Here is a 144179-nt window from a genome sequence, read left to right on the forward strand (position 1 = left end):
TTGGTTTTTAAATTGTCTGTGTGAAAATGCCTACTGAAAAAGGTACCGTTTGCGGGTCTTCCCAACACAGTAGCTGGCCCACGATGCCACAGCCGGCCTCAACTGTTGGTTTTGTTGCTCACAACACAGTGATAGCCCCAAGTGGAGCTATTGACTTTTAGAAACTATTTTTGAGTAAATCTTGCAGAATTCATTTTTTTTTTTTTTTACTTTATGTTGGATTTTTATTGTATTTGGTCTTGTTTTAAATATAAATATTGGCTATTTCTCTAAAACTGGTGTGGTGTCCTTTTGTAGTGTTTTCACTGTGTTATGTGCAAATGCTTTACACATTGCTTCTGAGAAAAGCCTGACTCCTCGTGCCAAGCTACCAAGGGGGTGAGCAGGGGTTATTTGAGTGGGTATCTCCTAATCCTGACTAGAGTTAGGGTCCCTACTTGGACAGGGTGCAAACCAACTGCCAAATAGAGATCCCATTTCTAACATTCTCAAAAAGCACACCCTTGTGATAGTATTTCCTTGCACTCAACAAAACTACTTTGTGCCAATATGCTTCTTGTGAAGGAGCAGAATGCGGTCACTTACAGTGAAGCCAGCCAAGAGAACAAGAAAGAATTTTAATAAAACCCCAACGGTCTTGAATAACCAATATGGGACACCATTTTTAAGGAAAGCCACAAAAAAAGGATCTATGTTACATGTCCTTGCACTAGTTCAGGTTTACAGATTTCATGAATTCACAAAAGTTAGCCAGTATCAGAGTTCTTGTATAATAAGATTGCTGCCATCACATGTTGCGGCACAAAGGATTTTTTTTTTTTTTTTTTTTAAATAGGACATGTAGATTTTTGATGCAGCCTAAGATTCCAGAGTATGGCAACAGTCTTTAATGAAGGGAGTACATTTGAAGCTTTATCAATAAAAAAAAGACATTAAGCCAAAATGAAAATGTCACTTACCCAGTGTACATCTGTTCGTGGCATCAGTCGCAGTAGATTCGCATGTTCTGCAATAGCTCGCCATCTGGTGTTGGGCCGGAGTGTTACAAGTTGTTTTTCTTCGAAGAAGTCTTTCGAGTCACGGGACCGAGTGACTCCTCCTTTTGTCTCCATTGCGCATGGGCGTCGACTCCATCTTCGATTGTTTTTCCCCGCAGAGGGTGAGGTAGGAGTTGAATTGTAGTAATAGTGCCCATGCAATGGAGTGACTAAGTATGCACCTATTTAAGGTTGAGATGATACATATATAAATAATTGAAGGTAACTTCCAAACTGCTACAGGCTCCCGGGGAGGCGGGTGGGCACATGCGAATCTACTGCGACTGATGCCACGAACATATGTACACTGGGTAAGTGACATTTTCAGTTCGATGGCATCTGTCGCTGTAGATACGCATGTTCTGCATAGACTAGTAAGCAGTTATTTCCCCAAAAGCGGTGGATCAGCCTGTAGGAGTGGAAGTAGTCTGAAATAATGTTCTTAATAAGGCTTGACCTACTGTGGCTTGTTGTGCGGATAACACGTCTACACAGTAGTGCTTGGTGAATGTGTGAGGCGTAGACCATGTGGCTGCCTTACATATTTCTTGCATTGGGATGTTTCCTAGAAAGGCCATGGTAGCACCTTTCTTTCTGGTTGAGTGTGCCCTTGGTGTAATGGGCAGCTGTCGTTTAGCTTTAAGGTAGCAGATTTGGATGCATTTAACTATCCATCTGGCTATACCTTGTTTTGATATTGGGTTTCCTGCATGAGGTTTTTGAAATGCAATAAATAGTTGTTTAGTCTTTCTGATGTTTTTTGTTCTGTCAATGTAATACATCAATGCTCTTTTGACATCTAATGTATGTAGTGCCCTTTCAGCTACGGTATCTGGCTGTGGAAAAAACACTGGAAGTTCCACTGTTTGATTTAGATGGAACGGTGAAATAACCTTTGGCAAAAATTTAGGATTGGTCCTTAGGACGACTTTATTTTTGTGTAGTTGTATAAAAGGTTCCTGTATTGTAAACGCCTGAATCTCGCTTACTCTTCTTAGGGAAGTAATGGCGATGAGAAATGCCACCTTCCAGGTTAGGAACTGTATGTCGCAGGAGTGCATGGGTTCAAAAGGTGGACCCATAAGTCTAGTTAGGACAACATTTAGGTTCCATGAAGGAACAGGTGGTGTTCTTGGTGGTATAATTCTCCTAAGGCCCTCCATGAATGCTTTAATGACTGGTATCTTATATAGGGAAGTTGAATAGGTAGTCTGCAGGTATGCAGATATTGCTGCAAGGTGTATTTTAATGGAAGAGAAAGCCAGGTTAGATTTTTGTAAGTGAAGCAAGTAACCCACTACATGTTCTGGAGTTGTGTGTAATGGTTGTATTTGATTAATATGGCAGTAGCAAACAAACCTCTTCCATTTACTTGCATAGCAGTGCCTGGTGGATGGCCTTCTGGCTTGTTTTATGACTTCCATACATTCTTGGGTAAGTTGTAAGTGCCCGAATTCTAGGATTTCAGGAGCCAGATTGCTAGATTCAGCGATGCTGGATCTGGGTGTCTGATCTCTTGGTTGTGCTGTGTCAACAGATCTGGCCTGTTGGGCAATTTGATGCAGGGTACCACTGATAGGTCTAGCAGCGTTGTGTACCAGGGTTGCCTTGCCCAAGTTGGTGCTATCAATATGAGTTTGAGTTTGCTTTGACTGAGTTTGTTTACCAGGTAAGGAAGGAGAGGGAGAGGAGGAAAAGCGTAAGCAAATATCCCTGACCAGTTCATCCATAGGGCATTGCCTTGGGATTGTTCGTGTGGGTATCTGGATGCGAAGTTTTGGCATTTTGCGTTCTCCCTTGTCGCAAACAAGTCTATCTGAGGTGTTCCCCAGAGTTTGAAATAAGTGTTCAGAATTTGGGGGTGAATCTCCCATTCGTGGACCTGTTGGTGATCGAGAGAGATTGTCTGCGAGTTGATTTTGGATCCCTGGTATAAATTGTGCTATTAGGCGAATTTGGTTGTGAATTGCCCAACGCCAAATCTTTTGTGCTAGCAGGCTTAACTGCGTGGAGTGCGTCCCCCCCTGCTTGTTTAGATAATACATTGTTGTCATGTTGTCTGTTTTGACGAGAATGTATTTGTGAACTATTATTGGTTGGAAAGCTTTTAGTGCTTGAAAAACTGCTAGAAGTTCTAGGTGATTGATATGCAGTTTTGTTTGATGTACGTTCCATTGTCCTTGTATGCTGTGTTGATCGAGGTGTGCTCCCCACCCTGTCATGGAAGCATCTGTTATTACGTATTGTGGCACTGGGTCTTTGAAAGGCCGCCCCTTGTTTAAATTTATGTTGTTCCACCACAGAAGCGAGAGGTAAGTTTGGCGGTCTATTAACACCAGATCTAGAAGGTGACCCTGTGCTTGAGACCACTGTGATGCTAGGCATTGTTGTAAGGGCCTCATGTGCAGTCTTGCGTTTGGGACAATGGCTATGCATGAAGACATCATGCCTAGGAGTTGTAATACCATCTTTGCTTGTATCTTTTGTGTTGGATACATGCGTTGTATGATGGTGTTGAAATTTAGAATTCTTTGTGGACTTGGAGTGGCTACTCCCTTTGATGTGTCTATTATGGCTCCTAGGTATTGTTGTACCTTGCGCGGCAGAATGTTGGATTTTGTAAAGTTGACGGTGAACCCGAGTTTGAAGAGGGTTTGTATGATCTGATTTGTGTGATTTGAGCACTCTATGAACGAATGGGCCTTGATTAGCCAGTCGTCCAAATATGGGAACACATGTATTTGCTGCCTTCTTATGTGTGCAGCGACTACCGCTAGACATTTGGTAAAGACTCTTGGTGCGGTTGTTAATCCGAAAGGCAGTACCTTGAATTGGTAATGTATTCCTTTGAATACAAACCTTAGGTATTTCCTGTGCGATGGGTGTATTGGTATATGGAAATAAGCATCCTTGAGGTCTAAAGTTGCCATGTAGTCGTGTAGTTTTAGCAATGGCAATACTTCTTGTAGTGTGACCATGTGGAAGTGGTCTGATTTGATGAAAGTGTTCACTACTCTGAGGTCTAGGATTGGTCTCAGCGTTTTGTCCTTCTTTGGTATCAGAAAGTACAGTGAGTAAACTCCTGTGTTTATTTGTGTGTTTGGCACTAATTCGATTGCATTCTTTTGCAATAGTGCCTGCACTTCTATCTCCAGGAGATTGGAATGGTGTGTTGTTAAATTTTGTGCTTTTGGTGGTATGTTTGGAGGGAATTGTAGAAATTCTATGCAATAACCATGTTGGATAATTGCTAGAACCCAAGTGTCTGTAGTGATTTCCTCCCATGCTTTGTAATAATGACCTATTCTTCCCCCCACTGGTGTTGTGTGGAGGGGGTGAGTGACACGTGAGTCACTGTTTAGTAGTAGGGGTTTTGGGGCTCTGAAATCTTCCTCTATTTCTAGGGAATTGCCCTCCTCTATATTGTCCCCGAAAACCTCCTCTATACTGTCCCTGGTAACTGGACGGTGTTGCTTGTGAGGTGCTGGCTTGTGTGCTTTGACCCCGAAACCCCCCTCGAAAGGGCGTTTTACGGAATGTGCTGTAATTCCCTCTGCTCTGCGGGGAGTAGAGTGCGCCCATGGCTTTGGCAGTGTCCGTATCTTTTTTGAGTTTCTCAATCGCTGTGTCCACTTCTGGACCGAACAGTTCTTTTTCATTAAAAGGCATATTGAGAACTGCTTGTTGAATCTCTGGTTTAAATCCAGACGTTCGGAGCCATGCATGCCTTCGGATAGTTACAGATGTATTAATTGTCCGTGCAGCTGTATCTGCAGCGTCCATGGAGGAGCGGATCTGGTTGTTGGAAATGGTCTGTCCCTCCTCAACCACTTGTTTTGCCCTATTTTGTAAGTCCTTGGGCAGATGTTCAATGAGATGTTGCATCTCGTCCCAGTGGGCTCCGTCATAGCGCGCAAGTAGTGCTTGGGAGTTCGCGATGCGCCACTGGTTTGCAGCTTGTGCTGCGACTCTTACCAGCTGCATCGAACTTGCGGCTTTCTTTATCTGGGGGTGGTGCATCTCCAGATGTGTGAGAGTTGGCCCTTTTCCTAGCTGCTCCTACAACGACAGAGTCTGGTGGCAGCTGTGTAGTGATGAAAGCCGGGTCTGTAGGAGGCGCCTTATACTTTTTTTCCACCCTTGGTGTGATTGCCCTACTTTTGACCGGCTCCTTAAAGATGTCTTTTGCGTGCCGGAGCATACCAGGGAGCATAGGCAGGCTTTGGTATGAGCTGTGGGTGGAGGAGAGTGTGTTGAATAAAAAATCATCCTCGACCTGTTCTGAGTGGAGGCTTACGTTGTGAAATTGTGCTGCTCTAGCCACCACTTGAGAATACGCGGTGCTGTCTTCTGGTGGAGATGGCTTCGTAGGGTATGCCTCCGGACTGTTATCTGACACTGGGGCGTCGTATAGGTCCCATGCGTCCTGATCTTGGTCACCCTGGCTCATGGTGGTGTGAGCTGGGGAGTGTGATGGAGTTTGTGCTGGTGAGACGTTAATCACGGGCGGAGGAGAGGGTGGTGGGGTAACTCTTTTCACCACTTTTGGTTGTGGTGTCTGTTCAGTCTGGAACTCCAACCTTCTCTTTCTCCTAATGGGGGGAAGGGTGCTTATGTTTCCTGTCCCCTGCTGTATGAAGATACGCTTTTGCGTATGGTCCACATCAGTTGCTTGTAGCTCTTCCTCAAACCTATGCTTTTGCATTTGGGAGGTTAGCGAGTGCTCTTCTGTATAAGAGCCTGAAGCTGGGTCGCTTGCAGTTTGTTTCGGCATCGAAACCCTGTCTGCGGTTTTTTTCGGCTCCGAGGTGACTTTTTTCTTTTTCGGGGCCGAAACCTCTCGGCGTCGATCTGCTTCGGTGCCGCTGTCTCGGCGTCGAGCCGTGTCCACACCGGCATCTCGGTGTCGAGGCTTGTCTCCAGCACTTTCTCGGTCCCGAGAAGGCTACGTGCCGGTGTCTCGACCGGAGTCGGACGACCTCGGCACTGTTTGGGCCTTTTTCGGTGCCGACGGTCGGTCACCGAATTTATGGGTGGAGCCATGGCCGGATGGCAGTGGCGTCCCCTGGGCCTTGTAAATGTTTCTCTGTGTGGTTTTCGACGTCTTACTCACGGTTTGTGTATCGTCGAATCCTTCGGAGTCTGAGTCTTGGATCGAGAAGGTACCTTCCTCTTCCTGTTCCTCGAACTCCCGTTGGGCTGTCGGTGCAGACGCCATCTGAAGTCTTCTGGCTCGACGGTCTCGGAGTGTTTTTCGGGACCGGAACGCACGACAGGCCTCGCAGGTGTCTTCGCTGTGCTCAGGTGACAGGCACAGGTTGCAGACCAAGTGTTGGTCTGTGTAGGGGTATTTATTGTGGCATTTGGGGCAGAAACGGAACGGGGTCCGTTCCATCGGCGTTCTTCAGCACGCGGTCGGGCCGACCAGGCCCCGACGGGGGATCGAAAAACTACCCCGAAGGGCACCGGAGCTCTTCGATGCGGTGTGGAATCTAAGTACGCCGATCCCGAACGCAACAATACAGACGAAAATCTTCCGAAATTAGCTAATTTTCCGTTCCGAAACTCGGAGCGACAGGAACATGTCCGAAACCGATGGCGGAAAAAAAACAATCGAAGATGGAGTCGACGCCCATGCGCAATGGAGACAAAAGGAGGAGTCACTCGGTCCCGTGACTCGAAAGACTTCTTCGAAGAAAAACAACTTGTAACACTCCGGCCCAACACCAGATGGCGAGCTATTGCAGAACATGCGTATCTACAGCGACAGATGCCATCGAACTGTATGTTTCTGACATAGGTCATATGCCACAAGGTTTTATTACTGCTAGTTGTCTGTAGTCAATGCTTGGAAATACCAGGGAGCGCAAGCTTCAACCACAGTGAAAGCACAGGCCAAGCAGAACACTAATCGAGAAAAATCAATCAGTAGTTGGTCTATGCTCCAGGGAAGAGAAGTAATGCATGAGTAAAAGTGAAACAGATATGCTCAACAATGAATAGTAAGAAAACAAGATGGACAACGAAGCCAGCCAGCCAAGGCCATTATATATATATAAAAAAAAATTAACTTGAATGAAATAACACTAACTTGGAAAGCAGCATTTGGGACATGCTCCAGGGCAGGTTTAAACACAGCAAGTGACAGCCCACTAAATAAACAAGCTGTCTTATGACAGTCCATGCATGCACTGTCTCAGTAGAGGCCTAAAAAGAGGGTATGAAGGTTAAAACAAGCACTTGCAATACAGTGGGTCTCACGTTTGTTTGAGTTAGAGCTAATAGCGTTGTAAATTCCTAACTGGACTTTTTTGCCACAAACTGACAATGAAAAGTAAGACAGCTGACATAAGCAAGCCAATGCAAAGCATCATGGCGCCATTAGCATGAGCGCTAAGGAGACACAAAAGGAAAAAGAGGTTTGCTTGCAGTCAAACGTACTGGCAAACATGCAATTATCCATTTAACTGGATCGATGGCCAAGGCTGTAACAACACTGCCTCAAGGAGCGACAAACGTAAAGTTATTTACCAATGATAAAGGATTTTTGAAAGGCAAACCCATGAACAAGTGATGGGCGTGCGGTGGGTGTGGTTAAAAGCCCACAGATAGATTACAACAGGCAAGAGAGCTTGACTTAAAAAAGGGCACAGGGCTAATGACAAGTTTGTAACATAGAAAGGGGTGAGCATAAGAGCATGAAAATGCAATGAAATCAAGAAAAGAGCTTACGAACCAGTCAGTGGCGGCAAGAAACATTACAAATCAACCGAGATGGCAACATCTTTACCAAGCCACGAGGTACCCCTCATTGCTAAGTACCAACGTTCAGATGCTCAGGAGTGAATGGATGCGGGGGACCTGTGATAAGTCGACGGGAGAAAGTCCAGCGCTAGTCACTATTCCCACAAGCCCCTCCTCACCAACACTCTTTTAGGCAAAGGAAGAGCATGGACTACAGGAATAGAATATATAAGTGTGGCACTTGTTGAAACAGCAGACATCACTGGATACTGAAGAAGAGAGCCAAGTTTGTCATGGTTGGATCCGGGCAGCAGCTAGACCGGGCTATGGCATCCACTACAAGTGTTGCAACGCCCACAGCAGTCTTGCAGGGGCTACCGCCAATATAAGTCACACCTCAGAGCCTTCAGGTGCATAAAAGGCACAACCCCCACACAGTATTGGGAAAATTGATCAACATCTCGTGTCTGCAGAGAATCAGGTTTAAAACCAACATTTAGCAGGAGAAAGCCGCCTAAAAGTACAAGTTAAAAAGAATATTTCCCCTCCTAATCTGCTTGGGTTCAGAAAATAACTGAAAGAACAAAACAAGCAACCTGTAGTGCTCATAAATCTAGGTCTTCAACTGAAGCCTTTCACAGAACCCATGCAGCAACACCTCATACTGAGGGGGGGTTGTGGCTAGGGGAAATACAACATCCATTGGGTGCATAGGAAAAAAAATAAAAAAAAATAAACTTAAGAAAACAGCCAATACAAAGTTTACATAGCAGTCTAACAGAGTTGAAAGCATTGAATCCTACTAGAGACAACTGTCCATATTCCAGGGTATTCGCTACTGCCATAGTCTGTCAGCCTATGAGAACCAAGGCCTTCAGACTACCAACTTTTAGACTCCTTTACAACACAGCCTGGAAAATTACATAATTATTACAAAATGAGAATCTAAAAAGGCAGCTTACAGGCCATACACATTGGCCTATCACTGGGATACCTACCCCTTTGAGATCCAAAAAAAAATGACCAACGAGAAAATAATTACCTGGGGGGGAGGAGGGCAATCAAAAAGATAGTGCCTTAAATAAATGCAAGGCAAATAAGCAGAAGAGTGGTAAGCTAGGCAAAAGAAAGCCTTTATAAGAGAGCAGAGCTCGAAAAATCCACTCGACCACTCGCATTGGCAAGTCCTATTTGATCAGGTCGAGCTATTTTTAATACTTACTCGTCCCTTCTGGCAAGTGGACACTGAACAGGTGTTCTGTTCAGCTGAAAAGTGGAGGGGCAATAAAAAATGACTTACAATCATATGTCACATTTGCTCTGTTTTCCCAGACAGAGGTTAAAAGTCTGTTTTTCTTACAATTAATTTTCCTTCTGACTTCCAGAAGTTCCAGGACTTAGTTAAGGTGAACTGTGTGACCTGCTGCTTATAGTGTAAAATGAAAGGATATAGGGTGCCATGTTTTTCCTAACACATTTAAATGACTATGTCAACTGTGCAAACATTTCAAAATATATTTCAGTTGTTGTGAAAGCACTTTGTTTGTGCAATGAAAAAATAGTTTAGTGGGATGAAAACAAATTCGAATACTTTACATGTTGATGTGCAAAGGATATGTTTTCTGAAACTCAATTTTCACAGATTGTTAATACACTATATAGTTTTATCAGTGAAGCTGCAAGTTAGTGGAGAGGTTTTTGGACATTTTTTGGAAAGTTAGTGTGTGTAGATGACCATATGTTACCACATCATAGTTTAGTAATATATTTATTAAAATTGAGTGTTTATTTAAACTGAGAAACAAGCCTGCCCGGATGGCAATGTTAGTAAACTAAAAGAAGTCCTATGTTATGTGGACTAGACCTCATGGATATGTGGGCTCAATTCTTGTGATGCATGTAGCAAACTTTAGTCTACTTAAACAAGAAGTTTTTTGTACTGCAGAAATGCTTAGCTCACATATTTGAAGGTGGAATCATATGTGAGAATTAAGAAAAAGGCAACTCAACTATTTGCCTAGGATAACACAATTTGAGACTTGTTTATGGGTTAACTACATTACAGTTAGGGCAAGTAGATTAAGTTACTCTACCAGCAGGCCTAGTAACATTTTTGATTTTTTGAGCCTTGAAGAGTGTGTGCTACAATCCTTGCTCTGGGTATAAAAATGACTGCCTGACTTCTGTCTGAGTGTAGCTTCTAGAATCTTTACAGTAGCTGTCAGCTCTCACTATGCAGCATACAGAGCAGGTACTACAGTTGGGAGAATTTTCAATAAAATGCAAGAGTGGCCTCGTCTAAACATTTTCTCCGACAAAGACATGTCTCAAACCTGAATATGTAAGCATGTGTTCTGGGAAAATGTACATGCAGACATTCTAGATTTTGACCATCAGAGAAAACCGGGACGGAGGGAAGATCAGAAGTTTAGGACATGAACAAATAGCCGAAACTGAAGCAAGTTTCTGAAGATGCATAGAAGAGCTACACATTTCAAGTTTTGAAATGCTTGCTCCCTCTCTGAGCTACTATACTAGTAGTCATACGTACACAGAAGCGTCACACTGTTGGTGTTAGTTTAACACAATGAAAGAAACGGCCATGTTAGATGTACTTTGTATAACTTTATTCAGTCATGTTCTTTGCTCAACATCAAAAATACACAAGTTACAATTTTAATTAAAACATTTGTCAAAACAAGCTTATTTCAAGAAACCATGCCCTTTTGCAAGTAGAACTTCGAATGCTCTGATAAAATATGGAACTGAGAAACCCCTAATATTCTTCTCCTTCTTCAGCCTCACCTTCCACAGAATCGACACCTACTTCTTCATAATCCTTTTCCAAGGCAGCCAAGTCTTCGCGAGCCTCTGAAAACTCTCCTTCCTCCATTCCCTCACCTACATACCAATGCACAAAAGCACGCTTTGCGTACATTAGGTCAAACTTATGGTCCAGTCGAGCCCAAGCTTCAGCAATGGCAGTGGTGTTACTCAGCATGCAGACTGCACGTTGCACCTTTGCCAAGTCACCTCCTGGGACCACGGTAGGAGGCTGATAGTTAATCCCAACCTGAAGACAGAAAAAACAAGTAAGGAAGAGTTTGCAAGTCACTCGCCTCAGCTAAAAGCATCCAAGAGATTCACTATAAACGAGACACAAACACCCCCAGCACACAAATTAGCCATCAAGTTACTGTATAAAGCAACTAGGTAAAGCCCAAACAATTGCATGGATCTGTGGTCCTGGTCCACAGGAAGCAGTTTATGAATTCAGAGGAATACATTACAACACCCTCAAACATATCAATATTCACAATTGAGTAGGAACCGTATCCTTCTGCTACAGTTCAAGTTACTAATACAAGACATGGGTACGAACTGACCTACAGATCGTAGATCCATCGTGTCTGATACTCACTTAGGTTAAAGCAGAACGAGGCATGTGCTTACTTGCTCAGGAGGGGCCTACTAGCCTGTTGATTCTAGGCAGTACTATAGGAGAGTGTTCACCTGACTGTTCAAGGAGGACTACTGCAAACAACCCCATTATTACAGCTAACTGGCGTTGTGACTATTTTGTTCAAGTACCGTCACGTCCTTTTTAACATTTATTTACATGTTAAAATGAGTGATTTGGTTGGCGGGTCGGGCTAGTAATCAAAGGAACTTGGGAATAAGCCAACCCCTTGATGTAACGAAAAACACAAACTTGTATAATTACTATAAAGTATTCCCTTTTATTAATCCATCTGATCGTTGACGGTCTGCCCTTCACTTTACTACTGCTACCACTAGCAGCAGCGATAGAACGGAGTAATTTAGGTGCCTGAATCTTTTTCTAGTCTCCTCTTCAGACGTCCTGAAGCTTAGGAGACAACAAGCTTTGATGGTTTGGTTCAAGTGTTTTAAAATTAACCATAGTCGCTAGGACTGGTGTTAAAGTAGATAATCAATTTTCACCACCTACAGGGGACAGCATGAGAAATAAAAGCAGTCATCTAGGAAAAAAGCTCTCCGATCCATGTCTGAATTCGTCCTTTGGTACCCGAAGTGACAGCATGTAGCTAGTTGGATATTCCTGCTGGGGTGGCGGCGCACTTCTTTAGGACAAACCTCCCCCTGTAAAGCTTTCCTGGGAGTTGTTTAGGATAGTAACCCAGAGCCATTTCAGAATGTCATACGTATTCTGCACGCCCGATACTTTGTAGACGGGTTGGGGGGGTAATCATAAAAAGGTCTCTTCTATAGAAGAGACTGGAGAAGGAAGAGGCTAATAAGCTGGCGTTTTGACCAATGTGATGGGCTTCTCAAATGATGTGCCGCTTCCGGAGTGGCCTGTGTTTTTATAATTGTAGAAGGATCAGACGGCAGAAAGTGTACATGGCTCTTCAGTTGAACTGAGGGCTCTGGGAGGTTAAAGAAAAATCAATATTGCACCAGAGGCGTATGGGAAGGAGAGACAGACTGACAGCTAAGATCTGAAAGCAAGACTGCCAATGCTGGCACCTTTTCAGGGGAGAGAGGGGAAGTTAACTTGTCCTGCCCTATTCCCACCCTTTAGGTTGATAGTAAAGGGCATCTTAAAATAAAAAAGAAGAAATATCTTTTCTAATTTAAGACGCAGTCCTTAGGTGCTGCACTGCCTTAGGCCTACAACACTTGGTTGGAGACGATTTCTCGGCAATCCAAGGTGGATTCCAACAGTAATGGGAAAGAGACACAGAATAAATGCTCTCAAAAACTAGGAGGCAAAGCATTGGTCAGTTAGAGAACTGCTTTAAGCCAATCACGATATGTGCAAATTTTGCCTAGCCAATTGAAATGAACGCTAACACTGCGCTTCATGGAAAGAGGACAAAATTACACCAACCACAGTTTGGAAGGAGTGGTCGCTCTCTGCAGCGTTTTCAACCGCTAATACAACTCATGCACTCTTTCAAAACAGAAGTGTAAGGTGGTACCCACCAGTCTCCTGGCCTTGCTCCTTCGCAATCCAGCCACTAATCATCTGTTCAATTCGCTGATGCGACCATTGTAATAGCACAGCCATCACAAAATTACAACCGAATTCAAAGACGTTTAATGTTTGGGCGCCGAGACAGTCGAAACAAATACTGTTCAGCAAAGTCGAGCTGGTTCACTACTACACCACAGCTTCCCAAATCCGGTATCTTCTACATATCCCATTTCCATACAAACCATGCAACGTGAGGCACAATTTTCCCTTCCTTACATCGGTAGAAAATGATTAACTCACCTTAAATCCAGTTGGACACCAATCCACAAACTGAATGGTGCGTTTGGTCTTTATTGTAGCAATGGCTGCATTTACATCTTTCGGGACTACATCGCCCCTGTACAGCATGCAGCAGGCCATGTACTTGCCATGGCGAGGATCACACTTCACCATCTGGTTGGCAGGCTCAAAGCAGGCGTTGGTTATTTCAGCCACAGACAGCTGCTCATGGTAGGCCTTCTCGGCTGAGATGACTGGGGCATAGGTCACTAGAGGGAAATGGATACGTGGGTATGGGACGAGGTTGGTCTGGAATTCAGTCAGATCAACGTTGAGGGCGCCGTCAAACCTCAGAGATGCAGTGATGGAAGACACGATCTGACCAATAAGACGGTTCAAGTTGGTGTAGGTGGGACGCTCGATGTCCAGGTTACGGCGGCAGATGTCATAGATTGCTTCGTTGTCCACCATGAAGGCACAGTCTGAGTGTTCCAGCGTGGTGTGCGTTGTCAGGATGGAGTTGTATGGTTCCACAACAGCAGTGGACACCTGGGGGGCAGGGTAAATTGCGAACTCTAGTTTGGATTTCTTGCCATAATCGACAGACAGCCTCTCCATGAGCAAGGATGCAAAGCCAGAGCCAGTACCTCCTCCAAAGCTGTGGAAAATCAGGAAGCCTTGCAGCCCCGTGCATTGGTCTGCCTACAAGAGAACAACACTAATCATTAATGGCGACATGCACAATCTACCGGAATGTGTATAATCAGTTGACTCAAAGTGTAGTCGAAAATGTTAAAGTTAAAGTGCTTTCAGTTTTGAAGACAGCAGACCTGAGCCCCCAAATGAGCATTCGAACCTCTAACATGTTTGAACGATATGAACAGTGACCCTGTGCGATGTTTTCTTGCACGCATCATTTAAACAGCTTACCTGCAACATTCCTGCTAGATTCGCATTAGGGGCTAGGACCTTCAAAAACCATGGCCCTAAAGATATAGACGGAGCCCTATCATAGTAAATGCTAAGAATGCTGACCATGCTAATTGTGAGACAGTTGAGTCTCGCAGCTCGGATGTTTCTGCAGAAAATACACGTATTTCGTCTCCTCATTGCCCATGCCCCCCTACTCTTTTTGTGGGCATTTAAATAATAAATAACTCAACGATTCGGCCATCGAGAAAGTGTACCGAAACAAAGACAATTACTCGAGATGTAGTGACAGTTTTAAATGAGACTAGCAGTACAGTATGCACTGAGATAGACTGATTTCTCCAGCAGTGGTCTAGGCTGCGAGCCTGTGTAGTGTTCCACTCAGCCAAAATATCAGTTACCCTCGTCTAATGGAGGCTGTTATTCCTCTACCTGAAGGCAAAAATTACAGCTGCATTTTTAGGATGATTCCGTGCGTGTTTGGGGGCAGCTGAAAGGCTTCAGTTCAGTGACATTTCTGTAAAAACGACACTGGCTGCATTCCATGCTCACAGGAATTGCACATCTCTTACCAGTTTACGAATACGATCCAATACCAGGTCAACAATCTCCTTGCCAATGGTGTAGTGGCCTCTTGCATAGTTATTTGCAGCATCTTCTTTCCCTGTGATCAGTTGCTCCGGGTGGAAAAGCTGCCGATAAGTCCCCGTACGTACTTCATCTAAAATGGAAGTAAACTATGTTTTACATGTTATCTGAGTATCAGTGCTCATAAAATGTTCCATATTTTAACACTTAAGTATCAGTCGCATGCGTTTGACATCAAAGGAAGGGTTACAGGACTTTGTAAGACTAGACCGAGATTTATAAAACATGACTTAAAACTAAGAATGGAGGGGGGTGTTTAACTGTTATTACCCTCCACCCCCTACTTTAAATAGTACACCAACCCTGATAAAAACTAGAGGGTCTTCGCTAATTTAACTCTGTTCGGTCCTGTGAATTCATGGAAAAGGGAGGCCTTGAAAAAAACACCGTGATCGTGTTTGGGCAAGGCCCACTGTTACTTCATCCAGTTCCCTTTTACTCGATATAAGCTCTTGGCTAAACTCGTGACGAGATGGACAAAACCTGAGGGGGAATGAAGAGTCATGGTCAATACCCACCGACCACAGTTGGCTCGAGGTCCACGAAGACGGCCCTGGGGACGTGCTTGCCGGCTCCAGTCTCACTGAAGAAGGTGTTGAAGGAGTCGTCGCCACCGCCGATGGTTTTATCGCTGGGCATCTGGCCATCGGGCTGGATACCGTGCTCAAGGCAGTACAACTCCCAGCAGGCATTCCCAATCTGGACCCCGGCCTGGCCGACGTGGATGGAGATGCACTCGCGCTGCAAAGAGAAACCAGTGGCTTTTGTTAAGTGCTCTGGGATAGCAACGTGGTAATTTTTTTAATGCGTGCTTTGTTGCGACAGTCTCCAACTTCTGGCTTTTGTAAAGCCAGTTGTCAGCAGTAAGTCAGGACTGTACTGGTGGGAACAATGTATTAAGCAACGTCACCAGGTATATTTACGGCCTACAAGACTCTCCTTTGGGTCAAAAACGCAGGATATTTAAGCCTAACAATTGTGCGGTTCATAAACGATTTCCCCATCAACTACAATTTAAAATGTTATCACTGGACACATATCTCCCATGTCAATGGTGAACGTAGAATACACGTGCACCTGTCAAACACTTTGTTTGAAACTGGCGAAACCTGAATGACCGATAATAACCACACAATCGGCAAAAAGTAATTCGAAATGTATGTTCGCCCTGAGTGAAGAAACTGTGAAAAAAAGTCTTAGAGGGAATATCCCCAAAGGCCCCATTTCAAACTATGCCGCCGACAATAAAGATATTTACCAATCCGAAAAAAAAAAAAAAAAAACCACACACACACCCACGAAACAAAATACTTAAGTTTGGGGAGAAAGCACAGAAATCGCAGACACAGATAACTCGCCAGTTTTCAATATACTTTTTTTTTTTTTTTTTTGACGGGCGGCCGGGCGTTGACAGTTGCTACGCGCGAGAAGCGACATACTTACGCTCACTCAGAGTGCTCATCCTCTAACTAGGTGTTAATTTATCGGGCGAATTCATGTGCTGCCGGCATCGAATAAAGCAGCGCCCGCCCTAAGTAACACCTTTACAGTAAAGCGACTTACCATTGTGTGCTGTGGTCGAAGTGCGGGTGCGACGACGCTGCTCCTGGCTTCCCTCGGTCAAGACGCGCAACGGGTCTTCGCCAAACTGCCGTGGAACGGAAGTCCGACCGTCTGAATATATCTCCCTCACGGTCCCGCGTGCTCGCACAGCGTTTCTCGTCGCCTATTGGACCTGCGGAGAAAAAGGACACCGCTCATTAGTTGTCACAGCTGTCAGTCACCTCCCCCCCACAGCTTCATTTGTCATTAACTGACGCGGGAGCGCTGGCAGAACGGTTCTTCGTAGCTTGACTGTAATTGGCTGTGGTTAGCAGCAACTGGTCGTGATTGGATAAGCTTGCGCTGGCATGCGGAGCGCGCGAGAACCCGGGTAGACTGTTTCAGTTTAACGGTCTGTTGGGTTAGTTAACGGTTTTATTTAAAATCGGGTCAGGGGTGCTTAGGCTTTTTCTCTAAATTCGCCCGAATAATAATATAACACGAATTAAACAGAAGATGCGATGTATACCAAGTGCTGGTTTATCTCGTCAAACAACCGTGTATCTTGATTAGCTGTTATGTTGTGTAAGCTGACCTTAGCCACAGAATAGTTTACCATGTTTAAGTATTACCCGAGTCAACAACGGACCGTCAACACTGGAGTCGGTTATTTTAAACTTTGTTGAACGAATCAGTAATCTGGAATTAGCAGAGTGAGTATTAGCTGAAATAAAATCGTGCATCGACGTTGTTAATGTAATGTAATCTTTTCAATGAGGGCCAAGTGACGTTAAAATGCAGATCCAGTTTTCAATTGCAAAAATAATTGGCCACGGCAATGAAATGTCTATTTTCTTCCGAAATGCCGATGTGACCCTCGAAATGAAGGCAATCTGGTTTATGATAAATACGTTTGATAGATATGCGATATTTTTATGGTCAGTTTAGCCTAAAAACTCCCATAAAAGTCGACATTCTAAAGGAAATATCTTTTAATGTAATCTTAGAATGTACCAGAGGCCGTATAGCAGCGGAAATAGGGTAGTGGCTTGTAATAGTTAAAAAAAAAACTTTTTCACCCATTAAAATATGGCACATTTCATTCACAGACAGATTTTATTTATTTGAAAAAAAGACTGCAGTAAAGTTAAAGTTTCCCTCATTGAATTACTTTCTTTCAGTTGATATCCTGGACAGACTGAGTACACAGACATGTGGTTCCACATCTTGGGAAGTTAAGTCTGAGGCCTGGACCTGTCAGTATTTTCTCACTGGCACACATGGCAACCCTCCTGGTTTAGCAGCAGGACAGTCCGGAATCGTTGCCATGTCTCCACCTTCTTTGCATTTGCCTTCCAAAAATCTCTTTCCAATGCAAGTCACTATGATGGTAACAACATTTTGATAGCGCTTTATTGCCATTAGTATGGCCCAATGGAAACACTGAGCTATGCAACTCACTGCTAATATAATATCGATTTGAATCGGTAAGATCGATTTTTGGAAAGCAGTATCAAGACAAAAAAGCCCAACTCTCTGTTGAAAAATATGCAGACTCTATGTGGTTCTTGAGTGTTACCAAATGTATGTATATTCAGTTGCCCACTTCTTCAAATACATTTCTCAGTGGGTTTCTTTGGAGGTGGAGGAATGAGATAGAAACGAGAAAAATGTTGACAAAAAATAAGTTCGCATTTCTATATTTTATTAACTGTGATTAGGGGTCAAGTGCATGCATGACCTAAAAAAATCATTAGAACTTTAGCACTGTGATAACATCAAGAGAATAAGTCAAACAATGTCATTGTTTTATCATTTCCTACGTTTGACAATGTTTTAATTGTATCCTTCACTTTATGTGTATTTTAATTATACCCTTCAAAACATTAATATTTAACTCACAATGTTCTGCAAAATTAGTTGAAACTTGTGGCATAATTTTTCCACATAGGAAACATTTTCTAATTTAGGTGCAGAAACTTCACACTATGATGTACCGAGTTACACGCTGAAATCTCAACATCACACCAACCTAAGAAATAAGCCAGCACGTGCACAGCTCATACAGACTGGACTATTTGTTTGCATAAGATTCAGAAGCAATTGTTTTGAAAGCATTTGTTTAAATGCAACTACAACACGTTACACAGAACCTGCAATTCAAGGATAAACAATGTGACGAAATACATATGTGATCGCTCATGTTTTTATCACAAAGCCTAGGTTTTTTCAGAGATATGTGAGCAGTACGACCACCATGTAGTGCTTATTTATTTTTCCACTTTTGGAAACGTATTTAAAAAAAAAAAATCTTAACCTAAGTGGAATTGAGACTGGGGATAAGGATCTAATACTAAACTGCAGAAGTATGGATGAGTTAGGAGAGACAGTGTAATTGTTTCATAAATGAGAGAATCATGAAGTATAAACAGCACCTTGTGGGTATTAACGTGTAGTTAGGTGTAGAGAAGGGTTGCAGGCCAGCAGTCTGTGCAACAACTGACAATTGCTTCTGCTGCATGGAGTGCTTTTTTAAAACAGCGACTTAGAAAGACTTCTTATTTTTATAACAATTAGGATGACTGTCAAAGCTGCAAATACATATTTTCTGTAAACAATAGCTTAAATAGGTGAGAGTTCTACTGCAAGGGAACTTCAACCTCAAAAATAGGTTTGTAAACTGCACAATCTGTCACTGTTTCAAAAAAATAAAGAATACATTATTTTATAATGCCCAAATGATCATAAAGTATGACATACAGACTACGTATCACAGAAGTGTACATGAGCAACGTCTGTTTTCTTTAGTAATAATTAGGCGATTCTTTGCACCCTGAAATTATGTCAAGTAGATGATGAAAGGGCAGTTATTAGTGCCTCCTTATCTGTTTTCATTCTGTGATGTCTGAAGCCTTTCTACACAGTTTGCTGGGTCTGAAGGTGGTTCTGCAGTTGTTACGGTGCTGTTCCTGTTAGACATTTAAAGTGGTGCAATACGCTCAAAACCAATTTTAGTTTGCATAATCCATCAGGTTAAAGCTGCCTCTTTCTTAGATATAGTATGATTCAAACTGTTATTTGTCATTGTAATGTTTACACACTCAGAATGCTTGTTGTAAAATGCAGGATGTCATTCGAAATGGAGGAGAGACAGATGTGTCACTTAACAGCGCTGTTTCCAGACTGACAACTTGGTGGTTGATTTTAGGTAAGTCAAGCTCTCTTGGTGAGAAGGTCTCTCTCTCTCTCTCTCTCTCTCTCTCTCTCTCTCTCTCTCTCTCTCTCTCTCTCTCTCTCTCTCTCTCTCTCTCTCTCTCTCTCTCTCTCTCTCTCTATATATATATATATAATCTCCTACTGGTGGTTATAGTTAGGACCATGTTTCCATAGAAAAGCGTTTTTTGACTTGCCTATATCTTTGGCACCATTTGATGAATCTTCACAAAATGTAAAAAAAAAAAAAAAAAAGTCACCTGTGATTCTTGTTGCGCACAAAACTCGCACCCTAAGGTAACTATTACTCGTGCCATAGCCATGCACAGCTAATTACTACACATATTATGTCACTAATGAGATGGCTGTATGGCATCTTTGATATCACTGCAACGTTGCGATAACATTATTGATAAGCAAACTGTGCATGGCAAGGGCGCAAGTTTTAGTTATCTTAGGGCGAGTTATAGTTACTTGAAAGAACTCCAATTGTAACTGCTGAATTTCTTTGGTTTTGTAGGAGTAAATTCAGAACCTAACTATAACTTGTAACCTTTGTTTTTTTCAGTGTGTGCATATATATATAAACTAATGCCGTAATGACTGGCTATTGACAAAGACCGTAATGGTCGAAACGCGTTACCAGGCTTAACAAGCCGGATTGAGGCCTGTCTTTAAGATTTAAATAAACTTTGTCATTATTCAGCAATTGCTGGGAGTGCCTTTTTTGCTACTATTCAATTTGTGCCTTTTATATATGGGTCCTGCACCCATAATGGTGCACCAGCTCCGGTAGGCCAGCGCTGGAAGAACAGCAGGAGCAGTTTGAATATATATATATTTATGTGTGTATGTGTGTTTTACAGGGCTAAACGTAACATCCAGGCTCCAACTAGATTGAGCGAGTCAATTAGCAGGAGGGCTTACCTGGCTTTTCAGCGATGCTGACATCAGCAAACAGTCAACAGCGGCAAGTCCTATAACGTCCTGTTATCCAGCCAGAACATCTCAGCTTCAGAAGCGCTGCTCTACATAGTTACTTAAGTCTGTATGTAAAGTAGCATTACAGTGCTTGTCCCCTGTAGGAGTGTCCTGGCACTATTTACAGGTAACAGATATATAATGTACCTCATTTAATCAAACTTGAATACTTATAGGTTCATTAGACGTGACAGACATTTAACCCGTAACCATGGGGTCAAAGACAGACCCTGCAGTGGATGCCTTAGTCCACTGAGTTACTAGACCCAGTCTCGTATGGAATCATGATGTAAGATGGGTAGATGAGAGATGTCAAAGATTGTGATGTAGGACCATCATGATAATCCAGAGTACAGGGAATACCCCAGAGTTATCGAAGCATGCTTGTGATATTATAGGACCTCCAAACCAGACCAGTCTGCTCATTTCCCTACGATGCTTAATGCACTTGGTGCCTATAAACATTGGTTTATGAAAAATGTCATTTTCTGGAGTGTAGGATTTGTTCATTGTTCTACAGAAGAATCAAACAACTTGCACCAAGACCTGTTGCGCTTCACTGTGCTATTTCTCTGCACATTTTTCTTCATACCAGGTAGCAATGACCAGGGCCTCCCATAGTTTTATCTCTGTATTTTAAAATTTAGAGGCCCCGTTATGGAGGCCCTCTTTCCAGCAGAGAGGATGTAGCACTTGCTCTACTGGCCCCATGCGATCTGTGGCCACTCATCTAAGTGTCGTCAATTCATTTTATATATCGAGTTAATGGTTGTGGCTTTTGTGAGTGGGCATGTACTAATGCCAAAGCAGACACAACACACCACATCAAAAACCAAACACTAACAGCCACTGCAGTAAAAACATTAATGGATCTGAGGGTATCCAGACATCCCTAAACAGAGGTTCCTTCCTAAACACAACACCTGCCAGATATTACCAGGCGGGGGGCTTGGCTAGGCGACAGACGAGATGGCCGCCATTTAGCAGAGCTCCACTCTCTAATCCCCCATAAAATCTGTGCATTTATCATATCCCCTGCCGGCGGCTGTGGTCCGGTTGCGTCCAGATCAGCGGGACAGCTATCTGGGGGCTGTTGGGCCCCGTGCGCTCCTGTGGAAGCGCGTTAGCGCCCTGTTGCCTGGGTGCGGCCACATGGACCCGGACACTGGAATGTGGAACGCTGGGCCGGCGGTCCTAAATTTGCAAGCGGAGTGGAGAAGGTGTCGATCAGAGACGGACACCTGATCTGGGGGCCTGTGAGGGTTGGGCCCTGTCGGGGCTTGCTGCGGCCGGCGGGACTGCGACCAGAGAAGTTTGGTGCCTCTGCTTCTTGAATTCCCCCGGCCCCCCCAAGAGATCGAGGTGATGTCAGGGACCCTAGCGGCAGGCGGTGGAGAAGACAGCGGAATGAGGCAGAGAGGCCAAAAGGGGCACACCCAGATGAGTGGCAGGCCTGTTCCCGCCTGCGGCCAGATCGAGTGGGCCGCAGTGCTGAGTTACGGCGTGGGGGTGCAGTGCACACGAGCCGAGGCCCTGGCTCGGCAGCCCGTTGAGGGGGTCGGCTGGACCTGCGTTGCGTCCCTCCCACCCCCAGCTCCCCCGTTGGCAGCAGCGCAGCTGTTGTGTCAGGGCATCGTGGACCCCCTTGAGAGGAGGAGTCTGCAGGTTTGGAACTTCGGCGTGGCGAGGGCGCCACGTACTGGAGAAGGGGGCCACCCAGCTTGCTGGACTTTGGCCTGGGAAACTTTTGAGGCCTGTGGCGGAGCAAAGCTTTGGCTGGAGGGGGGGGGGCTGCTGCAAGCCTCCTCGGCGGGTTCGCCCCTCTAGCATGATCAGGAACAAAGGGTGCCCTCTGCAAAAGGCGAATAAAATGTATAAATATGCGGTGCCGAGACCGATGGGGGAGGGGGTTTGGGCGGTGCCGGACAACGCTGAGGGGGGACAGTAGAAGGACCGAGGCCCTGTGGGCAAGCCCTCCCTGGGCGCAATGATGGTGGCCATTCAAGACCTGAGAGGTTCGCTGGAACCCAAACTACACGCAGTAACGGTGGATGTTACCCTTGTCCGAGAAGATCTCAAGAAAATCGCAGAAAAGGTTTCTAACGCAGAAATGGATATTGCCCGGTTAGAGTCTACATCTAAGATGCTTGAGAATCAGGTTCAGTTCCTCACCGTGGAACACAAGAAAATAATGGCACGCCAGGAGGATCAGGAGGGGAGGGCCTAGAGAAACAATATTAGAGTGGCTGGGGTGCCAGAGATTGTCGAGGGCCTGGGTCCCGGAGGAGGATGCGGTGAAAGGGGGAGGATGGCACCCTCCTTGAGGCGACAGGGAGTGGAGGCAGCGAGATCATAGGCATCAGAATTGGTGGCTTTGGCCTAGACACACTGCGGAGATTACAGAGCCCGTACAGTACTGGTCCCTGGCTTCGATTGGGGATGCAGAAGGCCAAGTGCTTCAGTAGAACTGGCGGGAGGCGCACAGCCTGTAGTGTTTATTGGGGAATTGGCTTGAATTAAATCTTGGCATTGCTATTGATGGCGACACAGAACGGTGGCACTAGCCCACCCAAGTATGAGTTTAAGAGGGTATGGGCGACAGGCCCTCTGCTGTTTGGGGGGGGTGTGGGGGGGGGGCAGTTTTAGGCCTGCTAAGCAGGGTAGCAGGGTGGGGGAGTTTTCGGTTGGGGACTGTTGATCTACTGTTTATGGTTTTACACTGTTTCTATGCCATTGTACAGCTATGGGCTGATAAGCGATGCTGCCTGGGACAAAGCGGCATGGGAGGGGATACTTGAACTGGTGAGTGATGCTGCTCCCCGAGTGAGGGGAGGAGAGTTCACACATGGCAGGACTGATGGCTCGCACCCTTAGGGTTATGACATGGAATGTGAATGGTCTGGGCAGTCATATTAAACGTACCATAGCCCTTCAGTACCTACGCAGGCATGGCCCGACCTCATCCTCCTACAAGAAACGCACCTGAAGGGGAATTATTACAAGGCGTTAGACAGTCATAGGCGGTTCCTGTTGGTAGCACACGGAGGTTATACAACGGATTTTAGGGTGGTGGGTATCCTAAAAAAATCAGTACCATTTATCCTGTCACGCACGTGGTGGGACAAAATGGTGCGGTATATGGCTGTTTCGGGTGTGTGGGAAGGGCACGTCCTTAATATGTGTTCGTATGTTCCTCCAAGACTGCAGGGAGCCACTCTAACGGACCTTGGCGCCCTGCTGCTAGATCTCCTGCCAGGACTCCTGATTCTGGGTGGCGACATGAACGTAGTGTCTGATCCGGAGTTGGACAGAATCTCACATGCAAGGGATCCCATTACCTCAACGGCGTTGCAGTCATTTATGGACTCCTTTCGTATGACAGACCTGTGGAGGGCACAGAATCCGGGGAAGAGGCAGTACACTTACACCTCTGTTTCCCATAACAGTTTGTCTAGGCTGGACTATCTATTAACGACAGTGGCTCATGTGGGTAGGTTCCGGGAGGCAGCGCACTACTCAAGAGGGATCTCGGACCATTCCCCTGTGAGGGTCACCCTGCTAGGCCCTTCCCGGTCCTACTCTGCCACTGCAAATTGATCCTTGGCACCTGGGAGACAAAGCCTTTGTTGACCAAATGAGGAAGAGGGCCACCCAATATTTCGAGGATAATCTAGGATCTGTGGACTCGGCATGTACCCAGTGGGAGGCCTTCAAAACTGTACTTAGGGGGCACACGCAAGATATGATCAGCCGCAAGAAAAAAAGAACGTAATATGCAAGCTACAAATCTCGAGTGGGAAATCGTAGCTCTTGAGGCCCGCTGTGAGGTGGACAGAGAGGCAAAGGGTAGTCTTCAGCACCAGTTATGACTTAAGCGTTATGAGCTGCTCGCCTTGGCCGAACAGCATGCTTGGGCGTTTACGCTGGCAACCAAGCATCAACTATATGATGTGGCTGACAAAGCCAATAAACGGCTGGCTTGGTTGGACAAGAGGGACAGGGAACGAGCATGGGTCAGGGCAGTAAAGTCTAAGGATGGTGGCCTCTGTGAGACTACCGAGTCCGTGACGTAGGCATTCTCCACATACTATGAGGAGGTTTATACCTCAGTGTCTCGGATGGCTGAGGAGGATTGTGTGGACCTCCTGCGGGACATCCCGCTTCGGGGACTCTCGAGTGAGGAAAGAGACGAGTTGGATGCTGAGCTGTCGGAGGAGGAGGTTACCGCGGCATTGCGGGGGCTTAAGTCTGGTAAAGCAGTGGGACCGAATGAACTCTCCATGGAGTTGTTCAAGTGTCAGGGGACAAGCTAGCACAACATATGTTGGCCATGTTTCTGGAAGCGAGGGAGGTGGGAGCTTTGCCGCTGGAACGGCGGGTCGCGACTATCATATTAATCCCAAAGAAGGATAAACCTCCTGAGAAATGTGCCTCCTATATGCCCAGCTCCCTTCTCAACACGGAGGTCAAGGTCCTGTCAAAGGTCCTAGTTACCAGATGACGCGCGATTATTTCTAAGCTCATCCATCCAGATCAATCGGGCTTTATGCCGTCCAGATCCACCCACTTGAATTTGAGGAGGCTTTACGGGGTCTTACACATGACGGACCACCAGAATGGAGAGCAGGCAGTACTCCTATCTCTCGATGCTAAAATGGCCTTCGATAGCGTAGAATGGCCTTATATTTTTGTGGTCCTTAAGAGGTTTGGAGTGGGCCCACGTTTCTTGGCCTGGATCAGACTGCTCTATCGAGAGCTGGAGGCCCGAGTGCGGGTCAGTGCAGCCCTGTCACGGCCCTTCGCCTTACACAGGGGCACACAACAGGGATGTCTGCTCTCTCCAGTCCTATTTGCGCTTGCACCTGAGCCCTTGGCAGAGTGGATTAAGCAAGATCCCCTGATTCAGGGCATCGACTCGGGAGCAGCATGGGAGGAACGCATCTCCCTGTACACAGACAATATTCTGCTGTACGTCACCCGTCCCCGATGGTCCATCGATAGGATCATGCAGGTCTTTCGTATATATTCGGGGACCACTCTGGCTACCAGATTAATTGGGCCAAGTCGTTGGTGTTCCCTTTGGCTGGGGACCGAACCGCCCTGCCCCCGGGTTGCGATGTGCTGGTCTCCATGGGCCGTTTCAAATAATTGGGGATTTATGTTACTAGGAATGAGGAGCGCTTTCTCCGGGAGAAGCTGCAGCCCCTGCTTGACCGATTTCGTGGGGACATGGCTCGTTGGAGGGCGTCGCCTCTCTCTTATGGTTGGAGTGGCCCTCTACAAGATGATGCTGCTGTCCTGTCTTACTTTTTTACAGAACCCCCACTACAAGATTCCGGCAGAGGTGTTTGACTGCTTAGATCGGGACATCAGACTACTGCTCTGGGATGCCGGCTGTTCCCAGGTGGCTCTGCAGAAATTGAAGCTCGGGTGTATGAGGGTGGTCTGGTGATTCCAGACCCTCTTTGTTACTATTGGGCAACACAACTGGTGACTGTTAATGACTGGGCCTTCAATAACTAGGAGGACCCAGCGTTCCGGGTGGACAGACAGACGATGGGCGGGGAGGGGATATGAGCGGGCCCTATACGCCCCTGCGAGTGCGCGGGTGCCGCTGGTATACACTGCAACGGGGTGAGGGTGTGGTGTGACGCCACCCGCTCCCTTGGGTGGGGAACTACAGTGTCGGCTCGGACCCCCCTGTGGTCTAGTGATTTCTTGGAGGACCTGAAGACCCTGGGAGGGTTTCACAGGTGGTCTCTTCTGGGGATTGAACATCTGGGGAACGTCTGGAGGGGTCAGGCAATGGTAACGTTTGAAGTTCTTCAGCAAGAATATGCCATGGCAGGAACAGAGCAGTTTAGATACCTACAGCTGCAGCATGTGCTAGGTTGCTATGTCCCGGAGGGGGAGCAGTTGCCAGAAGCAGCCCCCCCTGAGGACCGCCTCTTGACACAGCCCCCTTGTGGCAAGGGCCATATCGCTACTATATAAGAAAGCACTGAATAATTCTCCAGATCCGATGACCACCCTGCGCACCAAATGGGAGGTGGACCTGGGAGCACTGAACGATGAGGACCGGGGGAGGCGAGACAGGGTCCTAGGGTTGTGGCGATTAAGGCATGACTCAGACTGATCCAGTTGAGGATCCTGCTTAGGGAATACTATTACAGTGTGGTATTGCACAAGATGGGCAGGGCACAGACCTCACAGTGCTTGTGACGATGCAGGTTGGAGGGCATCTTCTATCAAATTCTATGACCTGCCATGTGATAAAGACCTTTTGGGAGGGGGTTACCATGGTGGCGGCCCGGGTGTTGGGGAGGGAGGTCCCATTAGACCCCAAGTTGCTTTTAATTAATGTGGCGGGGGAGGAACACTGGCCTAAACAGCAAGCACTGCGGTTGGCCGCAGCAGCGATAGTAGCCAAACGCAATATAGCGCAAACGTGGGTTACTGAGTTTCCGCCAAGTATACTTGAGTGAGAGGCAGACCTGAACTGGTGCCGCACCGCAGAAAAAGTAATATACGAGAGCATGGGATGCCCCAGAAGTGGGAGAAATTCTGGGGAGTGTGGGAGCCTACAGATTATGGGATGACTTTTGGTGGGCTGTAGGTGGGGGGGAGGGCCTGGAACTAGACCTGACTATTCGACATGAGGGTTGCTCGATCGCCATGTTTTACCCTTGAAATTTGATATTTGTTGTGATTGATCTCTGAGTAGCGGATACCTGATGGGACTTTTATTGCTGTCTGCTATATTGTTTCGTTGTTTAATGAAAAGATATTCAAAAAAATATATATTACCAGGCATAGCAGCGATAGACTGTTGGAAGGTTGGTAGAAATCAGCTATGGGACCAGTGCTTGAAATGGGTTGAGATTGAGTACCAGCACTTCTGCAGTTTGAAAGAGAGAGTACCAGCAGTTCTGGGAAGCAAACAAGTACTCTGGAATAATGAGTACTCCCACTTATATATTTCCATTTCAAGCACTATACGGTTCTGAGTGCCATTACGCATTTGCTCCAAAACCATATTGTGCTACAAGTTGTTGGCTTAGAGGTGATGGTCTGAGAAAGATTCCATTAGTATTGGATATCTGTAGAAGCCTTTCCGAAGAAGCCTTTGTGATACTTATCCAGCCGAGTTCAAGTCAGTCCCAGGAAAAATGCAAGCATCTTTAAGCTTAAAGTATTGATGCCCTTCTAAAGGTAAATCATGGAAATTGTGAACAGACGAGCCCAGACAGGCCGTGGTGCAGATAACGAAACTCTGATTTGAACTTTTCTAGGAACCTCATCCCCAGAAAGATATAAGCAAAGCCGGGCATGAAAATAGAGGAATTGGAAGGAAGAGGCCATTTGTGCAGGGGAAGGAAGACCAGTTTTGTGCATTGTGGTGCTTCAGAATGTATTGGGCATAGAATGTCACTGCACGATCTGTGACTCAAGACTACAAAAAAAAAAAATCACCCAATTATTAATAGATATAATCTGCCGAAAAGAGGCCCTCAAAGACCATGGATAGCATTAACGGAGAGTGGTATTACAGGATAATCGGGGACAGGAAGGAGATTTTGGAATATAAAAATTGCAAAAAGACAAATCTAAATCATTTTAGGGGTTCTGCTGGGACAACAACAAAACACAAGCTTACAAATCAGGATTGCTTTTTGTTAACAAAAAAAACAACAACAAAAAAACTAGAAATCAAACATGAGCCTCTTCAGAAGGGAATGCGGTGGAATCTATAAAGTGATTGTAAGCATTAAAATTGAAAGTTAGAAAGGTTGGCTATGGGATTCAATTACTGACAAAATGGACAACGACTAATAGACGCAAATCCAGAAATGCAGGCACTGGCTGTGTTAACGCTATTAATGAACACTTTCTAACTGTGAGTATTTAGAGTATTGAGAACTGGTATAACTAGAATGCATTTGGGAAAGCTGGGGCTATATGCCAGCGCTGCGCTCCCTTCCCCTGTTAAAAAAAATTAATACACTGCCCCCTCAGCCCCTTTGGTGCATAAAAATAAAGCTTGAGGTTTGAGATGTCCGACCAGAACTGGTTTTTGCCTCGCACTATTCTTCTTCCTGATAGTTGCAGTTGTAAGTTTCTTTTGTAATCATTTTAGAATTACAAGTACCTGAATGTAAAGAGTCATGAAGTTGAAAAGCCAGATCCTCTGCACATTTCACACATGTTGAACGTTCGAAGGTCCAAGTGCCTTTCATAACTGCACTTTTTGCGTGCACAGGAGTTGGTAGCAGCATTCGGCTGATTAGCTGTTCAGTGAAATCAATTTAAACTGGGGAAGCAGCTAACCCTTTTAAAGTTGACCAAAGTCCACTTAAATTTGGGCTATACTGGACATCCCAAGTTGCAAAACCTCTTCTGAAGTCCTGTCACTTTATGGACTTAAAGGCAAACCTCTCAACACTCTCCTGTTTTAGCCATAAATGTTTATCTGGCTTCTAACTCCAGGCTTTAGTGTATAATTTCCGTGGGAGAATTTAAAACAAAATCATTATGTCAGCTCATACCGGCCATCTCTAGCTTTGATACGTAGTGTAATATGTTTTATTAGATGAAAACACTGCAGTAGACAGCCAGAGACAGGAGACTGTGTTACAGTAACCGGTCCACTGAAGGGCATGATCGGACAAGTCTGTTCCCAGGAACATCTCCTCCTCGAATCATTGAACCCAGAACTACAGATCACGGATCAGGAATCGAGGGCTTGTAGGGGCAGGTCTTGACACACAGCCTTCAGAGGGCAGCGTCCCATCACGGGGAAGATCAACAAGGCAGCTAGCCACCACATCCCATTCTTTCCATAAAAGAAAGCATGTAGCGTAGGCACGGTGATCTGACTTCAGAAGAGGGGATCAGCGATAAATACACTTGTCATTCAAAGGATTGGGTTGGAATTTAGACGGTGCTAACCAGAGGAGTGGAGGCAGCGAGAGTGACTGGCACTTTTAAAGGCCAGAAAACGATTGAAAAATCAAGAGTTAGACAGACTGCTGTAAAGCTGAATGTAGTGAAAGGCTTTAGTGGCAAGGACTTGCTCGAGGCCCCTCCACCATCGGAATTGTTACTGCTACTTTGCACCCGTGTGGCACACTGTCATTTGTATTGGATTGCTGCACCTTTTGGTTGTCCGGGCTATGTATGACTTTTTACAAATATTCAAAAGTTTTTGTGTGTGTGAGCAGAGGTCTGAACCAGATTGTTTACCTAGTTCATCCTTTGGTAGGGGTGTGAAATAAATGGAAAATGTATTTGGATGGTATCTGCCTGACTACAGCAAGTGACACTAGAAGCCCGCATAGCTGGTTAATGGGATATCAGAGGTCCTGTGGTTGCCAGATGGGTCCATGTTGGCAGGGCAGCTTCTTCCATTCCAGGTCTTTCATTTAACTAATCATTTCATGCTGAGAATCTGACTTTATTTGTCTGAATTGAGCCAAATGAACTTTAACCCCTTGTTATAAAGATTTGTGCAAGGAAAGCACAGGATTGGAAACATGATGTTCTGCTGACACTGAATGATCTATCTGGTAAATCTAGTGCCTTTGTGTCATGTCCCCAAACTGGAATCACTCATTGTCCCTTACGTCACCTGCTTCAACTTGAGACACTCTAGAAGGTATGCTCCACCCTCCTCATTATTGAGGCAACAAATTCTGTACTCTAAACTTAATCAGACACTGGATCACCACAGTGTCTAGAAATGTCCAAACCCCGGTGATAAGAAGAAGGGAATGAGTGGAAACCTAAATATATCACTGTTTGGGAGCTCAGAGGGAGCTGAAAAAAGACTCCTTGATTCCAGAAGAAATGAAAAAAGATGTACAGCTGAAATCTGTATGAGTGGTTCTCTGGTTGCCACATCCCAGTGGATCGTGGTGTCTGCATCTATCTTTCCTGAAGGCAACAGATTTGTTGCTGTGTGGCGAGTCTGTGCACAGACCGCAACTGATTAGGCATGCAGCTGATGGAGCCAAGAGAAGTCAACTGTAGGAGGTGGTGTACAAGGATGGTAAATCAAAAATACAGAAAATCTTGGAGTGAATAATAGCACATACACATAGGGCACGCGGGCAGAACAGTTTGTCCAGGCCGTGGGGGAGAGAGGCACAACAAACTAAGTTCAGTCCAAGGACACCATGCTGCAGATTGCCTGATGAACCCTGCCTTTGGTGACACAAGGAGATGTCGTCAGGCCACAGAAGCAGGAACTGCAGATATGGGAGTGCATTGTAGGTGGCGGGGAACTGGATGAGGGCAAGCAGGAGTAATGCGTGGTGCATGACGCAATCCCCTAAAACACATAAGGAAACCTACTAGCAGAAGGTTATGGTGCAGAGGAAGGTATGAGCGGTAAATTGGGAAGGTGATGAAATGAATTCTTGAATGCATGCACCCACAGACAGAACGACTTGTTGGTGAAGCTTGTCTGGAATCACAGGAGTCAGTCTTCACACTGGTACTCAGTCCACCTCTCTAGGGCCTGTGGGTTCTGTTTTGTGAAGGAATCATTAGTCTGCTGTAGTTACGAATACATTTGTATGCAATGGCTGCAGCTGGTTTCTTGGAGACCTACTACGTAGACAGACAGTGCAAAAACTGGCCTGGGTAAAGTTTGCAATACCGGTAACAAAGGGCCCTATGTGTGGGACAGTCACAACAAACTCAGTTCAGTGCAAGGGCACCATGCTGCAGATTGAAGCAAAAAACGAATTTAAAATGAAACACCTTGTTGGAAAAATCGAAGCTAATCACTATGCTATGCCAGCCAGTGGGGGGAAAGGGACCCTGGACGGCACGGCTAGTGGCACATGCATGGATGCATGTCTGAGTCCTCTTCGGAAAACTCACGCAGTGGCCCCCTAACAGTTCTTCAGTGTGATGTTTTTGAGAAACGTTTTTCAGCCCCGTCTACAGTGACAGGCCTTCTCAACAATTTTGGAAAGCTGAAAAGACTAAAGTGGGATCTAATACATTTTTTCTTCAAGAGGCAGCTCCAGTTTCGCCTAAAATATATATAAAATATATATGCCTCTAATAACAACAGGGCTGTCTCGGCTCAAAATCGATTCAATCTCTTTCTGAAGGGTTACCCTAGAGGTTGGGGGCTCGAGATTAGAGCCCTGTGTTTGGCATCTCCTGTTCAGGGCACAAATAGCACTAGGAGATATAGAGATATGAAAGTCTGTCCACCACGCCCCTGTAATATATCATTGACCACGTTATCTGAATACCCCATTGGCCAGTGCCACTGCAGCGTACCCACATGCCCCAGGAGCGCCATGCTGCATCCCACAGCACTGGGTTTGAGATTGCCTTACTGTTACCATCTGAAACAAACAAGGGCCCTTGGAGGCTTGTTATCTGCACTGTTACGTCTCCTACCTGCGCCCTTCCTCAGGGATTGCTGCCGTTCCCTGGCAGCCGCCTCACTTTATTTATGATATTTATAGGATGTATATGTGCCTTTGCCTTAGGGGCAGTAATGGCAACTTGTGTCAAAGTGTAAGATAGGTCTCGCAAAGCAGTTCAGTCTTCCACTAGCTGAGGCCTAACCTGCTGAACAGGGCTTCATGGATTTTGGCAATCCATCTGCAAGGATTTCACTATTTCTAAGCAGTGTTTTGAGATAAATATTTTTTTTATCAAACATCGCTACAAGAGTTAAGACTCATAGGTTCCATCTTTCTAATTTCGTTTGCACAAAATTAAAAAAAAAAAACAACAAAAAAACTGTTTGGCCCAATCAATTTTTTTTTCAAACTTTGTGAAGAGTTAACAAGGGGACCAAAGTAAAAAATGTGTTAATGCTGATTGGCCACCTGAGTGCTAATCATTAAAAAAATGGATGCTATATGTATACAAATTTTGCAACTAAATGTTGTAAAGTTTAGAAGAGGATACCAGGATTTGCCGTTTTAGCTGAGGTGTCCACCACTACAGGTCCTTCCTGTGCAGCTTTCGACTAAGCTCCCTGACCATGTGATGTAGCCATACATTGACTTCCAGCCCCATAAACTATAGTAACTTCCCTTGCCTTTTGGATCCATGTAGGACTTTGTGATAGCCAGAATACTATTGCTCCTAAAGACTAAGGGGGTTATTACAACTTTGGAGGAGGTGTTAATCCGTCCCAAAAGTGACGGTAAAGTGACGGATATACCACCAGCCGTATTACGACTCCATTATATCCTATGGAACTCGTAATACGGCTGGTGGTATGTCCGTCACTTTACCGTCACTTTTGGGACGGATTAACACCTCCTCCAAAGTTGTAATAACCCCCTAAATTTCCTGCAAGGCTTGACCTTGTGGCATATCCCAAAACAGATTTCCAGCAGTGTGTAAACGCTTCAGGACGCAGCTTGCCTTCAAGATCTATGCTAGGTTTTGTGGCAGCAGTATGCTTTTCCTAGACTTTTCTCCTGACTGCTTAAGATGCCACTTGTGATCTGGCAGGCGACAACTGCTGAGGAGCTGTGCCCTGGCTTCAGGGTCTCCGCCAGCTAGTTTGCAATTAGGAAATTGCATCTAAAACAAATTCTCATATTTTGGTCCTTTTGAAATCACTGAGGTGAAATCCAATGTAGTAAAGGTACATGGGTGACATATGTCTCGTTTGATGAGATGTGGCAAAGGACGTACTTTGGCTGAGTGTGTCGGGTGAATCATCTGAGGTGACCTTGAAAAGACTTTTCAGTTGCCTGTGTGGATGAAAGGTTATGTTTGTGAATAGTTTGACTTATTAATCATATTATTGTTTTTGTAATCCTTATAGATACTGCCGGCATATAGTTGTCAGTAGTTATTTTATTTATTAGTGATATTGATGTTTTATAATCATTATATGCATATTATTGCGATTGGAATATGTTGATATACATTATTGTTAGAACTATACCTCTATTTTCTTTATATTGGGAGGGGGATATGTTGTGGTTGAGTATTCAGATGCTTTGTTTTTCCTGAATTCCAGGACAGTTTTTGCTCTGTCACCTGGAATTTCCCTGCAGGAATTTTGGTAGATGTCAGTTGGAAGGGCCTGCATTGTTTGAAGGCCTGTTTGGTGTTGCTCTTCTGTGGACTTAGTAAAGAGTTCAGGAGAGTCTTTCTACCCGAGGGGACACAACAGTTAGTGCAGGATCATGCAGATAAACCAAACCCGGAAGCTTTAACTGAAAATCATCTCTTTTATCCCGCAAACTACACCTGAGCCACCATGCCCCACACCTTTCATCAAAGAGATATGTCATGCTCACCTGCAGTCTTCAGCATTCATGCATCAGGTCTAAAACCTGGATTTCACTGAGCAGTAGGTGAAAAGGCTGTCACCTACTTTTTGTAAACTTGCTGTGAGTAGTCGAACTCTGTAAAACAGCGCTTAGATGAGGAGTAGTAGATTATCAGGGTGCCCTAAAAGTCTCCTTAGGGGTGATAGGTTTTCATATAATGCTTGCCACTGCATTAATACTGCTTTGTGTCACTGATATTTATATCCGCAATAAACATTCATTAAGAGGAGCGCATTTTATGTAGTAAGTGCTTCTTTGTTAGGTGAACTATTAATGTATTTGATTTTTACACCTCGGCCTTGTGGTGTTTCACTTGCTAATTATAAAGCAGAGTGCTTCTCGGTGGCTATTATTTTCACCCAAAACTTATCTGATGAAAATGCTACAGAAGACAACTTCTCGGCTGCCAAAGAAATGGCCACGAGTCATCAAATTAAATTCTAGAGTGAAAACCTGACGAAGGACTCCACTGATTTATAGATTGAATCATTCCAAGTCAATGATGAGCGATAGAGAGTTAATTAAAAGTTAAATCAGTGGCCTCGTCAAGTGCTAAGGACTCAACAAATGTTTATTTGGCAGAACAGGGCGGGTAATCCCTGAGCAGCAATGAAAGTTATTTCCCGAGCCCTTATTGGTCTTCGGCAGGTCGGGCGGGGTTCGTAAAGTGAAAGGGCGCTGTCACTTTCCAATCCCCCACCTCTCGAGCCTCCAGACGTGATGCTTGGGCTGGACCGACGGTGCGGCATTCATCCGCAGACCCTGAACTCACTACGGGGCAGGGGTGTAGGAGACAATAAATTTCTGGGGGGGACAGGGACAGCCTTGGGGGACTTTTAATCAACCCTATACAAATCGCTCGTTGTTTACGAACTGCAGGCTCCGATAAATATACACAATCATATATATATATATATATATATATATATATATATATATATATATATATATATATATATATATTGGAAGTGAAATAGGGAGAAAGAAAGGCATGTTTTCACAGTCTGTGAATGTAAATAACAATAAAAGATACTTTCAAAATAATTAGCTCAAATGTGAAAATAACATGCTGATTAACCTTGCCTCTTCATGCACCAAGCAAATAAAGGTAGGAGGGTAAAAAGGAAGAACATACTCTTTGCGCCCCACACCCATCATGCCCTTCGCCTCATGCCAATTGGAACCGCACTGGAGAGATCAAAAGCGATTAGGTACAACAGTTGTAAACTGTGCTCGGAAACCATAGTTCTAATAACACTTCTGCTCCTTTGTGTGATCTTGGGAAGCTCCGCTCCACATCAATCATAACTAGGAGCATTTCAACTGAAGAAGCTCTTGGAGTTACAGGCTATATAAACATGGATTCTCTAATCTCTGTATAAACTACAGTCACTAATTTCTTTAAAAACGGCTGTTTGTGATGCACCAAGTCACTGCGTGTAAAGAAAAGACATTCACTGATTATATAGAAAAGACATCAGAAAATGACTATGATAGGGTTATTATAGTCGAATTCTGACATTACATTGTCTTCTGCCAGAGCTAGCAGCCAAGGTAAAAGGCAGATCAGGTCACAGAGCATAATTAATGCAGCTGTTTAAAGCAAAAAAAAATTATGTTGCTCTTCTTTCTTCTGCTGTACTTTAATAGCTTGGAATGACAGAAGCTATGCACTAGGGTTTTAAGTGGTTTGTGGGAAAGTTGGTGGTGTGACCATGTATTATATGGGGTAAAATACCCCCTGTGTACATAAGGATATTGCAAGTCACCTTAAAGTTCATACCTTATAAACAAGCATTGGCACAGCCAATAGGTCTCGCCTATGCAAGTTATATTGCCTTTGCCAATGTGTTTTAGCCATGCTGTAGTGAGACTACTATTCAGCATGGGTGAAAGTTAATGGCATAAAGGAGAATGATGTGTCACCGACTGGTGTGACGTAGTATCATGGAGTAAGTAGAGTGTCCTAGAATGGAGCAGTAAACTAACTTTAAAGGAACAGGGGTCCATTGAATAAAATGCAACACCACTCCCATAAACAATGATATTAAAGTAGTATGCAAATGGAATGTTTTATGCACTTATTCAATCAAAATATAAAAGATCAAGGGCCAGATGTATCATCTGATTTTGCACTCGCAAACAGCGAAATCGGCCGTTTGCAAGTGCAAAATCAGGGTCTGCAATGCATCAAATGCATTCGCAGACCAAAAACAGAAAATCGCAAAAATTTCGATTTTCTGCGTTGCAACCTGGATTTTGCGAATCGCAATTTGCTATTCGCAAAATCCAGGTCGCAATGCAATTCTGCTAAAAATCGAAAATTGCGATTTTTTGCAGAATGGTATTTTGCAAGTGCAAAATACCATGACCTGCAACCAGGTGGTAACCTGGTGCAAAATTTAAAAATGCAGTAAAACTGCATTTTAAAATTTTATATGTAAAGCACACATGCCCTTTTGGCATGTGTGTACTTTACATGTGAAAAAAAAAAAATGGGGTGCAGGAGAGGGGGCCTTAGGCCCCCAGCACCCTGGCCCTTTGCTTTTCCCAAATTGCGATTTCTGTTTCAGAAATCGCAATTTGCGGAATGTAAGAAATTCTCAGCTATGGGCCAGCAGGCCCATAGCTGCGAATGGGGCCAGTATCGCAATTTGCGATTCGGTAATTGCATTTGCGATGTTTAAGAAATCACAATTACCGAATCGCAAATGTGATACATGGCCCTTTGCAAGTCGGTAATTGCGATTTCTTAAAAATCGCAATTACTGAATCGCACTGGGCCATATTCATACATCTGGCCCCAAATGTAGTGGGAAAACATCAACAGGGGAAATCGAGAAAGACTGGTATTCGGGCATTACACAAGTTATCTGGATGACCCAATGTCACCAATTACAAGAAAAATTTAAAAAGTAACCTATATAGTACAGTGGTTTGGAGGAGGCTGGCCTGGTTTGTAGTGGGTACCTATGGTACTTACACCTTATACCATGTCCATTTATCTCTTATTAGTGACATGTAGGCAGTGTCTAGACTCCAGGCTCTCTAGGGGTAGCTGTAGCCAAGGCTTATCTAGGAGACATGCAAAGCTCATGCAATACCACTGTAGTCACACAGTACTCACACACATGAAAGAAAATACTAAGTGTTACAAAAATAAAGGTACTTTATGTTAGTGACACAAATGCCAAAAATACCATAGAGACTATACTCCTTTAGAAGGTAAGTAATACCCCAATTATATACACTAGTATGCAGCAATAGCAATAAAAACAGTTAGAAATCAGTGCAATTAGTGAAAATCACAATGGCTAGAAATGGGCCTAGGGGAAACACAAACCCATATACTAAGAAAGTGGAATGCGAATGTCGGTTTCCCACCTAGGCAAGTGTGGTGTGTACAGGGGCGCTGGGAGTATTAGAAAACACCAAAGGTAAGTAATAGAACCCACCTCAGAGCCCAGGAAAGCAGAAATAAATCACAGTAACATTCCTAGAACACACAAGAACACGAGAAAGAAGATAATGCAAAAACCAGAAGACACTTCAAGACACAAAGGGTGGATTCCTGGACCTAAAGACCTGTGGAAGAATGGGACTAAGTCCAAGAAGCACAGAAGAGTCCAGGGAGGACAGGAGCCCCTGCTAACCCGAATTAAGGTGCAAAAGAAGAACCACTGGTGAAGAACAACAGTCAGTACTGCACCCAAGAAGATGGATGCGGGTTCGTGGTTGGTGCAGATGATATCCCACATCGGATAGATGATTGCAGTCTGGTTTGCATCGCTGGATTCCACCAACAAGCCTTGGCACAGGCAAAGCTCATGGTTAGCGGAAAATGGCCACTCAGGAGGAGGAGTCAGAGGGGGCTCTCAGCAACTCAGAGAGCCCACGGAATACCAGGCAGCGCACATAGGAGTCCTCAGCATGAGGACAAAGGAGTTGCAAAAGGAGGCCCACACAGCACAAAAACAAAGGATCCCACGCCGCCAGAGAACCACTCAGGAAGCGGTGCATCTCAGGAAAGAGTGCTGGGGGCCGAAGCTACATGGTACACAAAGAATTTCATAGAAGGATGCCAACAAGCCTTGGCAACTGAAAAACACGTGGTGCACAGGAGTACTGTCTTGCGTGGGAAGGCAAGCTCTTACCTCCACCAAAGTTGGACAGTAGGACGTCAGGACCATCAGGACCACTTCAGTCCACCACCCGTGATGCAGGATCCATGCAACTCGTCAGGAGAGGGGACCCATGCAGATGGTCATCGTTGCAGAGAGGTGCCTGTTGAAGCAGGGGAGTGATTCCTTCACTCCAAGGGAGATTCGTTCATTCTTCTGGTGCAGACTGAAGACAGGCTGTCCTCTGAGGATGCACAACCGGGAAACAGTTGCATTTGCTGGCAAGAGCTGGAGATACAATGTTGCAGAAGTCGTCTTTGCTTTGTTGTTGCAGTTTGTGGAGCTCCTGGAGGGTCCAGATGAAGTTTCTTAGGTGAGAAAGTGAAGTAAAGGATGCAGAGTCTTGCAATCTGAATCTGAAGAACCTCCCAAAGGAGAGACCCTAAATAGCCCTGAAAGGGGGATTGGTCAGATAAACAGGTAAGCACCTATCAGGGGACGGCTCTGACACCACCTGCTGGCACTGGCCACTCAGATGCTCCCAGAGTTTGCTGCCAACTTGGAATCCAAGATGGCAAAACCCAGGGACCCTCTGGAGGAGCTCTGAGCATCACACCTGGGGTGGTGGTCCAGTTTCGTGCCAGAGCAGGGACTGGGGGTACCTGAACCGGTGTAGACTGGATTATGTAAGGAGGACACCAAATGTGCCCTTCAAAGCATTTCCAGTGGCCTGGGGAAGGAAGTTACCCCTTCCAAACCTATTTCCAAAGGGAGAGGGTGTAACACCCCTCTATCAAAGGAAATCCTTTATTCTGCCTTCCTGGGCTTGAGCTTCTCAACCAACAGCAGGGCAGAAACCTGTCTGAGAGGTGGCAGCAGCTGGGGCTGCCTGGAAAACCTCAGAAGGCTGGAATGGCAATACTGGGGGTCCTCTAAGGAGCCCCCAGAGTGCATGGAATCATACAACCAATGCTTGCAAAAGCCTTGGGGTATGATTCCAACATGTTTGATACCAAACATACCTATGTTTGGAGTTACCATTATGTAGCTGGGAATAGGTAGTGACCTATTTCCAGTACACGTGTAAAATGGCATCCCCACACTCCTAAAGTCTGGGAAAATGGTCCTGGAGGTCGTGGGGGCACCTCTGCTAGTGCAGGGGTGCCCTCACACACAGGTACTCTGCACCCTGCCCTCAGGGCTGGAGGGCCTGCTATAGGGGTGACTTATAAGTGACCTGGTGCGGTGTAACTGGCAGTGAAAAGGTGCATGCACCTTTTCACGCAGGCTGCAATGGCAGTTCTGTAGAAGCCATTGCATGGGCTCCCTATGGGTGGCAAAAAAATGCTGCAGCCCCTAAGGAACTCCTGGAACCCCAATGCCCTGGGTACCTAAGTACCATATACTAGGGACTTATAAGGGGGCACCAGTATGCCAATCTTGGGTGAAATACTGGGTTACCAGTATGCAACAACCATAATTTAAGGGAGAGAGCATAACTACTGGGGTCCAGATTAGCAGGATCCCAGTAGACACACTCAAACACACTGGCAAACAGGCCAAATGTGGGGGTAACCAAGCTAGAAAGAGGCTACTTTCCTACAAGGTTAGCATCCACAATAGTGATTTACACGCTGTTATACACCCACTTTTACATGAATGACTCAAATAGTGAATCAAGAAGTCATTAGCTCATAGTATCTATGCTTATGCCAACTTATGTACAATATCACAAATTCAAGTCAAGGTACTTTGGCCGACGATATTTCGATCCCCTAAACAGGTATCAGGATCATCCTAAGCCTTCGTTAAGCTTGAGTTAAAAGGGTTACATAGTGCTTGTAACCAAAACGGCAAAGATAAATCTGACTCACGTCTCATATGAGTGACAAGGCAATCAGTGGAGATCTGAATCTCTAATCAAGCGCCAATGCCATAAAGTAGTAGTAGAGTGGAGTAGTGTCACAGTGTAATAGAGTGGAGTGGCAGAGTGTTGTAGAGTGGAAAGGCATAAATAAGAGTGAACTGGAGTAGAGTGAAGTAAAGTAACATGAACTAGCATAGAGAAAGTTGGGTAGAGTGTTGTTGAGCATAGTACATTGTTGAATAGTGGAGTGGCATAGAGGGCTGTGCAGTGGCGTTGAGTAGAGTATCGTAGATTGAAGTGGCATAGAGAGGTGTGGAGTGGTATAGAGTGGAGTAAAGTGGAATGGAGTGGCGTACAGGGAGTTGTGTAGGGAGTTACAGAGTGGAGAAAGTGTTAGAGTTTAATGGAATAGAGTGTCAGAGTCTAGTATCATGGAGTGTAATGTCAGAGTGAAGTGTCATAGAGTGGAGTTGGGTGGTCTAGAGTGAAATGGCATAGAGTACGGTGGTGCAAAGTAGATTGGCGTAGAGTGTGGTGGTATAGAGTGCGTTGGTTTTGAGTAAAGTTGTGTAGAGTGCATTGACGAAGACAGCACTGGTTTAGCGTACAGAGCAGTAGCGTAGAGTGGTGAAGAGTAGAGGGGAGTAGAGTGGAGTGGCACTGCATAGATTGCAGTTGTTCAGAGTGCTCTGTCATAGAATGATGCGGTGCATGGTAGAGTGGAGTGGTGCAAGGTAGAGTAGACTGGTGTAGAGTGCAATGGTGGGGTGCAGTGATGCAGAGTAGAGTGGCATAGTGTAGTGGCATATAGTACATTTGTGTAGAGTGCAGTAGAGTGGCATATAGTTGAGTGGTGCAGAGTAGAGAGGAGTATAGTTCAGTGGCAGAGTGCAGTGTTGCAGAGTAGAGTGTCATAAACGGCAGTGGTGTAGAGTAGAGTGGCATAGAATGCATTGGCGTAGAGTGCAGTAATGTAGAGTGATGCAGAGGAGAGAAGAGTGGCTTAGAGTACAGTGGTGCAGAGTAGAATAGAGTGGCATAGAGTGCAGTGGCATGGAGTAGATTGCTGCAGAGTACAGTATAGTGGTGAAGAGTAGATTGTTGCAGAGTGGAGCATAGTGATGTAGAGTGCAGTAGCATAGAGCGGTGCAGAGCAGATTGGAGTGGCGCAGGGTACATTGGAGTGGTGCAGGGTAGATTAGACTGGCATAGCATAGAGTGGAGTTGCGTAGATTGCAGTCGCATAGAGGAGATGATTTCAAAGTAGAGTGAAGGGCCTACAGTGGAGTGGTGTAGAGTAGAGTAGATTAGAGTGCAGTGGTGCAGAAAAGAGTGCAGTCGGACAGAGTACAGTGGCATTGAATGCAGTGGTGCAGAGTAGAGTGGCGTGAAGTTCAGTGGCAGAGTGCAATGTTGCAGATTAGAGGGTCGTAGAGTACAGTGGTGTATTGTGGAGTGGCATACAGTGCAGTCGCCTAGAGTGTTGTGGCGCAGAGTACAGTGGCATTGAAAGCAGTGGAATAGAGTGCTGTGGTGCAGAGTAGATTGGCATAGAGTGCAGTGGCATAGAGTGCATTGGTTTTGAGTAAAGTGGTGAAGAGTGCACTGGCAGAGTGCAGGGGTGTAGTGTGCAATGGTTAGAGTAGAATAGCATAGATTGCAGTGGCGTAGTGTAGAGTGCTGCAGAGTAGAGTGGTGTAGAGTGGAGTGGTACAGCATAGATTGCAGTGGCGTAGAGTAGCATAGAGTGGAGGAAAGTGGTGTATGGTGCAGTGGCATAGGGTAGATTGTTTGAGTACAGTGAAGAATATATAATATACTTCAATATGCTGAAGTATGTAACAATAACAACAACATAAATAATAACGCTAGACATAACGGCCCAAAATGAAATATGGCTACTCCCTGTTTGCCACTCTATAATCAAGCCCTTCATTACCAAGATAACAAAACATTAAACATAAATGTTAGAAAAATATACCCTTCTAATAGCTAAATTGTTGTGTGAAAAGGTAAAATCTGGGCCCAATCTCGACTTCACTGTTTCACCAACTGGTGTGATCTTAGGCAAAAACAAACATTGTGTTTCACAGAGTCTCCTTTCTAGCCTGCAGGTGTCAGGCTGAGTGGGACTCTGTTCTCTCTTTAGATCTTGCTCAATGTCTTGCAGCTCCTCTTGAAGGCATCCTGCAGTGCTCCTCTTCAAGGCGGCAGGTGATGCAGACAGTAATCATCCAAAACTCTTTTCTCCTCCTCGTGCCCTTTGTTCTCATGAACACCCTTAATGCCCACAGGTGTGAACAGGACAAACAAAAGAGCAGAGGGCGTAGGGGGCCTCCTGACTCACCTTCATTCTGTTACCATCAGATTGGAGGATGGTCGGTACAGGGCTGTTATAAGTAGCGCTTTTGTGCGCTAATGGCCCTCTGAATAATAGATGTGAGAGGGGAAATTATTGTGTCAGCTTGTCCCCCCCACCTTCGTCCCCTGTGTCCCCCACCCTCCAAAATCTGGGGGGGATACATCCCCCGCGTCCCCCACACTTCCTACGCCCATGCTACGGGGGCCTGTGCTCTGAAAAGCTGTGCCTCATCCATGCTCCTATGTTTGTTTCTTTATTTATTAGGCGTACAATGACTAAAAAGGCGCCCTGGTGCTATAATAATACATTATGGATGAGGGAGTTGTAAGTAGGGCTCCCGGTTTCATGGTATATATTTTTGTAATATTTCCGTCAGTATTTATCCATACTTATCTTTTGGCCTTCTTGATGGTACTCATCCATATCTATTTTGAGAACAAATGGAGTCATTAAATGGTATATTTCCACATTTATTTAACTCTTAGGTGTGCACTCACTGCTACGTGGATGCTTATCACGTTTAAGCAATTAAGCAGCCCATACAACAAAACACTACACCCATAGGTGCATATCAGCGTTATACTACAAATATGTTAACACATACCTGTATTTAAGGAAATCTCATCATGTTTTTTACCTCCCTGTGCTGTCTATCTGCTCAGCCTGTGTCTGGAATTCATGCAAGACAGCATTGAGAGTCTCTCGCAGAAAGCACAATTTTCAGTATGTTTCCACTTTTAAAATTAAATACAGACAGGAAACACATTGTTTTCTGTCTTTTTGTATATGTGAAAATCAGTAAAATGGAATCCTGGTAGCCTTAATTATAGGTAAGGTAGGTTTGCTGCAGTTTTCCTGAACAGTAAGTGCCCTATTCACAAACAGCATTTTGTCCTATGTTTAGTAGTGCCACTACGGTACTATACAGAAATCTGTGAGTGTAAACCTCCACCCCTCCTGTCTTTTCTATGGGGATCCTCACACGCGAGTTTACTACTTTGGGCCTGATTTAGATCTTGGCAGATGTGGTTACTCTGTCACAAATGTGACTGATATCCCGTCCACTGTATTACGATTCCATTATATTCTATGGCAATTGTAATACGCCCGACGGAATAAAAGTCACGTCTGTGACAGAGTAACCTGTATACCAAAATCCAAATCAGGCCCTTAGTGATAAATGTGAGCGAGACCAGGGGGAGAGGCAGGAAAGAGGGGCATATTTACTTCTAAATGGGATGGTTTAGGGAGGAGACTAAGAGGTTTAAGGAGGGTATGGGAAGGGTTTAGGGAGGGACAGACACCCACAAAAGAGTACACACATTGCTATTCACAAACCACACCTCTAAAGTTATAATAGCCAATAAATGCCCACAACAGTAGTAAACTGCTTCTGCTTATAATTGCAGTATGTCCAGCACCACCCGATATTGGTATGGGTGATGGCACTTCAATACCCTCCCATGGAAAGTAATTAAGATAGGAGCTTAAAATAAAACTCAATAGGAAACTGTTCAAAGAAATTTTAAAAAGTTAGATATAAATTAATAAATTTTATTGTCTAAATTGTTTTTTATTTCATTGTAACATTTTCATCTTTTTTTTCTTTAAAATTACTGTAACATGAGGTATATTAAAATATAATTAAATCAGTTGTAAATAATTCTATACACCCCTTTTAATAAGTAAAAGCATATGTTTTTACTTTAGGTGTGAGTTTTTTTTTTATTTTTTTTTTTAATTTAAACTTGGAAAACATTGTTTAGATGTAATATTCTAGATAATCGAATTGTAAATGTATATTGTTGCTAATGCTGAACTTTTTTTGTTCTCCATTTAAAATGAATATAAAAATAAGTTACATTAATATTTAACGTAAAATATTTTTATTCATTTTTTTCAAGTTTAGTAAACTTTTTGCTTTTCCCTGTACTTTACCATGGGGAGACCTACACCAGCTGGTGGAGGTCTCCCTGTGATAAAGTATAAAGAAAATTGGCCTGTGACCAAATCTGAAGTACTCCTTTCAGAACCAAATCTATCATGAACTCGCTCTTGCTCAGGTCTACAGGCCTTTTAGAGATGATCCTGGCACGTGTTGCTAAATTGCTAATGGCAAGGGTGACATGTGACTGACTCCACTCCAAGTCTACCTGCCTTTCAGGGATGACTGCAGTCCCCCAAAGCATTTGTGATGCATTCTGGGTTCTGTAGTTTTTTTTTTTTTTTTTTTTTTTTTTTTTTGAGGGTCGAGTGCAAAGTGCTCTGTCCCTGGTGTAATCTCTCTGTGGACTTTTAACCACGCCCATCAGTTTGGTTGGTTCGTGGGCTTGTGTTTTATAATTTGCTTAATTCAATTAGTGGAAGGCATGCATATGTCATGCATTTTCCGGTGTGTTTAGCCTACCTCGAGTGCACCGGACAACTACTGAAAACACACGAGGCTCCATGTTTTTAGTAAGATTTCTGGACTACTTTTTCTCTTTAATTTGTAGGCAGCATGATCTCGCTGGGCAGTAGTTGAGCGCTTTGCATGACATCGACCCCGTCACATGGATATTTGCACTTTTGCCGGTTTTGTTGGATAGTTGCACTTTTGCCTGTTACATGGATAATTGCACTTTTGCCGATATGTTTCACTGCGAGTGAACTTCTGTTTCCTTTTATGTGTCTGCTTTGCGCTCATGGTGGCCGTCGGCTTGCTTATGTGAAACTGTTTTACTTTTCATTTTCAGTTTGTGGCATGTAAAGTCCAGTTAGGAGTTTTCAACGCTAATAGCTTTAACTCAAGCAAACACGCGATCCATTGCATTGCATTGCAAATGTTTGTTTCTTTTGTGATTGTGGACTTTACTTTCTTAGCATGTGCAATGTTGGTCAAGTCCGAAATTAGTCTGAGTTCACTACTCGACATGGTGCTACTAAGTGTATCTGAGACTGACTGCTGCCCAGCCCTACCAGAGTTTCAGTGGCAGACTAGGGAGAGATAGCCAAGCATGCAATGTAACACATTATTTTATTAGCAGGAAAAGTCAGAAAGTGTTGCTGAATTAAACACCAGGATTACTAAAATTAGACACGCTTGGCAATTTGATTGCTCAGATCAATGGGAGGATTTAACACATGCTGGAGAGGTCAGAAGCAGGTGGGTGGCGGACAGCTGGCTCTGAAGGGGTGTACACCTTCAGGGTTTCTACAGGTTCAGAGGCATAGTGGCTGGCATATTAACTTGCTGCAGTTCACCTGGGTCCGGTAAATAATCCAGAGACCAAGAGCTCAATAACTTGTCCCCATTTAGTGAAGATGAGAAGTTATAAGGCCTGCTGACATCGGGTGTGATCTGCTGCTCACAAGTTTGTATTACATAGTCTATTCATTTGTTTTCACTACTGTAACGGGTCTGAATCTCGCAGGGTCAAAAGAGCCTTCCATTCCTTAAAGGTTGGCAGTTTCAGTACTACTGAATTATGTAATAGTAAAGCCCGTTATCTGCACAGCGTATAACTGTCAAAACGGTGGTATTAAATAAACAAATATTTGTCATTATTACCCCAGGGCATCATCAAAGTGCCATAGTGAACATAGTGTGTGGCTGTGATGGCAGAAAGGAGATTCTACAGCTTCCAGTCTAACTTAAAGCATAGGAAAACGTTGCTGTGGTGCAGCACCCACATTTATCCCAAGTAAATCCTAACTCTAATCCTAAACCCTAAAAACTGCCATAATCTAAATGTAGTCCTAGCCCTACACCTTAGCCCAGAACCCTAACCCTGTCCATACAGCTGAACTCTAATCGTTTTTCAGTGGTTTCCTGAGTGTCATTTCAGTGGAACTCATAGCTGTGGCTTCAATTCTGTAGTTTGCAAGAGACCCACGTGTCCGTGCCATAGCCTTGCCTTCTTTAAAGGGAGTGTTGGGGTCAGGTGGAAGTAAAGTACAGTCAATGTTATTGATCTACAGAGCATTAACACAGCATCAAAGTGCTTGACTTACTGTGCACCTCCAGCAGGAATTCTACAGAGGTTAGAGCAAAAGTACTTAGAAACAGTAACAAAAATCAATATTTGTGACTGTGGGTAGCAGGATGATCTCACAGGTCACATGAATGCTTAGCTGTAGGGCCCCTGGGGGTCTTTATGTTATACCCTGTTGTAAGGAAATGCCTCCTTTGCATGGTTACCCCCTGACTTTTTGCCTTTGCTGATGCTAAGTTTTGATTGAAAGTGTGCTGGGACCCTGATAACCAGGCCCCCAGCACCAGTGTTCTTTCCCTAAACTGTACCCTTGTTTACACAATTGGCACAACCCTGGCACTCAGATAAGTCCCTTGTAACTGGTACCCCTGGCATCAAGAGCCCCGATGCCAGGGAAGGTCTCTAAGGGCTGCAGCATGTCTTATGCCACCCTGGGGACCCCTCGCTCAGCACATCATGCACACTGCCTCACAGCTTGTGTGTGCTGGTGGGGAGAAAATGACTAAGTCGACATGGCACTCCCCTCAGAGTGCCATGCCAACCTCACAACGCCTGTGGCATAGGTAAGTCACCCCTCTAGCAGGCCTCACAGCCCTAAGGCCGGGTGTACTATACCACAGGTGAGGACATATGTGCATGAGCAATATGCCCCTACAGTGTCTAAGCAAAACCTTAGACATTGTAAGTGCAGGGTAGCCATAAGAGTATATGGTCTGGGAGTTTGTCAAACACAAACTCCACAGTTCCATAATGGCTACACTGAAATCTGGGAAGTTTAGTATCTCAGCACAATAAATACACACTGATGCCAGTGTGGAATTTATTGTAAAATTCACCCAGAGGGCATCTTAGAGATGCCCCCGAATACCAATCCGACTACTAGTGTTAGGCTGACCAGTTCCTGCCAGCCTGCCACAAACCAGACGAGTTGCTGGCCACATGGGGAGAGTGCCTTTGTCACTCTGTGGCCAGGAACAAAGCCTGTACTGGATGGAGGTCCTTCTCACCTCCCCCTGCAGGAACTGTAACACCTGGTGGTGAGCCTCAAAGGCTCACCCCTTTTGTTACAGCGCCCCAGGGCATCCCAGCTAGTGGAGATGCCCGCCCCTCCGGCCACTGCCCCCACTTTTGGCGGCAAGGCTGGAGGAGATAATGAGAAAAACAAGGAGGAGTCACCCACCAGTTAGTAAAGCCCCTAAGGTGTCCTGAGCTTAGGTGACCCCTGCCTTTAGAAATCCTCCATCTTAAGTTTAGAGGATTCCCCCAATAGGATTAGGGATGTGCCCCCCTCCCCACAGGGAGGAGGCACAAAAAGGGTGTAGCCACCCTCCAGGACAGTAGCCATTGGCTACTGCCCTCCCAGACCTAAACACACCCCTAAATTTAGTATTTAGGGGCACCCAAGAACCCAGGAAATCAGATTCCTGCAGCCTGAACTAAAGGACTGCTGAACTACAAGCCTGCAGAGACGATAGACGACGACAACTGCTTTGGCCCCAGCCCTACTGGCCTGTCTCCTGACTCCTAAACCTGCAACCAGTGACGCATTAACAACAGGGACCAGCGACCTCTGAAGCCTCAGAGGACTGCGCTTACCCCCAGGACCAAGAAACTCCCATGAGCAGCGGTTCTGCTCATCAACCTGCAACAAACTTGCAAACTTTTCTTCAACTTCAAAGACCTCACTCTTCCCGCCTTAAGCGTAAGACTTCACACTCTGCACCGACGCCCCCGGCTCGAGATCCAGAGAACCAACACCACAGGGACGACTCTACGGCGGCTGTGACCCCGTGAGTAGCCCGAGACGACCCCCCTGGACCCCTACAGCGACGCCTGCAGAGAGAATCCAGAGGCTCCCCAGACCGCGACTGCCTGTAACAAGGGACCCGGCGCCTGGACCAAGCACTGCACACGCAGCCCCCGGGACCTGATGGAAACGAACCTCAGTACAAGAGTGAGCCCCAGGCGACCCTCTGCCTAGCCCAGGTGGTGGCTGTCCCGAGAAGCCCCCCGTGCCTGCATGGACCACTAGAGTGACACCCGGGTCCCTCCATTGTTTCCTATCTAGAGCCTGCTTTTCACACTGCACCCGGCCGCTCCTGTGCCGCTGAGGGTGTGTTTTGTGTGCCTACCTGTCTCACCCCCCCCCCCCCCCCCCAGTGCTCTACAAAACCCCCCTGATCTGCCCCCCGAGGGCGCAGGTACTTACCTGCTGGCAGACTGGAACCGGAGCACCACTATTCTCCATAGGCACCTATGTGTTTTAGGCACCTCTTTGACCTCTGCACCTGACCGGCCCTGAGCTGCTGGTGTTGTAACTTTGAGGTTGCCCTGAACCCCCATCGGTGGGCTGCCTATGCCCAGGAACTGAGACTTGTAAGTGTCTTACTTACCTCACAAACTAACCAATACTTACCTCCCCCAGGAACTGTTGATTTTTGCACTGTATACTTTTAAAATAGCTTATTGCCATTTTTACAAAGAATGTATATGATATTGCTTTCATTCAAAGTTCCTAACTTACCTGTGTTTAGTACCTTGCATTTCTGATGGATACACCTACCTGTGGATTCCTCACCTAAAGAATTCTCCCCTTGCGCCAGCCCTCGACGGAAATTTCTTCTAGCTCTGCACGTCGACGATGACGTCACAATCGCCCGACTCCACGCGACGCCACATGATGTCATCCAGGCAATAAGAAGCCCTCGTCGACGTGCAGACGTCAGTTCCCTTTTTTCCGTGCCCGAGTAACGGTTAATTCTTCGGCTCACAGGGAGCTACTGTTTCCAACGACGGTTACGATGTCGCAGCCAAGAAAATCCAGCTTCAAACCTTGTAGCCAGTGCGGGGGTCGAATGTCGGTTACCGACTCCCACGAAAATTGCCTCTGGTGCCTTAGTTCCGACAATGAGGTCGAGTCATGCGGCTCATGTCAGCGCATGAATCCTAAGGCACTAAAAGAGAGGGAGGCGAAATTGTTCTTGGCTCGTTTCAAGAAGAAGAAGGAGAGACGTCATCGGAGGGAGCCTTCTTCGAGATCCTCGAGGTCTCGTCACCATCATAGTGAATCTCGGCGCCGTCACGGATCTCGGCGCCGATCGAGCAAGGGACGGTCCAGGTCAAGATTGGCTTCTCCGTCAGCTCGGCGTCGTCCGACATGGGAGATAAGCCCGACCGTCACCCCTCCGCCTCCTACGACCCCCGACGTCACTCGGGTCGGTCTTTGAGGTCGAGCCACCCCAGAGGCCAGAAGGTTCTCCTGGCCAGGAGTTACCTGGACCTTCCTCGGCATCTATGCCGGCGCCGGTGCAGCAGCAGCAATACCCGGCTTTCCCGGCTCCGGGAACGGATCCTGCAGTGTTTTTAAACGCAATGTTTAACATTTTTGCTTCCATGACGCCGGGTGGAAGTCATGCAGGTCCGTCTGGCCCTCTGGCCCATGATTTGGGTGTTCCGGCGTCTTATAGATCGACGCCTTTCACCCCATTTTTATCTGCTGCACCTGAAGCGGCGCCGATGCCTATGACGTCGCCCAGGCTGTCTACACCTGCTACGGCGCCGTTGGATCCGCCTCGGATCCGATCGACGTCTAAAAATCCTATGGAGTCGGAGCTTCCGGCTTCGGACGGATCCGAGGTTCGGCGCCGACGAAGATCTTCGGCGTCGGCCGACGCTTTATTGACTCCAGGCTTGGAGTCAAGGCTTAAATCAAGACATCTGGCTCTTCGACTTTTGGAGGAAGAAGAGTACGCGAGACAACACCTGGAGGAAGGTGAAGTTTTGGAGCCTTCTGGTGACTTCCAGGGACTGGATACAGCCAGTGGCTTGGACACTACCCCGGAATGGGATCTAGCTTCCCCTGGAGAGATCACGGAGGAAGCTGCTTCATTCCACGCAGTCATTCAGAAGGCTGCAGACTTTTTGGACCTTCCCCTTCCTACTGCGGAGGTCAAAAGAAATTTATTGACAGAGGTTTTACACCCGGCTTCTGCTTCTGCTGAGCCTCTTTTGCCCTTCAATGAGGCTCTGCTGGACCCCATTAAGGACATCTGGTTGAAACCTGTGTCCACCGCTGCGGTCAACAGAGCGGTGGCTCGTCGATATAGGGTGGCGCCTGGTGATCCGGTGTTTCTCTCCAGACAGCCAACTCCGGAGAGTCTAGTGGTGCAAGCCTCTTGTTCGTCCAGATCCTCTCCTGGCTCGTTTCCTGGGACACCTGCGGACAGGGAGTCAAAAAAGATGGACCATACTGCAAAAAAGACCTTTTCATCTTGCAGTATGGCCTTAAAATGTTCCAGTGCAACTTGCATACTGGGGCGTTATATCCATGCCCTTATGGAAGAGGCAAAGGGCCACCCTAGTTTGTCTCAGGAGATGTTGCAGCTGTTGGCGGATGCTCAGGCGGCTGCGACTCAGGTGATCCAGTCGGGATTGGATACTTCGGACTCGGTGGCTAGGGCTATGGGCACGACCATAGTTTCTAGACGGCAGTCTTGGCTACGGTCATCTGGCTTCTCGTCGGACGTGCAGGCCACACTTCTTGATCTTCCTTTTGATGGGGAGAGGCTCTTCGGCACAAAGGCTGACTCTGCCCTGGAACGTTTTAAGGAAAGCAGAGCGACTGCAAGATCTTTGGGACTCCAGTCGTCAGCCTCATCCTCCTTTAGAGGTTTTCGGAGGTTTAAAGGATTTGGACGTGGTTCCTTTCGTGGAAGATTGCAAGGACCACAACAATCTGCTTCTACCCTGCCATACAGATCCTTCAGGGGCAGGGGCAGAGTCCGTACAAGAGGAGCCACCTTGCAACACTCTGCCTCTTCCTCTTCCTTGGGAGGGGTGCAGCAAGGAAAGCAGCCGTAGTCGTCCTCCACTCCCTGTCCACTTGTCTCCGGTAGGGGGGAGACTTGCCCATTTTCTTCCAATGTGGGAGGTTATAACATCGGACTCCTGGGTCATCGACATTGTGAAGAAGGGGTACGCTCTTCCCTTTCGGGAATTCCCTCCTACCTTCCCTCCCCGCCCATCCTTCTGTTCAGAAGACCATCTTCTCCTATTACAGCAGGAGGTATTATCCCTATTGGCAAAAGGTGCGATAGAGTTGGTTCCCGAGCAAGAGAGGGGTCAGGGTTGTTATTCAAGATACTTCCTGGTTCCCAAAAAGGATGGTCGGCTGAGATTTTGGACTTGAGGATTTTGAATTGGTTCTTCAAGCAGAAAAAATTCAAAATGCTGACGCTCTCACAGGTTCTTTTGGCGTTGAACGAAGGAGACTGGATGGTGTTGGTCGATTTGCAGGACGCGTATTTTCATATTCCGATCCTCAAATCACACAGGAAGTATCTCCGGTTTGTGGTGGGATCGCAGCATTATCAGTTTGCGGTCCTCCCTTTTGGTCTTACTTCGGCACCTCGAGTCTTCACAAAGGTGATGGCGGTGGTAGCAGCAGAGCTCAGAAGAAGGGGATAGCTGTGTTTCCCTATCTGGACGATTGGTTGATCAAAGCCAAAACTCCGGAGCTTGTGCGGTGCCATCTCCAGTCGACGACTCAATTGTTGTACGACCTGGGTTTTTCAGTCAATGTACCCAAATCTCACCTGGAGCCCTCTCAACGCCTCCTGTTCATAGGGGCAGTGTTGGACACGACATTGAATCGGGCCTTTCCTCCACCCCAGCGGGTCCAGGATATTCAGGCGTTGATTCCAATGTTTCAAAATGCAGCGGTAGTTCCAGTCCTCAAGATCCTTCGTCTGCTCGGTCTGTTCGCTTCTTGCATACTGTTGGTCACTCATGCACGCTGGCACAGGAGGGCTCTTCAGTGGTGCGTCCGCAGGCAGTGGTTCCAGCACAAAGGGGATCTCAAGGATTCGATAAAGATCTCCAGAGACACTGCAGTGGATCTTCGATGGTGGGCAGCGGTCGACAACCTGTCTCAAGGAAGGCCGTTCTTGCTGCCACCTCCAGTGGCCACAGTGGTAACGGATGCTTCCACTCTAGGGTGGGGAGCTTATCCTGGGGACCTGGAGATCAAGGGCCTTTGGTCTCCAGGGGAACAGAGGTTACACATCAATCTGTTAGAGTTGCGGGCAGTACGTCTGGCTCTCAAGGCCCTCCTCCCTTCCATTCGCGGTCAGTCAATCCAAGTTCTAACGGACAACACGACCGCGATGTGGTATATAAACAAACAGGGAGGAATGGGGTTGTATCTTCTCTGCAGAGAAGCTCTTCGTCTCTGGTCCTGGCTTCAGGAACACAAGATCTGCTTGATTGCACATCATTTGGCCGGAGTCCTGAACGTGCGTGCAGACATTCTCAGTCGTCGCAGCTCGGTCGATCACGAGTGGCGTCTTCATCCAGATCTAGTTCTGGGTATGTTCCGGATGTGGGGATATCCACAAATAGATCTGTTTGCAACTCAAGAGAATGCGCAGTGTCCTCTATTTTGCAGCCTCCAGTATCCGGTGCAAGGAGCTTTGGGGGACGCGTTTCAGATGTCCTGGAAGGGTCAGTTGCTTTACGCGTTTCCCCCCCATACCCTTGATTCCTCGAGTTCTCAGGAAGATCCGCCAAGACCGAGCTCAAGTCATCTTCATAGCTCCGGATTGGCTGAGAAGGGTGTGGTATTCGGACCTACTCCAACTCTCTCAGTGCCCTCCGCTCCGTCTCCCTTGCAGGGTGGACCTCCTCTCGCAGTCGCAGGGGCAGATTCTACACCCCCACCTCCAGAGCCTGCATCTTCATGCCTGGAGATTGAACGGGGCAATCTGAGTTCCTTTTCTCTCCCTCCAGATGTGGTGGAAGTTATTTTATCGGCCAGGCGACACTCCACCAAGTCAATCTATGCTAATCGTTGGGCTAAATTTACAAGATGGTGTGGAGAGAATAGTTTAGATCCCTTAAAAGCTGGTTTATCTGACATTTTGTCATTTGCACTCCATCTGGCACAGAGAGGTTGTGCGATTGCCACTGTTAAAGGTTATCTGTCTGCACTATCTGCTTTTCTGTGCCTTCCTGATCAACCATCCTTCTTTAAATCACCAATTGTTTTAAAGTTTCTAAAGGGACTCACTAATAAGTATCCACCCACACCATTCATTATGCCTCAGTGGGACCTTAACTTAGTCTTAACTTTTCTTATGGGGGCCCCGTTTGAACCTATGCACTCTTGTTCTTTACGGTTCCTAGTATTCAAAACTGTTTTCCTGGTGGCCATTACATCTGCCAGAAGGGTTAGCGAGCTTCAGGCTCTCACTGTGGAAACCCCATACCTTTCTTTCTTTAAGGACAAAGTGGTGTTGAGGACCAAGGCGGCTTTCCTACCGAAGGTTGTTACACCCTTTCACCTGGGGCAGTCAATTATTCTCTCTTCCTTTTACCCTCCACCTCACCCATCCAAGGAGGAAGAGAGGCTCCACCGGCTGGATCCGCGAAGAGCACTGAGCTTCTACGTTGCCAGGACGAAAGAGTTCAGACAGGATGAACAGCTCTTCGTTGGATACGTGGGGAAGAGGAAAGGTAGAGCGGTCCACAAGAGAACGCTATCCAGGTGGGTCATTCTATATATTAAGATCTGCTATTCTTTGGCGAAGAGAGATCCACCTGTGGGGCTTCGTGCCCATTCCACCAGAGCCAAAGCAGCTTCATCGGCTTTGGCTAGGGGTGTTCCTGTGGCTGACATCTGCAGGGCAGCGACTTGGGCGTCCCTCCATACTTTTGCCAAACATTACTGTTTGGACTCTGAGGTTAGGAGGGATGGCCATTTTACTCGCTTGGTGCTGCAAGATTTCTTGGTTTGACCATTCGGGCACCCACCACCGGAGGTTATACTGCTTGGGGACTCTATTCTTTAGGTGAGGAATCCACAGGTAGGTGTATCCATCAGAAGAATAAGTTACTTACCTTCGGTAACGCTTTTTCTGGTGGATACAGTAACTACCTGTGGATTCCTCACGGTCCCACTCGCCTCCCCGTTGCCTGACTGGTCAAGCCAAGATCTCTTTGGGTGCGCATCCTTGATCTTGTATATATATATATGTATATAGCTGTTTCATGTATATAGTTGTGATGACTGTATATACTTTTCCTTTGCAAATTAAGATAGTTGAAGAGGACATTTTGGACTTGGATTATACATTCATATATATAATTGAGCATTCATAACTGTTATTTATAATGAGTTTTATAATGTTCTATTTTCATTCATTCTGGATGAATGTGTACTCTTGGGTTTAACCTGTTCGCCTCCATGGCACGTAAAAAAAATGGTGATAACTGACGTCTGCACGTCGACGAGGGCTTCTTATTGCCTGGATGACGTCATGTGGCGTCGCGTGGAGTCGGGCGATTGTGACGTCGTCGTCGACGTGCAGAGCTAGAAGAAATGTCCGTCGAGGGCTGGCGCGAGGGGAGAATTCTCTAGGTGAGGAATCCACAGGTAGTTACTGTATCCACCAGAAAAAGCGTTACCGAAGGTAAGTAACTTATTCTTTATGTGTTTACTTTTAATCTTGAACTTGTGGTTCTAAAAATAAATTAAGAAAATATATTTTTCTATATAAAAACCTATTGGCCTGGAGTAAGTATTTGAGTGTGTGTTCCTCACTTATTGCCTGTGTGTGTACAACAAATGCGTAACTTTACCCTCTAATAAGCCTACTGCTCGACCACACTACCACAAAATAGAGCATTAGAATTATCTAATTTTGCCACTATCAACCTCTAAGGGGAACCCTTGGACTTTATGCACAAACTCTCTCTTACTTTCAGATCGTATATACAGAGCCAACTTCCTACACCTGTGCAAGAGACATATGGGGCGCAAGACGAGGGCTTTCCAAGCACAGGTGGGTGGTGCAGCTGGAGGGGTCGAAGGGCTAGTGCGTAAAAATCCCTGGATTTGTAGGTGGTATCAGGGTGTCTGTGAGAGGTAGAACCCATGTTGCGTTTGTGATTGAATGATCCGCTAGCGGTGGAGAGTGAGGCGAGCAGTAAGCAAGTCAGGCCACGGATGGTTCTGAATACTAGTATGAGGGCCAGTGGTATTTATTGGGGTCGCTGGCAGAGGTCAGTAGAGGATATGGACCTTTACTGGTTACACTGGCCATGGTGGTGACGTTTAGGACTTCATGAGAGGTTGAAAAGAACAGTGGGGCCGAGTAGGAGGATGATGCTGTTGGCCGGCTTGCTGAATACAAGAGCCTTTATCACGGTCTTGGTTAAGCACCCGCTTGCGGATGATATTTTAGCCCCCACAATGAGTGGCCCAGTTACTATTTATTTAAAGTACAACAGCGCTGCCTGTGGCACCAACTTGCAGTGAGATTATTCTATTAACTTAGGCCCTGGTTGGTTTGGAGGTAAGGTTGCACATCTGAGATGGTTCTGTCTGGAGTCCCAATTTGCGATTAAAAAGAAAGGCAGAGGAGGAGGGAGACTTGTGCTCAGTGGAAAGGTGTGAAATTGAAAGGATTTGAACCTCTGGAAAAGGCAGCTTTGATGACATGGGCCATAAGCAGCTTAAGTGTAAATCAGTTTCGGAAACCTTAGAAGAGGCATAGATGACATCAGCCTTGGCCAGCATGAGGGTAAGGCAGCATTGGGGAAACTTGGATGAGTAGATGGCAATGACGTAATCTTTGGTTGACATGAGTACTACACAACATTGGGATGCGTAGATGATATAAGCCTTGACAGGCAGAAGCATATTAATCAGCATTGAGAGCCTGGCATACACGGGCGTAGAAGTATCAGCCTTGGAAGGCAGGAGGATTAAGAAACGTGAGAAGGTGACATCAGGTTTGCCAGCATGAGTGTAATGCAGCATTAGCCTCGGATAAGGAGTCACACGTGATGTCAGTGTAGGCCAGCAGGCGCATTAAGCAGCACTGGGAACCTGGCCGTGGAGGGATTGATGACAGACCGTACAGCTGTGTGCAATAGGCTGTACTGGTTGTCTATCATGGAGAGGCGTCGGTGACAGCATCTGGGCTGGCAGGCTCATTATGCAAGCTTTAGAGCCTGGATGAGACGACACAAACGATATCAGCAGTGGTTGGTTTAAGTATGAAGCAGCATTGGGAGCCTGGATAAGGGCACTTCGATGTCGGCCTCGGCTGCACATGCGTTAAGGCGCATTGGGGGCTGTAAATGTCCTCAGGCTCGGCCAGCATGTGCACTCAGCAGGATTAGGAGCCCGGATAAGGAGCCTTAGATTAAGTCACTCTTGAAAGGCATGTACATTAAGTAGTGTTGGAGCCTTGGATGAGGAGGCGTGGATGACGTAACTCGTTAAAGGCATGTGCATTAAGCAGTGTTGGATCTATGGATGAGGAGGCTAGATGACGTCACTCTTGAAAGGCATGTGCATTAAGTAGTGTTGGAGCTATGGATGAGGAGGCTAGATGACGTCACTCTTGAAAGGCATGTGCATTAAGTAGTGTTGGAGCCATGGAGTAGGAGGCGTAGATGACGTCACTCTTGAAAGGCGTGTGCATTAAGGAGAGTTTGGAGCCTTGGATGAGGAGGCTAGATTACGTCACTCTTGAAAGGCATGTGCATTAAGTAGTGTTGGAGCCATGGATGAGGAGGCGAAGATGATGTCAGTCTTGAAAGGCGTGTGCATTAAGGAGAGTTGGGAGCCTTGGATGAGGAGGCGTGGATGACGTCACTCCAGAAAGGCATGTGCATTAAGGAGAGTTGGGAGCCTTGGATGAGGAGGCGTGGATGACGTCACTCCAGAAAGGCATGTGCATTAAGCAGTGTTGGAGCCATGGATGAGAAGGCGTGGATGACGTCACTCTTGAAAGGCATGTGTTTTAAGAAGAGTTGGGAGCCTTGGATGAGGAGGCGTGGATGACGTCACTCTTGAAAGGCCTGTGCATTAAAGGCCTGTGCATTAAGTAATGTTGGAGCCATGGATGAGGAGGCGTAGATGACGTCAGTCTTGAAAGGCCTGTGCATTAAGCAGTGTTGGAGCCTTGGATGAGAAGGCGTAGATGACGTCAGTCTTGAAAGGCATGAGTATTTAGCAGGGTTGGGAACCTTGGCTGAGGAGGCGTAGATGACATCACTCCTGGAAGGCTTGAGCGTAAAGCAGCATCGATGATGTCATGGCTGCCGGGCATGCGCATTAAGCAGTAGACCGCGATCTAGTATCAGACGTAGTAAAGCAGCATCGAGGCTGCCAGTCATAGGAGCTCAGCGCCTGGATACCCCCGTGGGGACGGTGAGCAGATTTTGAGAACCAAAAATCTGGAATAAAAATAGGAGGACTACAATTTTACATCAACGGAGCGTCGGGGAATGGCCGCTCTCATCAGCATAGGAAGGCAGAAGAGGCACTATGAAAATAAATAAAATGTAAGTTTTAAAACTAGCACCATTCTGGTAGTTAGATTGCCTACTTAGCCTTTAACTAGCACAGCTTTAGAGCACCTGAAAAAGTGCCTCTCTGAAGTGAAGACGCGCTGTAGGCCAAGTAAGAGGTACACATTTATTGTTAAGAAGAAACGGAAAGAACAGGTCCGATCAGGGAATACGCTAAGGCTCAACTCACTTCAGGAGACTGCACGTACTAGAACGTGGAATCTCCCTAGGTCAGCACCACGAGCATTCCAGCAAGGAAGCATGACACACTACATATCCCCCTTCTTTTCCTACAACAAGGAAATAAAAACGCGAAAGAAAAAAAACAAAGAAGAGAAGAAAAAAAATAAAAAAATAAAAGAAGAAATAATTAAACATGAAAATCAGAAACCTAAGTATCCTAACACATAATCCTTCAACCAACCAGGAGGCGTCACTTTCCTTTTCCTTTCTACAGAGTCACACTGATGTGCACACTCGGATAAATTCCCATTCCCTGACTCGGCAATCGAGTCACTCACATCTTCCTTCTCACTCAAAACACAATCACCAAGTACGTGTGGAGACGCCTCTGCGGCATCGTGACTCGTAACCTCATCTTCCAACCATTCAGCCCATTCAGCCCTTCCCTTCTCACACCTCTTACTGTTAGTGTGGACTTCGCCCCATCCAGATTCCTGTCCATTCCTAAGTAAAACAATGCGCTTAAGATTCCACACCTTACCATCACTCAGTTTTATGGCCTTATGCAAAACTTCCATAACACATTCAGGATCAAAGTGCTGGCTCTCACCCTTCTTAACTTTATAAGGTTTCTTAACTCTAACCCAATCACCAACATTGATTTCAACAGGCTTAACATGATGGAGCTTGTCATAATAAGACTTTGATTTCTCAAGAGACCTATCCAAACAATCCCTTACATTCTCCACTAACCAATGTTGGATACCAGTCTTAACCAACCAAGCAGGGTTATGTTTGCTTCTCGAGCTTCTTCCCCTCATAATAATGAACGGGCTGAGTCCAGTAGTCATGTTCTCGGTAATCCTATACACCCACACAGCTTTACAAATGGCAATGTGCCAATCCTCTCCCCCATTCATAGCACCCTGAATTATACCTTTAATGACTCTATTGAACCTTTCTACAGTGCCATTTCCACTGGGATTGTACAGAGAGGTGGTTTTATGTTCAATTCCCACCCTCCGAAAATACTTTTTTGCAGAATCCGACATAAACTGTACACCATTATCACTCAGCAATTTAGAAGGAGTGCCTTCTGCAAGGAAAACCTTCTCCAAAAACTCCAACACGCTTACAGTATCAGCTTTTTCTAAAATACCAATTTCTGGCCATTTGGAGAACAAATCAATAAGGACTATTACAAACTCTTGAGAGCTACCCACCGGACCTAAGAGATCAATAGCGACATATTCCCATGGTTGCCTGGGAATGAACGCTTGCTGCATAGGTGGTCTAAGGTTACACAAACTCTTGTCAGCAGAGGAACATACATGACAAGTTCTGACAAATCTTTCCACCGATTTATCAACACCTGGCCACCAAAACAACTCTTTAACCACAGACTTAGTTCTAACGATGCCAAAATGTCCCTCATGACATAATTCTAAGATTGCTTCCCTTATACCAGATGGGGGAATTATTCTATCACCTCTCCAAAGAACATTGTTCACAACAATGAGTTTGTTTCTAACCTCCCAAAATCTTCTGCATTGTTCAGGTAACAGATCCTTCTTAGGCCATCCTTCTAAAACGTATTTTAAAACTGACTGTAAACTAGCGTCTACCTCCATTTCCTTCCTCCAACTATCTTCATTAAGTGCAGGGCTACCAGAATCGTGTATAAGAGCCACACTCCATTCATACCACGGGTCATCAACACACCTTTCCAACAAATTAGGTAATCTAGAAAGGCAATCCGCCATTACATTACTCTTGCCAGGTACATACACAATGCGATAAATGTAATCCTTTAAGCGCATAGACAACCTTGAGATTCTAGCTGAAGCCAGTACACTCCCTTCACTTGTAAGAAGTTTAATTAAAGGTTTGTGGTCGCAGCAAATGGTTGTGTCTTTTCCGGACACGAATGCTCGGAAGTGCTCTAAAGCCCAAGCACAGGCTAAGGCCTCCTTCTCTATAACAGAGTATTTCTCTTCTGAAGGAGACAACGATCTAGAAGCAAAAAGTATAATCTTTTCCTTACCATTACAATCTTTTTCAGACAACACAGCACCTAAGCCTTTATTACTTGCATCCGTGGTAACAAAAGTATCCAACTTAGGGTCAAAACTTTCCAAACATGCAGCCTTGCTTAACTCCCTTTTCACACTCTCAAACTCATGGTTGCATGCTTCATTCCACATGAATGGAGAGTTATTTTTGAGCAAAGATCTTAAATTGTAAACCTTACTGGCAAAGTTCGGAATAAATTTGGCACAAAACTCCGCCATGCCCAAAAATGATCTTACTTCATCCTTACACATAGGAGGTGACACCCCAATTATAGCATTCACCAAAGAAGCCTTAGGTCTAACACCCTCACCACTTATCTCATGTCCCAAATACTCCACACTCCTCTGCGCAAATTTGCACTTTCTCAGTTCCACTGTCAACCCCTTGTCACCTAACACTTCCAACACATGTTCTAACCGCTCATCATGCATGCCCTTATCCTTTCCAAAAATTAAAATGTCGTCTTGGAAGCACATAACCCCTTCGATTTTCCCAAAACGTTTGTGCATAAGACGTTGAAAAACAGCTGCTGCAGACGCAAGACCGAAGGGCATCCTCTTGTATTGGAAGCATCCAAAGGGTGTGATGAAGGCTGTTAGTCTTTTGGGGTCCTCCGATAAGGGAATCTGATGATACGCAGATGACAAGTCAATGGTAGAAAACCAGCATGCTCCCTCAAGACTAGAAACCATTTCCGTAATTTTGGGTAGAGGAAACCGATCAATCAGAATATTATTATTTAAATATCTTAAGTCCACACATAAACGGATTTTTCCGTTACTACGCTGAGCTATAACTACAGGCGAAATCCATTCCGAACTTTCAATTGGCTCAATCACATCCGTTAAAATTAATTTGTCCAGCTCCTTGGAAACTTCTTCTCTGATCATAATTGGCACAGCCCTGACTTTATGAATTTTTGGTACAGCTTCCCTCTTTAATATAATTTTATGCTTGAAACCGGTAAGTTTCCCCAAGCACTTATTAAAAACTTTTGGAAATTTAGTTTCCATCAAGGAGGTCAAAGAGCATTCTTCATTCACCATTAAAACCTTTTCTTTACCATTTGGATCCAGGATCATCTGCAACTGTCCTTGATCCTTCCAACCTAGAACAGACGGCCCTTTTTTGGCCACATATAATTTACCTCTGGCGCTCCTGTTCTTGAATGAGAATGCCAACCACCTAAAACCTAACAGGTTTATCTTTTCTCCTGTGTAACTTTCTGGTTGAATGTCCGGCGGAGCAAGCTGCTTGCCAATTTTATCCACGAAAGACTTGTTCCACACGTCCTCATTCACGATTGTGAATGGTGAACCAGAGTCAGCATACATTGTAACAGGTACTCCACCAATTTCCATGTTACATATGGGTTTTTCCTTAGTGTTTACCTCCATTATATTAAGGATGAAATTCTTATCCTCATCCATCCCTCTGGGATCCGTTGTTTTTTCCTCCGTGTCACATTTTACAACATTTTCACCTTCATATATACACTTAACTATTTTCTTTTTAGATTTACAGACTTTTGCAAAATGGCCCACCACTCCACATTTGTTGCACTTCAAATTTAACGCTGGACACGACTTGGAGTGAGGTAAGTGGTCTTTGTTATCGCATCTGTAACATCTTCTTTCAGGTTCCCCGCTCTGTAAGGTCTTCCCAGGTTTGCGATTGTTCACTTTATAAATGCCATCCTCATTTTTTCCAGTAGATTTTAGTTCGGATAAACATCTTTCAGAGATCTCTGCTTTCCTTACTATGGCTAAAATTGCTTCCAGAGGAGAATCGCCATTTATCCAAAGTCTTTCTTGAATAGATTGATCTGCAATGCATGACAACTTGATCTCTAATAAGTTCGTCATGAATTGTCCCAAATTTACAGTCAAGAGCCAGTTTCTTTAAGTCCGCAATGTAATCATCCACCAGCTCATTTTTTTCTTGTTTCCTTTGGAAAAACTTATAACGGACAATTCCCATACAGACTTTCGGAGCAAAATACTTGTCAAGATCAAGCATTGCGGCATTAAAAGCACAAATATCGCCACTTACAGGGTTTTTGGACATCTTATTATATGTTTTCAGACCCATAGGACCCAAAGAATGCAATAGAATCCTCTTTTTCTGTTCTGCAGACATCTTGTTATCTACGTCAATAGCGCCTAAATAATTTAGAAAATAGTCCTTCCATTCTTGCCACTTAATGAGCGGAGAATTACCCATGGCCCAAAATACTTGCGGAGGAACAATTGTAAAGTTGGCCTGCGCCATATCCGAGGCAAATTATAAGGAACACAAAGTGCCAATTAACTAGAGATTTATTCTTCCCTTCCCGGACCTGTTCAAAATGTATAGATAAAAACCTTCACAGTAGGAGAACAATGTACTTCTTCCTTCTTCACGGTAGGAGAACAATGTACTTCTTCCTCCTTATTTTTTTATTTTTTATTAATAAAGTCCTCCTTGCTTTATTTCTTTTTTTTAATTCAAGTCCAAAAACAGCACCGCGGAAGCAACGTCCATGCTGCGTCTCAGTCTCCAATGAAATGTATGCGAGAGCCGCGTCCGTGCTCCGCGTCTCCTTTTTCCTCTTTTTTTATTTTTTATGAAGAGCTAGCGTCTCCGTATCCTGGGAGACGCTAGCGAAAGCGGCGTCAGTCTCCTTAGCGTGTTTGTTGCTAAGGAGACGCACAGCGGAAGCGGCGTCAGTCTTCCTGGAGGTATGTCGCCCAGGAGACGCATGCGCTGCGCGTAAGCGTCCGTTGCCAAGGGACGCTCGCGCCCCACACCAACGGCCGGGCAGTGTACAAAAGGCCGGAGGCAAAAAAAAAAACAAGGAAAAGAGAAAAAAAAACAAGTATAATTACAGGAACGTCCCTCGGCGGCAGCTAGGCGGCAGCACACGGCAAGGCGGCAACACGGGTAAAAGGACAACAAGAAAATGATCCGTTGGAAATGGACCATACAACGAAGGTTCGATGAAGCCGGCTTCCTTGTCGCCAAATTGAAGTGAAGACGCGCTGTAGGCCAAGTAAGAGGTACACATTTATTGTTAAGAAACGGAAAGAACAGGTCCGATCAGGGAATACGCTAAGGCTCAACTCACTTCAGGAGACTGACCGTACTAGAACGTGGAATCTCCCTAGGTCAGCACCACGAGCATTCCAGCAAGAAAGCATGACACACTACACTCTCACTGTTTTCAGTCTTTCAGATGATCCCCGCCACATCATCTCCCCTCCCCCCACCCGGAACAACTGGCGAAAAACGGGACTGGCCCGGCAAGCACGCAACGCCTGCTCCCCTGACTTGTGGGTGAAAGTGCCCTTACAAACGCACCCACCGAAGCAGTGACAATGACGTGGTGCCCATCCGTTACAGCGAGGTACTCGGAAGTGTGGTAAGGACCAGCAGCATCATGTTTTTAGAAATGCGCCCTTACCCCATCCCATCGGCTGCTCTTCAGATACAAAAATACGAGAGGAAAAAACCTGTTCAGGGTGATGGGAGGAGAAGGCGGGGTCTGGGCGGCTTTGTGTTATTTGTCCATGTTAGAGTTTTCACAAGAAAACACTCCATAGAACCAAGAGGGGGTATTTCCTGCCTACTGGCTTGGGTGAAGGACAGCCCCTCCCACTGTCTCTGGACTTGTAAGATAGGGCACCACTGAGGACCGTCCCTTAAGGGCACTCTCGTGAACCGGCCCCCGTGAGAGCTGAAGAGATGCCGGTCTTTGAGGCTGACGTGACTGACTCTGTTTCAGTCCAACTGGCTTTTCGGAGGCACTGGTCTGTCTGTTCGAGAAACGACTGACCTGTGCCATTCCTAATTGTCTTTAATATGCACCGACATTTCTGATCTGACATTTCATTGACTTTTCCATAAGCTCCAAGGATTCTCGCTTTCCAAATGCAGACGCCTGCAGCCCAGGTGTGACTTGGCGCCAGCCCTACAAGCCTTTCAGAAGCACTAGTATGCGATGGCGGACTCGAGTAGGGGGCGGAGAGAGATGTGGGCCAGAGGGGCGCTATACAAGCATGTTCATTCAGTCCTTTCTGCGCCGACTCTGCCCATTAATAAGAGATTCCTTCTTTCCTCGCTGAGCTGTATTTGTAGAGCAGTAGGCCATGCCCCTGCCCTTTAAAAAGGTGCATGGGTACCAGTCCTGTACTTTAGGACTCATGTCACTCCTTCGATAGCATCTCTGCCTTGGGCTTGTTGATGTATAGCTCACTGGGCCTGCTCTATCACACTGCTAGGCGCTGTTCACCAAGACAAGGTAAGAGTTCTCAGGTCACTCATGCACAACACATAAACACCTCCCATACAATATCACAAACAACATACAGTGCTCGGTTTGTAAATAAGTGCCAGGGCCCTGGTAAGGAAGCCACTGCAGATAGCAGCGCCAATTGTCTCTCCAGAGCTGCGGTGACCGAACCAACACAGCTAATCACGATTATACCCCCACAAGTGACAATTCAGACTATCTCGGGACCCTAAAGCTATAAGAATGGTGTGGGTGGCAGATATTAGTTATTTTAATGTATATCAGATCAATGAACAACTGCTGTGCTGATCCCTGAATTAGACAAATAGTGCCACAATCTGGCACACTGTCTTTAGCACCGGTGTTGACAATTAAGAGCCGGTGCCGAGCACCAGAAACCACTGGCTCAAATTAAGCACTGGTAATATAACATCCTCCAGGCATGCTCCCCAGCCCCCCCCCCCCCCCCCCCCAATCCTCCAGGCATGCCACCAAGTTGATAAGTGCATCAGTGCCCCCACGTCGTGCTATGAAGTGCCACCTAAATGCTGGAACACAAAACAAAGAGATGTGGAGGGGGGAGCCACCGTGCTGGAGCTATCCATCTGGACCCGTGCGACACTGGTTGTTGTGTCAGGAATGACGAAAGCTCGGTGTGCGTGATTAGAGGTGTCCCTAGGAGTGATTTTTAGGGGGTTCCCAGAGAGCCCCAGATAAACTTTCGAGGGCACCATCAGCAGTGGAGGTGTGTGCAGTTGTCTGTCTTCACATTAACACCGATCACCAGCATCAGTCACCACTCACTGTTATCGACGGCTTGAGACGGTCACAATCTACTGTTGGGGGTGCAGTGCACGAGTGAGAGTGACGCCTCAATAACACAGAAGACTGATAGTTAATGCTTGCTGTCCTGCACCCTCTGCTTTCGCGGACATAACGCAATCACTGAAAGCCTCTGCTATACCATGCAGGATGTTTGGTTACTGAGAGCCAGTCGTACAAGTGGGGCACACGGTGGGACTGGGGGTGCAGCTAGAACCAGCTTCCCCAGAACATGTCTGCACCGACCTCCTAAGTACACACAAGTGGCCACTTCGGTAGGCTTACAGATTTCAGCTGATCTGACTGGTAAAGACATATATATATATATATATTTTTTTTTTCTTCTTTTGAGAGGTCTCAGAGTTGCATGAAAACGCTTGTCACACCAGTGAACGATAACCAAGAGGCATGAAACAGTCATCTGGGACTAGAGCCCGGAAAAAGCCTAGGCAAGGTTCAATTAACGCTATATGTCTATTTATAAAATGCTTCCTTTCCTCCAGTGAGCACTTGGAGTCATTTTCAAACAACAGATCTATTGCTGCAGGACGTGACTAACTGCTGGGAAAGGTACCTGCATGACTATGGAGATCTCGCGCCCCTGCCCCAAATTCATCATGGCATATCTGTAGGTTGTGACTTTTGCCTCAGCACACAAGCTTCCTCTGTCACGGACTGTGGTCCAGAGTGGAGGTCTGTGATGCTGAGGGATCCAACAAATGCACCCCTCTTTTAACTTAGCTCACTAGGCAGCTGAAGACGCACCGATCATGTTGGCAGCAACAAGATTACAGTGGCAGGCCAGGAATTTTCTCTTATCTTCTGCAATGGCAACTTGCCAACTAGCTCCTGCTTTATTTTAAAATTTGTCTGTGAGAAATCCCCCTAACCAGGTACTTCGCTTCATCCATGTGGGACTTGGATGAAATGTGTACGTGTTACTCCTGTTAGTTGATGTGTGGAGTGTGTCCATTGTACGGGACTGTTGCCACACAGGAATCCATTTTGATTTTCTAAAGAGGTACTTGAGATGGATCGTGGAGGGAGATGCAGATAGCAGTGTGAATTGCCTGGATCCTCCAGGACATTCCTGAGGGCATTTTATAGTAGGTGAAACTCTAGGATGTGGAGCCAGTCGACTCTTTTCCCTCTTGCCCATGATTGTGCGGCCTGATCAATCAGGCTTTATCCCTAAACTCTGACGTCGCACATCCTTTGCACCATTTTTGCCATTATGCACCACCTTCACCCTCCAGCCTCCTCCAAAGCTGCCCGGCTCGACGCACCCAAAGCCTTCGACACCCTGTAATGAGCAAATCGTTCCCCTCTTCTGGCACGGCTAGGCCTTAGCTCGCGTTTCATCAAACAAATACAACTCCTCTACACACTCCCCACTGCGCTAAAACGGGCTTACCTATGACCCTTTCGTGGTAACCCGGGGCACGTGACAGGGGTGCCCACTATCACCGTTACTCTTTGCCATTGCGATGGAAACTCTGGCGGTGAGGATCCATCAATGTCAGGCAAACAGGGGTATTGGCTTCGCTACCAGGGATTTGGTAGTTTCGCCTTATGCAGATTACATTACCCTGTACATATGCAATCCTCTGGAGAACCTGGCTGCTTTGGCACAAGAGGTGGTGAGGTTTGGTGGCTATTTTGGCATACAGGTGAACTGGGTCAAATCCATAATATTTTCCCTCACGGATAACACACATACATTTCCCACTGAGTTCTCCTTTGTAGGGGGCAGATGTGCCAGTTCGGTATCTGGGTGTATGGTTAAGCCCCAATCTAGAGGCATCATGGCAAGCAAATTACGGCTGGGTCATGGCTTAGCTGGAGGACAGAATACCAACGTGGTCCGGACTACCTCTCTCCCTCGCCAGCCATATCGCGAATGCAAAAATGATTATTCTCCCTAAGTTTCTCTACCTCTTCCTTAATATTTCCTTTCCCACTTACGCCTCAATTCCTCAAGCGGCTGAAATCCAACATGGTGGCCTTGTTGTGGATGGGAGGGCAACTGCGTTTTCCTGGGAACTCCCTACCATACCACTTGGCAGTCCAGGGACACCAGACATGACACTATGGGGGTTATTACAACTTTGGAGGAGGTGTTAATCAGTCCCAAAAGTGACGGTAAAGTGACGGATATACCACCAGCCGTATTACGAGTTCCATAGGATATAATGGACTAGTAATACAGCTGGTGGTATATCTGTCACTTTACCGTCACTTTTGGGACGGATTAACACCTCCTCCAAAGTTGTAATAACCCCCAAAATGCTCCTTGAGCTAAATTTTTACATTACTGGTTTTACCCAACTCCATTCCAGCCATATACAGTAGTTGAGACAGACCGCGCAGCTCCATGCACTCTATCAAAAGCACTATATCTACCCTCCAAAGCTTCTAGGGCGGACATTAACACAGTGGAATGTGTGTGCTGGGCATGGAAGGGCTTGAGGAAGCAAGCAGGGTTATCATTGCTATATGCTCCCTCCATTCCACTGGCCACTAACCCTAGGATACCACGGACTTAGATAAGGGTGCTGTAAAGAAATGGCTCCCTGTTGCAGTTACCCCCCACTTTTTGCCTGATACTGATGCTGACTTGACTGAGAAGAGTGCTGGGACCCTGCTAACCAGGCCCCAGCACCAGTGTTCCTTCACCTAAAATGTACCATTGTATCCACAATTGGCACACCCTGGCATTCAGATAAGTCCCTTGTAACTGGTACTTCTAGTACCAAGGGCCCTGATGCCAAGGAAGGTCTCTAAGGGCTGCAGCATGTCTTATGCCACCCTAGAGACCCCTCACTCAGCACAGACACACTGCTTACAAGCCTGTGTGTGCTAGTGAGAACAAAAATGAGTAAGTCGACATGGCACTCCCCTCAGGGTGCCATGCCAGCCTCTCACTGCCTCTGCAGTATAGGTAAGACACCCCTCTAGCAGGCCTTACAGCCCTAAGGCAGGGTGCACTATACCATAGGTGAGGGTACCAGTGCATGAGCATGGTACCCCTACAGTGTCTAAACAAAACCTTAGACATTGTAAGTGCAGGGTAGCCATAAGAGTATATGGTCTGGGAGTCTGTCAAACACGAACTCCACAGCACCATAATGGCTACACTGAAAACTGGGAAGTTTGGTATCAAACTTCTCAGCACAATAAATGCACACTGATGCCAGTGTACATTTTATTGTAAAATACACCACAGAGGGCACCTTAGAGGTGCCCCCTGAAACTTAACCGACTGTCTGTGTAGGCTGACTAGTTCCAGCAGCCTGCCACACCAGAGACATGTTGCTGGCCCCATGGGGAGAGTGCCTTTGTCACTCTGAGGCCAGTAACAAAGCCTGCACTGGGTGGAGATGCTAACACCTCCCCCAGGCAGGAGCTGTAACACCTGGCGGTGAGCCTCAAAGGCTCACCCCTTTGTCACAGCCCAGCAGGGCACTCCAGCTTAGTGGAGTTGCCCGCCCCCTCCGGCCACGGCCCCCACTTTTGGCGGCAAGGCTGGAGGGAACAAAGAAAGCAACAAGGAGGAGTCACTGGCCAGTCAGGACAGCCCCTAAGGTGTCCTGAGCTGAGGTGACTCTGACTTTTAGAAATCCTCCATCTTGCAGATGGAGGATTCCCCCAATAGGGTTAGGATTGTGACCCCCTCCCCTTGGGAGGAGGCACAAAGAGGGTGTACCCACCCTCAGGGCTAGTAGCCATTGGCTACTAACCCCCCAGACCTAAACACGCCCTTAAATTTAGTATTTAAGGGCTCCCCTGAACCCTAGAAAATTAGATTCCTGCAACTACAAGAAGAAGGACTGCCTAGCTGAAAACCCCTGCAGAGGAAGACCAGAAGACGACAACTGCCTTGGCTCCAGAAACTCACCGGCCTGTCTCCTGCCTTCCAAAGATCCTGCTCCAGCGACGCCTTCCAAAGGGACCAGCGACCTCGACATCCTCTGAGGACTGCCCCTGCTTCGAAAAGACAAGAAACTCCCGAGGACAGCGGACCTGCTCCAAGAAAGGCTGCAACTTTGTTTCCAGCAGCCTTGAAAGAACCCTGCAAGCTCCCCGCAAGAAGCGTGAGACTTGCAACACTGCACCCGGCGACCCCGACTCGGCTGGTGGAGATCCAACACCTCAGGAGGGACCCCAGGACTACTCTGATACTGTGAGTACCAAAACCTGTCCCCCCTGAGCCCCCACAGCGCCGCCTGCAGAGGGAATCCCGAGGCTTCCCCTGACCGCGACTCTTTGAACCTAAAGTCCCGACGCCTGGGAGAGACCCTGCACCCGCAGCCCCCAGGACCTGAAGGACCGGACTTTCACTGGAGAAGTGACCCCCAGGAGTCCCTCTCCCTTGCCCAAGTGGAGGTTTCCCCGAGGAATCCCCCCCTTGCCTGCCTGCAGCGCTGAAGAGATCCCGAGATCTCTCATAGACTAACATTGAAAACCCGACGCTTGTTTCTACACTGCACCCGGCCGCCCCCGCGCTGCTGAGGGTGAAATCTCGGTGTGGACTTGTGTCCCCCCCGGTGCCCTACAAAACCCCCCTGGTCTGCCCTCCGAAGACGCGGGTACTTACCTGCAAGCAGACCGGAACCGGGGCACCCCCTTCTCTCCATTCTAGCCTATGTGTTTTGGGCACCACTTCGAACTCTGCACCTGACCGGCCCTGAGCTGCTGGTGTGGTGACTTTGGGGTTGCTCTGAACCCCCAACGGTGGGCTACCTTGGACCAAGAACTGAACCCTGTAAGTGTCCTACTTACCTGGTAAAACTAACAAAAACTTACCTCCCCCAGGAACTGTGAAAATTGCACTAAGTGTCCACTTTTAAAACAGCTATTTGTCAATAACTTGAAAAGTATACATGCAATTTTGATGATTTGAAGTTCCTAAAGTACTTACCTGCAATACCTTTCGAATGAGATATTACATGTAGAATTTGAACCTGTGGTTCTTAAAATAAACTAAGAAAAGATATTTTTTCTATACAAAACCCTATTGGCTGGATTTGTCTCTGAGTGTGTGTACCTCATTTATTGTCTATGTGTATGTACAACAAATGCTTAACACTACTCCTTGGATAAGCCTACTGCTCGACCACACTACCACAAAATAGAGCATTAGTATTATCTATTTTTACCACTATTTTACCTCTAAGGGGAACCCTTGGACTCTGTGCATGCTATTCCTTACTTTGAAATAGCACATACAGAGCCAACTTCCTACATTGGTGGATCAGCGGTGGGGTACAAGACTTTGCATTTGCTGGACTACTCAGCCAATACCTGATCACACGACAAATTCCAAAATTGTCATTAGAAATTGATTTTTGCAATTTGAAAAGTTTTCTAAATTCTTAAAAGACCTGCTAGGGCCTTGTGTTAGATCCTGTTTAGCATTCCTTTTAGAGTTTAAAAGTTTGTAAAAGTTCGAATTAGATTCTAGAACCAGTTGTAGATTCTTAAAAAGTATTCCAACTTTTAGAAGCAAAATGTCTAGCACAGATGTGACTGTGGTGGAACTCGACACCACACCTTACCTCCATCTTGAGATGAGGGAGCTAAGGTCACTCTGTAAAATAAAGAAAATAACAATGGGCCCCAAACCTACCAAAATACAGCTCCAGGAGCTTTTGGCAGAGTTTGAAAAGGCCAACCCCTCTGAGGGTGGCAACTCAGAGGAAGAGGATAGTGACTTGGAGGACAATTCCCCCCTACCAGTCCTATCTAGGGAGAACAGGGTCCCTCAAACCCTGACTCCAAAAATAATAGTCAGAGATGCTGGTTCCCTCACAGGAGAGACCAACACCTCTGAAATCACTGAGGATAGCCCCAGTGAAGAGGACATCCAGTTAGCCAGGATGGTCAAAAGATTGGCTTTGGAAAAGCAGCTCCTAGCCATAGAAAGGGAAAGAAAAGAGATGGGCCTAGGTCCCATCGATGGTGGCAGCAACTTAAATAGGGTCAGAGATTCTCCTGACATCCTAAAAATCCCCAAAGGGATTGTAACAAAATATGAAGATGGTGATGACATCACCAAATGGTTCACAGCTTTTGAGAGGGCTTGTGTAACCAGAAAAGTAAACAGATCTCACTGGGGTGCTCTCCTTTGGGAAATGTTCACTGGAAAGTGTAGGGATAGACTCCTCACACTCTCTGGAAAAGATGCAGAATCTTATGACCTCATGAAGGGTACCCTGATTGAGGGCTTTGGATTCTCCACTGAGGAGTATAGAATTAGATTCAGGGGGGCTCAAAAATCCTCGAGCCAGACCTGGGTTGATTTTGTAGACTACTCAGTAAAAACACTAGATGGTTGGTTAACTGGAAATGAAGTGTGTGACTATGTTGGGCTTTATAATTTGTTTATGAAAGAACACATTCTAAGTAACTGCTTCAATGAAAAGTTGCATCAGTATCTGGTAGACCTAGGTCCAATTTCTCCCCAAGAATTGGGAAAGAAGGCAGACCACTGGGTCAAGACTAGGGTAACCAAAACTTCCACTGGGGGTGACCAAAAGACAGGGGTTACAAAAACTCCCCAGGAGAAAGTGGGTGACACTAGACACAAAGAAAAAGAGTCCTCTGTAGGCCCCCAAAAACCAGAACAGGTGGGTGGGCCCCAAGACACAACCCAAAACAAAGGTGGGTACCAGGGTAAGAACTGGGATGCCACTAAGGCATGGTGCCACAACTGTAAACAGTCTGGGCACCACACCAAGGACACTTCTTGTCCCAAAAACAAACCCCAGAACAAAATTCCAGGGGTAACCAGTGTAGCCATGGGAGATGACTCCTCAGATGAGGAGGTCTTCATAGCCTTCAACTGGAAACAGGGCCCAACAGGTGAGTTGGAGATTCCAGAGGGAAGTAGACACTTCCACCACCTACTGGTGAATGGAATCCCAACCACTGCCCTGAGAGACACTTGTGCCAGTCACACTATTGTGCATGACAGGCTGGTGCTCTCAAACCAGTACATCCCAGGTGAGACTGGCAGGGTAAGAGTTAGCCTAGACAGGGTCACTAAGAGGCCTGTGGCTTTAGTGCCCATAGAAGTGGGTGGCACTCTTAGCTGGAGAAGGGTAGTAGTCAGTACAGACCTCCCCCTTGATTGTCTCCTTGGAAATGACTACCCAGAGGTTAGTCAGAGCCCAAGAGAGAAACTGGTCCCGTGCCAGTCCTCTCCCAAGGATTCTGGAAGTCCTGCCTCTGCAGTAAATGCAAGCAGGCCCCAGAAGAAGAAGAAAAGAAAACAGAGTAGGAAGGGTGGACAACCTTTAGCCAAGGTTACAGCAAGCCAAGGAGATTCTGCTCCAGTAGGGGAGAACTCCATAAATGGCCCTGATAAAGTCCAACCTGACCCACAAGAAGTCCTGGCTAGTCAGGCAACTGTTAAACCTGAGTGGGTGGCTCCTCAGCTAACAGAAGAAAGAGTGGAAGAAGGGTGTTTACTACAAGATGTGGTAACCCCCCACTCCAATACAGCAGACAGGCAACCTGAACCCAAAGAAGCCTGTAACTTAGCCCCTTCCCTTTTAGGTGAAGAGCTAAAGGTGTGGTTCTGGGCACTGACAGCTGTCAGTGGCCTCTGCTGGGTGTTAGCCTTTATGGCTGCACTATCCTTAGCATGGTGGTCTGACCCCATGCCAAATAGCAAGTTAGGCCCCCTGACCCTATTGGTCATGGTGGGGTTACTCCAGCTCTGGGTAACCTCTCTGGGTAAGCTAGGGGTAACCCTGGCCAAGATAAGATTAGCAGAGGTGGATACCTCTAAACCCAAAATAAAAAGAATGGGTGGAGACATTGAAGAGGCAGACAAGAGGCAATTCAGACTAGGTCCTATCACTGTGGAAGTGGGTCAGTTCCCCAAAGGGAATGACCTGAACAGAAGGATGTAAGGCAGAGTAGGCCCTGCAACTAACCAGCCTATTTCTCCTACTCTTCCTCGCCTGACAGACTAGGAAGACTCTCCCAGCTTGGGCTGAGTCTCCTGGCCTGTGGGCTGGGGGGGGCTTGTGTAAAGAAATGGCTCCCTGTTGCAGTTACCCCCCACTTTTTGCCTGATACTGATGCTGACTTGACTGAGAAGAGTGCTGGGACCCTGCTAACCAGGCCCCAGCACCAGTGTTCCTTCACCTAAAATGTACCATTGTATCCACAATTGGCACACCCTGGCATTCAGATAAGTCCCTTGTAACTGGTACTTCTAGTACCAAGGGCCCTGATGCCAAGGAAGGTCTCTAAGGGCTGCAGCATGTCTTATGCCACCCTAGAGACCCCTCACTCAGCACAGACACACTGCTTACAAGCCTGTGTGTGCTAGTGAGAACAAAAATGAGTAAGTCGACATGGCACTCCCCTCAGGGTGCCATGCCAGCCTCTCACTGCCTCTGCAGTATAGGTAAGACACCCCTCTAGCAGGCCTTACAGCCCTAAGGCAGGGTGCACTATACCATAGGTGAGGGTACCAGTGCATGAGCATGGTACCCCTACAGTGTCTAAACAAAACCTTAGACATTGTAAGTGCAGGGTAGCCATAAGAGTATATGGTCTGGGAGTCTGTCAAACACGAACTCCACAGCACCATAATGGCTACACTGAAAACTGGGAAGTTTGGTATCAAACTTCTCAGCACAATAAATGCACACTGATGCCAGTGTACATTTTATTGTAAAATACACCACAGAGGGCACCTTAGAGGTGCCCCCTGAAACTTAACCGACTGTCTGTGTAGGCTGACTAGTTCCAGCAGCCTGCCACACCAGAGACATGTTGCTGGCCCCATGGGGAGAGTGCCTTTGTCACTCTGAGGCCAGTAACAAAGCCTGCACTGGGTGGAGATGCTAACACCTCCCCCAGGCAGGAGCTGTAACACCTGGCGGTGAGCCTCAAAGGCTCACCCCTTTGTCACAGCCCAGCAGGGCACTCCAGCTTAGTGGAGTTGCCCGCCCCCTCCGGCCACGGCCCCCACTTTTGGCGGCAAGGCTGGAGGGAACAAAGAAAGCAACAAGGAGGAGTCACTGGCCAGTCAGGACAGCCCCTAAGGTGTCCTGAGCTGAGGTGACTCTGACTTTTAGAAATCCTCCATCTTGCAGATGGAGGATTCCCCCAATAGGGTTAGGATTGTGACCCCCTCCCCTTGGGAGGAGGCACAAAGAGGGTGTACCCACCCTCAGGGCTAGTAGCCATTGGCTACTAACCCCCCAGACCTAAACACGCCCTTAAATTTAGTATTTAAGGGCTCCCCTGAACCCTAGAAAATTAGATTCCTGCAACTACAAGAAGAAGGACTGCCTAGCTGAAAACCCCTGCAGAGGAAGACCAGAAGACGACAACTGCCTTGGCTCCAGAAACTCACCGGCCTGTCTCCTGCCTTCCAAAGATCCTGCTCCAGCGACGCCTTCCAAAGGGACCAGCGACCTCGACATCCTCTGAGGACTGCCCCTGCTTCGAAAAGACAAGAAACTCCCGAGGACAGCGGACCTGCTCCAAGAAAGGCTGCAACTTTGTTTCCAGCAGCCTTGAAAGAACCCTGCAAGCTCCCCGCAAGAAGCGTGAGACTTGCAACACTGCACCCGGCGACCCCGACTCGGCTGGTGGAGATCCAACACCTCAGGAGGGACCCCAGGACTACTCTGATACTGTGAGTACCAAAACCTGTCCCCCCTGAGCCCCCACAGCGCCGCCTGCAGAGGGAATCCCGAGGCTTCCCCTGACCGCGACTCTTTGAACCTAAAGTCCCGACGCCTGGGAGAGACCCTGCACCCGCAGCCCCCAGGACCTGAAGGACCGGACTTTCACTGGAGAAGTGACCCCCAGGAGTCCCTCTCCCTTGCCCAAGTGGAGGTTTCCCCGAGGAATCCCCCCCTTGCCTGCCTGCAGCGCTGAAGAGATCCCGAGATCTCTCATAGACTAACATTGAAAACCCGACGCTTGTTTCTACACTGCACCCGGCCGCCCCCGCGCTGCTGAGGGTGAAATCTCGGTGTGGACTTGTGTCCCCCCCGGTGCCCTACAAAACCCCCCTGGTCTGCCCTCCGAAGACGCGGGTACTTACCTGCAAGCAGACCGGAACCGGGGCACCCCCTTCTCTCCATTCTAGCCTATGTGTTTTGGGCACCACTTCGAACTCTGCACCTGACCGGCCCTGAGCTGCTGGTGTGGTGACTTTGGGGTTGCTCTGAACCCCCAACGGTGGGCTACCTTGGACCAAGAACTGAACCCTGTAAGTGTCCTACTTACCTGGTAAAACTAACAAAAACTTACCTCCCCCAGGAACTGTGAAAATTGCACTGTGTCCACTTTTAAAACAGCTATTTGTCAATAACTTGAAAAGTATACATGCAATTTTGATGATTTGAAGTTCCTAAAGTACTTACCTGCAATACCTTTCGAATGAGATATTACATGTAGAATTTGAACCTGTGGTTCTTAAAATAAACTAAGAAAAGATATTTTTTCTATACAAAACCCTATTGGCTGGATTTGTCTCTGAGTGTGTGTACCTCATTTATTGTCTATGTGTATGTACAACAAATGCTTAACACTACTCCTTGGATAAGCCTACTGCTCGACCACACTACCACAAAATAGAGCATTAGTATTATCTATTTTTACCACTATTTTACCTCTAAGGGGAACCCTTGGACTCTGTGCATGCTATTCCTTACTTTGAAATAGCACATACAGAGCCAACTTCCTACAGGTGCCATTGCATGCGCACGCAAGCACAACATCCAACTGTTTTCGGACTTTTACCCTGATGACCATTTCCCTCCACCACTCGAGGCTGCAGCGTCTTCACCACGTACTCTTTTAGACACACTGCTATATTACCAAGTATGTGCCACCTCCCGTGCTTTACATAACACTTTCCCGTCCCTGCCGCCGCCTCTCCCAGCACTAGAACATTTACTCACTTCCCCATCCCCGCGTAAACCGATAACTATCCTCTTTAATATTACGCAGAGCTCCTCACCAACTGTATCTCCATGGGTGACATTCACATTGCTCTGGCCCTTACAGACGCACAGTGGTCCTTCTGCTGTGGCCAACTAGAGCTTCTCTCCCCAGCTACAGAGTTTGTCTCATTCACTTTACATTCTTACACCTTTGCGATCGCACCCCCACCCGGCTTTTTTTTAAAAAATGGGGTTGATCCCAGGTGCACGCACTCAACTACACTCCAACTTCTTTCATCCACCTTGCCTGGCAATGCGAGAGGGTGGCATCTGGGCAGAAGTCTTTATGACTATCCATACAATAACTGGACACTCAACCACCCCTTTGGTGGGCCTTTTGGGATATGTAAAAGACATACCAAACGCATGGTGGCCATTTATTAGGGTAGAAAACCTGCTCCTTCAACTAGGGCATGGCTGAGCGATGTGGCATACCGTCAGGGACAACTAACTAACTTTTGGGAATGAATGCCCTTGCGCTGCTGCCCCAGAGACATATGGGAGCCTTTCACCTTCTTTATTCACAACAGAGACTCTAACTCGCCTTCGTAGGCTACTGTTATAAATGATGAGTGCCCGGAAGGGGGAAGGGTAACTGCCTCTCACTTTAATGCACTGAATGTTCTGCCGAACAGAGACTTTGTTTAGTCGCCTATAAGACCTCTTCAGCGACCCTTTGGCATATTTAACACCCGTCCTGCATTGGATCTATGTAATCTTTATATTGTGCCTTATCACCTATGGAATGTCACTCTGGGCATTTGCTACCACCAGATCCTATGCCAGACATTTTGAGCGAAGCAATGTATGTGTTGTCTCAATAAGGTCTGAATTCCCAGTTGGTGGTGGGGAGACTCTAGGATGTGGACTAGACAGAGGCTTATTTTAAAGCTTACGGCAGTTCCCTTGGACGCTCCTGCCTTATTGTTCTCTTGAAGGGTTACCCTATGCACGTCAACAGGCAGTTAAGTGGGACAGCCTCTCCCTCTTGGGTGCCCTTCTTTTGGCTCTTTCATGACAGAAAGCTACGTACTCCACCTGACATCTTGCGGGTGCCTGAAGAATAAGGCTGTGACTGGGCCATCTTGGGAGGAAGAAGCAAAAGGCAAGAACGGTCCAAAACCGATCCCAGACTGTTGGAATGCACAAATACTTCCTGAAACTTTAGTATAAAGAATAGGCAGAAGGTTTCAGCCTTTGCGCCTTGATTTCTCTACCGCCATTCGGTGTCCCACACCACAGGTGCCAAACTCTTTCTGCTGCACGGTTGGGCTAGTAATCAATAACTCCTCTTCACCACATTTGGGAGCAGAAAGCTTGGAATTTTTACAGCCTTTCAGAAGAAGGTATCGTGGGACTGGCCTTGGTAAAAAAAAATAATAATAAAGAACAGACCGACTGCTTAGGAGGAGCATTGGAGGTACCCTGCAAGAGGAAGACGCTGTTTAGAAGAGGTAGAGAAGGAGCTGATGTCCTGCATCGTTCAAGCCAGGGGTGAGGTCTTAGCCCAGTATACCTGCAACGCATGCTGAGAAGCTGGAGCGCTTGTGACTTTAGGGCACTGCTGGATACCAACCGTGAGCTTCCCACTGTGTCCCCCTGAAGAAGACTAGCCTTACCGTGTGAGACGCTGAATGCACCAAGACCGTCTTCAGCAGTTTTAGCCAGCTGACTTCTGCCAAGAAGGAAGGCACCCCCAGTCATCAGAGAGGACCTCGATCATCGTATGACCACCACCACTCTGATGCATGCACACATCGCAGATGGCACTAATGTTTGTCATGCCAGGGCGTAGACCTGGCAACCTCTGCGCAGAAGTATATCACCTTGAGAGGCCCTGCCCCAAGTGAGACTGAACTTTTCCAGATCTTGGGTGAAGGGTCAGAGAGACAGTTGGGGCACCACGAGAACTATTGCACATTGTTACCAATCGAAACCAATCCTAGTGGAACAGCAGCTGCGGCTCCCCCACCCCCCAAGCATCGTGACTGCAGAAGAGAGATTGTTGCAATACATAAAGTGCCGTATGAATTGTATGTTCAGTATTGTGTGCAAATAGAAAGTACGTTTCCTTTTCATAAGTAAAAGCACTGGCTGGACATTGATTTGATATTTTTGATTGGTGTTGGAGAGTCAGTTGGTGTCTGTCTCTAACACACGACCACTTTCCTGAGTAAACGTTGGGCCACTCGACTTTGCTGCCCCGTGGGTCAGGTGGTAAAGGAGTGTGCTTGGTGCTTAGCAGTGGGCTCAATAGTAAGCTTGCATCCCAGGACAACAGTGGTAAAAAGGCCCCGACTTAAGCAGTCTGGCCCCAGTAACCCAGTTCTGCCTTGGGATTATGGGGAGGGTCTGTTACTGCGGGATTCCAAAGAGGGACATACCACCAGGATGCCACCTGGCCTAAGAGATGGCGCCCACATCGCCAGATGAAGGCTTTATCACTGCATGGTGTAAATGGAAGGGGGAGTTAAGATCAGGGTACCAAGCGGGCCCTGAGGGGGTTCTGCCTGAACCAGATGAAGGGCCATCGACTGGAAGGTTTGAATGGGAGTCTGTATGTCGGGCCTGCTGCCCTGGCCTGGAGGGGGGCATAGAGTTGCATTAAAGGAGGCTCTGTCAATCCTGCAGGAAGTGAGTGCGTGCTGAGGGAGGTCACTACGCTTGACAGACGAGGCGGCTGTCACTTACAGAGAGGATGTGAAAGAGAGAGCAGGTATGGCCCTGGTATCATCTGAGCCAAGATGGGGCTTCAAGAGAGCCACATTAAGGGTCCGTTCCTTCATTAAAGAAGTGGGCTTAAGGCATGGGTAGGGTACCGATCGAACACCTAGAAAGTGCCTCCCGAGGGTTAGCTATTGATGTGCCTGTGTTGCGACAAGGTCGTGGCCAGGTACGACCTCTGCAGGTCAGATGCGGGGTCTGTCGCCTCCGAGATGCACGGGGGCAGCGTCATGGCCCGGGTATCGCCACCAGCGGGTCAGATAAATGGTCTGCCCCTCTAGGGTGGGAATTGAGGGGCGGGGAGGCTGGGTCGTGGGTACGGCCTCCGCAGGGTCAGATAAAGGGTCTGTCCCTCGGAGATGCTAGTGGGGGGCCGGGTAGTGGGTATGGGGCAGGTGTATGCCCAGGGCCCAGCCTCCGCAGGGTCCGATGAAGGGTGTGTCCCTCGGAGATGCTAGGGGGGGGCGGGTGGTGGGTATGGGGCAAGTGTATGCCCAGGGGCCAGCCTCCGCAGGGTCAGATAAAGGGTCTGTCCCTCGGAGATGCTAGTGGGGGGCCGGGTAGTGGGTATGGGGCAGGTGTATGCCCAGGGCGCAGCCTCGGCGGGGTCAGATGAAGGGTGTGTCCCTCGGAGATGCTAGTAGGTGGCCGGGTCGTGGGTACCGCCTGTACAGGGTCAGATGAAGGGTGTGTCCCTCGGAGATGCTAGTGGGGGGCCCGGGTAGTGGGTATGGGGCAAGTGTATGCCCAGGGCCCAGCCTCCGCAGGGTCAGATAAAGGGTCTGTCCCTCGGAGATGCTAGTGGGGGGCCGGGTAGTGGGTATGGGGCAGGTGTATGCCCAGGGCCCAGCCTCCGCAGGGTCCGATGAAGGGTGTGTCCCTGGGAGATGCTAGTGGGGGGCCCCAGGTCGTGGGTATGGGGCAGGTGTATGCTCAGGGCGCAGCCTCCGCAGGGTCAGATGAAGGGTGTGTCCGTCGGAGATGCTAGTCGGGGCCGGGTGGTGGGTATGGGGCAAGTGTATGCCCAGGGCCCAGCCTCCGCGATGTCAGATGAAGGGTGTGTCCCTCGGAGATGCTAGTAGGTGGCCGGGTCGTGGGTTCCGCCTGTACAGGGTCAGATGAAGGGTCTGTCCCTCGGAGATGCTAGTGGGGGGCCGGGTCGTGGGTACCGCCTGTACAGGGTCAGATGAAGGGTCTGTCCCTCGGAGATGCTAGTGGGGGCCCCGGGTAGTGGGTATGGGGCAGGTGTATGCTCAGGGCGCAGCCTCCGCAGGGTCAGATGAAGGGCCTGTCCCTCGGAGATGCTAGTGGGGGCCCGGGTAGTGGGTATGGAGCAGGTGTATGCCCAGGGCGCAGCCTCCGCAGGGTCAGATGAAGGGACTGTCCCTCGGAGATGCTAGTGGGGGGCCCGGGTCGTGCACAGGGTCAGATGAAGGGTGTGTCCCTCGGAGATGTTAGAGGGGGCCCGGGTCGTGGGTATGGGGCAGGTGTATGCCCAGGGCGCAGCCTCCGCGGGGTCAGATGAAGGGTGTGTCCCTCGGAGATGCTAGTGGGGGGCGGGTGGTGGGCAGGTGTATGTCCAGGGCGCAGCCTCCGATGAAGGGTGTGTCCGTCGGAGATGCTAGTGGGGGGCGGGTGGTGGGTATGGGGCAGGTGTATGCTCAGGGCCCAGCCTCCGCGGGGTCAGATGAAGGGTGTGTCCGTCGGAGATGCTAGTGGGGGGGCCGGGTCGTGGGTACCGCCTGTACAGGGTCAGATGAAGGGTCTGTCCCTCGGAGATGCTAGTAGGTGGCCGGGTCGTGGGTTCCGCCTGTACAGGGTCAGATGAAGGGTCTGTCCCTCGGAGATGCTAGTGGGGGCCCCGGGTAGTGGGTATGGGGCAGGTGTAACCCAGGGCGCAGCCTCCGCAGGGTCAGATGAAGGGACTGTCCCTCGGAGATGCTAGTGGGGGGCCCGGGTCGTGCACAGGGTCAGATGAAGGGTCTTTCCCTCGGAGATGCTAGTGGGGGCCCCGGGTAGTGGGTATGGGGCAGGTGTATGTCCAGGGCGCAGCCTCCGATGAAGGGGGTGTCCGTCGGAGATGCTAGTGGGGGGCGGGTGGTGAGTATGCCCAGGGCGCAGCCCCCGCGGGGTCAGAAGAAGGGTGTGTCCCTCGGAGATGCTAGTAGGGGGACGGGTAGTGGGTATGGGGCAGGTGTATGCCCAGGGCCCAGCCTCCGCAGGGTCAGATGAAGGGTGTGTCCCTTGGGGGGCCCGGGTAGTGGGTATGGGGCAGGTGAATGCCTACGGCCCAGCCTCCGCGGGGTCAGAAGAAGGGTGTGTCCCTCGGAGATGCTAGTGGGGGCCCGGGTAGTGGGTATGGGGCAGGTGTATGCCCAGGGGCCGGCCTCCGCGGGGTCAGATGAAGGGTGTATCCCTCGGAGATGCTAGTAGGGGGCCCGGGTCGTGCACAGGGTCAGATGCAGGGTCTGTCCCTCGAAGATGCTAGTGGGGGGCGGGTGGTGGGTACGGGGCAGGTGTATGCCCAGGGCGCAGCCTCCGCGGGGTCAGATGAAGGGTGTGTCCGTCGGAGATGCTAGTGGGGGCCCCGGGTAGTGGGTATGGGGCAGGTGTATGCCCAGGGCGCAGCCTCCGATGAAGGGTGTGTCCCTCGGAGATGCTAGTGGGGGCCCGGGTAGTGGGTATGGGGCAGGTGTATGCCCAGGGCGCAGCCTCCGCAGGGTCAGATGAAGGGTCTGTCCCTCGGAGATGCTAGTGGGGGGCGGGTGGTGGGCAGGTGTATGCCCAGGGCGCAGCCTTCGATGAAGGGTGTGTCCCTCGGAGATGCTAGTGGGGGCCGAGTGGTGGGTATGGGGCAGGTGTATGCCCAGGGCGCAGCCTCCGCGGGGTCAGATGAAGGGACTGCCCCTCGGAGATGCTAGTGGGGGCCGGGTGGTGGGTATGCCCAGGGCGCAGCCTCCGCAGGGTCAGATGAAGGGTCTGTCCCTCGGAGATGCTAGTGGGGGGCCGGGTAGTGGGTATGGGGCAGGTGTATGCCCAGGGCGCAGCCTCCGCAGGGTCAGATGAAGGGTCTGTCCCTCGGAGATGCTAGTGGGGGGCGGGTATGGGGCAGGTGTATGCCCAGGGCGCAGCCTCCGATGAAGGGTGTGTCCCTCGGAGATGCTAGTGGGGGCCCGGGTAGTGGGTATGGGGCAGGTGTATGCCCAGGGCGCAGCCTCCGCAGGGTCAGATGAAGGGACTGCCCCTCGGAGATGCTAGTGGGGGCCGGGTGGTGGGTATGCCCAGGGCGCAGCCTCCGCAGGGTCAGATGAAGGGTCTGTCCCTCGGAGATGCTAGTGGGGGGCCGGGTAGTGGGTATGGGGCAGGTGTATGCCCAGGGCGCAGCCTCCGCAGGGTCAGATGAAGGGTCTGTCCCTCGGAGATGCTAGTGGGGGCCGGGTGGTGTGTATGGGGCAGGTGTATGCCCAGGGCGCAGCCTCCGATGAAGGGTGTGTCCCTCGGAGATGCTAGTGGGGGCCCGGGTAGTGGGTATGGGGCAGGTGTATGCCCAGGGCGCAGCCTCCGCAGGGTCAGATGAAGGGTGTGTCCCTCGGAGATGCTAGTGGGGGCCGGGTGGTGTGTATGGGGCAGGTGTATGCCCAGGGCGCAGCCTCCGATGAAGGGTGTGTCCCTCGGAGATGCTAGTGGGGGCCGGGTGGTGTGTATGGGGCAGGTGTGTGCCCAGGGCGCAGCCTCCGATGAAGGGTGTGTCCCTCGGAGATGCTAGTGGGGGCCGGGTGGTGGGTATGCCCAGGGCGCAGGCTCGGGCTTGTGTGTGCGGCAGGGCCAGGTGAGGGGTCTGTCCCTCCTGGATGGAGGGTGGAGGCAGGGGAGGCGCCGCAGGGACCCGCCCGCCCACCGTGAGCCCGACCTGCATCCCCCCGGGCGGTGCCTACCTGGAGGCCGTGTCGGGGTCTCTCGTGAGCCGGCACCACCGCTCGCCGCCGCCGCTGTGCTGAGGCTGTGGAGACGCAGCTGCGGGCCCGGGCTCTCTCCTCGGCTCGCTCCCAGACTCTCTCTCCTTACCCTCGGGGGAGGCGGGAGGGGGCTTGTTTTGCTGCTCTGCGCCTCCTGCAGCAGCAGCTCACGCGGGGAGGCAGGGCCTGTCTGCGTGATGCTAATCCGCCCTAACGAGCCGGGGACGGCGCTTCATCTGCGCCAGAGATTACTGGCCACTCTGCACTCACCCCGCTGCACTCGCATGAGCAGCTCCCGCACCCCCACTTGTGCCAGGCCACTCTGCACTCACCCGAGCAGCTCCTGCACCCCACTGCACTCGCATCAGCAGCTCCCGCACCCCCACTTGTGCCAGGGTACTCTGCACTCACCCGAGCAGCTCCTGCACCCCACTGCACTCGCATGAGCAGCTCCCGCACCCCCACTTGTGCCAGGCTACTCTGCACTCACCCGAGCAGCTCCTGCACTCCACTGCACTCGCATGAGCAGCTCCCGCACCCCCACGTGTGCCAGGGTACTCTGCACTCACCCCGCTGCACTCGCATGAGCAGCTCCCGCACCCCCACTTGTGCCAGGGTACTCTGCAGTCACCCCAGCAGCTCCTGCGCCCCACTGCACTCGCATGAGCAGCTCCCGCACCCCCACTTGTGCCAGGGTACTCTGCACTCATCCGAGAAGCTCCTGCAGACCCCACTTGTGCCAGGATACTCTGCACTCACCCGAGCAGCTCCTGCACCCCACTGCACTCGCATGAGCAGCTCCTGCACCCCCACTTGTGCTAGGCCACTCTGCACTCACCCCAGCAGCTCCTGCACCCCACTGCACTCGCATGAGCAGCTCCCGCACCCCCACTTGTGCTAGACCACTCTGCACTCACCCGAGCAGCTCCCGCACCCCCACTTGTGCCAGGCCACTCTGCACTCTCCCCACTGCACTCGCATGAGCAGCTCCCGCACCCCCACTTGTGCTAGGCTACTCTGCAGTCACCCCAGCAGCTCCTGCACCCCCCACTTGTGCCATGCCACTCTGCAGTCACCCCAGCAGCTCCTGCATCCCCCACTTGTGCCAGGCCACTCTGCACTATCCTGAACAGCTCCAGCGCCCCACGTGTGCCAGGATACTCTGCACTCACCTGAGCAGCTCCTGCAGACCCCACTTGTGCCAGGCTACTCTGCACTCACCTGAGCAGCTCCTACAGACCCCACTTGTGCCAGGATACTCTGCACTCACCCGAGCAGCTCCTGCCCCCCCCCCCCCCACGTGTGCCAGGATACTCTGCACTCACCCGAGCAGCTCCTGCGCCAGGCTACTCTACACACACCTGAGCAGCTCCTGCACCCCGCAATTGTGCCATTCTCGGTCCTGTCCAGTCCCTGCTCACCTTTTCCTGCCATTTTATCTCCTGAGCAGTTCCTGCCCACCATTCCCGTCTTTGTCCACCCCTTTCAGCAGTTCATACTCTAGACCAGTGGTCTTCAAACTTTTTGATGGAGTGGAAAAAAAATAATTTGCCCCCCCCATCCAAACTTCTCACAATTATTATATTAAATTGGCAATATTTAAACATTGCAGTTAAGTTCTGGTATTGTTTTAAAATGCAATCAAATATATGATGCCAAACATACTATTGTCCCTGCTTTCACCTGTTTATCTCGCTCCCCACCAGCAGTGTCTTCTCTCCCTGACTTCCACTCTGCCTTCCCTTCCTCAGCTTGTCTTGCACGCAGAGTAAGGGTGCACCGATTCTGCAGGAGAGGTTAGATTTCACTACAAGGATGAAGGGGCGGGGGTGAGTGTTACTGCTGGTTTCAAAGAGGTGGCCCTCAATGCCATTTCTACTGGGAGGCTCTCTACCCAGGACCTTCCCACTTGGCTGTCACCCCAACTGGCCCTAGGCTAATGGTGCGAGTAACCCCATGAAAAGTAAAGGTTGACGCGTCAGCAGTGTCCCCAGAAATGCATGAGATGCAAGAAAAAACAAGAGGCTCTGGTAAGTGGTGAGCTTGGCTCACAGGGTACCCAAGTACTGCAATCTTGCTGAAAGGTGGCCCCTACACAAGCCCACAGTACATGACTCAAACACCCCCTACCTGGAGGTAGGTAGTGGCCTTCCAGTGTACTGACAGGCCTCGTAGTCGTCTGAATTGTTGGTCTCTTCCCTCCCAAAGGACTGTATTATGTAGGTACATGTGTATATGGTATTTCTGTAACGCAATCATAGTCAAAAGGCAGCAGGACATGTCCCCGCTCCACCTGCTCCTGAAAAGTGCAGTCTGTGGAGATAGGTTAGACTTGTCCAATACATTTGACCATGAGCAGCTGGGTGAGCACTTGTCAAACCTTCCCAGTTTGGTTTTAATCTAATTGCAAGTTTTGCCTGAATGCTGTTGTCTGCTCTGCCCCTTTCTTCGACGGTCTGAGCATAAAACAGAGACTAGGTGGTTCGTCACCATCCTTTAGCACCCAGTGTAGGTACATCTCCCACCAAACTTGCACTTCTTGCAAACCAGGTAGCTCTCCTCAGTCCTGGTAGAAGCAACAGCTCCTGGAGTGAAGCTGATGGTGGCCGGTGAGCGGGTGCGCATAGGGAATCTAGAGGAGGCTGTTCTTTGAGGCTATGATGTGAAGGACTTTGGACAACTAGCACTGTGCTCCAAAACCAGCCCAATATTGTTTCCTGCAGACCCCGAGCTGAGGCTAGTGTGGTGGTGATGACTTCCCTGAAGGGCAGGCCATAGTCCTCCTGCATGCTCGAATAGCTTTAGTGCCCTGAGCCAGAAGGTGAAAAAGTATCATTCAGTTGGCCTCTCCTTCTGATAGGCAAGCACCATCATGGCCAACTGCAGGCAGACTCTGTGGCGTGAGTTTGACGAATAAGAATGTTTGATCATAGACTATGCCACGGAGTTGAGGCCCATTCTTACCTCGGGTAAAGAGGTCCCAGGACTGGACTTGCTGCTGTCCTGGGACCTCTATGATTCTGTTGCAAAGACCTTGAGGTCCAGCCTTTCCATTCACCAGCAACAGTCCTAGGGAGAAGCCATTGGCTTGTTATTGCCATCTGTCCCACTGTCCAAACTGGATTGCGTTTGAGCCTTTTATGTCATATTGCTTCAACCACCTGATCTTTGTGATCCAGCGCAGTTTATGTTGAAATCGTCCTTTAGGAGTTCCCTGGTTCATTGGAAGTGTTAGCGTTTGCAGAGGTGTTTTAGGGCATGGGCAAATTGGGCTCTGGCCCAGGATCCCATCCTTTCCTGGGGCCTCCTCATTAAGCTTTCAAGAGAGTCCCGGACGGTGGCATAACACAAGCAAGATAGGGCCTCCTGCACAATATGAAAAAAGACTCCCGGAGCTCCAGTATCTATTATATATTGAAAGGCTTTGTACTGAATGGGGGTCCCCTGAAGGACTGGGGTCCCCTTAGAGGTTTGGGGGCCAACAAAGTGGATTGTCCATGATCGGAGCATAGTTGTTGAGGGCTTGGACAAGCTGAAAATGCCGAATATATTCAGTTGTTCTGAGCGGGGGGGGGGGAGGGGGCAAATTTAGTTAGGCCTGGGGCCCCCAAAATCTTCCAGATGTCACCGAGTGTTTCCTCTCACTGTGTAAATGATTCTTCGCTTCTTCTCTCTTGGCTGTTCCTTCATGTCCATAAAGAAGAGAAGCCGCGAGGAACAGTCCCGGTTGCTATGGAAGCCATGGCGAGTGCAGAGTGGCCTAGCACAAGTGGGGTGCAGGAGCTGCTGGGGTGACTGCAGAGTAGCCTGGCACAAGTGGGGGATGCTCTTAGAGCATGTTCCCTCTTCTTAATACGTGTATAGCAGACCCTCCTGAGGGCCTGGTGACTAGAGATGGGGCGGGACAGATACTTCACGCCTTCCTAAGGCATAATTGTATCTATATAGTGCTTCCTACCCCTGACGAGGCGTAGAAGCGCTTTAGGGCGAGTAGCACGCTACTCCTGAACCCAAAAGGATTAGTATAGGGACATAAGGGTTAATTTGAGCGGTGGGCACGTGAGTCTGTTAGCTGGATGGGATGGAGGGGTAGAGCACAGCGCGTGTTACCGAGCCCTGAGGTCTGCCCTGCTGTGCTTCTGTGTGTGAGAGGGACGAGGCAGGCCTGCCGCAGCCCCTACTCTGCCCCCGTGTAGCCGACTGCAGCTCGTTGGCTCATGTTGTACATCCCTCTGGCCCAGCTGCTGCACGCCTAGCCACCAGGGGCAGGACCTTCCCAGGGCCACAGAAGAGGAGGTTCCACAGTAACCGTCACCGTGGTCCCCAGCAGACCACGCGAAGGGGGCAGTGGTCTGCATCCACCCGGGGCCGCATCACTGCGGTTACCACAACGGGGACCAGAGCTGGGATGGAAACAGGGAATGTAGCGCCTTGTTTGATGGCGCGTGCGCTGATCCGTGGCGCTGACCCTGCGAGCCTTGGACAGGAGGGGGCTCTCTCCTGGAGACTCGCCCAGCCGCGCAAGCACTCCACGTCTTGAAGCAGAAGGGTGAAGCCGATGCCCGGGGGCTGTTGCAGCCGCACTCTGGCTTCATCCCTTATGCTGCAGTGCGAGCTCTGCCCCTTCTGCAGTTTCCGTTCTGCCCCATCTGGCAGAGGCAGAGGTCTGTAATCACCGCTCCGCGGGAAGAACCGCCCTCTGATGGCCCCTCTTCACGTGTTTACTCCAGACTTGGGGAATGCCACAGATAGTAGACTGCCGTTCCACCGAGTTGTACTTTCGCTTGTATCTGTATGTGGTATTACAACCCGTGGTAGGGCGTGTGAGCGCCAGTACTCATTACTGTGCCTGCAGCAGCTACCGCTTGGGAACATCAGAGTGTTGCCTTTTTAAGAGGTAAAGCTGCCACTGTTTTTACCACAGCTGATAAACTTGAATACAGACGATGAAAAAGGAAGGAAATAAATGTACTAATCGAAGGGGCGGTGCCTTGAGCCCTTTAAAAAAAAAAAACGTTGTAATTAAATGAAGGTGCAGCGACTGGACCCAGACTACACCTCGGGCAGTGTTTCTAGCAACTTAAACCGTTTCAGGACTGTAGTGTACAATACAAAGGAATCCAACAAGAAATGTGGTACCCAGCAACGTGTCCAGTGGTACATTAAAATGGCCTCATGTGTTTGCGCGGCACCCACGCGGGTACCACAGTACGTAACCTTTGGTTCCGATGGATTCGGAGTTGTCTTTCGGCCCCCCAGATTTAGGAGTTGGTGAGATCGGCTCACTTTGACCCGGAAGCTTTGACCAACATCTGCCCTCTTCTTTCAAGTGAGCATCCACAGCATTTGGCTGTAGCAGGAGTAACTCCTGGACTACAGTCCTATATGACGTGTCCCCAAGACTGCCAAAAACCGAAACCCAGAATCTACCAACAGTTCAGAACGTAGACATACCAGCAGTCTGTGGCTTTAGTGATCATCTCTGGGTTAGCTGCCAGGGTACCAACAAATTCAACATACAGTGTTGGGACAGTCATGTTCCTGCCCGGTGAACCAGCATCTACCCGTGTCCGAGTGCCCGACTGCTTGTGACACTAGTATTGTGCTTTTTGTTTGGCCGTAGCGTCACGGTTTTTAAGAGCATGCTTAGAGACTAGGCCTGTCTCTGACAACGTGAGGTCCTCAACCTATTGAATGTGTGGTGACCCCCCACCAATGCCATGGAACAGGTCTGGCTACTAGGCACCAGCTGATTTCACTTTGAAGGGTGCTTGGTGGCATATATCAGCCTCTTGAGGCCGATAAAGGTCCCTTTTCCAATGACATCTCTGTAATGGATCCCTGCTCGAGGATTGCTGCAGGATGGACTATCCCATAACAAGTATCCACTCTCTAGATATCAGGAATTGGAAGTAGCAGCTTGAGGTACGGGCAAGTCCTTCTCAAAAGAATTAAGCTTAGCCTTTGTGCCCCGTCTGGGTGGGGGCACCAGTCACCGGGAAATCAAATGGAAAGAAAATGGGGCTGGGTGGCCTCTGCTGGCATTGAGCCATGCTCCCACTAACTGTTCCACCCCCTCCGCATGGGAAGACTCCTGGTGGCCTACCACTCTCGGACCCGCTCCGACTCACACCGACCACGCACGACTCACTATCCATGACCCAGCAAGTCAACGCCATCTCCTCCTCCTGCTTCAACACCCTCTGCATGGTTCGAAAGATCTACAAATGGATATCCACTGAAACCAGAAGAACAGTCACCCAAGCCCTCGTAAGCAGCAGACTGGACTACGGCAATGCCCTCTACGCAGGAACCACGGCCAAACTCCAGAAGAGGCTGCAACGCATGCAGACGCCTCCCCACGCCTTATCCTGGACATCCCCTGCCACTGCCACATCAAAGACCACCTGAAAAACCTGCACTGGCTCCCAGTCAACAAGAGAATCCCCTTCAAACTCCTCACCCACGCTCACAAAGCACTGCACAACACCGGACCACAATACCTCTTCAGACGACTCTCCTTCTACACCCTGACCCGGCATCTCCGCTCCGCTGACCTCGCCCTCGCAACCGTCCCACGCGTCCGCAGAACTACAACCAGCGGTAGATCATTTTTACACCTCGCCACCAAAACGTAGAACACTCTTCCCCCCCCCCCCCCACCTGCGCCAGACCAAAGACCTCCTTTCCTTCAGGAAACTTTTCAAGACCTGGCTGTTCGAACAGTAGCGGCACCTCCCTCCCCCCCTCCTCCCCCCCCATCCCCCACCATCACCATCTTTCCCTCAAGGGTGAGAAGTGCGCTTTACAAATCCTTGATTGATTGATTCCACTGTTAGTAGCCAACCACTGTAGTGCACAGCATTCGGTTGTGCCCAGCAGGACCCGACCCTGTGCCCAAACACCTGTTCTCCGCCACCTCTGAGCTCATGGCCTAAGTCCAGTTCCTGCTGTCGACCCTACCTGACTACACATATCTCTATTGCTGTGTCTTTCATGCTGTCCATCTTCCGGTATTTTTCTAACCCGTTGTGAACCTCGCAAGTCCAAAATCGCTTGTGATTTTGCACAAAACTGAACATGAATCCACTGCCTAAGATAGCTGCTTGCGTGATTATGATCAGTTCACATGCTCATGTTCATATACTTTTTTCTCCAATTGTTCCTGGTGTAGTGATCAAGTTTTCCTTGCCTGTATTAGGATACCTGTTTGTGTGCCTCCCTGTGGCAGTACAATTTTTATTTTCCCCAACACCACACATGCTAGTTGGATCTGATTTGCCAGTTTGAAGATGGCTGAAGAAAAATGTTCATAGCCTTTCTCCTGTCAATCCTATTTCTCAAAAAATTGAAAATGTGATTGTCTTGAGCCGTGAGTCATAACTCTTGACTTAAAAATGCAGCGATAAGCAAAAGTGTTAACATTTTAAATCTTACTAAGCATTTATTAAACATTTATAACTGAACAAAACTTGCGTTTCCCATGTTCATTCCCATATGACCTTGAAACATGACTACAGCCCGAACCACAGGATGGAATTGCACCAAATTTGGCAGAAAGCTAGCTGTCAGTACACAGATAGTGCTTTGAGGTTTCGGGTGTAAATCCAATCAGTAGTTTTTGAGATATTAAAGGGAAAATACATGTGTATACCTGAGGTCGCAAACTCATTGCGATGGCTTTGCGAAGAATAAGAGCTTGTGCAGGGAAATGCACACCTCTGATTGACCGCCAACCAAGAAGTGTTGGCAGCCATCTTGGGACTCTGCTTCAGCTGAGTCCGACAACAAAAACTTAAGGAAAAGGGGTCAGGATAGGGGCACCGACCCCTTAGCTTTGGTGTTGGGGTCCCAGAGGGACCCTGACTGAGTAAAAAAAAAAACCACTTTTTGAAAAAAAAACATTTTACCATGATTTCCAGGAGCAATTACAATTTTACAATTTAAATGCAAGGGGGGGCTATCTGCCCCCCCCGAGCAGCCCCATGGAACCATCTCCCCAGGGAAAATATGGAGAAAAAAAAAGAAAGGGGTTCTGTTTCAGACCCCTGTTTCAGACCCCCGCAGCCACAGAAACTACCACCTCTCCAGGGCTAAATACAAAGTTGGAGCACCCCTCGACAAGGTGCCACAGATGGCCCTGAGGATCGCTAACCCCAGGGCTGGCTCCTGCTATGTCTTGAGGTGCGCTCTCTCTCACTGTCTCTCCCTCACTCTCCCATTCCATCCCATCCCATGGAAGAGAGAGATTAGTATTGAAGTCACCTGTAACCTAGTTGTTATGTTCTCAGACCCTCAACCGTTAGAGGTCCAGTCTAGAAGTATCAGGGGTCATTTGTCTAATTTAATTTCTTTTCAACTTCAAATATTTAAGGTACATTCTGAAAGGTCAGCTCACTACTTTTTACTTGACAAATACATTTTTCTTTTCAGAAATATCTCATTTTAAGTATTTTGTTCATTGAAGCCTAAAAGACTCTCCTACTCTTTCTTTCTCAATTTCCTTTCAAACTTTCTCCCACTCACACACCCACTCAGACCCTTGCACACCCACTCTGTCCCACTTAGACCTTCACACACCCACTCTGTCCCACTCAGACCCTTGCACTCCCACTCAGACTGTCACACATCCACTCAGATCGTTCCAAACCCACTCAGAGACCCACTCAGACACTCATGCACCTACTCACAGACCCATTCAGATACTCTTGCACCCACTCACATACCCACTCAGACCCTCATGCACCCAGTCACAGACCTGCTCAGACACTGACACACCCACTCACAGACCCACTCAGACCTTCACACATCCACTCACAGACCCACTCAGATCGTCACACACGCACCCATTCATAGACCCACTCAGACTGTCATGTACCCACTTACAGAGGCACTCAGACACAGACGCACCCACGCACAGACCCACTTAAAAGGTTACACATCCACTCACAGAACCACTCAGACCCTCACTCACTCACCCAAACACTCTCACACCCAGAGACACCCTCTCATACCTATTCTCACACCCAGAGAGGCAGACCCTTTGACCGTGTGCAGCATGGACTTTGGTTGTTATAGGGGGTTGGCTGCAGGCCAGGCTCTGCGGGCAACCACAGTTGCACATGTCCAGAGGCCATGTGCGGCGGTGGTTGTGTTAACATGTAGTAATTGTTACAACAACAAAAACCATCGAAATTCACTGAAAAAAACAAAGGTTACAGGGACTTTATAGTTAGGAAATAGAATGTACAAAACCATAGAAATTCACTGAATAAAACAAAGGTTACAGGGACATTCTAGTTAGGTGCTAAATTTACTTGCGCAAAACCATAGGGCGCGAGTAATAGTTACCTTTGGGTGTGAGTTGTAGTTACTTGAAGTAGCTCTAACTATAACTGCTGAATTTCTATGATTTTGTACGAGTACGTTCAGAACCTAACTGTTGCCTTTTATGGCAATGAAAATAATTGTGACAATTAACACGTTATTTAGAGCAGCTGTACTAATAAATGCACATTCACTTATTTATTACTACATTGCAAAGGTCAAACTCAAGTTTTTTTTTACCACAGTACAGCAAATTGACAGGAGAAAAAAACGTTTTTTCTGCCTCACCGATTACATTTAACAACTACTTTACAAAGGCTAATAGTTGCAAGGTAACATCTGTGTGGTTTTGCACACTGCACAAAATGAACCACTTGTATCCTGCTTTCAGGTAAATACTTTTAGTTAAAACATGAAGAAATACAATTTCATAAATAGCTGCAGATGTGCAGAGTATAGTGTGCTATGTATTACTGTTGTTCAGGGATGTGAGGGTCATCCTTTCTCACTCGAAGCTTCGCCACTTGTGTGCCATAGTCCCTCCCCACACTCAGCAGTAGTGATAGATTGCATATTACACTCAGCACGTCTGCATATATCATTGTATAACTTGTGTCGGTGTTTGCCAGTGCTCGGCTCTGGTACTTATTATGTAGCAATAGATAACACTGATGACAGTCCAAAACAAAAAAAAAAAAAAAAAAAAAAAAAACACACACACCCCCCCCCTCCCCCCCCCCCAGGTGACACATTTGTGGGAGTGCGATGGTAAGAACATAGCGCTGGTGCTCACTTTTGGCAGCGCTGACGCTGCCGTGGCCTCCTGAGGAATAACTTAGGCCATAGCCATTGAACATTAAGCACTGGCTGCATACACCAGGATGGAGCCTTACTGGGGTACCTCATGTTGTGTACATCACAGGATTTTTGTGTAAAACACAAGTGCTTCAAGCCCTCACTACCTCCCAGCTCCGAGCCGCCAGGAGCAAACTGATCTTGCCGAGGCCCTTGCTCTCTGGGGCAGCATGCTTGTGCCGATAGGTGGCGGTGTGGAGTGCTGTGGTGCTGGGAGAAGGGGCGTCGAACCCTGGAGAGGAGAAGCCGGCAGTGCGACTGGTCTGGATCTTTGCTTGCATCCCACATTCAGTCTGCAGCTTGGAAACCTGGCCTCAGCCACAGCATCGTGAGGCAGCGTCTCCTGGGAAACCGGCCTCTCAGAGGGTTTCACTGCACAAGGTTTCCAGGCAACAGAGAGATCTCCTGCTTCACAAGAGAGGTGGGGTGGAGGGGGCCTGAACACATTAGCACAGGGTTCAGCGGGCAGCTTTACACTCTGGTTGCCTATGTTGAGCCACTGGAAGCGTGATTACTAAACAGGGCTACGTGGGGAAACCAGGCTGTACCGGTAGTGTGAGTAGGCGGTGAGGTTGGGGAGGTAGGGATGCTGCACCTTGATGGAGAGGACGCTATGCTGCCAGGGAACTCCCACGATGGTGGTACCTTCCCATTCAGTGGGACACTAACCACCCTACACACCACCTAGGTAGCATGTTCTCCCCTTGACACCTTCAGCCAGCACTAATCCCTTAGAAGCACTTTGTACTCGTGGCATTGAAGCCTAGCTCATAGCATGGTAAGCAAGGGCCTACTACAAATCCCAGAATGCATTCGGTGTTGGCTAAAAAAAAAAGGCAGGACCAGGTGAATTTGCGAGTTAAACAAGGCAGACCGACCTGCCCTGACGATCAATCTTTTCATCTGGCACCTGCTTCAGCCGCTCTGGCCTACTCACGCTGGTCTTGCATTGCTACCCCTAACCCTTGGTGTATGTGAGGACCCTTGAAAACTTATAATAACAAAGCCGTGTCTGCAACACTGATTCTCTTAGTAGCTAAAATATGTTGCAAGGTTTCACCATTCGCCCCCCCCTCCGTGTTTCTCCATTGCTCTCCTCCCGGAGCGCTCGCCCCTCTAGAGTGACCCGGCTGAAGGTGACTGAGGCCGCGGCCCGGCTCCTGCAGACACGGCCGGGGCTTTGTGTAGCTCCTCCCAGGAGTGAGCGCCGGCCCGGGAGCCCCTCTGTGCCCCGCAGACCGCCAGCGCCAGCTCCGCCGCAGCACGGCTGACACTTCTCTCCCTTCTTCCCTCTCCGTTCCTTCTGTTTACACCTCCTTTACTCCCCCGGTTCAATCTCTTCTTTACTTTCTCGTTCGTTGTTACATTCTCGATGTTTCCTTCGGTTTGCAGCCTTGTTGCTTTCTTCATTCTCCCGCCCCTTCCTCCGTCTCTTCCCTCCTCTCTGTGCCGCTGGCTCCCGCGGTGTTGGTGCAGGAGGCGGGCTGCTTCTGCGGGCCTCGGGGCACCCCTACTACCGAGCCCCATCTCCTCGGGTCACTCAAGCCCCTGGCAACGAACAGGCTTGAATTAGGAGTGAGGGAGCATCAAACCCAGCTGAAAGCTCAAGCTACTGTCCGCCTCAAACGGCACCAACATTAAGCTCGACAAAGCCTTGATAAAGCAATTACTGTTTCTGTTTGGATCTAGATTGTTTCTCACTCGCAGCCACACCACAACATTTTATGTGGAATTCAGTGTCTAGCCAGTTTGTTATTCCCTTTGTAAGAAAAACCATGCTATGGTTGACTTGTTAGATGTTTAGCCGACTAGTGCCTGCAATTATAATATGTGTATGTATGCACGTAGCACTTGTAACTCTTGCTCTAGTTGCTGAATATTTGTAATCACAGAAATACCCCATGCACTACTGATATTCTCGCTGCACCAGTGACAATCCAAGCACTGCTCTGAGGATTTTCACAATTCTGTTGGTGGAAATTTAACAACTTTCTTGTCATTTCTGTTCCCCTGCCTTGCCCCCCCTTATCCACTTTGTAAGGAAATGCCTCCTTGGCATGGTTCCCCTCTGACATTTTGCCTTTTGCTGATGCCAAGTTTTGATTCAAAGTGTGCTGGGACCCTGCTAACCAGGCCCCAGCGTTCTTTACCTAAACTGTACCTTTGCTTCCACAATTGGCACAGCCCTGGCACTACTTTGTCCCAAGACCAGATGGCGGGCCCTCCAAAGAAGGGCACACCCAGAGGTCTCACTTCAGCGGGCTCACTGACTTGTTGGCTGCAGCCCAAGGAACCCCTGAGGGCTCCAGATAAGTGGCGGCCCCCGACAGTGCTTCACAAACAAGCTAGAATTGCAGAGATTACTGCAGTGTGCAGGACAGGATCCAGCAGGTGTGAGAAACTGGCATGTTGTTGCAGTACCCTCCCACTTTTTGCCTGGTTTCTTAATGCAACTTGGACTGAAGTGCACTGAGATCCTACCAACCAGGTTCCCAGTGCCAGTGTTCTTTCCCTAAAACATTACAAAAGTAATTCAATAGACCTTTAGCTACCACTATAAGTCCCTAGTAAAATGTATTTAAGTACCCAGGGCATGGGTTACTAGGGGTAAACCCCTAAGGGCAGCAGCACTGGTTGTGCCACCCTCAAGGACCATGCATCCAGATGCACCCAGCACTGCCATAACAGGCTGACTGTCCTGTGTAAACCTAAAATACAAACTCGACCTGGTACACTCCCTGTGTGCCCTGTCCACCCTACACTGCATATGTTATGGGTTTGTTACCACTCTAGGAGGCCTTCGGGCCCTAAGGCAGGGTGCCCCATACTATATGTGAGGGCATAATTGCATGAGCAATATGCCCCCACTGTGTCCTTGCCAAACCTGGAACATAGTGAGTGAACAGAGCAGCCATTTTAATGTGCGTGCTGGATACTGGCCAACACGAGTTTCCCAGCTACATAATGGCTACTGTGAACCCTGGGTTGCTTGGTATCAAACAACTCAGAATGATAAATCCAAACTGGTGCTAGTACTGGATTTATTATAAAATGTACCCAGGGGTCACCGTAGAAGTGCCCCCAGCAGAAGCTAACTATCCTGTCATGGTTGCTGACTGGTTCCAGCAAGCCTGCCACATCCAGACAGTCAATACACAAACCCTGGGGGACAGCCCTGTCTCTCTGGTTTGTGAAATAAAGCCCTTTCTGGTGGAGGAGCTAACACCCCCTTCCACAGGAATGTGCACTGCCCTGGCAGTGAGCTTCAAAGGGCAACTGCTCTTGAAACTCTACTCCCAGGCCTGCTGCTAGCAGCAGATGGACTCCCCCTTTGCAAATCCCCACTTCTGGAGATAGCAAAAGCGGGAAAACCACACAAAGGGTAGGGGGAGTGGCCTCACTGAGCATGCACCACCCCTAGGGGCTTGCAGGCGAAGTGGACCCTTCATTTAATTTTCCTCCATATTTGATGGCAGGAAAATAGCCAATTAGGTTTAGGGAAGTGACCCTTTCCACAGGAAGTGGTCACTGTAGTAGGTGTAGCCACCCATGGGTAAGTGTCCCATTGGACACTACCAGGTTCCCCCTAAAATGCCCACTAAAGGCAGTATTAGCCTAACTGCTAGTCCAGCTACCTTAAAAATTGGAGCATTAGGTGGTCTAATTTATACCTCTGGAAACCAACGTGTGGTTGCCCGGACCCTCTGCATCGTGTAATCGATTTTGTACACTACAAAAAGGGCCAGCCTCCAACAGCAGAGTTTGCCCTGCCGAATCCCCCAGTGTGGCATCTCCTCCCCGGGTTTGTGCATATTGGTACGGGGGCATAGGTGACACTGCTTGCAGGGTGGGAAGGAGACCTTACTGGAGGTCCCGTCCCTGCTGGGCTCCTTTTTTGATCTTCCTTTTTTTGATCTTCCTTTTTTCACACTTATGAGGGTAGGAAAGTAAGAGCTCCAGAGGGGGCGGAGCGTGTCTGGTTAATGCTGATCCCATTAAAGAAGTGCAGCTGCACTTTCATTTTGTATGAGCAGTGAAGTGGTTACCTCTATGCACTGGTATTCTATCGCCCGGTCATGTTTATGCTCTCATATACTGTCATTATTATTGTAGAACGGACTGATGATTCATGTTACAGGTCTTACCTGTCATGTTTGCAGGGGGTATAACTTATGCCTTATAGAAATGTTCTCAGGATTTGTGCTGGGGAAAATGATCACTCACCACTTGGGGATTGTTTCATTTTACGTGCATTCAGGATGATGTCTTGGCATCTCTGATATTATGTTTATGCTGACGTGGATGTTTGGTGATAATGATAACCTGATTACTGCTAGTGTTGCAGAATACCAGTAACCTATATTTATTTACCTGACTACTGCTTATTTCCCCAGAGTGCTAGTAACCTGTGTAATGTTCTGACAACTACTTGTGTAGCAGGGTATTACTGATGCATGTTGTGTTTGGTCTAATGATGTTTTATGCAATACAGTTTATTTTTATATAACCTGTTGTTGTGTTTCCTTTGTGGTGTATTTACTGTGTCACATGTGTTTTGCAAACGCTTTACACATTGCCTCTGGGATAAGCCTGACTACTCGTGCCAAGCTACCAAGGGGGTGAGCAGTTGTTACTTTGGATGTGTAACTCCCTCACCCTGATTAGAGTGGTGGTCCCTGCCTGGCTGAGGTGCCTACCTTAGCCAACCAGGAACCCCATTTCTAACAGTCACACAGACATTGGGGGGGGGGGGATGTGGGGATTTTTTTCGAGCTGGGCTACACCTGGAAACGGAGAGAAGTGAAGCCAATCAAGCGACTGAGAGCCATAAAAAGCAGTACAATCTATGAACAAGAGGAAATACATGAATAGGGAGAATGAGTATGGTTACTTATTGTAGGAAAGTACTCTCTTTTTGGCATGGTTACCCCCCACCTTTTGCCTGATATCAGTGTATCTTGACTGGGACCCTAGTGATTGTGCTCTCTCCCTCTAAATTTGGTTGCTTAGGACTTTGCACACCCCACAGTTGGCATACTGGTGACCCCATATAAGCCCCTAGTATATTGTACTTAGGAACCCAGGGCATTGGGGCACCACGGGGTTCCCCGTGGCTGCACCATGTATTGTCCCACCCATGGGAACCCATGCAAAATGTGTCTGCAGGCCTGCCATTGCAGCCTGCGTGAAAAGGTGCATGCACCCTTTCACTACAGGTCACTGCACCAGGTCACAATAAGTCACCCCTATGGTAGGCCCTCCTAGCCCAGAGGGCAGGGTGAAGGTACCTGTGTGTGAGGGCACCCCTGCCTGAGCTTCCCCTACAGACTCCAGCTTCATTACACTGGACTTCATAAGTGCTACCTGTGTCCAGCTACATAATGGTAACTCCAAACCTGGGCATGTTTGGTATCAAACATGCTGGAATCGTGCCCAAATACTTTTGCCAGTATTGGTTGTATGATTCCATGCACTCTGGCGGCTCCTTAGAGGATCCCCCCCCCCCACAGTTTTGCCTACCAGTTTTTCAGGGTTTTCCATGTAGCTCGTGCTGCTGCCACCCCTTAGACAGGTTTCTGCCCTCTTGCTGCTTGACCAGTTCAGGCAGAGGAAGGCAGAACAACGGTTTTCCTGTGGGAGAGGGCGGTAACACCATCTCCCTTGGAAATAGGTGTTACAAGACTTGTGAGGGGTAGCCTTCCCAAGCCACCAGTTTGCTTTGAAGGGCACTTTTGGTGCCCTCCTTGCATAAACTGGTTTGCACCAGTCCAGGGACTCGCAGTCCCTGCTGTGGCACGAAACTGGACAAAGGAAAGGGGAGTGACCATTTCCCTGTCCATCACCACCCCAGGGGTGGTGCCCAGAGCTCCTCCAGAGGGTTCATTGATTCTGCCATCTTGAATCTAAGATGTGTAGATGCCGCTGGGAGCACCTGAGGGGCCACGTCAGGAAGGTGACACCACATGCCCCTCCTGATAGGTGGTCACCTTGCTAGGTGACCAATCCCCCTTTTAGGGCTATTTAGGGACTCCCTTGTGGGTGGGTCACCAGATTTGACATGCAAGACTCCACCAGGACTCCTCTGCATCGTTTACTTTGACTTCTGGCCACTGGAACCGCAACTGGATTCTTCAGTAATCGACAAGACTGCAACTCCAGCTACGACTTCGCTTTGCAACACTGTTTCTCCGGCTCTTTCTAGCAACTGCAACATTTCCCCGGCTGTGCATTCTCTGGGGTCCTCTGGCGTTGATGAGACTTAAGCCTGCACCAAGAAGCAAGAAAGAAACTCCCTTGGAGTGGAAGAGTCACTACCCTGCATCTGCAGGCACCTACAACAACGACATCTGGCTGCATGGATCTGCTCTCCTCTGGAACTGCGTGGATCCTGCATCACAGGTGGTGGTCTGGAGTGGTTCCCTTGGTCCTCTCTGCCAGCTTCCCAACTTGGGAGATGGTGAGCCCTTGCCTCTCCTTGCAGGACAGTACCCCTGTGCATTGTGACTCTTGCAGCTACCAAGGTTTATTGTCTCCTGCTCCAAGGGATCTTCAGGCTTTGAGTAGCCTCGCCCCAGCACTTCTTCCTGCCAAGCACAATTTCCTCTCTGCTGCTCCAGCGACGTAGGACTCCTCTTCAGGTGTGCTGACTGGGCCTCACTGCGACTTACTGTGCCTGCTGCCAGTTGGATGTCTGTGGGGGCTGTGACTGCTTTTGTTGGCCCTCCCGACTGCTGGGGGTCACCTAGACTCCCCTCCATGGGCCGAGTCCCCTGGGCCTTGCTGGTCCTCTTCAGCCTTGCAACTCTTCTTTTGCTCCTCTTGCACTTGCCAAGGCTTGTTGGTGGTTCTCCTACACCACTGACCATCTGCAACCCGACAACTGACGTGGAGCATCATATGCACCCCTCCAAGAACTCCTCTTCAGTTCCTGGACTCCACAGCTGGTCGTCTTCTTCCCCTGTCGGCCTGGTTCTTCATCCACAGAAGGGTGGGTAGTAGCTCCTGTCCCCACTGGACACTCCATCATGGACTGGACACTGCCCCCTTCTTTTGCAGGTCTTCTTCTTTCAGAATCCACTGTTGGCATGCTCTAGACTGGTCCTGTACTGCCACACTCCTTTTTCAAAACCTCCTGTTAGTCCTTGGGAAGACCAGGTACTTACCTCTGCTCTCCTGGTCACTGGGGGCACTCAGGTACTCACCTCTTGGGTTCTCTAGTTCTTCTAACTTCCCTCTAACAACTCCATATCCTTGGGTGGGGGACTACATTTTGCATTCCACTTTCTTAGTAGATAGTTTGGCCCGCCCCTGGGCTCTTATTATTTTCACTAATTATTGCCAATGCTTGTTGTTTCTATGCTAATTTCTGATTGTTATTGTGTATATCTAGTGTGTACTTACTTCCAGTTGGGGGGATGGCTTATAAGTAATCTAGTGTTGTGTTACTATGCTAAAGAAGCTTTATTTTTGTAACACTGTGTGGTTGTTTCATGTGTGATAAGTTGCTGTGTGACTGTTGTGGTATTGCATAAGTTTGCATGTCTCCTAGATAAGTCTTGGCTGCTCATCCACAACTACCTCTAGAGAGCCTTGGCTTCCTAGGCACTGCCTACATTCACTAACCCTGGTTGCCTGGACCTGGTATAGGGTGCCAACACCATAGGTGTCCATCACACACCAGGCCTGCTTCCGACAATATATATCCCCCACTCCGTTCATCCTGCTTCAGTGGGATTTAAATTTGATTTTAACGTACCTGATGGATACACTGTTTGAGCCGTTACATAGTTGCCCGTTGAGGCTCCTTACGATAGACAGTTTTTCTAGTTGCAATCATTTCAGCTAGACTTGTTACCGAGTTTAAAGCTCGGAGTGTTAAACCCCCGTTTACCATTTTTTTATGTCAACATGGTGGTTCTGAGAACCAGGGCGGATTTCCTGCTATAGGTCGTGACTCTTTTTCATTTAGGTCAGTCCATCACACTCTCAACCTTTTGCCCTCCTCCCCATCCTTCTAAGGAGGAGGAAAGGCTGCATCGTCTGGATCCATAGAGCGTTGAGCTTTTACATGGACAGGACGAGTGAATTTAGAATGAATGATCAGCTGTTCATTGGCTACGTAGAGAACATTGAGGGCAAAGCCGTACACAAAAGGACATTGTCAAGGCGGGTCATCCTTTGCATCAAAATGCGTTATGCTTTGACAAAGAAAAAACCTCCTGCTGAATAAGAGCTCATTTAACCAGAGCTAAGTCTCCTCCTTTGGCCTTGGCTAGGGGTATTTCTGTTGCGGATATTGGCAAGGCGGTGACTTGGGCTTAGCTGCACACTTTTGCAAAACATTACTGCTTGGATTAATAAGTGAAGAGGGACGGTCACTTTGCCCAATCTGTTTTGCAGGGCTTCTTGGTATAGGCTGACATACCCACCTCTGTGTGCGGGGCTGCTTTGGGATTATATTCAAAGGTTGAGATATCCACAGGTATAGGTATTCATCAGAAGAACAAGTTACTTGCCTTCGGTAATGCCTTTTCTGGTGAATACAGTATGTACCTTTGGATTCCTTACCGATCCACCCGCCTCTCTGTTAGCTGTCTGGATGTACCAAGAAGGGAAATGTTTGTATATATTGAGTGTTTTGGAAATTGTATGTGTAGAATGAATGTTTATGTATACATTTATATAAATCCTTGAGTTGAGATCACACATGCTTGCAAAGTTGGTATTCACCCATTAGCCTTGAAGGCATGAAAAAAGGTTTTTGAAACTGACATCAGCACACTGGTGAGGAGGACTTATAGCTCCGATGACATCAGACGGAGTCACATGTGGAGCAGTTCCATTCTGACATCCTCATTGACGTGGAGAGCTATAGAGAAGTTCCCGTTGAGTGCTGAGCACTGGGTTATTCAAAAGTTGAAGAATCCACTGGTAGATACTGTATCCACCAGAAAAAGCATTACCGGAGGTAAGTATCTTTGTTTCGAACACACTTCAGAATTACAAAAAAATAAACTTCATTAATGCTTGCCTAATTCTGATATATTGTGAAATATTTGTACAGGTCATTTGCTGGCATTTAAATTTTGTTGTTCGTTAGAAAAAAAGTAACATCTTATATCCTTTACTTTCACACTACTAGTACCCAGCAAGATTATCCTCTCACTTTGCAGTCAGAGAAAGAGAAAAAAAAAACACCAACCTCCAACTGAAGAGAGAGCTTATCATTTTACCTCTGCCTTTGAATGCACAGCAAATGTGACGAGGAAACAAAATCTAAAGACCTGTTTATTGGCTCTTAGCTTCTGAACTCCAGCATGGCTATTTTGGGAGTGCTTCAACACCCTCTCCCCCCCCCCCCCAACCCACCCCAACCCACCCCAAACCCATTTTCAGCATCTTTGGCATGGGTGTGAAATTGAGGAACGGGATTGTTTAAGTTATACTTAGAGTACAGAGCACTGACCAGAATAAACAAACTGGTAGACAGAACATTGTTCCTCTCCTCTGAGGCATGCAAGATTGATGAACTAGAATCAGTGAAACAGAAAAGAGGCAGGAATCCCTTTCAAATACATGCAGCATGTTTACTGCTGTGAACTAGCATAACAAAACAACAACTGAAGAAACGTACTCTTGTGGAGAGCCTCAAGAAAAAGAAAAAAAAAGTTTGCAAGATGAATACAAAGACCAGTTAGCGAGGTGGTAAACAAGCTATGTTCCACAGGAGGGACAAACACATGCTGAACAGCCTAAAACACGCAAAGCCAGCAAATAGAAATCAAGCAAATATGAGTTACAAAACACAAAGTAAACAACGGGCAGAATACATTCTTAGGAAAGATTTCAACATGTTCCCAAAATGTCTTTGCAACTAGACACCTGTGCTGTCTGATAGGCTTCAACCTAAAAAGGAAAAGGAGAGGGCTGCAAGGCTGAAGCTTGTGCAGAGCTCTTTAGATTCTTGAATGTCAGTAGACACTGCATTAGTTTGTTCTATTATTTTTTCTTACATACTGAACGTCTGCCATTGGTGTGGCCTCAAAGTGCTGTAGGTTGTCTGTTTAGTACTCACTTTGCACCACCCTGGGATTAATCTGACAGATGATCCGTATTAGGTTTTGGGTGAAGTGAGTGGGTCGGGCATTGAAGGTGGTCCGATTTTTTTGACACACACATACATAATGACTGTCTTCAGAGTGGGAGAATGAGTTTGCATGTTTTAAGAGCTGCCTAGTATGTAGTGTGCAAATGGTGTGCGGAGAGGCTCTGGTATGTAGAGGCTGTGCTTTGCTTAGAGTGTATGTGTGTTTTGCAAGGACATACTCCAGGAGCTGATTGTTCCAGCTCTCCCTCCATCCATGCAACCTCATATTCTTGCTCAGGAGAAATCCTGCACGTTTTTAGGTTGGTGACAGAAACTTAAATCAGGCTTCTCCACTGTTTGGCGCCTACACATGCCCATCTCCCCATGACATGTCCTTAACCCCGTGGGCCAGCAGGTTAAATCTGTTTTCAAACATAGCACCTGAGTTGTAACCAGTACCTAAGGTTCCATGGTTTGAAGCAGTGCTTTAAATGGGACGGTACTCAACACCTGCTCTGATTTAATTTTGCAAGCCTAGTACCTGCACTTGTCTGCGGGAGGTGCAGTACTTTTAATGGTGGAGTGCCAGCGCGTTTTGGAAGTAAGCGGGTACTCTGTGCTAGCGAGTACCTGCACTTGTCTGCGGGAGGTGGAGTACTTTTAATTGTGGAGTGCCAGCGCGTCTTGGAAATAAGTGGGTACTCTGTGCTAGCGAGGAGTACCTGCACTTGTCTGCGGGAGGTGCAGTACTTTTGGTGGAGTGCCAGCGCATCTTGGAAGTAAGCGGGTACTCTGTGCTACCGAGGAGTACCTGCACTTGTCTGCGGGAGGTGCAGTACTTTTAATGGTGGAGTGCCAGCGCGTCTCGGAAGTAAGTGGGTACTCTGTGCTAGCGAGTACCTGCACTTGTCTGCGGCACGTGCAGTACTTCTAATGGTGGAGTGCCAGCACGTCTAGGAAGTAAGCGGGTACTCTGTGCTAGCGAGTACCTGCACTTGTCTGCAGGAGGTGCAGTACTTCTAATGGTGGAGTGCCAGCACGTCTTGGAAGTAAGTGGGTACTCTGTGCTAGCGAGTAGTGCCAGCACTTATGGGAAGTAAGCGGGTACTCTGTGCTAGCGAGTGCCTGCACTTGTCTGCCGGAGGTGCAGTACTTTTAATGGTGGAGGGCCAGCACTTCTTGAAAGTAAGCGGGTACTCTGTGATAGCGAGTACCTGCACTTGCCCACGGGAGGTGCAGTACTTTTAATGGTGGAGTGCCAGCACGTCTCGGAAGTAAGCGGGTACTCTGTGGTAGCGAGTACCTGCACTTGTCTGCGGGAGGTGCAGTACTTTTAATGGTGGAGGGCCAGCACTTCTTGAAAGTAAGCGGGTACTCTGTGATAGCGAGTACCTGCACTTGCCCACGGGAGGTGCAGTACTTTTAGTGGGGGAGTGCCAGCACATCTCGGAAGTAAGCGGGTACTCTGTGCTAGCGAGTACCTGCACTTGTCTGCAGGAGGTGGAGTACTTTTAATGGTGGAGTGTCGGAAGTAAGCGGGTACTCTGTGCTAGCGAGTACCTGCACTTGTCTGCAGGAGGTGGAGTACTTTTAATGGTGGAGGGCCAGCACTTATGGGAAGTAAGCGGGTACTCTGTGCTAGCGAGTACCTGCACTTGTCTGCGGGAGGTGCAGTACTTTTAATGGTGGAGTGCCAGCACGTCTCGGAAGTAAGCGGGTACTCTGTGCTAGCGAGTACCTGCACTTGTCTGCAGGAGGTGCAGTACTTTTAATGGTGGAGTGCCAGCACGTCTCAGAAGTAAGCGGGTACTCTGAGCTAGCGAGTACCTGCACTTGTCTGCGGGAGGTGCAGTACTTTTAATGGTGGAGTGCCAGCACGTCTCGGAAGTAAGCGGGTACTCTGTGCTAGCGAGTACCTGCACTTGTCTGCAGGAGGTGGAGTACTTTTAATGGTGGAGTGTCGGAAGTAAGCGGGTACTCTGTGCTAGCGAGTACCTGCACTTGTCTGCAGGAGGTGCAGTACTTTTAATGGTGGAGTGCCAGCACTTATGGGAAGTAAGCGGGTACTCTGTGCTAGCGAGTACCAGCTCTTTGCTGTACATGTGGCAAGCACCGGGTGTACGTTTGTAGTGTGGCCTCTTTGGAAAGTGCTGGGTGCCGCAGCCTTCGCCAGCGCGCAACTCTGAAGCACTTTGTGAGAATGGCAGTGCCTGGCAGCAGTGCCCTTCGGAAGTGACACATTCATTCATCCATCCATTCATTCTTGACACGGGGGCTGGACCTGGGCATCGGCACGGGCGGGGTGCTCTTTGGTTATGGTCCCCAGGGGTGCACCTGTACCCTGGTTCCGAAGTGTAGTGGGTTCCCACGGTAACGTCCCCCCTCCAGAAGTAACACATTCATTCATCCTTGAGGCGAGGGCTGGACCGGGGCATCCGTCACCCCTCCCACTCGCTGTCCTCCGGGTGCTCCTTGTTTATGGTCCCCAGGGGTCCCCTGTAGCTCTTTAGTGTGCCCCAGCCATCCCCGGGGGCAGGTTAGTCGGTGTGTGAGAAGGTGTCCCCCCGGAGCTCGGGTGTTACTATTTCCGCCGGTACCAGGGGAGCCCCGGGGCAGCTCTTCATCCTACAGCGCTGCGAGTTACAAACATGCCATGTGAGGTGAGCTCGGGCCGCGGATACAGGTGACGTCCAGAGGTTTCTAGGCGGTGGCTGTGGGGCGAGGAGGCGGCTTCTCTCTCACGTGTTTGCCTTGCCTAGGCCCCCTCCCTCGTTAGATTTAATTCCCTTTCTCACTCTCGCCTGTCTCCCGCCCTTCCTCGGTACATTTCTAGTTCCTTTCTGTTTGCACCACTCCTTCTTCTACCCGGACCTTACATTTCCTTCTTCTCTCGTAGCTTCATCCCTTCTTTTCTCTCCTTCCTTCTCTCTTGTATTTAGGGCTTGAAGCGGGCCGTCCGCCTCCAGGTCTTAAACCCGGAAGTAATTAAATACGGAAATTGAAACGGATATTGAAAATGATCCCTTTTGGGCCCTATATTCGTGTCCTTAACGCTAGTGCTGAAACATTGATCGATATCTAAACAATTAACAAAAAAACCTTAGGAGAAACAATGTCTGCGATTTAATTCCTATTTCTATTTCCCATGTTTTTACTTAATCCCGCATGCCCTAAAACTGTTTGCTATTTCCAGGATTTTGTGTTTCTGTATTTTTTCCCATAACACATTACTCTTGTACGGTGCCTACTTGGAACTGAGTCGCCCCCAGGTATTTACAACTGAACACGGTTGAGAGCTCTGGGTTTGAGGCTGAAGGCAGTGGGAGTTTCTCACAGCACCTGTCGGGTCACAAAGGTGTTGAGCTCTGGATTTGAGGCTGAAGGCAGTGGGAGTTTCTCACAGCGCACGTGAGTGGGTCACAAAGGCGTTGAGCTCTGGATTTGAGGCTGAAGGCAGTGGGAGTTTCTCACAGCACCTGTCGGGTCACAAAGGTGTTGAGCTCTGGATTTGAGGCTGAAGGCAGTGGGAGTTTCTCACAGCGCACGTGAGTGGGTCACAAAGGCGTTGAGCTCTGGATTTGAGGCTGAAGGCAGTGGGAGTTTCTCACAGCACCTGTCAGTGGGCCACAAAGGTGTTGCGAATCCACAATTGAGTGCTTTAGATATGAGGCTGAAGGCAGTGCAAGTGCGTCAGAAAGGTGTGAGAAAACAGGGTCATCTAGGACTTGGCCTCTCTGCAGATTGCACAGAGCAGCTGTCAGGATTTCAGTTCCAGTTGTGATATTGTGCACATCTGTGTGAAGGAAGTACACAGCTGTCAAACTCTTGACAAGGTGAAAGTAAAATAAAATGCAGTGCTTGCAGGTGAGTGGGATGTACAGACACTTTACATGTTTGTGCCACACCCTTAATTACATAGGCCAGGCCCCTTTTAGAGAACCCACAACTTGTTCATCCCACTTAAAGCCCCGCTTGTCCTTTATTGTTTTCCTAGGTTCATGTGTTTGATTTCTGGATCCTGGTTCTCCCTTCTCTGCCACCCGCTTTCCCCCAGTCTCTCCCTTTTCTTGCCTTCTTTATTTTTCCATCTTTATTAGGGTCGAGCCTGCGTTGCATGCGTATCGCAGCGAGACGCTTTTGTATTTAGAAAAGGTCTCGAAGCCCTGTCAACTTCTCGTCAGTGTTTTTTATTGGTTCGTGGGCTTGCCTAATAAAATCTGCTTGCTTTCATTAGTCGAAGGCATGCATACGTCATGCCTTTTCCGGTGGCTAGCCCTCCTCGAGCGCAGCGACCAAGTACAGAAAAATGCGAGGCTCGCTGTTTTCCATCGTGCTCGTGGACTTCTTTTTCTCTAATTTACAAGCGCGATCTCGCTTGGCAGAAGTCGAGCGCTTTACATAGTTAATTTCACTTTTTTGGGTTATGTACATAAATGCACTTTTGCCCGATAGGTGAAAAGTCGGGTTAGGAGTTTACAACGCGATCAGCTCTAACATGAGCAAACGCGAGACCCGTTGCATTGTAAATGCTTGTCTCCTCTGACAGTGAGCTGTGCAGTCCCACTTTTCCCTCTTTCCTGTTGTCTTCAACCCCTCACTGTCGTGACACTCCTCTACAACCCTTGATGCCTCTGTGCCCCCCATGGACTGTGTGCCACGAGGCAGGGCGAGCCGAGAGGTGCAGCCTGCAGTGGTGAACAGCCAGGCCTAAATGTGAATGTATGGAGTGTTCACTGCAGCACAAATAATAACCACCAAGTGCTTCCATCCGCTGGTCCGCAGTGACTCCACCCTGTGACACCCATAGTGAGGACCGACACAGGGTGACCACCCGTCCGTAACTTTCATGGACTGCCCGAAATTTCGCCCTGCCGTACGTTGTCCGTGATGAAAGGCTTAACGCTTAACGGACAGCATTTTTCTGTAATTTTAGCCTTTCATCTAAAGGACAAAATGTAATTGGGCCTGATCAGTTTTCCCAGCTGGATTGAAAGGCAGGAAGTCTCCGGTACTCTGAGGGAGGGAGGGAGGGGCAGACATTAGAAACAGGCCTTCATACCAGGTGTCTCCTTCCCTAAAGAAATGCAAATGTGTGCAACTGGTAAATCTGCAAGGGGCTTGGAAACATGCACTGACTTTAATAAAAGGAGTCACTTGAAGCTTTCTGATGACATCTGAAGATATTTTCCTTTAGAGAGGATCTGTAATGGTATTCCAAGGTGGGGTGTGGAATGTGTGGTTTTAATGGAATGTTATAAAAAATGTTTGTACTAGGTATAAACTGTATATTATTCAAATCTGTATTTTTAGAATGACGTTTTTTATTTAGCCAAAATGTATTTCACATTTTGTAGCAGCCTATATTATGATGTGTGTAATGCATGTTTAAAATAAGGGCTTAGACATTCACAGTTCTTTCAGGGACCTCAGTACCTCATAGTACTAACAAACATTAGCAAAATCAATAGGTCTCATCTACGCAAGAGTTATTGGCTTTGCCAATGTGGTTTAGCCATGTTATTCACCAGAGTGGCTGCTGTTCAGGTAGAGTGGAGTATAGTGGCATTGGAGCAGTGGCATAGAGCACAGTGGTGCAGAGTATAGGGCAGTGGGGTACAATGCAGTTGTTTAGAGTGCAGTGGCATGGAGCAGAGTAGAGTGGCATAGGGTGCAGTGGAGTAGAGTGGCATACAATAGTGGCAGAGATTGCAGTAGTGTGGGTTGGTGTAGTGGTAGAGTGCTGAGTAAAGTCAAGTGGCATACAGTGCAGTGTTGCAGAGTGGAGTAGTGTAGAGTAATGCAGAGTATGGTTCTGTAAAGTGCAGTGGCATAGAGTGGAGTTATGCAGAATAGAGTGATACAGAGTGCAGTGGAATAGAATGTATTGGTGCAGAATGCAATAGTACAGAGTAGAGTGGGGTAGAGTATAGTGGCGGCCAGTGCAGTGTTGCAGAGTAGAGTGTCAGAGTGCAGTGGTGTATAGTGCAGTTGTTTAGAGTGCATTGGCGTAGAGTGCAGTGGGACAGAGTGGCGTAGAGTGTAGTGGCGTAGAATAGATTGTTTTAGAGTAGAGTGTAGTGGCATAGAGTGGAGAGGTGCAGGATAGGATGCAGTGGCATTGTATGCAGTAGCGCAGAGTGCAGTGGCATAAAGTGGATTGTTTCACAGTAGAGTGAAGTGAAGAGGTGCAGGGCAGAGTGGAGTTGCTTAGTGTGGCATAGAGTGTGATGGTATGGAGTAAAGTGGTGTAGAGTGCTGTGGCATAGAGTGCAGTGGTGCAGAGTAGATTAGAGTGACATACTGTGTATTGAATACTGTGTAGAGTGCACAGGCATAGAGTTGTGTGTTACAGAGTAAAGTGCACTAGCATGGAGTGTAGTGGCGTACAGTGCAGTGTTGCAGAGTAGCATAGGGCGGAGTTGTGCAGACTATATTGGTGTTGCCTAGACTGGAGTGGTATAGCATGCAGAGACACAGAACACAGTGGTGTAGAGAGGCGTAAAGTGCATTGGCATTGAGTAGAGTGGAGAAGAGTGCAGTGTCCAACAGTGCAGGGGCATGAAATGGTGTAAAGTTGAGTGATGCAGAGTAGGGTGCAGTGGTGCAGAGCAGAGTGGAGTATGTACGGTATGGTATCACACTGCCATTACAGACAGCACATTTTTGATTGAAATGACTATTAAATTTGCACAGACATACAGTGTCTCAAATAAAACTATACAGTGCACAGACGATGGTGTGTGGAAATTGCATCACCTAATGCAATGATTTGTTTTAATTATGTAAAGGTACTTGTTTCCAGCACACTTCAGAATTAACAGAAATGTCATTTGTACTCCTAACTCTGATATATTCTGAAGTTTATTTAAAAGTTGTCATGTGATAGAAAAACTCTTTCCTAACCCAAGTATCCAGCAAGATTGTTGCGTAAATCCTCTCACTCTGAAGTCAGAGAAAGGAAAGTAAACACTAAGTCCCCACCGAAGACAGAGCCTGACATTTGACCTTGTATTAGAATGCACAGCAAATGTGATGAGAAGATTTACAGGCATGCTTACAGAAAGGGAGAACTCTGAAGAATACTGTAAATAAGGTTTGGGCAAGGGAAGGGATGAACTCAAGCTGCATAGCCTAAAACAAAGCAAGAAAATTGAAAGCAACGAAATGCGAGTTACAAACCACAAAACCAATGGCAAGCAACAGGTGAAATGCATTTTCAAGGAAGCTCTATGAATATCTTTAAAGTGACAGCCGCGGGATACTTTGTGGGAAAAGTCCAGTATTTTAGTCCAGTCCGTATCTTGCAGAGGTTTGGCCACATCAGTCACCCAGGTAGTATGACGAGAAGACCCGGAGTGGTCTCCATGTTGCAGGAAAGGTCTGTACACCCATTCTGTTGGTTTGCCACCAGTCCCTATGGTGGCTCATAGGTGGCCTCACTAATCAGCCTCAGTCTCATAGGGCACGACTGTAAATTATCCCTCATCAGGAACACCAGCAGCTCTTGGTCCACAGGAGGCACCGGCGGAACAGCAAGGCACACCGAAGGTAGGCACTCATAGGCACCAGGTGCAATGGAATACAGGTTGCACGCACCATAGGATTGGTCGAAATGACAATGAGCAATCATGCTCTAGTTCTTCCAGCAACGGAGCACCAAATAACTGTACCATGCGATCACGGCACAGCAGGGCTGATGGTAGTAGTTCCATCACTCTGCTTAGCAAAGATGGCACAACCACTGTGTATCAGGAACAGCAGCAGTACTATCCTGCCAATCAATGCCAAAATCACAGGAAAGCCCCCAAACACACCTGAAAAGAGTGACTGGATTGCCGATCGAATGACTCCGAAGACAGTCTGGAAGATGGAAACAAATCCAGACCCAGCAGCGTTAAAGAAATGCACAAACCCTGTAGTGCTCGAGGTGTTAAACTTTCTGGAAACCATCTCTCCAAAGTGCTTGGGGAAGTTGGCATTTAATAGGGATTTTATCTTGGCTGATGACCCTGCTATCTGGAGAGCATACGTCTCTCTAGCTTATGTGAATGCAACTTGTTCCTGGAACAGTGACGCCTTTAGTGTGCTCAGGTTGTCATAATTTACATTAGTAGTATCAATGTGATGCCACATTTCTGCTAGTCTTATCTCTTGTGGGGGGGGGGAAGAATTTGTCAGCAACATGTTACAATCTTGGAAACTGAAACTGCGTAAGAAATTCTTGGTCTCATACTGCAAAAGCTCTGTTAGTTCAGCACCACATAAATTCCATTTGAAAGTATATGAAATGCTGGATGAATCAAAGGGATGGGAGTACCTTTTAGAAAACAGGCCAAGTTCACGAGCCCCGCATTGCAAAAGCCATTAAGGGACACCTGTTTGCAAATAATTGAATGACTAACAGTAGTCTCTCATTTCCTACAACTGAGAGACCTCAGTTTCGCCATTCAAACACTTGTATTCAGTGGGCAACTCCCACTCTTCTTTTATAATGCCATGCCGTACTGTTGATGGACTTTCTGCAACCTTGAAAAGGCAGCTTTTCTAATTTTTCAATATGAAGCATGCTGGAAGTCGCTTCCCTTTTAGCCATTATCTGTTGTTCACTGGATAAATTAAAAGCAGCAAACAGGTCACTACTGGTAATGTATTTCCATGGAACACGGCCATCCATCAGAATCAGTAATGTCCAACCTAACTTCATGATGGAACTCAGCTGATTTAGTCCATGATGCAGCAGGGACATGTCATTCTGAATGATGGCAATCGCAGATGACACTGTTATTAAGGGTGTATATTCTATTGGACAGAGTATTCATGCCATTATCGACAACAGCTAAAGCCTTTTCCAAGTTTTCCTTATCTATCTGCCTTAAATGTGTAGCCATTTCTATTTGCAAAAGCTTACAAATCTCATTGTATATGGTGTACAAGAATCTCTTAGAGCGGAGCGTTCTGGGACCTAGCAGGAAATCCTGCAAGTCCATTTCCTTTGAAAGGCGATGGAGATGCTCTTGAACTGCTTATAAGGTGTTCGTCTGTTACCATTGTTGGCACAGTTTACCCACACAGTATGTGGTAACTATACCCGAGTGTTGACCCGAAACAAAGCAAGGGTCTGGATGGCTAATTTTAAAACCCCCTGAGGAATTAACAAAACACACCTAACACCCATTTGTGTCCATTGGCCACAACAACCACCCGCCAGAAGTAGAAAGTGACAAATTATAGGTACCAGCCTGAAACTTTGTATCTAATTCCTCTGTGATATTTCCAAAGGATTGCCAATTGGTGAATTTGGCTGGTGTGGGGATATTGGGCGCACTCATTTCCTTCATTTTTGCTAACCCTAGGCAGGATGTCTGCTGAACTGTGTCATTTAGAAATATCATTATCATCATCATGGTCAATTTATTGATCAGTTAATTATAAATATTACAAATACAGGTAAGAACACTCATTTGATGCAAGTTCATTTTAAAACAAATTAAAATGAAAGCGGAAAAGGAAAAAAATAAATGAATGAACTAATCTCGTATTCAACAAGGGAATGCTTACACGTGGTTGGAGCCCTCGTGTGCTCTATCTATGCGGCCGCCTGGGCTAGCAGCCTCCTGAGAGCTGTCACATACTTTGCACATCTTGCCAGCGCCCAGGGCGCGGAGTGTGAAAAAGAAAAGATTAGATACCTCCATACAGGACCGTGCTCCCTGAGCTAATACCAGTGGAATTATTAGTTGTCGATACCTGCGTGAGGCACTCAAATGTGATGATACTATAAATACAATACCACAATACAGTAATCCGTAGTCAACGATAGGCACAGTCAATTCATAGATACGTAGTCAAATTCTTGAGATTTATTGAAGAAGAATCTTCATGAAGCTGAAGTCCCAGCACATCCAATTCTCAGAAATTCACAAGGTATTTTGAAGACACAAGCCACAAGCGTTTCGTCACGGTAGACTACTCCCAAAGACTTCTTCAGGGCTGTAAATTGTATAAATAAATCACTTGAATAAAGAAACAAAATACTCAGATAATATAATAACTAAAGGGTAAAAAAAAAAAAAATACATAGTAAATAAAGAACCCCACAGAAAGAAAGAAAAAGAAAAGTAATTCAAACATGTCCCAGAACGCCTGAAGGAGTAACAAAAGTAGATATGTGTTACCAGTTACCACATACTTGAACCTAGTTGCATAGTTATCCTTATATCGTTTAGAAAAAAACCTGTGTTCTTTATGAGAAAACAACAAGTACACACGAGAGTCATGTATGCAACAACGTGATCTCACCAGATTGCCCTAGATTTTTAGCAAATATATAAAAAAAAAAAACCAACAATAGTGTACACTATCAGTGTCAAGGAACGAAAAAAAATAAGAGTCCGGAGGCCATGCAGGAAACCATATATCACGTGAAAAACGTGTCATCCCATCACAAAGTGAAATCACACAGAACATCAAGTTACCTCGAAACACCGTTTTGACAAAAATTTGTAATAATCCTCCACAAATGACAGTAGATGTCAACAGGAACCGGGTCCAGCTTGAAAAAAATATATGTGAACCAAATTAGAAACAATACCAACATCAAATTAGATATAATGTATTCCACACAATAAAAAGTACCTTCTACATGCTTCATGCACAAATATCCTCGTGCTCAAAAGTGCCACAAGTGCTGTCCAAACACGCTGTGGAGGAAATGAACCCAAAAGATTGTCATACAATTATCAAGTCCCAAATCTGATATTTGCCAATGATATAACAAAAAAACGCTCGTTATAAGCAAGGTCTGAGCTTACCCTCAGAAAACGGAACCCCCAGTCAGCGTCTTCAATCCAAACGCCGAAGTGACCACGAGTACGCTAGCCGCGGTCCGACCAACCCGGAAGTCTCTAAATAAACCACAAGCATAATGGAAACAGAAAAGGGACTATCGCTACAATCGTTAGAAATAGAGAGCGGCAAGCCCACACCATCGCGAGTCAACTAGCTGCGATATATAGATCCAAAAGTTATTTTCTACAATGCCAATTTCATGTAAACTGAATAAAATAAAATCAGCAACACAAGCGTGAAAGTAAGAGCAGCAAGCTCGAATATCGTTGTGGATCCTGCAATTGTAGCTAGTACGCTATAACTAAGATATATGAAAGTCTAATGAAAGAAAGTCACCCAGTCAACACGGGTAGAGAGAAAGTAAATAACACATCAGTCATTGATATTTTGAAAACATAAGGAATTTGGATAACCTCAGTAAGCGCCTGTATACATAAAAGGGAACTTTATCCCAAATAATCCCATCTGGAATTGGTACTGCTGAAATGGTCCCAGACCTTATGTGAGGAAAGATATGGAGTTAGGACTTCATCCACTGGCTCGACAGAAGAGCGTTTAAGAGGATAATGACCATCTATCAAGAGAAAGAAAACAGTCACAAAACCAATCCATAATAGAAAGGCAAGCAATGTCAGAAATATCCACAGATAATTCCATGGATAAACTAAATCGTTATTTTTAAGCCATGTGTACAGCTTATGTGTCTTTAAAACTATTTTAGGTGCAGGTGTGGAGGAAGTTGAAGAAAAGTCATCAAGGTCGATGAAATAACCAGAAGCAGTCTTTGCAAACACAGGAACCGGTGCATTATTGGTGGATGGATCCACTTCGCGCAGGGGTTCCTAGTAGACAGTGTTGTCTGTGTTGAGTTGAAGTAGAATACAGCCATATCTTGGACAGTTCTTGTCAGTGAAGTGGTAATGGGAATCAGCAGAAGCTCATTCTCCGCTCTGCCCATGCTTGAGTAGGCATTTGTAGCATCGTTGTACATGCTGGTGTAGTCAGAAGTGTTGTTCTATTGGGTAGTGAGAGGGGACTGGGAATTACCAAAGGGACCTGTAGATCTACTGTGCAGGATCGGCCACATGGTATAGTTTGAAGTAGTCAATGGAGACAAATCTGTTTGCTTTGGAACCAGGCAGCGGTGGTAGGATGACAGTTCTAGTACCTTGTATTCCCAGGACTTAGAACAGTAATGTGAATGATGGGACAAATTCTTTCTTCACAGCAATCTTCTCACAAACCAGATCCCCAACTTCAGGAATTCAGCCTGTAGAAGTTGTTGGCAAATCCCTTATTTCTAAGGTGGCAGCACTGGCAGGTGAATTCTCATTACGAAATTGCTGAAACTCCTGTAGGACAATGAGATATTCATGTCAAAAGGTGTGTCTGATGCTACCAAACCAGGGCCATCTAGATCTGGCACATACATAGTTATCCCAAAGAGGACCTCGTAAGGGGTGCGTCCTCCCAAAGACCGTTTTGGCAGATTATTTATTGCTCTCTGCACCCCATATATATGTGATGAAGCCAACTGCGACCTGAACCTAATACTCTAGCTGTTAAGGACTGCTTTAGATCTCGATTTCTCCTCTCCACAACCGAATTACCCTCGGGATAGTAGGGCGAGGAGTAATGGAATTCAAAACTAATCATACTCATGATGTCCCTGAATGCCTTAGAAGCAATGGCAGGGCCCTGGTCCGAAAGGAATGCTGCAGCCACATATGCCCTGATAAAGATCAGCAAGTCTTTTACAACAGTTTGAGTGTCGCCAATCACTGTTGCCATACCCACAGGAATCTAGAACAAGGATCTACAGCGATTAAGACGTATTTGTATGCACCATCAGGTTGTATGGGACCACAATGGTCCAGGTACACAGTGCGGCATTTGATGTCAGCTTTTAATTTGCTGGCAGATATCACAGCAAAGGAAATATTGCTTGGTCTGTTTGTAAAGACCTTGCCACCAGAAGCGTTTCTGCAAGAGTGTTATTGTGGCCGCAACTCCAGCATGAGCAGATGCGACACCCTCATGCGCTGCTTTGATGAGATCTAATTTCTGGCCTTGGTTGGGGATCACTCGATGTCCAGCCGCAGGAACTGTAGCAAAGGCAGCATTCTGTACACTGACGTGGTAAGAATACTTTGTAGGGTATGCTTTTGGGAGAGGCTTGCTTTCAGCCGAAGCTCTTCCGGCAGCCAGAATTTAATTATCCAGTCTTGTGTGGGAATGAGTCACTGCAGCAACAGAAGCCTTAACTACTGCGGATGTGACCGCTTCATCAGCCAAGGCGTTTCCAATAACGTGTACAGCTACACGTTGGTGTCCCAATGTATGGAATACATGAGCTTCTGGTAGCTTATCTTTAGGATCAGCCACCCTCCCTCACAGAGTTCTGTGTTTCATGGTGTTCCCCTTGGAGTCTCTGAACCCGTTCAGTTGCCAGTGATTAAGATAATCATTGTAGGGCTGGACACAGCAGTACAGATCACAGACAATGTTAGTTGTCCTGGATCCATACGTTTTAGCGCTAGGATAAGGGATTTACCTTCAGCCAGGTGAGCTGTGCAGTCAGCCAGGGTCTGCGTGTAGGTATTGCGAGGATGGAATACACCATCCTTCATCATTTTGCTCACGGCTGCACAAGTGGCTGAGTACTGATGTTTAGTACCTACAGCTGGTTGTGCTGAAGCATCAGTGCAAATGATAGTGTGGTATCTGTCAAGAGGCAAGATGTTAAGAGGTGCGTAATACTCCTATTCGTATTGGAGAAATTCTTGTGTCTGAAGTTTTGGATCAAAGATGTAATCAACATCAGTGGCTGCCAGGGAGGTTGCCCATGGAATTCAACATGGATGTAATGCTTTAGCTTTAGGAAACCTTGCTTTGGTGACAGCCTCTAAAGCTGGCACCAGGGTAACAACAATGATGCGTTTCCCTTGGGCAAGTGGCCTCTCCTTGATGACAGCCATCTGTACAGCAGTTAGAATTTTTTCTGTGGGTGCACAGCATTGTTCTGCAGTGGAATCTAAGTGTGATGTATATGCAATGGGCACTGTGTCACCCTCATTAAAGGTGACATAAGTAAACCCAATGGCACCAGTAATTTTTCTGATGATCAAATTTCTTTTGTTGTCACGTATGTGATTTGCTTCAAGCATGTCTTGCTGTAATCCTCTAAGCATGTGTGTATGTTCAACTGTCCAGGGTCTGTTGGAGAAATCTGGACAAATTAATTCGAAGTGGCTTGATGCATTGTGCATGGTCACGAATGTAAGCTCTGCCAAAGTTGAAGAAACCAAGTAAAGACTGCAGTTTCTTGATGATGTTAGGTGGTTGGAGTTGAGCACATTTTTCTAAAAAGTGTGTGGCCAGGCTCTTGCCCTCGTTTGATAGCTCGTATCCCAGGAACAATACACTGAGAAAGGCTATCTTAGTTTTTCTAAAATTGAATTATAGCCAAGGGCTGCGAATCCTAGAACGATCCGATCTACCCTGGCAAGATGAATGTTGAGGTCATCATCTGTGAGATAGATGTAATCTACATAGGACAAAACCTCAGGATCAATATCATGCAATATTAATGTTACATGGGCTGAGAACAACCCTGGGCTGTTCTTATAGCATTGGGGGAAATAACAGAATCATCTGTGAGAGCCAAATGAGAATTCACTCAGGTCCCGACTTTCATGTGCTAAGTTCTGGCAGAAACAAACATTGAAAATATCATGATTGTTTCATATTTTCTATGCACTATGTTGTTAATTAGTGCTGTGCTGTGTGAATTTTGCATCACATTTGTGACTGTTTAAATCTCTGTAGTCTAAGACTATATTATATGAATGGTCTTGTTTTGCAACTGGGAATAACAGGTTATTAATTGCAGACGCAGGGCTAGAATTACTCCCCGGTACTCAAGCTGAGTGAAGATCTCCCTCACTGGAGCTTTAGCCTCATGTTAAACAGGATATTGGGGCTGAGGCTGGGGTGTAGACATGATCAGTATTACATGGTAAGGGGAATCTACATTCCACCCTACGTGGTTGCGGTATAGCACAGGTGCCTGCGCCAAAGCCTAGGCTGGTCTTACTGCCTCTGGAAGAAGATCAGAGGAAAACGGCAAAATATCATCTTCCCTATGTGGGAGCTTGAAGACGTACCCAGTCGCTTTAAGCCAATTGGATACCACAACTAAGTTCATTCCAGAATATTACACTAATGGTGTGCTCTGTGTCTCCTTCAATTTGGATATTTAGGTTATAAACCGTGTCCAGTGGGGGAACTCGCCCTTCTGCGGTCTCAACTGCAAGAAAGTCACTAGTTGCTGTCGCATCCAGGTGATCTTTCAGACTCTGGCGACATATCATGACTTCTGCCACGCTGTCCAGCAGGGTCACTGCCCACGTCTTGTTCTTCAGCAATGCTATCAAATTTGCTGTTGCTTAATTGATATAGCTGCCACCTTTTTTTTTTTTTTTTTTAATTGTTGCTTTTGTTGTTGGGATTTGTCTTCTTGTCGGAAGACCGCAGTGAGTCTTTCTTCTGTTTCACGTAGTAAGGATGTTGCTCTGACCGTCCCACTCTCTCACTTTGTCTATTCGGTGCGTCCTGAAAGGAACGAGACTGACGTGAACCAGTATATCTGTCAGGAACTTTTATATTTTCTATATTTTTCTGAGGTTATATCTCCTTTTGGAGTTCTCCGGGTGTGGAGAGTCTGCTGTCTGACTTTGCCTGTCTTTATTTTGTTTTTGTTTATCCCAGTGCCTTTTAGAAACCTCCTGTGCTAGTTCAGTGCCTACCTTAGAGGTGGTACTCTGAATTTCAGGCTTTTTTAGCTTGGCTCCCAAACTATCCTATCCTATACTAGTATGGGTACTGGAAATCATTTTCAGTATCTGTTTCTCCTGTTTCAGGTGTGGAATCTCTCAGAGCCGCTGGAATATAGTCAACGCTATAGTTTCCCCTTTAGTATTGCTGAGTATTATTGAGGAGACTGTGTAGAAGTTACGCATCAGTTTAATCCCCAAATATAGGGCTGGTGCAGCCCTGTATTCATTTTGAATTTAACGCTTCCAGCAAATTAACAAGTGTCGGGGTACCATGTGCAGTAGTGTATATGGCAGCGAAGACTGTACCCCAAGTGGTGCAAGCATCCACTGAGGGAACCATTCTGAATGGCAAGCACATTGTGAAAATTCAATGTTTTTCCTGTGGTCCCGTATGGGTAAACACAGCTTCCATCTGATTAGTTTTCTGGGCTATCCGGAACGGGATTTTCTCTTGTTCCATGGGCACTTTGCCCATGATAGAATGTACTGTTTGTAGGTTAATCCCAGGAACGCCCAGTTGGTATCCAGCGGGTGCTGGCGGTGCAGGACGAGCTGGTGTTGCATTATGAACTGAACAAGTCATCTATATAATGTCACTAATTCATTGTAAAGATTATGCAGATCCGCTGCCTGTATGTTTTGTACACCAGGTGTGGTGTATATGTGGCAAACCAGTTCTGATGTTCTTGATAAGTAAATCGGTATTACAAGATACTAGTATGCTTGCTACCGCTGTGATACACATTCAACACATACAGAGTTGCAAACGTATGTTGTAGAGTCTTCTTCAGGAACTTTAACCCAGGAATAGAATGTTTCTGTTTGGTAAGCTTCATTGGCTTATACAATGAATGTGACATCTTCGCCCTCATCTGTTAAGCCATGCCCTATTAGATGTTGTGTTAATGCATGTCTGCCTTGCTCGGGAATGTCTATGGCATTGGTCATATCCTGAAATGGGTAAAGAGATGGAGCACCAAAATGAGGAGAAAAGTCCTTTTGAGAGTTTGAGTTGGAACAACCTAGTTAGGTGCTCCCTGTTCACCTGAGGAAGGTTTTCCCAAAGACCATGGATGTCTCTGTATAATGGTACTTAGGGTACCTGGTGTGTAAGAGGCAGATACTCATGGCATCCGTAAATTAGTGTCAAAACACCGTTGTTCTGATGGATACAACTACCTGTGGATTCCTCATCTTATGAATTCGATCCTTGCGCCAGCATCCGACGGAAAGTCTTCTTCCTAGCTGTCTACGTCGACGAGGACGTCATAATGGCACGGCTCTGCGTGACTCAGTCTGACGGCAACGTGCCAATAAGAGGTCCTCGTCGGCGTACTAACGTCAGTTTTTCCTTTTTCCGTGCTTCGACGCCAACGTTTTTTTCTTGCTGGCCCGTTGTTAACTGTAGCGATCTCTTGAGGTTACAATGTCGCCTCCGAAGAGGTCTGGGTTTAAGCCGTGTAGGGAATGCGGGGGTCGGATGTCAGTGACCGACCCTCATTGGGACTGTATTTGGTGTTTAAGCTCCGAACATGATGTGGAAGGTTGTTCTTCGTGCCAGAGCATGAATCCGAAAGCTCTGAAGGAACGCGAAGCAAAGCTCTTCTTGGCCAAGGCAAAGAAGAAGGAACACAAGAAGGTTTCTTCCCATGCTTCTCCCAAAAAACATAAGAAGCGGCGTCATCATGACTCTCGGCGCCGTCATGACTCTTGGTGCCGTTCGGAGCGGAGCCGATCGAGGAGTCGTTCGAGGTCGAGATCTCGTTCGTCACGGCGCCAGAAGACGTGGGAGATGAGTCCTACGGTCACGCCTCAGCCGGAGAGTCCGGGGTTGTCACCAGCGCCTTCAGTCTATGAGGTCACTCAAGGTAGTCCTCGCTTTTCGCCGGCGCTGAGGGATCCTGATGTTCCCCAGACATCTACACAGCAGTACCCGGCTTTCCCGACTCCAGAGACTGATCCGGCCGCATTTTTTAATGCAATGTATGCTGTTTTTCAATCCATGGCCCCTGCTGGTGCACTGGCGTGTTCCACGGGGCCATTGGCATTCAATTTGGGCTCGCCAGCGTCGTACAGGGCTGCTCCATTCATGCCCTTCTGCCCTACAGAGCCTGGTGGTTCGGCGCCGGGGGGTTCCCCTGGCAGGAGTCTTTCGCCTGGGACTGTGGATCCGTCGGCTTCTTATCAGACTCCTTCTCCGCGCCATCCGGCATCATTGATGGCCTCATCAAGACCGGCTCCATCTTCTTCTGTTCATTCGGCTTTGAGGAGGTCATCTGCTGACTTCGGGCCGGCACCGGTTGAATCTGGGAGCCTTCCTGAACCAGTTCGGGGTCTGAGATAATCGGCGTCGATGGAGTCCTTGTTGACACCGGCTCTGGAGACGCATTTAAGATCTTGAAGGAAGGCGTTGAGGCTTCTGGAGGAAGAGGAATACAGAAGGCTTGAGGAAGGTGAGATAGAGCCTTCTGATGATTTCCAGGGACTTGCCACTGCAAGTGGTTTGGATACTTCCCCGGAGTGGGACATTTGCTTCTCCGGGGGAGTTTACTGAGGAGGCCGCCTCCTTCCATGCTGTGGTGAGGAAGGCAGCTGATTACCTGGATTTGCCTTTGTCCACGGCAGAAGTTAAGACTAACCTGCTCACAGAGGTTCTTCATCCATCTTCCTCCAGTGCTGACCCTTTGTTGCCTTTAAATGAGGCTTTGACTGAGCCTATTATAGACCTATGGAAAAAGCCGGTTACATCTCCTGCTGTGAACAGGGCAGTGGCGAGAAGGCATAGAAGTGCCCCAGGAGATCCGGTTTTTCTATCTCGTCACCCGACTCCGGAGAGTTTGGTGGTTCAGGCATCATGTTCTGCAAAGTCTGCCCCCGGTACATTCCCTGGTGTTCCGACAGACAGAGAATCCAAAAGGATGGAGCAATCCTCGAAGACAAATTTTCTCGACTTGCAGCATGGCCCTAAAAGCTACCATTTCCACCTGTGTGCTAGGCAGATACATCCATGCCCTAATGGACTCTGCTAAGGAGATGGCAAAAGATCTGCCACAGGAAGTGCAAAAATCTTTTGGGTCCCTTTTCTTGGATGCGCAAGCTGCTGCACAGCAGATTATTCAATCTGGCTTGGATACTACGGATTCTATTGCCAGGGCCACGGGAACATCAGTGGCTACGAGAAGGCATGCCTGGCTAAGATCTTCGGGATTCTCGTCAGATGTACAATCCACTTTAATGGACCTTCCATTTGATGGGGAAAAGCGGTTTGGGGACAAGGCAGACTCTGCCCTTGAACGGCTTAAGAACTGTCGGGCTACAGCTAAGTCCCTGGATTTGCAGACCCCTTCTGCTACATTGTACAGACCTTTTCGCAATTACAACAGACTCGTGGGTGCTAGGAATTGTGGAAAAGGGCTATGCTCTCCCCTTTCAGGAGTTTCCTCCTCCCTTCCCTCCCCGTCCCTCCTTTTGTTCAGAAGACCATCTTCTGTTGTTGCAATAGGAGGTTGTAGCCATGTTGGCAAAGGGTGCTATAGAGTTGGTACCATTGCAGGAAAGGGGTCAGGGGTGTTATTCAAGATATTTCCTGATTCCCAAAGTGGACGGTCGTCTAAGGCCGATCCTAGACTTGAGGATTTTGAATTTGTTCCTCAAGCAGGAAAAATTCAAAATGCTGACCCTAGCGCAGGTGCTGTTGGCGTTGAACAAAGGAGACTGGATGGTGTCTGTCGACTTACAGGACGCGTACTTTCATGTTCCCATAATCAAGTCGCACAGGAAGGATCTCCGTTTTGTGGTCGGATCGCAACATTACCAGTTTGCAGTCCTTCCGTTTGGTCTTACTTCAGCACCCCGGGTCTTCACAAAGGTGATGCCAGTTGTTGCAGCACATCTCAGAAAGAGGGAGGTAGCGGTTTTTCCCTATCTGGACGATTGGTTGATCAAAGCCAAGTCTCCAGAGATTGTGTTGTCTCATCTGCGAATGACAACGCAGTTGTTGTTCGATCTGGGCTTTTCGGTGAACGTACCCAAATCTCACCTGGAGCCCTCTCAATGCCTCCTGTTCATAGGGGCAGTATTGGACACGACAAGCTTTCGGGCCTACCCCCCGCCTCAGACGGTACGGGACATTCAGGCACTGATTCCTTTGTTTCAAAGTGGAGCGGCAGTTCCAGTCCTCAAAGTCTTACGCCTGCTAGGTCTGTTTGCTTCTTGCATTCTGTTGGTCACTCATGCTCGTTGGCATCTCAGGGATTCAATAAAGATCTCCAGGGACGCTGTAGCGGATCTCCTGTGGTGGGCAGAGGACGGCAACCTTTCCCAAGGAAAACCGTTTTCACTGCCCCCTCCAGTGGCCACAGAGATATTGGATGCTTCCACTCTAGGGTGGGGAGCTCATCTGGGGGACCTGGAGGTCAAGGGTCGTTGGTCTCCAGCGGAGCAGATGTTGCATATCAATCTATTGGAATTGCGGGCTGTACGTTTGGCGCTCAAGGCCTTCCTCCCTTCCCTTTGCGGTCAGTCAGTTCAGATCCTGACGGACAACACTACCGCGATGTGGTATATAAACAAGCAGGGAGGAGTGGGGTTGTTTCTGCTTTGCCGAGAAGCCCTACGACTCTGGTCCTGGGCTCAGGACCATCAGATTTGCTTGAAGGCAAATCATTTGGCTGGAGTGTTGAATGTACGTGCGGATGTTCTCAGCCGTCACTTCTCATTAGATCACGAGTGGCGTCTCCATCCGGATCTAGTCCTCCATATCTTCGGGATGTGGGGTACTCCTCAGGTGGATTTATTTGCCACTTGGGAGAACGCGCATTGCCCGTTATTCGGCAGCCTCCAGTTTCCGATGCAAGGGGCGTTGGGGGACACGTTTCAGATGTCCTGGAGCGGCCAGTTGCTTTACGCGTTTCCCCCCATACCCTTGATTCCTCGGGTTTTGAGGAAGGTTCGTCAGGACTGGGCCCAAATCATATTGGTGGCATCAGACTGGCCGAGAAGGATATGGTATACAGACCTACTTCAACTCTCTCAGTGCCCTCCGCTCCATCTCCCGCTCAGGGCAGATCTCCTCTCTCAATCACAGTGGCAGGTTTTACACCCCCACCTTCAGAGCCTGCACCTTCATGCCTGGAGATTGAACGGGGCAACCTGAGTTATTTTTCTCTCCCACCGGATGTAGTGGATGTTATACTATCGTCCAGGCGACACTCCACTAAATCTATTTATGCCGGAAGGTGGGCAAAATTTGTGCTGTGGTGTGGAGAGAACCGAAAAGATCCTTTAAAGGCCCATCTTTCAGATGTACTTTTGTTTGTTCTCAGTTTGGCGAAGAAAGGCTGTGCTATAGCTACAGTTAAGGGTTATTTGGCAGCTCTGTCGGCGTTTCTTTGCCTTCCGGATCAGCCGTCTTTATTCAAGTCTCCCATTGTACATAGGTTCCTTAAGGTTTTGGTGAATAGCTTCCCTCCTACTCCTTTTCACATGCCTCAGTGGGACTTAAATCTTGTTTTAACATTCTTAATGGATTCGCCTTTCGAGCCCATGAATTCATGTCCATTGAGATATTTAACCTTCAAGACTGTTTTCTTGATCGCAATTATTTCTGCCAGGAGGATTGGAGAGCTTCAGGCACTTTCCGTTAAGCCCCCTTTCACTATGTTCTTCCCTGATAAAGTGGTTCTAAAAACCAGGGCTGCTTCTCTACCGAAAGTTGTCACCCCTTTTCATATAGGGCAGAATATCACTCTTCCTGCTTTTTATCCTCCTCCCCACCCGTCTAAAGAAGAAGAGAGACTCCATAGGTTGGACCCTAAGAGAGCCCTGAGTTTTTATCTCGAAAGAACTAAAGACTTTCGTTTGGATGAGCAACTGTTTGTTGGATATACTGGTCAGCAAAAGGGCAGAGCTGTACAAAAAAGGACACTCTCCAGGTGGGTCATCTTGTGTATCAAGATCTGTTACTCTTTGGCAAAAAAGATCCCTCCTGAAGGTATCAGGGCCCACTCTACTAGGGCTAAATCTGCATCCTCGGCTTTGGCGAGGGGAGTTCCATTGATAGATATATGTAAAGCAGCAACTTGGGCGTCCCTCCATACTTTAGTAAAACATTACTGTTTAGACTCTGGGATGAGGAGGTACGGTCACTTTGCTCGCTCGGTATTGCAAGATTTCTTGGTGTAATCAGGTGGGCACCCACCACCGAGTGCGGTACTGCTTGGGACTCTATTCATAAAGTGAGGAATCCACAGGTAGTTGTATCCATCAGAAGAACAAGTTACTTACCTTCGGTAACGCTTTTTCTGGTGGATACACTGACTACCTGTGGATTCCTCACGGTCCCTCCCGCCTCCCCGTTGCCTGCCTGGTTACACTCTTATCTTGCAGTATTTAGATTAATATTTATTCTTATATTTTTATATATATATATATATATATATATATATATTTGTATGTATATGAATGTGCTTATATATTTATATGTATATAGTGATATTTCTTTATATATTTTGGTATATTCATGTATTTCAACTCTCAATAAGAATGGATAGTTTAAATAGTCAAGTTTTTTGTGTGCATATATCTTTCTATATTATTTATCAATTTTCATGGTTTACTCCTATTTGCTTTAAGAGCACAAAAAATGTGGTAAACTGACGTTAGTACGCCGACGAGGAACTCTTAGTGGCACGTTGACGTCAGATGGAATCACGCGGAGCCGTGCCATTATGACGTCCTCGTCGACGTAGACAGCTAGGAAGAAGACTTTCCGTCGGATGCTGGCGCAAGGATCTAATTCATAAGGTGAGGAATCCACAGGTAGTCAGTGTATCCACCAGAAAAAGCGTTACCGAAGGTAAGTAACTTGTTCTTTATGCACCATGTCATAGTTGGACTTTCTGATGGATACAACTACCTGTGGATTCCTCACCTAATGAATACTCCCATGGCGCCAGCATTCGACGGAAATCTTCTTCCTAGTCTCTGCACGTCGACGACGACGTCACTCTAGCCCACGCGACGCCGTCTGACGTCATACAGGCAATAAGAGGTCCTCGACGACGTGCCGACGTCAGTTCCCTTTTTTCCGTGCATTCGAAACGGTTATCTTCGAGGGAGCTACTGTTACTTTAGTGGTTACAGTGTGTTTTCTGCTGCGTAGTTCTTCTCTGCGGTAACAATGTCTCAGAGAAAGTCGGGTTTCAAGCCCTGTCGAGAGTGTGGGGGCAAGATGTCCGTTACAGATCCTCACTCCGACTGTCTCTGGTGCTTGAGCTCCGATCACGACGTTGTGACTTGCGATTCATGTCAGCACATGAATCCGAAGGCCCTCAAGGAACGTGAGGCTAAATTATTCCTGACGAAGTCGAAGAGAAAGGAAAAACATCACAAGAAGTCTTCCTCGCCAAGGTCTCATCGGCGTCATCGAGACTCCCGGCGCCGTAGAGATTCACGGTGTCATTCAAGCAAGGAGACTCGTTCGAGGTCGCCTTCGGCTCGACGTCGGAGGACTTGGGAGGTCAGTCCCACAGTCACGCCGCATCCATCGACGCCGTTGCCCTCTCCGGCGTCACCGACTTCACCTTGACAAGCGTCTGTGGTTGAGGTGATGCAGCCTCTTGTGATGTCTCCGGCGTTGCGGACGTCGAGGCCGGCGTCGGGGTCGCCTTCGATCCAGGCACCCCAGGCACCCCAGTATCTGGCTTTTCCAGCCCCTGGAGCCGATAGTACCGCATTTCTGAATGCAATGTATACCATCTTTCAGCAGATGGCTCCAGGAGGTGCTCCGGCTGGTCCTTCGGGGCCTTTGGCCTTTTCATTGGGTGATCCTGCGCCTCTTCGGCCGGCACCCTTTATGCCCTTTCTCCCTTTTGGGAATGTGGGCTCGGCGCCGGTGTCGGCGCCGGTGGCTTCAGAGGGATTGGCTCCGGATGTTTCCATCCCGTCGACGTCGGGATTTCGTCCTGTGACTCCGGTGGGTCCATCGGCTCCAAGATCCCTTTGTCCTGTTCCTTCATCGGCGCCGAAGCTGTCTGCGGCGCCGGACGCGGCGTTGGATGCTTCTGGAGATCGGCGCCGATCTTCGACTTCGGCAGAGGCCATGTCGACTCCACGCATTGAGCAGAGACTACATTCAAGGAGGCGTGCTCTCTGTCTGTTGGAAGAGCAGGAGTACCAGCGAGTCCTGGAGGAAGGAGAGGTTGAGGACTCGGGTGATGGACTGCATGGTCTGGATACGGCCAGTGGGCTGGATACTTCCCCTGAGTGGGACCTTTCATCTCCAGGGGAGTATACGGAGGAGGCTGCTTCCTTTCACGCGGTGGTGAGGAAGGCGGCTAATTTTCTGGGCCTGCCTTTGCCGGTGGCAGAGGCGAAGCAGAATTTATTGACGGAGGTGCTGCATCCGGCCTCTGCTGCAGCGGAGCCTCTCTTGCTGTTTAATGAGGCTTTGCTTGATCCGGTGTTGGAGGTGTAGAAGAAGCCTGTATCTTCCTCGGCAGTTCATAGGGCTGTGGCCAGGAGATATCGGGGACTGCACCATCTGATCCTGGCTTTCTTTCAAGACACCCTACGCCGGAGAGCTTGGTGGTACAAGCCTCCTGTTCTTCAAAATCAGCGCCTGGATCCTTCCCGACGGTGCCAGGAGACAGGGACTCCAAAAAACTGGATGCGCAATCCAAGAAGATATTTTCTTCTTGCAGTTTAGCGTTGAAGGCCACCAACGCAACTTGCATTCTGGGGAGAAATGTCCATGCTCTTATGGATGATATTTCATCTTCTTTTACGGAGCTTCCCCAGGGACTCTTGGATTTTGTCTCAGATGCCCAGGCTGCTGCAACCCAGATTATCCAGTCTGGACTGGACACGACCGACTCGGTGGCTAGGGCGATGGGCACGGCTGTGGTGGCAAGGAGACAGGCCTGGCTCCGTAATTCAGGGTATTCTGCGGATGTACAGTCGACCCTATTAGACCTCCCGTTTGATGGGGACAAACTGTTTGGAGCAAAGGCAGATTCGATTCGGCCTTGGAGCGATTTAAGGAGAGCAGGGCCACAGCCAAATCGTTAGGGCTGCAAGCTCCTTCTTCCTCTGCCTCTTCCAGATTTTTCAGGGGGGTTCGTGGATTTGGGCGTGGCTCTTCCTCCTCTTCCTTTCGGGGGAGGTTCCAGCAAGCCGCCTCTTCTCACCCCTATAGATCATTTAGAGGGAGAGGTAGGGCCCGCACCAGAGGAGCCTCTCAACAGCACTCTGCCTCTTCCTCGTCCTCTGGAGGGGTGCAGCAGGGAAAGCAGCCTTAGGCTTCCACCATTTCCCACTCACTCCTCTCCTGTAGGGGGAAGATTACGGCATTTTCTCCACAAGTGGGAGACTATTACAACGGACTCTTGGGTTATCAGTATTGTGGAGAAAGGCTACACCCTTCCCTTTCAGGAGTTTCCGCCCCCCCCTCCCGCCCCGCCCATCTTATTGTTCAGAAGAACACCTCCTGTTGCTAGAACAGGAGGTTCAAGTCCTCCTTTCAAAGGGCGCGGTGGAGTTGGTTCCAGAGCAGGAAAGGGGTCAAGGTTGTTACTCAGGGTACTTCCTGATTCCCAAGAAAGATGGTCGGTTGAGACCGATCCTGGATCTGAGGATCTTGAATTGGTTCCTCAATCAGGAAAAGTTCAAGATGCTGACCCTAGCACAGGTGCTTTTGGCGTTGAACAAAGAAGATTGGATAGTGTCTGTCGACTTGCAGGATGCTTATTTTTATATCCCGATACTCAAGTCGCACAGGAAGTATCTCCGGTTTGTGGTAGGGTCGCCGCACTATCAGTTTGCGGTCCTCCCGTTTGGTCTTACTTCAGCACCTCGAGTCTTCACGAAGGTGATGTCAGTGGTTGCGGCAGAGCTCAGAAGGAAGGGGATAGCAGTATTCCCTTACTTGGACGACTGGTTGATCAAAGCCAAGCCCCCGGAGCTTGTGTCGTATCATCTGCAGTCAATAACCCAGTTGTTGTTCGACCTGGGCTTTTTGGTGAGCGTGCCCAAATCTCACCTGGAGCCCTCTCAGCGCCTCCTGTTCATAGGGGCAGTACTGGATACAACATTGAATCGAGCCTTTCCTCCGCCTCAGCGGGTTCAAGATATTCAGGAATTGGTTCCAATGTTTCGAAATGGAGCGGTAGTTCCAGTCCTCAAGGTCCTTCGTCTGCTCGGTCTGTTTGCCTCCTGCATACTGTTGGTCACGCATGCTCGCTGGCACATGAGGGCTCTTCAGTGGTGCCTCCGAAGGCAGTGGTCTCAACACAAGGGAGATCTAGAAGGTGCGGTCAAGATCTCCAGAGATGCTGCTGTGGACTTGAAGTGGTGGATTGCGAGCAACAATCTTTCGCAAGGAAAGCCGTTCGCGCAGTCGCCACCAGTGGCCACGGTCATAACGGATGCTTCCACTCTAGGGTGGGGAGCTCATCTGGGGGATCTGGAGGTCAAAAGACTTTGATATGAAACATCTGTTCCTCTGGAGACCAATCTGTTAGAGTTACGGGCTGTACGTCTGGCTCTCAAGGCCTTCCTCCCTTCCCTTTGTGGTCAGTCGGTACAGGTCCTGACGGACAATACTACCACGATGTGGTACATAAACAAACAGGGAGGAGTAGGGTTGTACCTTCTCTGCAGAGAAGCTCTTCGACTATGGTCCTGGGCAAAGGACCATCAGATTTGCTTGGTAGCAAATCATCTGGCCGGGGTCTTGAATGTACGTGCGGACAGTCTCAGTCGCCAATTCTCGGCCGACCACGAGTGGCGTCTCCATCCAGATCAAGTCCGTTTAATCTTCCAGATGTGGGGGTTTCCTCGGATAGATCTGTTTGCCACTCGGGAGAACACGCATTGTCCGTTATTCTGCAGCCTCCAGTATCCGGTGCAGGGAGCATTGGGGGACGCGTTTCTGATAACCTGGTGCGACCAGTTGCTTTACGCGTTTCCCCCCATACCCTTGATTCCTCGAGTGTTGAGGAAGATTCGCCAAGACCGGGCCCAAGTCATCTTAATAGCTCCGGATTGGCCAAGGAGGGTGTGGTACTCCGACCTTCTCCAACTCTCACTGTGCCCTCCGCTTCGTCTCCCTCTCAGGGCAGACCTCCTCTCGCAGTCGCAGGGGCAGGTTTTACACCCCAACCTCCAGAGTCTACACCTACATGCCTGGCGATTGAACGGGGCAACCTGAGTTCCTTCTCTCTCCCGCCTGATGTAGTGGATGTTATATTAGCGGCCAGGCGACACTCCACTAAATCTATCTACGCTAATAGGTGGTCTAAATTTGTTATGTGGTGTGGAGAGAGACAGATTGATCCCTTACATGCTCATCTGTCAGATGTTTTGTCTTTTGCTCTGTCTCTAGCGCAGAAAGGTTGTGCAGTGGCTACCATTAAGGGTTATTTGTCTGCCCTGTCAGCCTTCATTTGTCTTCCAGATCAGCCATCGTTATTTAAATCCCCTATTGTTCTCAGATTCTTGAAAGGTCTTCTAAATAAATATCCTCCAAAACCATTTGTGATGCCTCAATGGGATTTGTCCTTGGTCCTCACTTTCCTTATGGGGTCCCCTTTTGAGCCTATGCATTCTTGCCCCTTAAGGTATTTGGTTATTAAAACAGTCTTCCTGGTGGCTATAACATCTGCAAGGAGAGTGAGTGAGTTGCAGGCCTTATCGGTAAAACCCCCTTATACAACTTTTTATGGGGATAAGGTGGTGTTGAGGACCAAGGCTGCTTTCCTCTCGAAGGTTGTTTCACCCTTCCATTTGGCCCAGACAATTACTTTGTCCACGTTCTATCCTCCGCCTCATCCTTCAAAGGAGGAAGAGAGACTACATTGATTGGACCCAAAGAGGGCGTTAAGCTTCTTCATTGATAGAACGAAGGATTTCAGGCTGGAGGATCAGCTGTTCATCGGATACGTGGGCAAGAGGAGAGGAAAGGCAGTCCACAAGAGAACACCCTCCAGGTGGGTTGTTCTTTGCATTAAAATCTGTTACTCTTTGGCAAAGAAGGATCCTCCTGAGGGCATTAGAGCTCATTCCACCAGAGCTAAGTTGGCCACTACGGCCTTGGCCAGGGGTGTTCCTGTGGTCGACATCTGCAAGGCCGCAACTTGGTCGTCCCTTCACACTTTTGCGAAACATTACTGTTTGGACTCTGAGGTCAGAAGGGACGGCCATTTTGCACGGTCAGTGCTGCAGGATCTCTTGGTTTGACCATACAGGCACCCTCCACCGGGAGTGGTACTGCTTTGGGACTCTATTCATTAGGAGAGGAATCCACAGGTAGTTGTATCCATCAGAAGAACGAGTTACTTACCTTTGGTAACGACTTTTCTGGTGGATACATTACCTACCTGTGGATTCCTCACGGTCCCACCCGCCTCCCCGTTGCCTTTCTGGTCTTACCAAGTAATCCTTGAGTGCGCTCCTCTTGGTCTTCAAGGTTGCAATAGATGTTGTATATATGGATATTTGTGTATATATATATGTATATATCTTTGTGTATATACATGATTTGCATATATTTGTTGGTTTAAAAAAAAAAAAAAAAAAGAGAGTTATATTAAATTTACAGCCATTTTATTACAATGTTGTGTATTTTACAATGTTATGGGATGTTGCCTTGCTCTTTCATTGCATTGGGTTGTTGTTCTCATGCACGTAAAAAAATGTTGGTACTGACGTCGGCACGTCGTCAAGGACCTCTTATTGCCTGTATGACGTCAGACGGCGTCGCGTGGGCTAGAGTGACGTCCTCGTCGACGTGCAGAGACTAGGAAGAAGATTTCCGTCGAATGCTGGCGCCATGGGAGTATTCATTAGGTGAGGAATCCACAGGTAGCTAATGTATCCACCAGAAAAGTCGTTACCGAAGGTAAGTAACTCGTTCTTCTCTCTTAGGCAAGACTGCTGGTTTAGGGATGACAGCACTTTTGTTTATAGACGACTAGGCCAATCCTACAACAAGTCAGAACTGTCAGCCCAACTCTTCCAGCTCACAAGCAGTACCTCACCATATACCCAAACAGTAGGGTGATTTCTGGCAGCCTTTACACATAGACTCTAGAATGCAACATCTCAGGGGAGTTGTGGTGGAACGGAGATTATCCTTTTCTCACGTTAGTAATAAGTCTCAATCACACAGGCAATCTACTGTAAAAAGCATGAGCTGCAAAGATTAGGATAATGAATGATGCAAGAAGCAGAGTGGTAAAAATGAGTCGTGAATACAAAGACCCCACCATATTGCAATAAACATGGAATGTAAAATACCCCTAAAAACCTAGCATGGAGAACCTAATCTCTCACCTAAAGAGAGCTAGGTGTAATAAACCTAATCTGCCAGTACCATGTCCATGAGAAGCTCACCCCCCAACCCTTGTTACCTTGGAATGAGGTCTGTAGATCCGACTCCGTGGTGACACGAAGGCTGAATCTGCATCAAGGTGACGTGCAGCATAGATGGCGTCAGTAGCATCTGGTAGGAATCCCTGAGTACCCTGTCTGCGTGAGATGTATTTATACGAATCTTGTAGGACCCCTGACGCAGGTATGTTCCCAAACAATAGATAAGGAGGTATTCTTAGGGTGGCAGTTATATAAACAATTCCCTCCAAAAGTACACTGTGTTCCTGTCACACGTAAAAGGGAAAGGGACATGATGTGAATTCCTACATATCTCACCTGACTGTGACTCTGATAGTGATGCTTTTACAGACTGACACTGCTAACGTAAAATCAAAACATTTCACGAACTATAAACATAGCAGCCATTTTGAAAGAAATAATTAAATAAATAGGCTAAGACCGAGCAGGCTAAGTAGGTTAAAAGTCACTAGGTGACAGGGACACAGGCCTGCAAGCTAGAAGGCTAAACTAAACTCCTGATTCCCATTAAAACTAAATAGAATCCACTGTAGGCTACCTGATTTGTTCTAAGCATTCTACTTGATCAGAAGTACAGGAATCACCTAATTTCCGAATGAAACCAAGCACTTGTATGTATTTTTACAAACCTTTGAAACTGTATCTGTTACCCCATGCTAGAGGTCAATTATAACTAAGGTGCTGGTTGAGCAGCTCAGAATGCACACTAAAGCTGGGTGATGAGGGAGGGACATGCATCTGAAATAGTCATATATGTTCCATGTTTATAGGAGGTTCGTCTGGAAGACTCTAGAAAGAGATGAATTCTAATAATTTGCAGAATCTGGATTCTTTTGTTTCTTACACAGGTGGCATGGAATGGCGCTCTGGCGCTCTTCTTGCTACACGCCTTGTCGGGTGGCATAGAATAGCACTCTTCTTGCTACGCGCCTTGTCGGGTGGCATAGAATAGCACTCTTCTTGCTACACGCCTTGTCGGGTGGCATGGAATGGCGCTATTCTTGCTACACGCCTTGTCGGGTGGCATGGAATGGAGCTCTTCTTGCTACACGCCTTGTCGGGTGGCATGGAATGGCGCTCTTCTTGCTACACGCCTTGTCGGGTGGCATGGAATGGCGCTCTTCTTGCTACGCGCCTTGTCGGGTGGCATAGAATAGCACTCTTCTTGCTACACGCCTTGTAGGGTGGCATAGAATAGCACTCTTCTTGCTACGCGCCTTGTAGGGTGGCATAGAATAGTACTCTTCTTGCGCCTCCATCTGAACCTTATAGCAAGACTAGCCCTGCTGACTGATGAGGGGTGGCATGGCTGAATATAGATTTTTAAATCCATCCATTCTTTGCAGGGACTATCAAGTTGTCGCAGACAGGTGAGTAACCTATGGCAGGTAGTCTATGGCGAGCAAGTAACCTATGTAGCCCAAGGTCCATGAATTCTGGTATGTGAATGTTTTTCTTTATAAATGCAGAATAGGATTACAAGAATGCAACGCAAACAAACACTAAAGAAGCTTGTAATGCAGGATCAATCGAACCCTGCTAACATTTGGAAAGCTAACTATTTGAAACAAATGGCAAAATGCAGTGTATGCATCGCTACTTCTATAGCGCTGGACACACCAGGCGAGGGAGCAGCGCAGTATGGCTGACATAGGAGCTGGGTCGGAGAAAGGGACAGAACAAAAAGGGGGCATTGCTGCTGCTGGTGGTGGTGGGCAGCGAGAGTGGCAGTCTCCTAAGAAAGAGTCTGGGCCCTGGAACTTATTCAACTTTCCAGAAGAGGCAGTCACAGTAGCTCAAAGGATGGCTTCCAGCAGTGATGGGACGGCAGTCCAGCCCTTGGGATAAAAGTGCTGCGCATAAATGAAAAAGGGGTTAAGGCGCCTTTTGGGCTGGAGAATGTGTGTACTTATTATCTGCACTTTTATTTAACCCTTACAAGACCCAAAAGGCTACAGAGCTGTCTACATAGGAACATAGCACATACGAGCAGAGTCAAGGGGTCAGCACAGAGTAACGTGGTAAAGAGTCACAAGGTATATACAGATTTTACAAGACAGTTACCAGCCGTCAAGGTAATAAGTGTGTTGCACGGCAGGGAGCCATACACACAGGCATGAGTGAAATAGCCGGAAGAACAACAGATTGTACATCTTGCATCAGCCAATCAAATAGGACGTTAACTGGAAATCTGTGAACCTGTTCTATGATGTGAACATCTCCCTTCAGTGGCTGGAGTGAGCAGTGACTGAACAGCTTTTAGAGGGCTCCCTTCACATCTGCATGGATGACACGCAGCCTGCCATTCCTGTCAGTGCTGACTTCAGCCTGGATTCCTCTCTCATAGTGAACCTTGAGCAGGAGATCAACATGCAGGAGAGCAGGCTGGCACCGAAGGCCTGCAGGAGAGCTGGCTGGCACTGAAGGCTTGCTGGAGAGCTGGCTGGCACTGACGTCTTGATGGAGAGCTGGCTGGCACTGACGTCTTGATGGAGAGCTGGCTGGCACTAATCACCTGCAGAAGAAGTAGCCTGCACTGAATGTGTGGAAGAGAGCTGGCTGCCAATGATGCATCCCGGACAGCTGGCTGGCACAAAAGGCATGCAGGGGATCTGGCTGACACTGCATACCAAGTAATCAGCCATTAGTTGTTGCATCAAAATTAGTGGTGGGAAAGTTGGCAAAGACTCCTAGAGCCTGTGTAGGAAGTTGGCTCTGCATGTGCTATTTCAAAGTAAGGAATAGCATGCACAGAGTCCAAGGGTTCCCCTTAGAGGTAAAATAGTGGTAAAAATAGATAATACTAATGCTCTATTTCGTGGTAGTGTGGTCGAGCAGTAGGCTTATCCAAGGAGTAGTGTTAAGCATTTGTTGTACATACACATAGACAATAAATGAGGTACACACACTCAGAGACAAATCCAGCCAATAGGTTTTGTTATAGAAAAATATATTTTCTTAGTTTATTTTAAGAACCACAGGTTCAAATTTAACATGTAATATCTTGTTTGAAAGGTATTGCAGGTAAGTACATTCGGAACTTTGAATCATTTCAATTGCATGTATACTTTTCAAGTTATTGACAAATAGCTATTTCAAAAGTGGACACAGTGCAATTTTCACAGTTCCTGGGGGAGGTAAGTTTTTGTTAGTTTTACCAGGTAAGTAAGACACTTACAGGGTTCAGTTCTTGGTCCAGGGTAGCCCACCGTTGGGGGTTCAGAGCAACCCCAAAGTCACCACACCAGCAGCTCAGGGCCGGTCAGGTGCAGAGTTCAAAGTGGTGCCCAAAACGCATAGGCTAGAATGGAGAGAAGGGGGTGCCCCGGTTCCGGTCTGCTTGTAGGTAAGTACCCGCGTCTTCGGAGGGCAGACCAGGGGGGTTTTGTAGGGCACCGGGGGGGACACAAGCCCACACAGAAATTTCACCCTCAGCAGCGCGGGGGCGGCCGGGTGCAGTGTAGAAACAAGCGTCGGGTTTGCAATGTTAGTCTATGAGAGATCAACGGATCTCTTCAGCGCTGCAGGCAGGCAAGGGGGGGCTTCCTCTGGGAAACCTCCACTTGGGCAAGGGAGAGGGACTCCTGGGGGTCACTTCTCCAGTGAAAGTCCGGTCCTTCAGGTCCTGGGGGCTGCGGGTGCAGGGTCTTTTCCAGGCGTCGGGACTTAGGTTTCAGAGAGTCGCGGTCAGGGGAAGCCTCGGGATTCCCTCTGCAGGCGGCGCTGTGGGGGCTCAGGGGGGACAGGTTTTGGTACTCACAGTCGGAGAGTAGTCCGGGGGTCCTCCCTGAGGTGTTGGTTCTCCACCAGCCGAGTCGGGGTCGCCGGGTGCAGTGTTGCAAGTCTCACGCTTCTTGCGGGGAGATTGCAGGGTCTTTAAAGCTGCTCCTTGAAACAAAGTTGCAGTCTTTTTGGAGCAGGTCCGCTGTCCTCGGGAGTTTCTTGTCTTTTTCGAAGCAGGGCAGTCCTCAGAGGATTCAGAGGTCGCTGGTCCCTTGGAAGGCGTCGCTGGAGCAGAGTTCTTTGGAAGGGAGGAGACAGGCCGGTGAGTTTCTGGAGCCAAGGCAGTTGTCGTCTTCTGGTCTTCCTCTGCAGGGGTTTTCAGCTAGGCAGTCCTTCTTCTTGTAGTTTGCAGGAATCTAATTTTCTAGGGTTCAGGGTAGCCCTTAAATACTAAATTTAAGGGCGTGTTTAGGTCTGGGGGGTTAGTAGCCAATGGCTACTAGCCCTGAGGGTGGGTACACCCTCTTTGTGCCTCCTCCCAAGGGGAGGGGGTCACAATCCTAACCCTATTGGGGGAATCCTCCATCTGCAAGATGGAGGATTTCTAAAAGTTAGAGTCACTTCAGCTCAGGACACCTTAGGGGCTGTCCTGACTGGCCAGTGACTCCTCCTTGTTGCTTTCTTTGTTCCCTCCAGCCTTGCCGCCAAAAGTGGGGGCCGTGGCCGGAGGGGGCGGGCAACTCCACTAAGCTGGAGTGCCCTGCTGGGCTGTGACAAAGGGGTGAGCCTTTGAGGCTCACCGCCAGGTGTCACAGCTCCTGCCTGGGGGAGGTGTTAGCATCTCCACCCAGTGCAGGCTTTGTTACTGGCCTCAGAGTGACAAAGGCACTCTCCCCATGGGGCCAACAACATGTCTCTAGTGTGGCAGGCTGCTGGAACTAGTCAGCCTACACAGACAGTCGGTTAAGTTTCAGGGGGCACCTCTAAGGTGCCCTCTGGGGTGTATTTTGCAATAAAATGTGCACTGGCATCAGTGTGCATTTATTGTGCTGAGAAGTTTGATACCAAACTTCCCAGTTTTCAGTGTAGCCATTATGGTGCTGTGGAGTTCGTGTTTGACAAACTCCCAGACCATATACTCTTATGGCTACCCTGCACTTACAATGTCTAAGGTTTTGTTTAGACACTGTAGGGGTACCATGCTCATGCACTGGTACCCTCACCTATGGTATAGTGCACCCTGCCTTAGGGCTGTAAGGCCTGCTAGAGGGGTGACTGACCTATACTTGCATAGGCAGTGAGAGGCTGGCATGGCACCCTGAGGGGAGTGCCATGTCGACTTACTCGTTTTGTCCTCACTAGCACACACAAGCTGGCAAGCAGTGTGTCTGTGCTGAGTGAGAGGTCTTCAGGGTGGCATAAGACATGCTGCAGCCCTTAGAGACCTTCCTTGGCATCAGGGCCCTTGGTACTAGAAGTACCAGTTACAAGGGACTTATCTGGATGCCAGGGTCTGCCAATTGTGGATACAAAAGTACAGGTTTAGGGAAAGAACACTGGTGCTGGGGCCTGGTTAGCAGGCCTCAGCACACTTTCAATTGTAAACATAGCATCAGCAAAGGCAAAAAGTCAGGGGGCAACCATGCCAAGGAGGCATTTCCTTACAGCCTGCAAATTGGGTGATGCTGAAAAAGGCATCTCCCACAGTGGTGGCTCCTACGATATGGCGGAGGAGCGTTGCCACCCCAAGTCCTGCCAACAGCAGCAGCTGCAAACCTTTCACAACAAAATGATAGTAAACTGTGTTTATTATCGTTTTGTAGTAAAAGGGGTGAGGCATTGGGGAGTGCACAGAGCACTCCCCTTAGTGCGCATGTACGTTTGGCTGGCCAGCCGTCTTGGGCCGGCCAAACATACATGCTTCGCACTATGCTCTCTCCAGCCCGGCACTGTGTTGCTGGGCTGGAGAGAGCCTGCAGAGGCTCCCAGTCTGCCTAGGAGCGTCAGGATTGGACGCAGGGCAGGCTGGGAGCCAGTGCCTGTCTGCTGAGGAGACGGAGGAGCGGCGGCACAGAGCGGAGGTAAGGAACCCTGGCGAGCCTCGACTGGTCTCCCATAAAGCTGAGACTCTCAGGTAACACTGCATTGTCGCCTATCCATGGAGTAAATTTCCTCATAGATGGGTGTGGCTCAAATATGCACTAGCTGGTCACACTGAAACTTTATGCCTGAAAGTAACCTACCCGCTATTGCAAGGGGTAATAATGGGTTCCTCTCTTGTCTGTTGCTGTACTATATTTGTCAGTACACCGCAGAAGTGTTGGGTCCCCTTCAAAAATGCAGAACTCTGTTGCCTGGGTGGTGGCAAAGTTTATTGAGGAATGACTGCATTAGCCCAAGAATTGGGAGACTGGCTGTGTACTGCTTGTCGGGCAAAGTTCCAAGTTCTCATGCCAGTCCATAAAACCATTTCACATTGTGAGGTAGCCCACTAGAAAACATGGCTAAAATTATTTTTTCCATTGAGTGGCTGGGGATCACAGAATAGCAGACCATGTCAATAGTTAAATTAAAAACCGTGGGAGGAAAATAGTAAACGTTCTGGGCTGCAAATGGCAGTGCAAGCTCCAATTGATATCAAGACTAGCTTGTGCATGAGGCGAATTAAAAAAAGGATTAACATTTTTTTTGTCATTTAAGATCATGTTCCTGTTTCTACCTGACTAACTCTGGGTTTATAAAACCTTAGAAATGCTTGACTTGACTAGAGAGACCGTTCATCTCATGAGATAGGTCTGGTCTCTAGAGTATTGGAGCTACACGCCTTCGGTAAACACCTTTTTTAGAGTGATTTACATTGAAGAAAGGAAGGGGATGATGATGGAGGCCTAGATAAGAGGTTTCTTTTCATAATCTGTCTAAGACCACACAGCCCGCATGGGTATTTGCAGGTCTTAATGTGTCTAGAAGTTAACTTTGTGTTAAACTCAACTCCTGTACCCACAGTCCTTACGTAGCAAACATTTACTTACTAAATTCTCCAACTTTCCCATAAAGACTAGAACTAGAGACCATACTGGTTTATAGTGGTCACGGTCAACTTTATTAACCTACACCAGAAAAACATGGTACAGTATATTTACAAGCATATGTAAACCATTGTCGCCTATTGAGAAACCCCGCCACAGGATGCAGTTTCCGTGACCCCTGAAAGTAAATAGTACCTTACAAACTGCACACCTGCTGGGTGTGCTGCAGAGCTTTGCATGCCATTCATTGCATTCTCACATTAGTAATTCGACCCGTCCAGCTCTATAGCAGGACCCTGATTTTATGAAATAATGCCCTCTAGACTCCCCTTTCCCACACCAGTGTGCCTTAGGGGTTCCTTACCGAAGTAGGCAGACGCGCCCTCACAAGTGAACCCCTGGACGGTTGAAGACATGGGCGGGCAGGGATGCCCTAAGCCACCCTGGCAGGATTCATTTAGGGTCTGGACGGAATGCCCTCAGCATAGAAGGGGCAATGAGACACACAACTTTAAAACCTGTTAAACTTTACAGATGCTTAAAAAGAGAAATCGCGCGCTGAGGCAGCTGGGGGACTAGTCATAAGCCAGCAACATTTAATGGCCAATCCGCTTTGTCTGCTGCTGTACCTGCAACTAAGTCCACCCCCGGTACTGGCTCCGTTTGAAGAATAGTCTGAAACTCGCTAACCCTGTCTCCACTAGGAGGCAAGTCTCCCCGCTTCTGGGATTTACTGAAAATCACTGGTTTCAGGACCCACCCAAGGAATCCCCTCAGACTTTGAGTGGACAAACTGGTTGATTTTCCTAAAATATCCCAGCTCAATAGCAAATAATTAATCTAATTTTCAGGACTCCCACTTTCTTATAGCTGGAAATTATATTATGAAAAATGAGCAATTTATCCTCTTGACTTACAAAATGGCAGGCATGCTTCTCCTGAGAGAGCGAGAGAGAGTGGTGGTGGTGGTGGTGGTGGTGGGAGGGTGTTCTTGGCACGTCACTTTCAATGGATCAGATACAGTTTGTTGATCAGTACTCTGGCCAGAGCCACACCTGGGGGTGGGCGTGGGGGGACTCCCTTAGGATTCTGGCACTCACAAACAAGTCATTTAGCTCCTAAAATCTTTTAAACTGTTGCTAGTGCAGTCCGTCTGTTATTTGCCTGCTGCATACATTTTCCTGCATCCAGAAGTGATTTGTTTGGGACTGCTGTGCGCTGTAAAAATACATTAAATCAATACTCTTCATGGACATGACAACTTAAAGGTATCACCTATGGAAGCTGTTCTCCTGCTCCCAGATTTGTGTTCCTTCCTCATTGTCTTCCTCGTTCTACTAGACTCCGCCCCGTGTCCAAACATGTGAATAAGAGCTTCAGCATTATAACACGAGTAAGAAAAAAGCATTGATGAATACATCTAAAATCATATTTGAAAACAAAAAAAAAAGTGGGTCTTTTGTAGCACATCCGTGACCAACGGGGAATGTCCTCTGATGTGGGGTGTCACTAACATACGCACCATATCATCAACCAAATGCCTAAAGCTTTTTACCCGTCCATTCTGCGCCCTCCCACGAATAAGCGAGTAAAGGAGCCTTATAGGAAGCCCCTTCACTTCGTGCTAAGTTCCTCATCCGGTCATCACTGAGAGTAAGAGGAGACAGAGTATAGAGGAGGCTTCTTGACACTCAGATGTCCGCCAAGTGTCTATTCACCAAGACGAGGAAGACACAGTAGGCTCTGATGAGAAAGTCCACTCACAAATGTCTGTTATCGTTGCAAGTGACTCCACTCAGCGGGTGGATCCCGAGGTCCCTTTGGCCTCCCGATTCGCTGATTGAACCCTATGAGAGTTTACAAAAGGAACAGAAGTTAGTGATGGCACTTTACAATAGACCTATATTTTTTAGACATACTGTACTCATGTTTCTGCCTCTGTGAGAGGGCTGACTTCCTTGCAAAGGGTGATACAAGGTTACATTTGTGGACTTAATACCCCTCTCTTCAAGTTTTCTTTTCTGAAAGTAGAAACAGGGTTGGTTGACATAAAAGGATGACTTCCAAGCCGTAGGTGGACGAGAAATGACCCTCCTTGGTGTTGAGTGCAGCATGTGTTGGGTGAAGCGTAGTGTGTTGTTTAGACAGAATATTGGGTACAAAAAATATTGTGGGGGCAAACTATCATTTCAAGAATATTGAGGACAAAAACACTGAGTAAATTCTATAGGTTAGCAACGTTTTACTATAGGTAACTCAACATATATGTTTCTATATATACACACACACACACATATACACACACATTCAAGGTACTGGGAGTTAAGACTAGTAACTAGTATATTTACACATCTTCTCAAAGTTTTGGTCCTCAGCATTTTTGATATTCTGTCCACATGATATTTTTGTTTCTGATATTCTGTGAGTGATCTGTGTACTGTGGCTTCTAAACCTCTTCAGTGCTGACTGCAAGTTAGGGAGCATCGATGCTGATTATGATATTTCTATCCTTAAAAAAATGTCTTTCCTTAACAGCAGGCTGGAGTACTACGTGTCGCCTACGTGCTGGGCAGTGGAAGTTTAGACCTGTGTTCAGAGGAGTTTGTTCTTATCCGTACCTAGGGCCGTATTTACAACCTGGTTTGGGTCGCTCTTGCGCCATGGAATGTGATGCAAAAGCAACGCAAACCTTAAGTGAGATTTATGAAGCCACGCAGGGCCACCTTGCGTGGCCCTGTGTGGCTTCATAAATCTTGAGTAATGCAATGCAGCCCAATTGCAGCATTACATTACTCTGCGCCATTCTGCAGCACACAAAGAAAGAGGAAAAAGCCTCTCAGAATAGTTTTTGTGCAGGAAGGTGTCCCACAAAAACAAACATGCCAGCAACGCAGACATCCTTGCACCATGGTGCAAGGATACCTGCGTTGGCACTAGGCAGCCTAAAAGGGTGCCAGAGGAAGGGAAAGGACCAGAATGTGTGGTATTCTTTTAAATACCGCCCATTGCTGCGCTTTCCCTGAGATGCAGGGCAGCACAGCAAGGTGACTTGCTGCCCTACCCTGCGCCACAAAGCCCATACATATGGGCCTCAGTCTGTAGTTGTTTGTGACAACGGATCTGAGCTTTTTGGAACTTTTTCAACAAATCTCAAACTGATGCTTTTCCAAAGGAAATATTCCATCCACAAAAGCTGTTTTTTCAGCAAGGCTAATCGAGTGCCCAGCAACTCACTGTGGCAACCCAAGTCGGTCAACTGGCAGGTGTAGTAGTGGAGACACGGTGAAGAGTCACTGACGGCCCTTTATGCACAAAACATTGTAGAGGTGGGTTAGGAAGCAGAGAAGCCCTGTGTCGGGCAGGGAAACTGAATTTTCAACACGGGCAGAACCACGCATGCGGTTACTGTGCAAGCGGAACCGTGCTTGTCTGAACCACGCATGTACCTTAACCACTCGTGTGGTTATGGCACCACACACACATATGATTGGTCTGAGGAACAGCGGGAGAGGAACAGGAAGTACCTCCGGACGCGGCCAGGTAAGTGGCCTGGGGCCGGGTTTTTTGGGGAGGAAGGGTTGCTTGGGGTAGTTTTAAGTGCAGAGTGGGGTCGGAGGGTTCGGGGGGAGGGGGGGGGGGGGACGCAGTTCATGAGGGTGCTTTTATTGCTCGGGTTGTTTTTTTGACAGGGGGTCGGTTTAAGGGCTCAGAGCAGAGATAGTTTTCAATGCAGGGTGGGTTCAGAGGGCTCAGGGCGGGGGAGGGGCAGTTTTAGGGGTCAGGGTGGGGGGGGTCTTTTTTTTTTGGCAGGGTGTCGGTTTTAGGGCTCAGTGCAGGGTGTGGTGGGAAGGCTCAGGGCGGGTGATAGAAGAGGCAGTGTCTGGGGAGCTTTTAAGGCTCAGGGCGGGGGGTCGGGTTGGTTTTTGGCAGGGTTATAGGGCTCGGAGTTGGGTGGCGGGGAAGGGGTAGTTTTAAGGGCTGGGGAGGGTGGTTTGCAGGGCTCGGGTATCGGATGTTAGGACGCAGTGTGGGGGAGCCGGAGTGTCTAATTTATCACACGTATTCCTTTAGAAAACATGCTTTTACAACGAAATTCGTTGTAAAGGCCTGTGTGGTAAAGACGTGGTCATGGTTCAGACCGTGTTGTTGAGGCATGCATGGTTTAGACATGCGTGGTTGTATCACACAAGTGTTCAGGCAGCCTTGAAAAAGGTCTGCACAGAACCCCAAACTGTACACTTGTGAATCATACATAAATTCTCCAGTCTTCCTTTTCCATCTTCAAGGACAAAATCTATAGGTCTGTGTGAATGCTCTATGCGGACATCTGAGTGAAAACAAGGAAATAGGGCCTTGATGCTGTGGCCACGCTGACTGCTGTCGCTCTCCGCTCAAGGCAGTGACACCAACAGCCCTTCATTCTAACTCAAGGGAAAACACTTTGCACCAGGCTTAGTCTGCATCGTACAGTCTTGTTACCTTCTTATTAAAAATATGGCCCTCAGCCTCTTCATCCACATTATGTTTGGGTGTTTTAGTGCTCATGCACAACTTTGTGTCTCCAGTAGTTCTACCCTCGTTTTGATTTTACATGTATGTGCCACTGCCCTACAATTATTGCACCCAGCTCATTATTGGCCACAAGGGCTCTTATAACCTTGAAATACTCCGGCACGCTGTCCAAAAGTTGGTTATCTATGCTCCATGAGCTGCCTACAGCCCCTAACTGTGTTTGTATTGAGCCACGTGAGCTTGATACAACCATTTTGGTTAACCAGCAGCTCCAGGGCTCTGATGTGGGAGTGATCAGTTACAGTGCTTTGAAGACCTAAAGCGGGGTTTCAGCAGAATCCACACATTAAACCAGCGAATGGTGGCACCCTGGCTCATAACCCAGCCTATATGAAGGCTACAGCTTCAAAAAGCTGGAGTCCGTGTGGCCAGAACAGGGAATTTCTTTGACGCGTTGGTTGAAAATTGTCTTATCCAAACCTAAAAAAGGAACTGCTTATTGTGAGTACACTAGCTACTGTTTGGGGGTGTAGTAGCTGCTTTTGGGGGGAGGGGTATGGCAGCTGCAGGATGGCTTCCCTCTGCCTCAGCTACTGGATAAAGGAAAGCTGCAGCGGGGAGATCTGCCAGGGGATTAACTGCGTCAGCAGGTGGCGCTGTTCCACCAGATTCAACACGGAAGTAACATCACAGGACCTCTGGCTCTCACCCCACTGACGTTAAGGGAAGTGCCACCTCACAAGCTTAGGATTGCAGCATGCACAGACCACGTTACTAACACTAACAAAAGCGAACCATATTTTTTACTTTTATAAGATAGTTACCAGTGTGCAAGCAACCCAGAATAACATTAGTGCAGGCACCACAACCCAGACAAGCGGTGGGCCGAAGAAAGAGGAGATGCCGGCAGGGGCGTAGGAGACACTAAATTTCTGGGGAGGACAGGGACAACCTTGAGGTGGGCCCCCTGCACAAAGTTGGCACCCAGAAGGGTTGCCGTGGTGGGGGGAGATGGGAAAGGAGGTCGCTTCCAGTCGAATCCTGTGTGGCCTGCAATTACCTGTCTGCTGGGCCCTTTGCTGCCTGTTAGGCAGCGACAGGCTCTGTGATGCTGTTCGCCTGTGTGAAGTCCTAAGAGGCCTGTACTGCCTGCTGGGCGCAGTGCTTCCTGTCGATTCCTGTGCTGCCTGCCA

General features: G+C 47.8%; 2 protein-coding genes across 3 annotated transcripts in view; both read right to left on the bottom strand.

Moving 5' to 3' along the window:
• Window positions 1-10386: 10386 nt before the first annotated feature.
• On the bottom strand, window positions 10387-82647 carry TUBA3E (tubulin alpha 3e). 2 transcript variants are annotated; one of them, XM_069209531.1, is made up of 6 exons: window positions 82337-82647; window positions 16162-16333; window positions 15117-15339; window positions 14523-14671; window positions 13042-13722; window positions 10387-10854 (listed from the first exon to the last, which is right to left on the bottom strand). In XM_069209531.1, exons 2-6 carry the CDS (start codon window positions 16162-16164, stop codon window positions 10558-10560), a joined length of 1353 nt encoding a protein of 450 aa, XP_069065632.1. In that variant the 5' UTR covers window positions 16165-16333; window positions 82337-82647; the 3' UTR covers window positions 10387-10557. The 2 variants fall into 2 exon arrangements, with proteins under 2 accessions (XP_069065632.1, XP_069065633.1); XM_069209532.1 differs by lacking the exon at window positions 82337-82647 and adding an exon at window positions 77297-77347.
• Window positions 82648-138522: 55875 nt separating this feature from the next.
• Window positions 138523-144179, bottom strand: part of PTPN18 (protein tyrosine phosphatase non-receptor type 18) — a 266237-nt gene continuing 260580 nt past the window's right edge. The window contains exon 18 of the mRNA XM_069209534.1: window positions 138523-140321. Coding sequence (XP_069065635.1) covers window positions 140248-140321 — 74 coding nt within the window. The 3' untranslated portion in view covers window positions 138523-140247. The remainder of the gene's footprint in view (window positions 140322-144179) is intronic.

The sequence above is a fragment of the Pleurodeles waltl genome, chromosome 10 (genome assembly GCF_031143425.1).
Source record: "Pleurodeles waltl isolate 20211129_DDA chromosome 10, aPleWal1.hap1.20221129, whole genome shotgun sequence".
NCBI classification, from domain to species: domain Eukaryota; kingdom Metazoa; phylum Chordata; class Amphibia; order Caudata; family Salamandridae; genus Pleurodeles; species Pleurodeles waltl.

Excerpts from the sequence above, each read along its gene's own strand:
- TUBA3E (XM_069209531.1), bottom strand. Across the intron at positions 14,672-15,116 it reads CCTCGAGCCAACTGTGGTCG|ATGAAGTACGTACGGGGACT; the intron begins GTGGGTATTGAC and ends CTTCCATTTTAG. Across the intron at positions 13,723-14,522 it reads TGGATCGTATTCGTAAACTG|GCAGACCAATGCACGGGGCT; the intron begins GTAAGAGATGTG and ends GTTCTCTTGTAG.